This window comes from Taudactylus pleione, unplaced genomic scaffold (genome assembly GCF_031769625.1).
Source record: "Taudactylus pleione unplaced genomic scaffold, aTauple2 ptg000986l, whole genome shotgun sequence".
Lineage (NCBI taxonomy): Eukaryota > Metazoa > Chordata > Amphibia > Anura > Myobatrachidae > Taudactylus > Taudactylus pleione.
In genome coordinates, this window is record NW_028285387.1 from 88926 (window position 1) to 210821 (window position 121896).

General features: G+C 48.4%; 2 protein-coding genes across 3 annotated transcripts; both read right to left on the minus strand.

Moving 5' to 3' along the window:
* Positions 1-60986: 60986 nt before the first annotated feature.
* On the minus strand, positions 60987-78354 carry EDEM1 (ER degradation enhancing alpha-mannosidase like protein 1). 2 transcript variants are annotated; one of them, XM_088460810.1, is made up of 12 exons: positions 77955-78354; positions 75901-75973; positions 74589-74692; positions 74318-74489; positions 72852-73035; positions 72586-72760; positions 68422-68542; positions 68172-68342; positions 65357-65502; positions 65177-65273; positions 64865-65059; positions 60987-61994 (listed from the first exon to the last, which is right to left on the minus strand). In XM_088460810.1, the coding sequence occupies exons 1-12, from the start codon at positions 78281-78283 to the stop codon at positions 61905-61907; spliced, it is 1857 nt and encodes a 618-aa protein (XP_088316936.1). In that variant the 5' UTR covers positions 78284-78354; the 3' UTR covers positions 60987-61904. The 2 variants fall into 2 exon arrangements, with proteins under 2 accessions (XP_088316936.1, XP_088316937.1); XM_088460811.1 differs by having other exon boundaries at positions 65357-65430; positions 77955-78353.
* Positions 78355-91450: 13096 nt separating this feature from the next.
* ARL8B (ARF like GTPase 8B) lies at positions 91451-121495 on the minus strand. Its single transcript, XM_088460807.1, has 7 exons — positions 121229-121495; positions 116020-116100; positions 113642-113715; positions 106776-106869; positions 104845-104912; positions 96605-96675; positions 91451-96513 (listed from the first exon to the last, which is right to left on the minus strand). The coding sequence occupies exons 1-7, from the start codon at positions 121349-121351 to the stop codon at positions 96464-96466; spliced, it is 561 nt and encodes a 186-aa protein (XP_088316933.1). The 5' UTR covers positions 121352-121495; the 3' UTR covers positions 91451-96463.
* Positions 121496-121896: the final 401 nt, after the last annotated feature.

Genomic DNA, 121896 nt, shown 5'->3' on the forward strand with positions numbered 1-121896 from the left:
AACCCATTATATGTGTCATACATAGTGTATTGTGTGTCATAATTCCAGCATATACAGGACCAGCGATCACAGTAACACATTATATGTGTCATACATAGTGTATTGTGTGTCATAATTCCTGCATATACAGGACCAGAGATCACAGTAACCCATTATATGTGTCATACATAGTGTATTGTGTATCATAATTCCAGCATATACAGGACCAGCGATCACAGTAACCCATTATATGTGTCATACATAGTGTATTGTGTGTCATAATTCCAGCATATACAGGACCAGCTATCACAGTAAGTCATTATATGTGTCATACATAGTGTATTGTGTGTCATAATTCCAGCATACACAGGACCAGTGATCACAGTAACCCATTATATGTGTCATACATAGTGTATTGTGTGTCATAATTCCATCATATACAGGACCAGTGATCACAGTAACCCATTATATGTGTCATACATAGTGTATTGTGTGTCATACTTCCAGCATGTACAGGACCAGCGATCACAGTAACCCATTATATGTGTCATACATAGTGTATTGTGTGTCATAATTCCAGCATATACAGGACCAGTGATCACAGTAACCCATTATATGTGTCATACATAGTGTATTGTGTGTCACAATTCCAGCATATACAGGACCAGTGATCACAGTAACCCATTATATGTGTCATACATAGTGTATTGTGTGTCATAATTCCAGCATATACAGGACCAGCGATCACAGTAACCCATTATATGTGTCATACATAGTTTATTGTGTGTCATAATTCCAGCATATACAGGACCAGTGATCACAGTAACCCATTATATGTGTCATACATAGTGTATTGTGTGTCATAATTCCAGCATATACTGACCAGTGATCACAGTAACCCATTATATGTGTCATACATAGTGTATTGTGTGTCATAATTCCAGCATATACAGGACCAGTGATCACAGTAACCCATTATATGTGTCACACATAGTGTATTGTGTGTCATAATTCCAGCATATACAGGACCAGTGATCACAGTAACCCATTATATGTGTCATACATAGTGTATTGTGTGTCATAATTCCAGCATATACAGGACCAGCGATCACAGTAACCCATTATATGTGTCATACATAGTGTATTGTGTGTCATAATTCCAGCATATACAGGACCAGCGATCACAGTAACCCATTATATGTGTCATACATAGTGTATTGTGTGTCATAATTCCAGCATATACAGGACCAGTGATCACAGTAACCCATTATATGTCATACATAGTGTATTGTGTGTCATAATTCCAGCATATACTGACCAGTGATCACAGTAACCCATTATATGTGTCATACATAGTGTATTGTGTGTCATAATTCCAGCATATACAGGACCAGTGATCACAGTAACCCATTATATGTGTCATACATAGTGTATTGTGTGTCATAATTCCAGCATATACAGGAACAGCGATCACAGTAAACCATTATATGTGTCATACATAGTGTATTGTGTATCACAATTCCATCATATACAGGACCAGCGATCACAGTAACCCATTATATGTGTCATACATAGTGTATTGTGTGTCATAATTCCAGCATATACAGGACCAGTGATCACAGTAACCCATTATATGTGTCATACATAGTGTATTGTGTATCACAATTCCATCATATACAGGACCAGTGATCACTGTAACCCATTATATGTGTCATACATAGTGTATTGTGTGTCATAATTCCAGCATATACAGGACCAGTGATCACAGTAACCCATTATATGAGTCATACATAGTGTATTGTGTGTCATAATTCCAGCATATAAAGGACCAGTGATCACAGTAACCCATCATATGTGTCATACAAAGTGTATTGTGTGTCATATTCCAGCATATACAGGACCAGCGATCACAGTAACCCATTATATGTGTCATACATAGTGTATTGTGTGTCATAATTCCAGCATATACAGGACCAGCGATCACAGTAACCCATTATATGTGTCATACATAGTGTATTGTGTGTCATAATTCCAGCATATACAGGACCAGTGATCACAGTAACCCATTATATGTGTCATACATAGTGTATTGTGTGTCATAATTCCAGCATATACAGGACCAGTGATCACAGTAACCATTATATGTGTCATACATAGTGTATTGTGTGTCATAATTCCAGCATATACAGGACCAGTGATCACAGTAACCCATTATATGTGTCATACATAGTGTATTGTGTGTCATAATTCCAGCATATACAGGACCAGCGATCACAGTAACACATTATATGTGTCATACATAGTGTATTGTGTGTCATAATTCCTGCATATACAGGACCAGAGATCACAGTAACCCATTATATGTGTCATACATAGTGTATTGTGTATCATAATTCCAGCATATACAGGACCAGCGATCACAGTAACCCATTATATGTGTCATACATAGTGTATTGTATGTCATAATTCCAGCATATACTGACCAGTGATCACAGTAACCCATTATATGTGTCATACATAGTGTATTGTGTGTCATAATTCCAGCATATACAGGACCAGTGATCACAGTAACCCATTATATGTGTCATACATAGTGTATTGTGTGTCATAATTCCAGCATATACAGGAACAGCGATCACAGTAACCCATTATATGTGTCATACATAGTGTATTGTGTATCACAATTCCATCATATACAGGACCAGCGATCACAGTAACCCATTATATGTGTCATACATAGTGTATTGTGTGTCATAATTCCAGCATATACAGGACCAGTGATCACAGTAACCCATTATATGTGTCATACATAGTGTATTGTGTATCAGAATTCCATCATATACAGGACCAGTGATCACTGTAACCCATTATATGTGTCATACATAGTGTATTGTGTGTCATAATTCCAGCATATACAGGACCAGTGATCACAGTAACCCATTATATGTGTCATACATAGTGTATTGTGTGTCATAATTCCAGCATATAAAGGACCAGTGATCACAGTAACCCATTATATGTGTCATACATCGTGTATTGTGTGTCATATTCCAGCATATACAGGACCAGCGATCACAGTAACCCATTATATGTGTCATACATCGTGTATTGTGTGTCATAATTCCAGCATATACAGGACCAGCGATCACAGTAACCCATTATATGTGTCATACATAGTGTATTGTGTGTCATAATTCCAGCATATACAGGACCAGTGATCACAGTAACCCATTATATGTGTCATACATAGTGTATTGTGTGTCATAATTCCAGCATATACAGGACCAGCGATCACAGTAACACATTATATGTGTCATACATAGTGTATTGTGTGTCATAATTCCTGCATATACAGGACCAGAGATCACAGTAACCCATTATATGTGTCATACATAGTGTATTGTGTATCATAATTCCAGCATATACAGGACCAGCGATCACAGTAACCCATTATATGTGTCATACATAGTGTATTGTGTGTCATAATTCCAGCATATACAGGACCAGCTATCACAGTAAGTCATTATATGTGTCATACATAGTGTATTGTGTGTCATAATTCCAGCATACACAGGACCAGTGATCACAGTAACCCATTATATGTGTCATACATAGTGTATTGTGTGTCATAATTCCATCATATACAGGACCAGTGATCACAGTAACCCATTATATGTGTCATACATAGTGTATTGTGTGTCATACTTCCAGCATGTACAGGACCAGCGATCACAGTAACCCATTATATGTGTCATACATAGTGTATTGTGTGTCATAATTCCAGCATATACAGGACCAGTGATCACAGTAACCCATTATATGTGTCATACATAGTGTATTGTGTGTCACAATTCCAGCATATACAGGACCAGTGATCACAGTAACCCATTATATGTGTCATACATAGTGTATTGTGTGTCATAATTCCAGCATATACAGGACCAGCGATCACAGTAACCCATTATATGTGTCATACATAGTTTATTGTGTGTCATAATTCCAGCATATACAGGACCAGTGATCACAGTAACCCATTATATGTGTCATACATAGTGTATTGTGTGTCATAATTCCAGCATATACTGACCAGTGATCACAGTAACCCATTATATGTGTCATACATAGTGTATTGTGTGTCATAATTCCAGCATATACAGGACCAGTGATCACAGTAACCCATTATATGTGTCATACATAGTGTATTGTGTGTCATAATTCCAGCATATACAGGAACAGCGATCACAGTAACCCATTATATGTGTCATACATAGTGTATTGTGTATCACAATTCCATCATATACAGGACCAGCGATCACAGTAACCCATTATATGTGTCATACATAGTGTATTGTGTGTCATAATTCCAGCATATACAGGACCAGTGATCACAGTAACCATATTATATGTGTCATACATAGTGTATTGTGTGTCATACTTCCAGCATGTACAGGACCAGCGATCACAGTAACCCATTATATGTGTCATACATAGTGTATTGTGTGTCATAATTCCAGCATATACAGGACCAGTGATCACAGTAACCCATTATATGTGTCATACATAGTGTATTGTGTGTCACAATTCCAGCATATACAGGACCAGTGATCACAGTAACCCATTATATGTGTCATACATAGTGTATTGTGTGTCATAATTCCAGCATATACAGGACCAGCGATCACAGTAACCCATTATATGTGTCAAACATAGTGTATTGTGTGTCATAATTCCAGCATATACAGGACCAGTGATCACAGTAACCCATTATATGTGTCATACATAGTGTATTGTGTGTCATAATTCCAGCATATACTGACCAGTGATCACAGTAACCCATTATATGTGTCATACATAGTGTATTGTGTGTCATAATTCCAGCATATACAGGACCAGTGATCACAGTAACCCATTATATGTGTCATACATAGTGTATTGTGTGTCATAATTCCAGCATATACAGGAACAGCGATCACAGTAACCCATTATATGTGTCATACATAGTGTATTGTGTATCACAATTCCATCATATACAGGACCAGCGATCACAGTAACCCATTATATGTGTCATACATAGTGTATTGTGTGTCATAATTCCAGCATATACAGGACCAGTGATCACAGTAACCATATTATATGTGTCATACATAGTGTATTGTGTATCACAATTCCATCATATACAGGACCAGTGATCACAGTAACCCATTATATGTGTCATACATAGTGTATTGTGTGTCATAATTCCAGCATATACAGGACCAGTGATCACAGTAACCCATTATATGTGTCATACATAGTGTATTGTGTGTCATAATTCCAGCATATACAGGACCAGTGATCACAGTAACCCATTATATGTGTCATACATAGTGTATTGTGTGTCATAATTCCAGCATATACAGGACCAGCAATCACAGTAACCCATTATATGTGTCATACATAGTGTATTGTGTGTCATAATTCCAGCATATACAGGACGAGCGATCACAGTAACCCATTATATGTGTCATACATAGTGTATTGTGTGTCATAATTCCAGCATATACAGGACCAGCGATCACAGTAACCCATTATATGTGTCATACATAGTGTATTGTGTGTCATAATTCCAGCATATACAGGACCAGTGATCACAGTAACCCATCATACGTGTCATACAAAGTGTATTGTGTGTCATATTCCAGCATATACAGGACCAGCGATCACAGTAACCCATTATATGTGTCATACATAGTGTATTGTGTGTCATAATTCCAGCATATACAGGACCAGTGATCACAGTAACCCATTATATGTGTCATACATAGTGTATTGTGTGTCATAATTCCAGCATATACAGGACCAGCGATCACAGTAACCTATTATATGTGTCATACATAGTGTATTGTGTGTCATAATTCCAGCATATACAGGACCAGTGATCACAGTAACCCATCATATGTGTCATACAAAGTGTATTGTGTGTCATATTCCAGCATATACAGGACCAGCAATCACAGTAACCCATTATATGTGTCATACATAGTGTATTGTGTGTCATAATTCCAGCATATACAGGACCAGTGATCACAGTAACCCATTATATGTGTCATACATAGTGTATTGTGTGTCATAATTCCAGCATATACTGACCAGTGATCACAGTAACCCATTATATGTGTCATACATAGTGTATTGTGTGTCATAATTCCAGCATATACTGACCAGTGATCACAGTAACCCATTATATGTGTCATACATAGTGTATTGTGTGTCATAATTCCAGCATATACAGGACCAGTGATCACAGTAACCCATTATATGTGTCATACATAGTGTATTGTGTGTCATAATTCCAGCATATACAGGAACAGCGATCACAGTAACCCATTATATGTGTCATACATAGTGTATTTTGTGTCATAATTCCAGCATATACAGACCCAGCAATCACAGTAACCCATTATATGTGTCATACATAGTGTATTGTGTGTCATAATTCCAGCATATACAGGACCAGTGATCACAGTAACCCATTATATGTGTCATACATAGTGTATTGTGTGTCATAATTCCAGCATATACAGGACCAGCGATCACAGTAACCCATTATATGTGTCATACATAGTGTATTGTGTGTCATAATTCCAGCATATACAGGAACAGCGATCACAGTAACCATTATATGTGTCATACATAGTGTATTGTGTGTCATAATTCCAGCATATACAGGACCAGTGATCACAGTAACCCATTATATGTGTCATACATAGTGTATTGTGTGTCATAATTCCAGCATATACAGGACCAGCGATCACAGTAACCCATTATATGTGTCATACATAGTGTATTGTGTGTCATAATTCCAGCATATACAGGAACAGCGATCACAGTAACCATTATATGTGTCATACATAGTGTATTGTGTGTCATACTTCCAGCATGTACAGGACCAGCGATCACAGTAACCCATTATATGCGGCATACATAGTGTATTGTGTGTCATAATTCCAGCATATACAGGACCAGTGATCACAGTAACCCATTATATGTGTCATACATAGTGTATTGTGTGTCATAATTCCAGCATATACAGGACCAGCCATCACAGTAACCCATTATATGTGTCATACATAGTGTATTGTGTGTCATAATTCCAGCATATACAGGACCAGCGATCACAGTAACCCATTATATGTGTCATACATAGTGTATTGTGTGTCATAATTCCAGCATATACAGGACCAGTGATCACAGTAACCCATTATATGTGTCATACATAGTGTATTGTGTGTCATAATTCCAGCATATACAGGACCAGCGATCACAGTAACCCATTATATGTGTCATACATAGTGTATTGTGTGTCATAATTCCAGCATATACAGGACCAGTGATCACAGTAACCCATCATATGTGTCATACAAAGTGTATTGTGTGTCATATTCCAGCATATACAGGACCAGTGGTCACAGTAACCCATTATATGTGTCATACAAAGTGTATTGTGTGTCATATTCCAGCATATACAGGACCAGCGATCACAGTAACCCATTATATGTGTCATACATAGTGTAGTGTGTGTCATAATTCCATCATATACAGGACCAGTGATCACAGTAACCCATTATATGTGTCATACATAGTGTATTGTGTGTCATAATTCCAGCATATACAGGACCAGTGATCACAGTAACCCATTATATGTGTCATACATAGTGTATTGTGTGTCATAATTCCAGCATATACAGGACCAGTGATCACAGTAACCCATTATATGTGTCATACAAAGTGTATTGTGTGTCATAATTCCACCATATACTGGACCAGTGATCACAGTAACCCATTAAATGTATCATACATAGTGTATTGTGTGTCATAATTCCAGCATATACAGGACGAGCGATCACAGTAACCCATTATATGTGTCATACATAGTGTATTGTGTGTCATAATTCCAGCATATACAGGACCAGTGATCACAGTAACCCATTATATGTGTCATACATAGTGTATTGTGTGTCATAATTCCAGCATATACAGGACGAGCGATCACAGTAAGCCACTAAATGCGGCAGTAGGGCCATCTTGCCTGGCTGACACACATTAAAAGATCCACAGGTGGTGCTAATTATTTAATTTGTGATACTGAGAAGAACAAGCAGCACTAGTAATATTCTATTATATTACTATTTCTATTGTGGTCATGGTTTGGGCTGGGCTGGGGGGTCTCCCGGCAACTGGTACCCCCATCTCGCAAATTTACTAAAGGCAAACTCAAGTGAGTTTGGAAGAGAGTTCTTTAATCTCACTGTAAAACTCAGGTGAGATCGCAAACTCGAATCTTCTCACCATCGGGAAAACTCGCTAGTACTTTTCATGAAAAAAAATGCTGTTTGCAAATTTACTAAGATTCGAGATTACAACCTCGGGTGAGATTAGAGCAAAATAACAGAGAAATGTAATTTTCAAACACTCACCCTCCTGAGCTGCGACTTTGCCAGAAACATACACAGATCAGTGTGATTTGTGCATGTCTCTGCATGTGTACTTAATGTATATTTATTTTATTTAAAAAACTTACGTAGGGTCCCCCCCCAAAAGCCCTAACCAGCCCTGGTTCCAAAAATTATGGGGAACAAAATGAGTAAGGTTCCCCCGTAATTTAGGAACCAGCACCTGGCTGCAGGGCCAGTGCTGGTTTTAAATTTAGGGGGAAAAAAATTGCGTAGGGGTCCCCCTACATTTAAAACTAGCACTGGACCCAAAGTGCCTTGAGTCGCGCCACACAGAATGTTTCGTAATGGAACGCAGTGTAACACTGGGAAAAAGTCATAACGTGCAATACAACTTTTTGTCCACCAGGTGTCGCTTTTCCTAAACTACACAGCGCATGCGTCTGATTTCCAATTCATGTTCTGTATCACCGCCCGATGATTGGCTGACAGAAGCAGTGTTCCGGTACACTATAGTACAGCGTTTTCCTCATGGAATCATGTCTCATATCTAATAAAGTTTTAAATCATTAAGTGTGTGAGTCCTCCTGTACTTTTTTATGTAAATATTTCACTGTGTGCTCAAGAAAGTGGTGTATGACGTTCCAATACGGTACCCACGTAGCGCCCTGAGAGTAGCTCAGCCATCCTCATATTTTAATCCATTCAGCCAGTGACAGACCAACATTGGGAAAGGCTCTCTGCAAATAACCTAAGAATTGCCTTTTTTGCTCCAAGCTCCTGGCAGTGCACTCCATCGCGGCGCGCCATGAAGTTGTGGCCCAGAGACACACTGCACACATCGTCTCACCTCCTGGATGCTAGCCCAGATATACCAGTCCCTGACTCTCTATACAGTATAGTTCTCATCTCAGCTCATGCAGAACACAAGCTGGATCTGTCAGTGCCTCACACAAAGGAGTCACCGCAGAATCCTGCAGACTTTTCCATGTCAGGTCTAGTGTGGTCTGAGACGGATTTGTGGTAATAACAGAGCGGAGATCACAGGCTAAGGTCAGGTCACAGTGGGATAATCTGTGGAGAGGAGACATCATCATTCCCAGGCTCCATGCTGCATAGCTTCCAAGATCCGATGAGATTGTGTATGACCAGTGTGGAGTGGCTGTAGGTGAACTCTGGCCCTGATTCAGAGCCAGACTCTCTGACAGAGCACTCGCTCTGAATCAGGGCTGTCCCTCTTACTTTGTGGAGCGGCCTCCTGGCCGCTCGCATAGCTGTGGGTGACCACCCACAGCTATAGCGAGCGGCCAAAATGATGGTCGCGATGGTCAAGACCTATCGCGACCATCGGGCTTGCGATGAGACCCTTGTGGTAGGGTCTCGTCTGCCGCAAGCCCTGGAGTGATTTTGGCTCTATCAGAGCCGAGAGCACTCCCACTGACATCACTAGTGATGTCAGTGGGGCCGGCCCCAGATGGTAGGCGTTCCCATGGGAACGCCTCCGTCTGGGCAGCCACGCCCCCGGCACGCCCACCAAAGGCGTTATTATTACAGGGCTTCCCCCGGTATTTTATTTAGTTTTAGTAAATCTCGGGCAGATCGCATTTCTCATTACAATTTTTGGGAAATGTGATCTACTTACTAAAAATATGTGATAATTAGGGCTTGGAGTAGAATTTTACGAATTCTACTCCAATTGCCCTTTAGTAAATTTAGGTGGAACTAAAATAATGTGAAAAGGGTGTGAAAACACCCTTTTTCACTTTATTTTAGTAAAATTAATGTTAATAAATAGAGCCCTATGTGCCATATAAAACATCTATACTTGGGTTTTTTGGGCTTGGCATTCCTTGTGTGTAAAGCAGAACTCTTTTCGTTTCTTTCAACTGGTTCCTGGAAGTGCTACAGTTTAGCCCTCATGATCTCTGATGATAGCTTAGTCACACTTGATTCTAAAGCCAGAAATTGAATTTAGGCATTAAAGTCTGGAGCATCACCACTGAGACATCCTTGTCATCGACTTGAACTCCTACAGATGTCAATGGCTGAGATATGAACAGCATCTTATCGATATACTCACGTTTCTAACATTCTACATTTATTCAATTTAGTACCGTACAGTGGGCCTGATTCAGAGCCGCTCGTAAGCGGCCGCTCGTTCGCTCCGAGCGATGTTCGCACAACTGCGCATGCGTATGGGTTGTAATACGCATGCGCGAACCAGTCATTGCGGTCGGAAATTGTGTGCTCGCAAAATAGCGAATGCCTGCTAATTTGAGTGACAGAATGAGGCGTTTGTGGGTGGTAACAGGGGAAGGTGCTTGAAAACGGGGAGTGGAGATCCGAACGCAGGCGTGCCAATGGTCAAAACAGGCATTTTAAGGGTGTGCATAATTAACAAAGCAGCATCATCGACCACGTCACTTGGTTGTCTCTTAGCCTGAACTGCTCGCATGATTGCGGTAGGAAAATGCTACCACAAGCACTGTGAGCGGTTCATACGCCTTTCGATGTACTCGATTAATCTAATAAATAGCGGAGATGACGTAGGATGCGAGCGGCCAGGGGGCGTTTTTTAAAAAATAGCGAGCCCATATTTCGTTCGCTCGTTCAGACATAGAGGCGTCAACAGACCGCAAAGAGCGAGCGCTCAATTTAAATAGCCGGCCCCTTTTTCTGAACGAGCGAGCGCAAATAGCGTCCGGCTCTGAATCAGGCCCAGTATGCGCCTCAAGTTTACTATTCTAATGAGACCTTTATCCTCATACGCTGTCTGCAAGAACGTCCACATGTTATGTGCTGACACTTTTCCATGAATTAAGGAATGCACATATTGCTCCACACTATGGTTCCCATGGTTCTATCTACTTCACCAGGATTTGGGGTGTCACCTGGATTATTATTAATCTTCCACAGATTTTCCTGCTTGAGCAGCATTTCCATAGTAAACTTCCATGTGGCGTAGTTCTGTGTGCTTATCCAAATGCGGGACTTCACTGTATACTTTACTTGCCGGGTACTGTGGCTCCTGTGATGCTTGGGCCTATAACCTGTAGATCTGTCCTATTGGTATAGAACCGAGGAGATTACCAATAGGCACCAGCAGAATTATAAAATGGAGTTTAGGCCACATATTGATCCTGAATTAGGCTTGCAGAATTATTGAGGAACAGCAATAACAGTGGTAAGTGAAACAGCAGTAACATACACAGCATTAATGGTACAGTACTTATTAATTGTAATAGCGTTAATAGGTACACACTCCCTTAAGTAGCTAAATGCTGCACTTCCGTGCAACACTGCGACACTCAACACGGTAAGGATTCCTCGGTCGTGTATGCGCAGTAATACACCCAGTGGCCATCTTGGTAAAGATGCCTGTCCGGTTTCACAACAAGGAGATAGTAGATCGTGCAGAAGCGTACTCATCTCCAACATGAACCAAGTCTCCGTTCCATTCAACCCATACTCACCTACTTTACTGGTTGTTGCAGGGAGGACCCTGAATTTTCTGGTAGCCCCCGCACCCCTGGAAGAGTATCTGGATCTCCCACATTCCGCCCACTACCTTGTGAAGACGGCAGGATGGGGAGGTAAATGCTGGGAACCGCAGGATAATTGCCAGGAATTGCATCTTCGTATGGAGGGGGCGGGACTAAGGGCCTGATTCAGGCCCTGATTCAGAGCCGGACGCTCTGACAGAGCGCTCGCTCTGAATCAGTGCCGTCCCTCCTTCATTTTGGAGCAGCCTCCTGGCCGCTCACATAGCTGTGGGTGACCACCCACAGCTATAGCGAGCAGCCAAAATGATGGTCGCGATGGTCAAGACCATCGCGACCATCGGGCTTGCGACGAGACCCTGCAGTAGGGTCTCGCTTCCGCAAGCCCAGGAGTGCTTTTGGCTCTATCATAGTTCAACCCGATACCCTACTGTGCCCGAAACACTCACCTCTAGTAGAAATAAACTCATTTAGATGATTGCCAGTGAATATATCATCCTATAAAATCATATTATAATGTATCTCATTTACATTGTGCTATAAAGTACACCTTTGTATTGTTCAAGGCTAAACTTCCAGAATGACTGCTCAGTCTGTCTCCTTCCTTTGATTTACATAGAATGTCATTTTCTTTGAGCAAACATTTATCATGATTTTATTACATCATTGAAAATAGGGAAATGTAAATTCTTGGTGACAGCTCCACTCCAAATTTAATGTGCATTGCTGCTTATTACACTTTAATATAAAGTTTGTAAGGTGACTCCAGGCTCAAGAACTATTAGCATCAGAACAATTTAAAAAGTTGACGGCAACCAGCGGAATGTGTTGGTAATTTGTGACCGGAAGAGCAAGCGGCTAATCCGGGCAGACATTATAGTCAGCTGTGTATAATATATCCCATCTCCAGACAGCATTCAGACTACAAAAGCGCCTCTGTAGTAAATGTCACATTGGGTTGAGCTTCTTGTTGAAATCCTAATGGGCCACATAATCCCTTAAAGTTTAATGTATGATCATATTTAGCTATCAATTCCCAGACCGAGGAAATATTAAACAAGCAATTATCTCCACCTAACAAATAGGAGAGGCCACTAACAGATTAATTTCTTCACAAAATACACCAGTTATTGTAGCGAGAATTGTACATATATTCAAATATAGATGTCTCACACAGTCCAAAGACCATACTTGCCTACCCTCCCGGAGGTCGTGGGAGGCTTACGATTATTCGGGTAATCCCCCGCACCCCTGTGAGAAGTGGGAAGAATGGGGAGAATATTACCGGGGATCGGTGGGTCTGTACGTTGGGGGCATGGTCTAATGACGCAACTCTATGAATATCATGTAATTTAGCCCCGCCCTTATTTTAAATATCTGCCGTTCGTGATGAATTTCCATGGGGGGCTTAATGGCTCGACCCGACCGGTCCCGCCCTCAACTCCGCCCACCTGCTTCTCCACCCCAGGCTTCTCCCGGGGAGGAGAATTTATAAGTTGGCAAGCACGCCAAGGACGCAGCATCTGATCATCTGCGTGTCCATCGGCCCGCTGAGTGTCCATGGGGTCATGCAAGCAAGCAGTTGCAGATCCTCAAAAGAGGCCAGGAAATCTCCGTTAACCGATGCAGATCCTGGCCTCTCGTCTCCCCCACCCAACGGCGGTGAAACGGAGGCCGTTGTCTCCTTCTCCCTGCCCAGAAATGGCCGCTTGCTGTCAATCACTGACAGTTTGCTGCCGAACTCTGTGCATTAACGCAAACACAGATTCCCGAACATAGGGTTACGATTAGGCACTAGAAGGGACGGTTAGGGTCAGGCACCTACCCTGATTGTTAGGGTTAGGCGCCAGGAGGGAAGGTTAGGGTTAGGCACCAAGAGGAGGGTTAGGGTGAAGGTTAGGGTTAGAAAAAAATATATATGTTGACCATTTTTGTGTCAACCATTTATGTGTGTCACCAACAGAGGTTCTGCACTCTGGGGGCGATTCAGACCCAGACGCAATGCTGCGCTCGCACGCAGATGCCAGGGGACCGAGTATGCAAATCCCACAATCGCACAGCAAGACATAAGGACGCCCTCTATGTCTTAGTGTACGGCGGCAATGTCTTCACAAGCCAGTGTAAAGGCGCCCACTTGCCATTCGTTACGCACGTCATCTCCAGGAAGTGTATATCACAATCGGTAACATCGGGAACCATCGGAGGCATACGCAGTGCTTGTGGTAGACCCAACCCTAACGGAAGCACTGTAAGTGCTCCAGTCAAAAAAAAACAGGTGACGTGTACAATGGCGCAGCCTTGTAATTATGGACGCCCATAAAATGCCGTTTTGCCGCTCAGATGCGCCTGCGTTTGCACCACCACTCCCCCGTTTTCCAGGACCTTCCCCTGTCACCACCTACAAATGGCGCATTCTATCAGTCAAACTAGCGGGCCTTCCCGATCGCTATGACTGGCTCACGCATGCGCATTTTGCCGCAGAGGGGCAACAATCGGCCATAGCGTGCGAGCGCAGCGTTGTGTCCGGGTCTGAATCAGGCGCTCTGTGTGAAAACACTGATCAGACATAGCTAGTTACGGCCCCTGTTCAATTCAATACCACCTGTGTGAATAACAATTTGTTGCATTCAGCAATTACTAACAACCAATTTACTGCCGGTGTCTGTCTGCAGCGTCCTTATTTCTTGTACTATGGGGGTCATTCAGACCAGTTCGCGAGCAAAGGACGCTCGCAAACGGGTCGATGTTGCCCCACTGCGCATGCGCACGATGGAGGGAGCTCCGTCGTGTGCATGCGCGAGACCCGGACTGTGACAGCCAAGCTTTCGCTCCGGGTCTCGCACCAAAGGGGGCGTGCTGTCGATGTTGACTGACAGCACGCCCCCTTTGGTGGGCGTGCCGGGGGCGTGCCTGCCAGACGGAGGCGTTCCCATGGGAACGCCTACCGTCTGAAGCCGGCCCCACTGACATCACTAGTGATGTCAGTGGGAGTGATTTTGGCTCTGATAGAGCCAAAATCACTCCAGGGCTTGCGGCAGCGAGACCCTACCGCAGAGTCTCCGTCGCAAACCCGATGGTCGCGATGGTCAAGACCATCACGACCATCATCATGGACGCTCGCTATAGCTGTGGGTGGTAACCCACAGCTATGCGAGCGTCCATGAGGACGCTCCAAAAAAAGGTAGGAGGGCCCTGATTCAGAGCGAGCGCTCTGGTCAGAGCGTTCAGCTCTGAATCAGGCCCTATGGTCATTGACTTACTGACTGCAGTGCTAACCTGATGTTTTGTTAGTTTACATTTCATTGGCTCAGAGACCTAAAAAAACATCACTCCTAACTGTTCCGGTTTTGGCAGGACAATCCCGGTGCCCCTTGCCACGAGGCCATGCCCCCTTTTTCAGGCAAACGTCCGTACTTGGTAGAATGCAAAAGATTTTCACCCTTGTAGAGTAGATCACTTCAAAAGTTTGCCCATCCCTGACTTACTGCATATATTGTGATGGGTTTTTACATACACTGGAAAATATTTATGTATTAAAAGAAATATAATAGCATTTAGTAAACATCACTGCACTAAGAAAGTAATTCAGTCCACGCTGTCGGGCATCTGCGCCTGTTCCAGAGCGGCAAATCTCGTCCGTCACACTGAATTGAATTCCCCTTTGCGTAATTTGCTGATCACGATCATATTTTGGCAAATCAGTGAAATACAACATGTTGAATTTGACTAATGCCCCGACCCTGACATCTGGGGATTGAGGAATTGGCCCAATACATCCATGGGTGTAACTATCTTAGGTACAAGGGGAGCAGCTGCTATTGGGCCCAGGGATTGGTGGATCCTGAGTCTCTGGCAGAAGTGGGTTCTAAAGTGGATGACTGGAAACTGTCTGGTTTAATATAGATACGGATCATGGGAAGTAGTCTGAGGCTGAGGGAAGTTGGACAGTACTGGGGAATTGGTTGAGACCCTAAACAGAGGTGCGGAGTGTAACACGCCGGTGGTTTTCAACAGGGACACCCACAAGGGAGTTTGGGCTTAGCTGCGCCTAACGTGCAAGTCGCAGTTCTCTGCTTTGGTTTCCATGTACTGGCAGCTGACGACTGACTCTCCAGGAAGGAACCGGACTGGACGATATCAGACTGAAACCGGTGGTATAGGATAGCAGACGACAACTTATGGTATAGATTATCGGGCTGGGACTGACGGTATAAGGTTATCAGGCTGGAGTGCAGCGAGATAGAAATCTGCACAGGAGTCAGGACCTCATTCAGAGTCGGTCATTGCGGCCGCACGATCGTATGGAAAAAGGGGCCGGATATGCAAATGAAGCGCTCGCAAGTTGCATCGTTAAGATGTGATCGTTAGCTGGACGAGCGAGGGGAGGATGCGGCCGTAAGACTAAAAATACGCCCCCTTCTCGTTCCCATTACACATCATCTCCGGGCATATAAGGATTAATCGAGACCATCGGGAACCATCGGAGCTGGTCGTAGAGCTTAAGGTTGACCATACCCTCTCTTAAACACTACGATCAAGTCAGTGTAAAAACCTCCCATGTCACATGTGCCATGACACTACTTAGTTAATTATGCACTCCCATAAAAGGCCCTTTGCATAGTCAGGCACGCCTGCGTTCGGATCTCCACTCCCCCGTTCACAAGCACCTTCCCCTGTTACCACCCACAAATGCCTCATCCTGTCACTCAAACTAACGACCTGGCCAAGTTGAGGGAGAGAGCAATTTCTGATCATAATAGCTAGTTTGCGCACGCGCACTGCGAATTTTACACATGCACAGTTTAGCGAACATCGGTGGCGCACGACCGTGCGGCCGCAACGACCGACTCTGAACGAGGTCCATAGAGAGTAAGACAGACTATCCACAGAAGCTCTCTCTAAATGCTTCTACAGCTGGGCTGAAAACAACATTGATCTGGCAAGTGCTGTGTGCAGGGAGAATCCTTATATACCCCTGGGAGAGCAGAGATTGGCTACAGGTGTCATGTGACCACATACTGGTCTCCTGTTGGTGGAGGCCCGGTCACCTGATCCAGATTGTCATGGCTGCGCCCAGCAGCTAGCACTGGAGGGAATGCTGAATGTGGAAGCTGGGGAGACTGCAGGAGATGAGAAGAAATTGCAGCTGGAGAGAGTCTGTCACGGAAGCATTCGTGGAGCGGGGAAGCGACCTGGCGGCAGTAGCGCGGTTTGTGATGTGACATGAGTTGTACATAGCAGAGCCGTAACTAGACTTTTTGGTGCCCTGTACCAGAAAGAGCACTGGTGCGCCACTCCTATCTTTTAAAATAGGGACATAAGACGCGCGCCCGAAAAAGGGAAATGGCCTCATGGGGAAGCGCCATGACAAATCTGATTTGTCTTGTATGATGATGAGGGGGTACTGATCCCATTGTACCACCGTTGTCCAGGTGTCACTGTGAAATACAGTGTGAATCCAATGGCTGCATTGATGATTCCATGGAGGAGATAGGGGCGTCCAGGAGGGAGTCGGTATGCAATGCCGGCGGCTGTTTAGCCGCCAGATCAAATACCAACAGCGGCAGCCCGACGGGTCAGAATCCTGACTGCATCAGGTAAGTACTCTAACCCTCCCCCCCCCACCCTAACTCTCCCTTAGTGGTGCCTAACCCTAACCTCCTGCCATTAGTGCCTAACCCTAACCTCCCCCCTAGTGCCTAACCCTAACCCTCCCCTTAGTGCCTAACCCTAACCTTCCCCCTAGTGCCTAATCCTAACCTCCCCCCTAGTGCCTAACCTGAACCTCCCCCCTAGTGCCTAATCCTAACCTCCCCCCTAGTGCCTAACCCTAACCTACCCCCTAGTGCCTAATCCTAACCTCCCCCCTAGTGCCTAACCCTAACCTCCCCACTAGTGCCTAACCCTAACCTCCCCACTAGTGCCTAACCCTAACCTCCCGGCGTTAGTGCCTAACCCTAACCCTCCCCCTAGTGCCTATCCCTAACCTCCCCCCTAGTGCCTAACCCTAACCCTCCCCCCTAGTGCCTAACCCTAACCTCCCCCCTAGTGCCTAACCCTAACCTCCCCTCTAGTGCCTAACCCTAACCTCCCCCCTAGTACCTAACCCCAACCTTCCCACTAGTGCCTAACCCTAACCTCCCCCTAGTGCCTAACCCTTACCTCCCCTCTAGTGCCTAACCCTAACCTCCCCCCTAGTGCCTAACCCCAACCTTCCCACTAGTGCCTAACCCTAACCTTCCCCCTAGTGCCTAACCCTTACCTCCCCCCTAGTGCCTAACCCTAACCTCCCCCTAGTGCCTAACCCTAACCTCCCCCCTAGTGCCTAACCCGAACCTCCCCCCTAGTGCCTAATCCTAACCTCCCCCCTAGTGCCTAACCCTAACCTACCCCCTAGTGCCTAATCCTAACCTCCCCCCTAGTGCCTAACCCTAACCTCCCCACTAGTGCCTAACCCTAACCTCCCCACTAGTGCCTAACCCTAACCTCCCGGCGTTAGTGCCTAACCCTAACCCTCCCCCTAGTGCCTATCCCTAACCTCCCCCCTAGTGCCTAACCCTAACCCTCCCCCCTAGTGCCTAACCCTAACCTCCCCCCTAGTGCCTAACCCTAACCTCCCCTCTAGTGCCTAACCCTAACCTCCCCCCTAGTGCCTAACCCCAACCTTCCCACTAGTGCCTAACCCTAACCTCCCCCCTAGTGCCTAACCCTTACCTCCCCTCTAGTGCCTAACCCTAACCTCCCCCCTAGTGCCTAACCCCAACCTTCCCACTAGTGCCTAACCCTAACCTTCCCCCTAGTGCCTAACCCTTACCTCCCCCCTAGTGCCTAACCCTAACCTCCCCCTAGTGCCTAACTCTAACCTCCCCCCTAGTGCCTAACCCTAACCTCCCCTCTAGTGCCTAACCCTAACCTCCCCCCTAGTACCTAACCCCAACCTTCCCACTAGTGCCTAACCCTAACCTCCCCCCTAGTGCCTAACCCTAACCTCCCCCCTAGTGCCTAACCCTAACCTCCCCCCTAGTGCCTAACCCTAACCCTCCCCCCTAGTGCCTAACCCTAACCTCCCCCCTAGTGCCTAACCCTAACCTCCCCTCTAGTGCCTAACCCTAGCCTCCCCCCTAGTACCTAACCCCAACCTTCCCACTAGTGCCTAACCCTAACCTCCCCCCTAGTGCCTAACCCTAACATCCCGCCGATAGTGCCTAACCCTAACCTCCCGCCGTTAGTGCCTAACCCAAACCTCCCCCCTAGTGCCTAACCCTAACCTCCCGCCGTTAGTGCCTAAACATATCCCCCCTCCCCGCACCCTCCACCTAATGCCTAAATCTAACCTCCCACCTAGTGCCTAACCCTAACCTCCCCCCTAGTACCTAACCCTAACCTCCCCCCCTAGTGCCTAACACTAACTTCCTCCCTAGTGCCTAACCCTAACCTCCCGCCGTTAGTGCCTAACCTAAACCTCCCCCCTAGTGCCTAACCCTAACCTCCCGCCGTTAGTGCCTAAACATATCCCCCCTCCCCGCACCCTCCACCTAATACCTAACCCTAACCTCCCCTCTAGTGCCTAACCCTAACCTCCCCCCTAGTACCTAACCACAACCTTCCCACTAGTGCCTAACCCTAACCTCTCCCCTAGTGCCTAACCCTTACCTCCCCTCTAGTGCCTAACCCTAACCTCCCCCCTAGTACCTAATCCTAACCTCCCCACTAGTGCCTAATCCTAACCTCCCCCCTAGTGCCTAACCCTAACACTCCCCCCTAGTGCCTAACCCTAACCTCCCCCCTAGTGCCTAACCCTAACCTCCCCCCTAGTGCCTAACCCTAACCTTCCCACTATTGCCTAATCCTAACCTCCCCACTAGTGCCTAACCCTAACCTCCCCCCTAGTGCCTAACCCTAACCTCCTGCCGTTAGTGCCTAAACCTATCCCCCTCCCCGCACCCTCCACCTAATGCCTAATCCTAACCTCCCCCCTAGTGCCTAACCTTTACCTCCCCTCTAGTGCCTAACCCTAACCTCCCCCCTAGTACTTAACCCCAACCTTCCCACTAGTGCCTAACCTTAACCTCTCCCCTAGTGCCTAACCCTTACCTCCCCTCTAGTGCCTACCCTAACCCTCCCGGGAGGGTGCCTAACCCTAAGTCCCCCCTGGGGGTCCCTAAAGCCAACCCTCCCCCACCACCCATGGCTACACGCTAAGACACCCGTCTTACCTTCGTTCGGTAAGCCAGGTGTTGGGATTTCGACGCCTACCTTTAGTCCCATATCGGGATGTGGGTGTTGGGATATCGCTATCCCGCTCGCCGGTATCCTGACCGCATCTCGTCCAGGAGATGCCGGGGATAAAAGAAGAGGAAGGTACGAGTTTCGTAAAAAGAAAATTGACAGGCCCGAGCAGCGCCCCCTGCCCTGCAGTGCCCTGTTGCACCACCCTAGTTACGGCCCTGGTACATAGGGGCCCTTACAAACTTTAGCTATGGGGCCTTCAAATACCTACGTACGCCCCTGAATACATTGCTGATGTATGGGGGCCTTTACTCCAATCCAAGGAATGGATTGTTACCGGTAATTCTACATCGTACTTATCTGTCCCCTCCACCACTAAGAGTGTGAGCTCATAAGGCCTAGAGCAGCTTTACCCTCAGTCTCGTGTCATTGCTCTCCGTGATTCCCCCCCCCCGCCTAATGCTCAGCGCTGCGCAATATAAAAGAAAATAATAAATAATATGTACAAATATTTCTCACCGAGGAGAACACTTTGGGCCTGATTCAGAGCCGGACGCAATTAGCGCTCGCTCGTCCAGAAATAGGGGTGGCTATTCAAATGAACCGTTCGCTCTTTGCGGTCTGTTCACGCCTCTAGGTCTGAACAAGCGAACAAAACTTGCGGTCGTTTTTTTAAAAAGTACGCCCCCTGGCCGCTCGCATCCTACGTCATGTCCGCTATTTATTAGATTAATCGAGTACATCGACAAGGGTATGAACTGCTCGCTATTCTTGTGTATGGTTTTTGCTACCGCAATCTTGCGAGCAGTTCTGAGTATAAAATAACCCAGTGACGTGGTCAATGACGCTGCTGTTTTAATTATGCACACCCATAAAACGCCCGTTTTGACCTTTAAGCACGCCAGCGTTCGGATCTCCACTCCCCGTTTTCAAGCACCTTCCCCCGTTACCACCCACATACGCCTCCTCCTGTCACTCAAATTTTCAGGCATTCGCTATTTTGCGAGCACATGAATTTCAACCGCACTGACTGGTTCGCGCATGCGTATAACGATCCGTACGCATGCGCAGTTGGGCAAACATCGCTCAGAGCGAACGAGCGGCCGCTTACAAGCGGCTCTGAATCAGGCCCTTTATCCCCTGTGTCTTCGGGCTTTACAAACAACATTTACATTAAGTAGATTGGCTTCATGCGGTGACCTATTAACCAGACACGTTGCGCTGTCAGCTCATTGCAGCCACTTAGAGCGCAAGCCTCTCTCCCTGCCTCGGTCCCCCCCCCCCTCCTCGTCTTGTGCGTCTGGGACATGATTACGGAGCCATGTCGGCATTTAGTAGGAAGAGGCTGAATAACTGTGAAAGAAAATCTTTTTCACCATTAATGAGAACCACAAATCCCGATAACCTGCGCGTTTAATGCGGCAGCGTGGACATAAATGGACGACGTTAACTAGCTCTATGAATGCTTAGAACTCTAATGTATGTGTTTAATTATTCAGCCCCGTCCCCAGACTCTGCGACGCATTCTAAGGTTTTCATCCTTCCACTCCCACTAAAGTCCATGACACCCACTAATATCAGCATTAATGACCTACTGGAAATTAAAGGGGCTGTTGCTTCGGCGAGAATACAGGCTTTGCCACTGCCAGAATTATTAATATCATAAACTAGGTCTGGAGGAGAGAGGGGCCCCCACCATGGCGTCGGTGAGGGTCTGGGGGCCGGGCCCTATTCATGCAGGTAATGGGGAATCATCCTGCTGACTGCGATTTTTTTACATTACCCATCTATTGCTCACGTCCTTCTCCTCACTATATTTACTTCAAGGCTCAAAGAAAAAAAAGAGTCGCTGTAATAGCTCACGCATTGCATGCTGGGACCTGGATATACATTTGCCCGTGTGTTGAGTTGTCGCTTCGCCGCGGCCAGATGGCTCCTTGTGTTTGTAGCTGACATTCCGCATTACCACCCCCAAACACTCACTGCCTGTCAGTCACACTGCGAATAAAGGCTCGCAGTGTGCGACTTCACTAATGTTACTTGACACATACGCAGTGGCAAAAAAAATTGCTCCATTTGCGAAAACATCGGTATAACGTACATCTGTGAATCAGGGCCCGAGCTCTGGGCCTGATTCAGACCCGGATGCTATTTGCGTTCGCTCGCTGGCTAAAAGCGGCCGGCTATTTAAATCATGTGCTCGCACTGCGTTGCGTAAAGCTGCCCACTAAGTAATAGCGAGCGGCCGCACTGTGCGCTCGTATCTGTATAAAGACGCCCCTTTGCCACTCGCAACACACGTCATCTCCGGCAGTTGTAGGATTAATCGGGAACATGGAGAGCCATCGGAGCTGCTCGCAGCGCTTGTGGTAGCCTTTTCCCACCACAACATTGCGAGCAGTTCTGGCTAAAATACAACCCAGTCACGTGTGTAATGACGCTACTTTGCTAATTATGCACACCCATTAAACGCCATTCTGACGGTCGGGCACGCCTGCGTTCGCACATCCTCACCCCTGTTTTCAAGAACCTTCCCCTGTTACCACCCACAAACGGCACTATCTGTCACTCAAAATAACGGCCCGACTGCGGGCTACGGGCGAGCACTTTCCCATGGCACTGGCTGGTTCGCGCACGCGCATTGCGACTCATACACATGTGCAGATTGCGAAAAATCACTCAATACGAGCGCAGCATAGCGTCCGGGTCTGTATCAGGCCCACTGTGTGGAGAGCAGACATGGACACTGATTTGTGATGCGCAGACCAACCAGGTAAATGGGTGCAAAACCGAGGGTGTTTTTTGCGCAGTGTGTCAGTAGGTGCGAATTATATCTAGGTGCAAAGTTACATGCTCCCAACTCAGAAATACTAAGCCAGTAATCATGAGAACACGGCCTGCCATTTTACTGGGAAACCGAGATTGAGGCATGAGGCACTACAATTCTAATTAAAATAAAATTGGTTCTGGCATTGAGTCCTATATCTATAGATCTATATTGTCCTTTGGCATTGCCGCGTATGGCACTATTAGACTGCAGAAAGACAACCCTTGAGTATAGTGCAGTGATTCCCAAATTGGTCCTGACAGTCCAGGTTTTAAGGAGCACAGGTGACTCAAGCCTTGGAGAGAGAAGTAACAACCAATCGGCTCCTAACTGTCACTTTACAGGCTGTGTTTGAAAAGTAACAGGAGCTGATTGGTTGGTACTTTATCTCACTCTAAGGGACCCACTCATCATGATTAAGTTTTCACCTCGCCGCGGGGGATACTTAACATCGGAGCAATTCAACATTGTTCCGGTGCGGGTACAGCTGCTCCGAAAAGCGTCTGTCCCTGCGATTAGTACCTGTTCCCATGGTAGGTTTCTGCGCATGTGTGATTTGAGGTCATGCATTCGCAAAGCCCGCGGGGAGTCAGTGAGGAGGGGGCGTAGGGATCCGCTCAGATCCCCCTTCGCATGCCCAGAACTCCTTCCCATAGGAAGGAGCAGAGCTATGAGTTCAAGCACGATCTGAAGATGGCGCTTGTTCTCACAGGCAAACACAGAAAAGCTGCGTTACTTACCTCCTCCCCGTCGGCCTGGCTACGCATGCGTGACGCGAAGTCACGCATGCAAAAAGCCGCCGGGGAGGTAGTGAGGAGGCGGAGGGATACGCTTGGAGCCCTCTTCGCATCCCCGGAACTCCTTCCCATAGAAGCGCCGTCAGATTTTGGAGTTTGCTGAATATCAGGTGGCTCTATTCGGACCCCTGATGATGAATGGCCCAGTAACCTAAATATGAGGAAACTAACGTTTCTGCATGGTTACCGGGGCCATTTAACATATGATGAATAGGCCTCCGAGGCTTAGTACATCTACTCCACATTCTTAAAACCTGGACTGTCAGGATGACTGGGCGGCCGAGCTTGGGAAACACTGGTATAGAGCACACAATTGTTGTGCCCTTAATATCAGACATGACGGCGCAGGAGCAGCGTGCTGCGGGATGACAGAAGAGGCCGCTGTGAGGACGGAGTGCTCCGCTGGCAGTTTTGTTATGTTTGCTTTCAGTCAACCTTTCTTTTTGCTACATTACATCCAGAGCTGTAATGTGCCGGCAATGGATTTATCGCCTGCATTACGCTATGAAACATACGCTGGCCTCGTGCCTATAACCTTGTCTGGCAGTGATATACAGCACGCTGGCCGAGCTCTGATTACCTAATCATTTGCTTATATAGATCATTGGACATTAGCACATTGGGACTACTAGATATTTATGTACATAAAACATTACATTTTCCAGGCTGTATAATTTGCATTAACCCTGTGAATGAAATGTGAGGAATAGTCCCAGGCACCAAATGAACACTAATAACGCCAAAGACGGGATTCGTTTAAAGTATATCCGTCACCTCCTTACAGCCAACGCAGCCATTTTGAGCGGGAGAGACCCCCTAAGCAACATTTGTAAGGGGCCTATGTACTACCCAATGGCAAAAAAACCTCCCATGATAGAAACATGGGACAGAAAAAGAAGACAGCCCTAACCCCACTCCCCATCCCCCCACGCCTCAGCTGTGAGTACCACAGCTTCACCCCCTGCACCTATGGCAGTTACGCAATTTGTGTGAGCCTGATGAATATTCATAAAAGAAGCACTCCATTAGATACTAGAGACATTACTGAGGCACTTTGTGCCTCATGCCTCAATGATGTCACTAGTTCCTAGCTAAATATTGGTTGGGCCCATGAAACGGGTGCCTCGCCCTTTGTGTATGTGACAGGTAAACTTTAATGCATGTGGCAGAGGATTACACAGAAACTGATTTCATACCATCAAAATGGCATCACGGGAAAAGGGGTGGGGGTCTCTGCAAATCGTTCTGCAACCGGATTCTCACGACTGCCCATTAATTAATGTTGAGGGTCATGGCCACATCACACACTCACACTACGGCCCTCATTCAGAGGCGGTCGGAGGATGCAAGCTGTCGCTCAGAAACTGGGCGGCCGCTTGCATCCTGACCGGCCGCCTCTGTTTCGGTCGTTAGGCTGTGGGTTAACACCCACAGCTTTAATGACCGCTAGGGTGATGGTCGCGATGGTCATTGACCATCGCGACCATCGGGGCTTACGACGAGACCCTAGGGTAGGGTCTCACTTGTCGTAAGCCCCGGAGATCTTCTGGCTCTGTCACTAATGATGTCAGTGGGGCCTCCCCCAAACGGCAGGCGTTCCCATGGGAACGCCTCCGTTTGGGCTGCCACCCCCCCGGCCCGCCTTCCAAACGGGGCGAGCTGTCAATCAACATCGACAGCTCGCCCCCTTTGGAAAGAGACCCGCTACGAACGGCGCTGTCGGTCTTAGCGGGTCTCACGCATGCGCACGAAGGAGCCGGCTCCCTTGTGCGCATGCGCAGTAGACAAACATCGAGGCGGCCGTGCGGTCGTAGACCGTATGGCCGCCTCTGAATAAAGCCCTACATCTCATGTGTCAGTGATGTCACAAACGCCTAGTAATCGTACAGGCTGGGCTGTGGTTCTGCCCACAAAATGGCTGACAGTGTGTAGACTCCGGGCTATGGTAATGGCTTTGGGAGGATGATAACACATTTTTTGCCTCATCACATGCCCTCCTGACTGCTAGAAGTGATAGAAGTGATACTGTGTATAATACAATATTTCATTATTTATCATGTCATCTCTCTTAAGCCGCATACACGCTAGACCAGACCCGGACGCTAAGCCGCCAACGCGCGCTATGGCCGATAGTCGCCCGTCTGCGCATTGGTATGCGTCAATATGCGCATGCACGAGACACTCACTGTGCTCGGGAATTGTGCGCTCGTAGTACACAGACTGGATGGTACTTTGAGTGACAGATAGCGCCGTTTGTGGGTGGTAACAGGGGAAGGTGTGCATAATTAGCATGGAGGCGTCATTGTACATGTCATTTGTATTTCAGCCTACAGTGATCGCAGTGCTTGCGGCGGGGTAGGGTGTACCTCAAGCGCTGCATGCAGCTCCGATGGTTCTCGATGGTTCCGATTAATTACACACTTCCTGGAGATGACGTGTGTTAAGAAAGAAAAGTGGGCGCCTTGAGACCGTTGTGCGTTCGCTCTGCCATCGCTCTCTAAGACATAGAGGGCGTCCTTAAGTTGCCGAGCGATTGCAGAATTTGCATACCCAGCCCGATGGCAGTGAAAGTGCGCTGCTTAGCGTCCAGGTCTGAATCGCCCCCTCTGTCCTCAGGACCCCACACAGGTCATGTTTTCCTGGTCACCCAGCAGCTGCACAGGTGTAGTCATTACTCACTGACACATTTTAAAAGATCCACAGGTGGAGCTAATTATTTCACTTGCAATTCTGTGAGGAGACCTGGAAAACAGGCGCCGTTTGGGGTCCTGAGGACCGAGCTTGAAAACCAGTGCACTAGATGATTCTACGACATGGACGATAACAATATAGTTCAACGATATATCGTTCATATCATTCAGTGTGTGTGCAGTGAACGTCCAATGATGCGCACTCCCGCGGGTCGTTGACGATGTCTTTTGTCGTCCATACATGCAGGTCAATCTGACGATATCGTCAAGAATTGCCTGTTCAGAGATTTGGCAGGGTGACCTCACAGGAAGATACCTATCAGTGTGTACACACAATATCTATCATACAGCTGTCAGTGTGTACACCTAATATCTATCATAGAGCTGTCAGTGTGTACACACAATATCTTTCATAGAGCTGTCAGTGTGTACACCTAATATCTATCATAGAGCTGTCAGTGTGTCCACCTAATATCTATCATAGAGCTGTCAGTGTGTACACCTAATATCTATCATAGAGCTGTCAGTGTGTACACCTAATATCTATCATAGAGCTGTCAGTGTGTACACCTAATATCTATCATAGAGCTGTCAGTGTGTACACCCAATATCTATCCTAGAGCTGTCAGTGTGTACACCCAATATCTATCATAGAGCTGTCAGTGTGTACACCCAATATCTATCACAGAGCTGTCAGTGTGTACACACAATATCTATCACAGAGCTGTCAGTGTGTACACCTAATATCTATCATAGAGCTGTCAGTGTGTACACCCCATATCTATCACAGAGCTGTCAGTGTGTACACACAATATCTATCACAGAGCTGTTAGTGTGTACACCTAATATCTATCATAGAGCTGTCAGTGTGTACACCTAATATCTATCATAGAGCTGTCAGTGTGTACACCTAATATCTATCATAGAGCTGTCAGTGTGTACACACAATATCTATCATAGAGCTGTCAGTGTGCACACCTAATATCTATCATAGAGCTGTCAGTGTGTACACCCAATATCTATCACAGAGCTGTCAGTGTGTACACCTAATATATATCATAGAGCTGTCAGTGTGTACACCTAATATCTATCATAGATCTGTCAGTGTGTACACTTAATATCTATCATAGAGCTGTCAGTGTGTACACCTAATATCTATCATAGAGCTGTCAGTGTGTACACCTAATATCTATCATAGAGCTGTCAGTGTGTACACCCAATATCTATCATAGAGCTGTCAGTGTGTACACCTAATATCTATCATAGAGCTGTCAGTGTGTACACCTAATATCTATCATAGAGCTGTCAGTGTGTACACCTAATATCTATCATAGAGCTGTCAGTGTGTACACCTAATATCTATCATAGAGCTGTCAGTGTGTACACACAATATCTATCATAGAGCTGTCAGTGTGTACACACAATATCTATCATAGAGCTGTCAGTGTGTCATAGTTGCCTACCTTTCAGTTGCTCTTCCCGGGAGAAGCCCGGGTAAGAGAAGCAGCAGGGGGGGTGACAGGGGTGGGGCCTGACAAATCGCGCCATTAAGCCCCGCCCCCTCGCGGTAAAATTGCCGCGATTGGTTAAAATTTGCATAGGGGGCGGGGCCAAACAACGTGATTCATGTAGAACCACGTCTTAAGCCCCGCCCCCTACACGGAGACCCGCAATCGCCGCCAGAATTCTCCTCATTCTGCCCACTTCACTAGGAAGTGGGCAGAATGCGGGAGAAATGCCTACCCTTCCGGGGGTGCGGGGGGTTACCCGAAAAATCGGGAGCCTCCCGCTAAAACCGGGAGGGTAGGCATGTATGCAGTGTGTACACCCAATATCTATCATAGAACTGTCAGTGTGTACACCCAATATCTATCATAGAGCTGTCAGTGTGTACTCCTAATATCTATCATAGAGCTGTCAGTGTGTACACCTAATATCTATCCTAGAGCTGTCAGTGTGTACACCCAATATCTATCCTAGAGCTGTCAGTGTGTACACCTAATATCTATCCTAGAGCTGTCAGTGTGTACACCTAATATCTATCCTAGAGCTGTCAGTGTGTACACCTAATATCTATCATAGAGCTGTCAGTGTGTACACCTAATATCTATCATAGAGCTGTCAGTGTGTACACCTAATATCTATCATAGAGCTGTCAGTGTGTACACCTAATATCTATCACAGAGCTGTCAGTGTGTACACCTAATATCTATCACAGAGCTGTCAGTGTGTACACCCCATATCTATCACAGAGCTGTCAGTGTGTACACACAATATCTATCACAGAGCTGTCAGTGTGTACACCTAATATCTATCATAGAGCTGTCAGTGTGTACACCTAATATCTATCATAGAGCTGTCAGTGTGTACACCTAATATCTATCACAGAGCTGTCAGTGTGCACACCTAATATCTATCACAGAGCTGTCAGTGTGCACACCCAATATCTATCACAGAGCTGTCAGTGTGCACACCCAATATCTATCACAGAGCTGTCAGTGTGTACACCCAATATCTATCGCAGAGCTGTCAGTGTGTACACCCAATATCTATCGCAGAGCTGTCAGTGTGTACACCTAATATCTATCATAGAGCTGTCAGTTGTACACCCAATATCTATCATAGAGCTGTCAGTGTGTACACCTAATATCTATCGCAGAGCTGTCAGTGTGTACACCCAATATCTATCGCAGAGCTGTCAGTGTGTACACATAATATCTATCATAGAACTGTCAGTGTGTACACCCAATATCTATCATAGAGCTGTCAGTGTGTACACCCAATATCTATCATAGAGCTGTCAGTGTGTACACCCAATATCCATCATACAGCTGTCAGTGTGTACACCCAATATCTATCACAGAGCTGTCAGTGTGTACACCCAATATCTATCATACAGCTGTCAGTGTGTACACCCAACATCTATCATACAGCTGTCAGTGTGTACACCCAACATCTATCATAGAGCTGTCAGTGTGTACACCCAATATCTATCATAGAGCTGTCAGTGTGTACACCCAACATCTATCATAGAGCTGTCAGTGTGTACACCCAATATCTATCATAGAGCTGTCAGTGTGTACACCCAATATCCATCATACAGCTGTCAGTGTGTACACCCAATATCTATCATAGAGCTGTCAGTGTGTACACCCAATATCCATCATACAGCTGTCAGTGTGTACACCCAATATCTATCACAGAGCTGTCAGTGTGTACACCCAATATCTATCATACAGCTGTCAGTGTGTACACCCAATATCCATCATAGAGCTGTCAGTGTGTACACCCAATATCCATCATACAGCTGTCAGTGTGTACACCCAATATCTATCACAGAGCTGTCAGTGTGTACACCCAATATCTATCATACAGCTGTCAGTGTGTACACCCAACATCTATCATACAGCTGTCAGTGTGTACACCCAACATCTATCATAGAGCTGTCAGTGTGTACACCCAATATCAATCATAGAGCTGTCAGTGTGTACACCCAATATCTATCATAGAGCTGTCAGTGTGTACACCCAATATCTATCGTAGAGCTGTCAGTGTGTACACCCAATATCTATCATAGAGCTGTCAGTGTGTCATAGTTGCCTACCTTTCAGTTGCTCTTCCCGGGAGAAGCCCGGGTAAGAGAAGCAGCAGGGGGGGGGTGACGGGGGCGGGGCCTGACAAATCGCGCCATTAAGCCCCGCCCCCTCGTGGTAAAATTGCCGCGATTGGTTCAAATTTGCATAGGGGGCGGGGCCAAACAACGTGATTCATGTAGAACCACGTCTTAAGTCCCGCCCCCTACACGGAGACCCGCAATCACCGCCAGAATTCTCCTCATTCTGCCCACTTCACTAGGAAGTGGGCAGAATGCGGGAGAAATGCCTACCCTTCCGGGGGTGCGGGGGGTTACCCGAAAAATCGGGAGCCTCCCGCTAAAACCGGGAGGGTAGGCATGTATGCAGTGTGTACACCCAATATCTATCATAGAACTGTCAGTGTGTACACCCAATATCTATCATAGAGCTGTCAGTGTGTACTCCTAATATCTATCATAGAGCTGTCAGTGTGTACACCTAATATCTATCCTAGAGCTGTCAGTGTGCACACCCAATATCTATCCTAGAGCTGTCAGTGTGTACACCCAATATCTATCCTAGAGCTGTCAGTGTGTACACCTAATATCTATCCTAGAGCTGTCAGTGTGTACACCTAATATCTATCATAGAGCTGTCAGTGTGTACACCCAATATCCATCATAGAGCTGTCAGTGTGTACACCTAATATCTATCATACAGCTGTCAGTGTGTACACCCAATATCTATCATAGAGCTGTCAGTGTGTACACCTAATATCTATCATAGAGCTGTCAGTGTGTACACCCAATATCTATCATAGAGCTGTCAGTGTGTACACACAATATCCATCATAGAGCTGTCAGTGTGTACACCCAATATCCATCATAGAGCTGTCAGTGTGTACACCCAATATCCATCATAGAGCTGTCAGTGTGTACACACAATATCCATCATACAGCTGTCAGTGTGTACACCCAATATCTATCATAGAGCTGTCAGTGTGTACACCCAATATCTATCACAGAGCTGTCAGTGTGTACACACAATATCTATCACAGAGCTGTCAGTGTGTACACCTAATATCTATCACAGAGCTGTCAGTGTGTACACCTAATATCTATCATACAGCTGTCAGTGTGTACACCTAATATCTATCATAGAGCTGTCAGTGTGTACACCTAATATCTATCATAGAGCTGTCAGTGTGTACACCTAATATCTATTATAGAGCTGTCAGTGTGTACACCCAATATCCATCATAGAGCTGTCAGTGTGTACACACAATATCCATCATACAGCTGTCAGTGTGTACACCCAATATCTATCATACAGCTGTCAGTGTGTACACCCAATATTTATCACAGAGCTGTCAGTGTGTACACCCAATATCTATCACAGAGCTGTCAGTGTGTACACCTAATATCTATCATACAGCTGTCAGTGTGTACACCCAATATCTATCATAGAGCTGTCAGTGTGTACACCTAATATCTATCATACAGCTGTCAGTGTGTACACCTAATATCTATCATAGAGCTGTCAGTGTGTACACCTAATATCTATCATACAGCTGTCAGTGTGTACACCTAGTATCTATCATAGAGCTGTCAGTGTGTACACCCAATATCCATCATAGAGCTGTCAGTGTGTACACCTAATATCTATCATACAGCTGTCAGTGTGTACACCCAATATCTATCATAGAGCTGTCAGTGTGTACACCTAATATCTATCATAGAGCTGTCAGTGTGTACACCCAATATCTATCATAGAGCTGTCAGTGTGTACACCCAATATCCATCATAGAGCTGTCAGTGTGTACACCCAATATCCATCATAGAGCTGTCAGTGTGTACACCCAATATCCATCATAGAGCTGTCAGTGTGTACACACAATATCCATCATACAGCTGTCAGTGTGTACACCCAATATCTATCATACAGCTGTCAGTGTGTACACCCAATATCTATCATAGAGCTGTCAGTGTGTACACCCAATATCTATCATAGAGCTGTCAGTGTGTACACACAATATCTATCATAGAGCTGTCAGTGTGTACACCCAATATCTATCACAGAGCTGTCAGTGTGTACACCTAATATATATCATAGAGCTGTCAGTGTGTACACCTAATATCTATCATAGATCTGTCAGTGTGTACACTTAATATCTATCATAGAGCTGTCAGTGTGTACACCTAATATCTATCATAGAGCTGTCAGTGTGTACACCCAATATCTATCACAGAGCTGTCAGTGTGTACACCTAATATCTATCATAGAGCTGTCAGTGTGTACACCTAATATCTATCATAGAGCTGTCAGTGTGTACACTTAATATCTATCATAGAGCTGTCAGTGTGTACACCTAATATCTATCATAGAGCTGTCAGTGTGTACACCTAATATCTATCATAGAGCTGTCAGTGTGTACACTTAATATCTATCATAGAGCTGTCAGTGTGTACACCTAATATCTATCATACAGCTGTCAGTGTGTACACCTAATATCTATCATAGAGCTGTCAGTGTGTACACCCAATATCCATCATAGAGCTGTCAGTGTGTACACCTAATATCGTTCATCGTTCATCGTCTTGTGCAGTGGAGGACAACCTGTGGCTCTTTCATTGTTCTGATGAGGCTCTCCTGCCGGCTCCCCTGACTGACACTGACTGCCTCCGCTGATAGGCGCACAGTTGTTCAGGGGAGGCGTGTCCTTTATTGCAGCAGTCTGCTCCACCTTGAAGACATGTATGGGCGATGTGGTGATGTCAGGCTGCAAACAGGAGCCGGAGCTCAACTTGTGACTGAACCTGCAGCCACAAGGAGGACGCGGTTGCAGATGCTGGAGCCTACATACGTGACACAAACAGCCGCAACAGGGAAAGAGCTGTGGGGGGGTTTTATTTGTTTTTTCATTTTATTTGTGTCGTGTGGGGCTGAAGTGGCCCATGGAGTGGGAGGGAGTGTGGAGGAAAGTGAGTGGACTGGAGGGGCCCGGGGAGAGAGGAGGGGGGCTGGAGTGACACATGGGGGGCTGCTTAAGTGACACATGAGAGGCTGCTGAAGTGACACATGGAGAGCTGGAGTGATACATGGAGGGGCTGTTGAAGTGACATATGGAGGGGCTGGAGTGACACATGGAGAGGCTGCTGGAGTGACACATGGAGGGGCTGGAGTGACACCAGGGGGGTTGGATTGTATTATGTGAAACCTGTTTTGTTTTTTTTCAATGTATTTTTTGTGTATGTGGCTTTTTCAGTGTATTTTATGTGGATCTGTTTTTTTTTTTACGTTTTATTATATTGTTCTGGCTTTTTCTTTCCCTGTAATAGTTACCTCCACAGTGATTGTGTGCATGCGCTTTTACATGCTCCTACAGACATCATACCATGGGCGTGGCCTAGCTGACCAGGTCCTTCTTTGCATGTGCGCCTTCTGCATGTACGTGATCTCAGCTCTGTGACATATCTACAGATATTTTGGGGCTCTTTGCCTCTGACTGCTTGGCCACCCCTGGTCTAGCGTGTATGAGCCTTTAGGGACGCAGACATAAAGGCGTTAAACAACGCTCGTTAAAAGTGCAGATGAAACCTTGTACTTTGATATGAAGCATGTTCTCATTCCTTCCGGTACCATAGAGTATGTATGTAATGACTGTTCCCACAGAACGTAGTCATATTCTGAGGTAACCATTCACATTACTACTGGAAACATCAAAATGGAATTAAAGCTAAAGTGACCCAACATTTGTATAGGTCCGTGCGCTGTATTATACTTTGTCCTATCAGCATCAGAGCGTGTTAATAAGTCTCTGAAAATACGCACATTACAACCCCCCCCCCCCCAACATTCGGAGATCTCCCAGGTTGGGAAATATTCCATTGTTGCACACGACATAAAAACCGCTCCCGGAAACCCTGCAATTGAGGACAAAACTCCTGATCGCTGGACGGCGCGACAGGAATCCAAAACTAGGGGATGTTTGTGAGGTATAAACCCATGGTACACCTTCCAAGTAACCTCAATGTATACAAAGCCTAAGAGAATCACCTACAGCTGTGTTTGTACCAGGAGCACAGCGCCCTCCTGCCACGCTTACAGCAATTAATGCATTACGCCGGTCAAGCAGCCCACCTACCCCAATCCCTCCTGCCGAGCTACCTGCCATGATAATCCCTCTGAAAGTGGACGTTACTATACTATAGAAAGCAATATACTCGTATAATAGAATATAACAATGTCCTTTTTTACTATAGCCCATTTCAATCAATTTAGCTTTACTGATAACTCATCACGTCCCGTCTGCATCTGAGGATTGTGATAAATATGCCCCAGGGTTTGAATTTGCCCATGGAAATCTGCAATGTAATCCACCTATTGCAATCACTGGAGGTCAGCGTCAAACATATACGCAGGGGCACACAAGAGTGGTTTTACTGCCATGTACTGGGAGTGTAATGGTAAATGCAGATTACTGGCTTACTGAATTTAATTCATTAAATTAAGATCCAGCTATAACTCCCACATACAAGAGCTGTCTATGTAGTGCTGCCTAATATAACAAGCTTATGATTCTGCAGTGCTCTACTGCCCTCTAGTGTCGGTCGTGTCATTTGCATGCAGGTATTGTAACGTGGGGCATTACATTGTACATTGTAGCTTACTGCAGTTATTAATATATAAAGTTATAAACATAATACAAATAACACAAGGCCTCATATATGATGCATAAAACGGAAGAGGAGCCACACAAAATACAATGTATTCTATAGCGCAGGACTTTGCAGAGCATCTTGCAGCATTTGTCAGGGAAAAGCTGGTTAGCGCTAGACTATGGGAGGATTTGGGATAAGTCAGGGACGTGGAGGCGGCAGCTATATTTGATGAGTGACAAACTCAGACTCTATTTTGCAAAGTGAGATTATTGAAATCAGGTAAAATGTCAGAACAACGCAAAAGGATGCCCAGCCATTTACACCAAGTCTGCGCAGTGGCGGTCGGTTTCCATTTCTCTATAGTGGAAGCATTTTGTAGCAGCTAGTTTGATTTCCACAGAGAAGTGCATGTATAGGTGCAATCAGCCCAATTTAGCATCACGCACACAAATATGCCACAAAATATAGGGCCTGATTCAGAGCCGGTTGCTATTTGCGCTCGCTCGTCCAGAAAATAGGGGTGGCTATTCAAATGAACCGTTCGCTGTTTGCGGTCTGTTCACGCCTCTAGGTCTGAACGAGCGAACAAAACTTGCGTTCGTTTTTTGGGAAACTACGCCCCCTGGCCGCTCGCATCCTACGTCATGTCCGCTATTTATTAGATTAATCGAGTACATCGACCAGCGTATGAACTGCTCGCTATTCTTGTGGTTGGTTTTTGCTACCACAATTTTGCGAGCAGTTCTGGCTATAAAATAACCCAGTGACGTGGCCAATGACGCTGCTGTTTTAAATATGCACACCCATAAAACGCCCGTTTTGACCTTTAAGCACGCCTGCGATCGGATCTCCACTCCCCGTTTTCAAGCACCTTCCCCTGTTACCACCCACATACGCCTCCTCCTGTCACTCAAATTATCAGGCATTCGCTATTTTGCGACCACACGATTTTCGGCCGCACTGAGTGGTTCGCGCAAAAAGTGGGAGGCACATATAGAAACCGTTGTAATTCCTACATCGTTCACCTGATTTCGATGTAATTACCCTCAAATTAAATCTGAAAGTCTGTAGTTAAAGCACATCTTGTTTATTTCATTTCAAAGCCATTGTTGTGGTGAAAAGAGGCCAAAATATGAAAATTCTGTCAATGTCCCAATATTTATGCACCTGACTGTACAACTTGTAGTAATCTACATCTGGATTCTCCTCTTTATTTATTTGTATGATCGCTGTAATTCAGTCCATATAAAATGAATATTTTGGATTTTATTAACCTCTTTCCTACCGCTGTAAAACCAGCACATAAACACTTCATTACCCCAGGCACAAATCTATCAAATTACTCTAAGAGAGAGAGCGTCGCACTGAGCTCTGCGTGACGTTAATATGCGCACACCACCACCTACGAGGGGGAGATCAGTGGACGCATCCCGGTACCACAGAGCAGTATTCAGTTTGCAGTGATTTCGTTCCAATAACACATAGACAAAATGATTACTATTATTATCAAATACACACTGCTTAGGTTTGTAATGAGAAATGCTCCCCCAAGCTGTCATCCTGCAGATAGTCACAGCTAAAACTCCTGGTAATACTGCGGTATGCGGGAGCCCTGATTGTGGGGTCAGATTAGCAGTGCGCAGAATGTTATTTAGATGGTTCATTCTCTTGGGTGTTAGATGGACTCTGGGCAGCTGTAGTAGAGAGGACGGCAAGGCTGACAGGTCTTTTTCCTGAGCAGGTCCATGTGAGGAGCGGAGAGCAGGGGACTCCTCTGCTGGCTGCAATGGTGGAGGTCTTAGAATGAAGCTAGAATGCCAGCCATGGTGGGTAAAGACATAGCTCTTTTTATTGACTGGGAAGCTGAGCTTGGTGCCAGCAGTGACCCTTCTAGAATGGGTATGAAGTCGGGAAGCCGGCGGACCTAATTCCGACAGCCGGCTTCCTGACTGTCATATCCCGGCAAGGGTCTAAAGACAGGCCGACGCCTGTCATTAGACATACACCGGGAGCCCGACGCCCGGCATCCCGATCGATGGGACGCCGGGCGCCGCGCGAATAGCCATGTGGGGGGGAGGGTTAGGTTTAGGGTTCCCGGGGGGGACTTAGGGTTAGGCACTCCCCCATGAGGTTAGGGTTAGGCTAGGGGAAGGGGGGGTTAGGGTTAGGTACCCCCGGGGGGAGGCTAGGGTTAGGCAACCCCCCGGGGGACTTAGGTTCATTCAGCGGGGAAGGGGGGGTTAGGTTTAGGCACTTAGAGTGGGGATTAAGGTTAGGTACTGGGGGGGAGGTTAGGGTTAGACACCCCTAAGGGAGGGTTAGGGTTAGGGGGTAGAATTAGGTTAGCTAATACTTACCTGAGGACGATCGAGATTTCCACTGCTGCTGGGATGCTGGTGTCGGGATTACCGATTCCCTAGAATGTGGTAAAGGAGCAAAGGGCCTATGTGATTATTGCAGGAGAGGGAGCAATGGTGGGTGACAGACATCCAGGCCAAAGGCTGAAGGGGTCCATACAGTCATTTTGGGGAATTGAGTGCTATTGATTTTCCTCTTAGTAAGAATCCGTTGATATGGCGGGAAAGGGGCAGTTTTGGCGCTCCAGATGGCCAGCCTAGCTGGAGAAGTTATCTTCACCCTCGTTTGTCCCGCAGCGGAAGGAGTAGAATTTTGGCACAGTGGGGTCTATGTACTAAGCCTTGGCAAGCGATATAGTGGATGGAGATAAAGTACCAGTCAATGAGCTCCTGTCACTTTACAGGCTGAATTTTGACAGTTAGGAGCTGATTGGTTGGTACTTTGGGCCTAATTCAGACCCGTTCGCTCGGCTTTACATTAGTGGCAGCTCATTGGTTGGGACCCACGTGGACCCAGCCAATGAGCGGCCACTAATGTAAAGCCGACGCTCATTGGCTCTCGGCCCGGGACTAATGACAGCTCATTCCCAGGAGCTGTCATTCGCGTACTGTAGTTGCAGTGTGTCCGTGATCCTTAATGGATTTCTGCGGAGAACATTGTGGGACAAAAGGTGAGTATTGGTGCTTTATTACAGGTACGTTCATGGATACTTTACAGTGACAAGGGGACGTGAACATCGGACAGGAGGTAAGTATGTGAGAGTTTGGTAGCTGTGCAATAAACTTGTACTTTCACTGTGTGTGTGTTGTGTCTTTTTACACATTTCTAAGCAGGTGAACTACAGGTACCAGCGGGCCCTCAGTGCCCCGCATTCTGGTACTTGTGGTTCTACAAATACCAGAATGCGGGGGAAGCTTGTTGGGACCTGTAGTTCCACTATAAAGACAATGTTGTGTGTCTTTTTACACATTTCTTTACAGGTGAACTACAGGTACCAGCGGGCCCTCAGTGCCCCGCATTCTGGTACTTGTGGTTCTTCAAATACCAGAATGCGGGGGAAGCTTGTTGGGACCTGTAGTTCCACTATAAAGACAATGTTGTGTGTCTCTTTACACATTTCTTTACAGGTGAACTACAGGTACCAGCGGGCCCTCAGTGCCCCGCATTCTGGTACTTGTGGTTCTACAAATACCAGAATGCGGGGGAAGCTTGTTGGGACCTGTAGTTCCACTATAAAGACAATGTTGTGTGTCTTTTTGCACATTTCTTTACAGGTGAACTACGGGTACCAGCGGGCCCTCAGTGCCCCGCATTCTGGTACTTGTGGTTCTACAAATACCAGAATGCGGGGGAAGCTTGTTGGGACCTGTAGTTCCACTATAAAGACAATGTTGTTAATTCTATTTTGTACACACTACCCTACATACACTATCAACCCACCACCCTAGGGTGGCAGGGATAGCTCCGGGCTATCAGCCTAAGCCAGGGGTGCCCTGGAGAGGGGGACCCCTTTAAGGGATCCCCTGGCTGTGGCATCAGCCTCCCACTAGAAGGGTCCGGTGCTCGTTTTAATTAATGGGGGACCCCTGCGCAATTTTTTTCCCCTTATAATTAAAACCAGGACTGGCCCTGCAGCCAGGTGCTGGTTCTTAAATTATGGTGGAACCCTACTCATTTTGTTCCCCGTAAGTTTAAGAACCAGGACAGGCTGGCAAGTTCGGTGCTGGTTATCCTTTTGGGGGGGGACCTCACGTAATTTTTTAATAAAAAAATAACACAACACACTTTACATTAAAAAACATACACAAGCTTCCAGGGTTAAATTGCGGCACAAAGATCATCTATCCTTGATCTTTTCCATACCCCACACCATCTCGCTCATCTCCCCCTACTCCCCAGAGACCGGCCTTCAGTGAACGCCTGCAGCCACCCGGCGCCTCCTTCCCTCCTGGTGGCCGGGTCCGGACTGCTCTGCCTCACCACCTCTGCTGTTCCTCAGCCTCCGGAGACAGGCCTGCTTCCGGTGCTGCAGCCGCGGACTTGATTTCTGACCGGCGCATCACCCGTGGATGCCTGGCACCTCTTCATCTCCCGCTGGCCATGACTTGAAGACCAAGGGTCCCCAGGTGAGCCAGCCCACAGCCGCCTTTGATCACTGCTGCCACTGCCTCCCACAGGGCCTCTTGCTGCTGTACATTACCCGGCTAGCCACCATCTTGGGTTTTTCTCTGGGCTCCTCATCAGCTGCTCTGCCTGCACCCCACAGTTACCTCCCGGCTCTGCTGTCCCTGGCCACTGGGTGAGCTGCATTCCCACCAGTACTGCCAGCCTACATCACTACACTACAGTGGCTACTGTAGAGGAATCTGAGAGTCATATGCACAGGCTGTAGACAGAGCTGCAGGGCAGGTTTTCTGGAAAGTCACCACTGGAACGGCCCCAAAAACTCTATACATCTAGCACCTGTCTCCCGGTGAGTGATACCAGTCATTCCATATACCGTGGAAGCGGACGACTTCCTACTAGATACATACCAGTGTCAATAATGTGACCTAACCTGTCTAAAGAATGATGTTCTTCTCTGGGTATTGTCTTACCCACCCATGCAGTAACCTCCACTCCCTGAGTCGCTATCCCCACAACGTGACGTATCACGTCTCTCGGGTTCAATTCAAATTGGGATTTATACCTCTAGCCCTGACTATGCCATCTAGGAAAACAAGACAATACAAACTTCCAATACCAATTCGCTTTCCGCCCGCCACTATATCTACAGTGGGACAGTTGCCTTCCCCAGCATCGAGATCGACCTCTATGTCCGCTACATGAGATACGGTCTCACCGGCAGACCTGGGCCTTGACCTGGATTTGAATGCTCCACTGACCACCCAAGCAATGTTTCAGGTTTTTGCTGCATTTCAGGCTGATGTGCTAAAGGATGTGGATACATCTATACAATCTATCTGAGCTGATCTTGTGGGGCTAGGCAATCGCACAGACCATCTAGAGGGGAAGATGCAGGAACTGGTCTCATCTCATAACGATCTTCTCACAGCCCATGCAGACCTCCAATCTGAAGTATCATCCATGAGAGATAAAATGGCGGATATGGAGGATCGCTCACGAAGAAACAATCTGAAGATTCGTGGTATTCCAGATTCAGTGTCAAACGCAGAGTTGCCAGATTACGTTTCAAAGTTGTTTCTCAAGTTGGTTCCTACAGCTTCTCAACAAGACCTGATAATCGATTGGATACACCGTCTCCCCAAACCGATATCAGGACTGGAAAATTTTCCATGAGATACACTAATCCGCCTGATTGCACTATACTCAGGGCCGGATTAAAGTCTGTGGAGGCCCCTGGGCAACAAACTTGTGGGGGCCCCTATATACCACAGTTTCTCGTCACCCTAAGAACATTTTTTTTTTCTTTTTATTCACCTCAGTAGTAATGTCCCTCTTGAAATGCCCACTGTAGCAGTGCCCCCTATGCAATGTCCCCAGTAGCAGTGCCCCTTATGCAATGCCCCCAGTAATGGTCCCCCATATGCAGTACCCACTGTAGTAGTCCCCCCTATGCAGTGCCACCTGTAGTAATGCCCCTAATGCAGTGCAGCCAGTAGTGGTCCCCCTATGCAGTGCCCCTTACATAATGCCCCCAGTAGTGGTCCCCCAGTAGTGTCCCTTATATAGTGCCCCCAGACCCAATAGTGGTCCCCCCCAATGCAGTGTCCCTTATATAATGCCCCCAGTAGTGGTCCCCCTATAGTCCCCAAGTAGTCCTTATATAGTGCTCCAGATCCAGTAGTGCCCCCCTATATATGCAATGCCCCTTGTATAATGCCCCCAGTAATGGTCCCCCTACACAGTCCCCCAGTAGTGTCCCTTATATAGTGCCCCCAGACCCAGTAGTGGTCCCCCCCAATGCAGTGCCCCTTATATAATGCACCCAGTAGTAGTCCTCCTATGCACTGACCCTAGTAGCGTCTCCCCCCCCCCCTCCTATGCAGTGCCCCATGTAGCGGCCCCCTTACGCACACAAAAAAAAAATCACAACTAACCTGAATCCACGCTCCTGATGCGACCGCCGGAGTCAGCTCTGGGTCCTGGCACTTCTCCGTCAGTATGGGAGAGACGTCAGCGTCATGACGTCACTCCCATCACACGCTGCGGGGTGGAGCCGGAAGACGGAGCTCATGAGTGAGCTCCAGCCGGCTCCCTCCGTTGTGCAGCAGCCGATGAGAGTCTGTGTGACTCTCATCGGCTGCTGTAACATACACACAGCTGCCGCCGGCGGCTGTGTGTATGTCACTGTGTAGTGTGGCCGCGCTCACTGCGCGGTCTACACTACACTAGCGGAGGGGACACTAGCGGCGGGCGCACATAGCTAGTGGGGGTCCCTCCGTGTGTGGGGGCCCAGGGACGACCGCCCCTGTTGCCCCTCCCTTAATCCGGCCCTGCATATATATATATTTAAATATGTATTTATATATATATATATATGTATATACATCTCTCTTAGCCCTGTACATACAAGTTTGTATGCATTGCATATATATCTATAGATGTATATCTAGTAGATATATCTATCTGTATATAGATAGATTTATCTCTATATATTTTCACCAGATTTATACCTATATTATATATATATTTATATATATATATATATATATAAACATAGATCTATATATACATAGATCTATATATACACACATTGGGCCTGATTCAGAGCCGGACTCAATTAGCGCTCGCTCGTCCAGATAATAGGGGGTGGCTATTCAAATGAACCGTTCGCTCTTTGCAGTCTGTTCACGCCTCTAGGTCTGAACGAGCGAACATAACTTGCGGACATTTTTTGGAAAACTACGCACCCTGGCCGCTCTCATCCTACGTCATGTCCGCTATTTATTAGATTAATCGAGTACATCGACCAGGGTATGAGCTGCTCGCTATTCTTGTGGTTGGTTTTTCCTACCGCAATCTTGCGAGCAGTTCTGGCTATAAAATAACCCAGTGACGTGGTCAGTGACGCTGCTGTATTAATTATGCACACCCTTAAAACGCCCGTTTTGACCTTTAAGCACGCCTGCGTTCGGATCTCCACTCCCCGTTTTCAAGCACCTTCCCCTGTTACCACCCACAAACGCCTACTCCTGTCACTCAAATTAACAGGCATTCGCTATTTAGCGAACAAACGATTTTCGGCCGCACTGACTGGTTCGCGCATGCGTATTATGATCCGTACGCATGCGCAGTTGGGCAAACATCACTCGGAGCGAACGAGCGGCCGCTTACGAGCGGCTCTGAATAAGGCCAATAGATCTATAAATACATATATATATATATACACATAGATCTCTCTCTCTATATATATATATATACACATAGATCTATACATATAAGTGAAACAATTGGACTTGGGGTGCTTGTTGACTGACTTGGCTTGGGAGACATGATTACTACCTGCTCTCTAGGTCTTTCACAGGGCAGGTAGCCAGGGAACCAACACAGTGAGATGATCTCATTGTCAGATGTGCAGCAGGCTTGCAGCGGCTGACTTGACAACCTTCGAGGAGCGACAATGAGTGCGCCTTGGGCGTCTCACTCACGTCGCAGAGCGGCAGCAGCAGCATCACACAGTAACTGTCTCGCGGGATAATGACATCATCTCGCGAGACCCCGACTGTGGAGATGTTCCTCGGCGGCCGCTGTAAGAAACAGCTGAGCCGCCGAATATAGCCACCCGCCAAAGTAAACAAAGTAGCCCGTGTATAGCCGCCGCCCGCCTAAATAAACTGAGTAGCCGCTGTGCACGGGATCAGCAGCAATTTAATAGTAAATGTAGTGGGGGAAGTTTGTCAATGTGTGGGGGCCCTCTTTGTGTGGGAGCCCCGGGACGACCGCCCCCTTCGCCCCGCCTATATCCGGCCCTGACTATACTAGGTAGAAACAATCTATTTATATGCATAACTTGTTAGTTTAGGGGACTTATTTACTATTAAGAAATGGGGGAAGGTATTTACAAGAGTTCTTTTCCCCTTACTGTTGCAAAAGTCTTAACCTGGGTCCCCTATCTGGAGCATTTTCTTTTCATTTCCCTATCTACGTTTAATGTTCATTGACTACGCTGTCTAGTGCGGCTCGGATTTCGAAGTTTATTGTAATACCATTATTTTTTGTTGTTTTGTGGGTTTAGCGACTCCACATTTATTTTGTTCTCTAAGTGTATGACTTTGTGTTAGTTAATTTCTGGAAGTGGCTATGGTGCGTTTTTAACCCCTAAAGAAGTTTGAATAGTTCATACGCCCTATGCCTTATTGCATATACTTGCATATATATGTCGTTCATTTATATTTGTATTTTGCTAATGTTCTCCTGCATGGGTGGCCTTTGCCACAGGCCACGTTCCACCATGTTTTTGGTTTTGCCGTTTTTTTTTTCTTTTACGGCAAACATTGTAGCCCTAATCTTTTGGGCTATCTCAGTTTCCCCAAGGTTTTCCCTTTTTTTTTTTTTTACAGCTTTATTGTTTTCCTTTGTGTCTCTCCTTTTTTGTTTTACTTTTATTTTGAGTGCCATTGTCCACATTACTATGTTTTCGCTAGATACTCTGAGTATTCATGTCGAATTTGATATCTTCTTTTATGAAACATAGATCATGGTTCAATTTTTTTTCCTTAAATGTCCACGGATTAAACTCCCCTAACAAAGGCTAGCTTTGTCCACCTTCCATAGACATAGAGCTAACGTTTTTTATTATCCCCCGTTTAACATTCGGAATGGTACAAGACAGTGGTGCCCCCTGTCTCCACTGATGTACATACTAGCTATCGAACCATTAGCATCAGCAATTAGAAATTCCCCATCATTTCCTGGGGTGAAAGTTGTCTCGACTTCCCACAAATTATGTCTGTTTGCAGACGATATTCTTTTGTTTGTAACCAGCCCGGTTTCTTCATTGCCCACCCTTCATGGACTACTAGACAAATGTTGACCCTCATTCAGACCCACTCGCAAGCGGCTGTCCACTCGCAAATGGGTCGATGGTCCCCACTGCACATGCGCACGACGGAGGGAGCTCCGTCGTGCGCATGCGCGAGACCCGACGAGCGAAGGGCTTTCCTTCGCTCGGAGTGTCTCATCAAAGGGGGCGTGCTGTCGATGGTGACTGACAGCACGCCCCCTTTGGTGGGCGTGCCGGGGGCGTGTCTGCCAGACGGAGGCGTTCCCAAGGGAACGCCTACCGTCTGAAGCCGGCCCCACTGACATCAATAGTGATGTCAGTGGGAGTGATTTTGGCTCTGATAGAGCCAAAATCACTCCTGGCCTTGCGGTCGAAAAACCCAACCGCAGGCTTTTGCTTGCAGTTTCGATGGTCGCGATGGTCAAGACCATCGCGACCATCAATTTGCACGCTCGTATATGCTGTGGGTGGTGACCCACAGCTATACGAGCGTCCAGGAGGATGCTCCATATTAATGGAGGTGGGCCCGGATTCAGAGCGAGCGCTCTGGTCAGAGCGTCCGGCTCTGAATCAGGGCCATAGTGCAGCTTCTCTATATAAACTCAACACCACCAAGACCGAGGCTCTGCCTTTTAATTGACCTGATCTGGTTTTGTCTCGCTTACAAGCCCAATACAGATACAATTGGAAAATGGAATATCTCCTCTATCTAGGCATTAAAATCCCGAATCCACTAGATGACTTCGCTAAGATAAATTTTGATCCAAGTCTAAAACATATAGCGGAACTGTTGCATAATTGGTTGGGTTTTGAGGTTTCCTGGCTGGGTCGCCTTGCGGCATTCAAAATGATGATTTTGCCAAAGTTAATGTACTTATTCCACACAATTCCGTTTTCAGGCCCGAAACACTACCTAATTAAGGCCCGTAAATTAATAGTGTCTTACATCTGGAAGGGTAAAACACCACGGCTAGCTTACCAGCGTTTGACTAAACCTAAGAATCAGGGGGGGCTGCAAATTCCAGACCTAGTTTTGTACCAGTCAGCGTGCTAAGTAGCACAAATTAGTGATTGGTTTCTTCCCCCCAAAACTAAACCATGGGTCGACTTAGAAAGGGCATTATTAGATGACTACCCCTTGGTGGATTTAATATGGACACCCAAACAAATGTGCCCTTTACTGAGTAATACCCCCAGAGGTATTATTGACTCTCTTAAAAGGTGGGATGATATGGTACTTCAGTCTAAGGCCTTGATTCAGACCCACTCACGAGCGGCTGTCCGCTCGCAAGTGGGTCGATGGTCTGCACTGCGCATGCGCACGACGGAGGGAGCTCCGTCATGCGCATGCGCGAGACGCGACGAGCGAAGGACTTTCCTTCGCTCGTAGTGTCTGATCAAAGGGGGCGTGCTGTCGATGTTGATTGACAGCACGCCCCCTTTGGTGGGCGTGCCGGGGGCGTGCCTGCCAGACGGAGGCGTTCCCAAGGGAACGCCTACCGTCAGAAGCCGGCCCCACTGACATCACTAGTGATGTCAGTGGGAGTGATTTTGGCTCTGATAGAGCCAAAATCACTCTTGACCTTGCAGTTGAGAAACTCAACCACAGGCTTCTGCTCGCAGTGGCGATGGTCGCGATGGTCAAGACCATCGCGACCATCATCCTGCACGCTCGTATATGCTGTGGGTGGTGACCCACAGCTATACGAGCGTCCAGGAGGACGCTCCATATTTATGGAGGTGGGCCCTGATTCAGAGCGAGCGCTCTGGTCAGAGCGTCCGGCTCTGAATCAGGGCCTAAATGTATTAAACTACCGGCTAAAACTTTATCTTTAGCCGCTATAGCCCGTTAAAACCCTGATTTACTGATAGCGCTTTGGCATTCCAGAGGAATAGACTCCATCGCAGACATCTCAAGTTCCTCCTCACTCATCCCGTTTTCTCAAATATAATCCCAATTTCAGTTGCCACCTGGAGAATTATTTACCTATCTCCAAATTCAACATTGGGTGGTTAGTACCATCAAAGTGTGTGGTCCCTTGGAGTTGCCATCGTCAGATATTTTGGCTAAATTGACAAGAGGCAACTCTAAGGGTTCTATTGGTTTCTGGTATTCCATATGTCTTATGAATACCCTTAAATTGCTAGAGAGAAATAATCGCTGTCCAGACAATTATTGTGGTTCCAAACCACAAAAGTTCTTACTGCAATAAAAGAAAGGTACACGATTTCATCTAGCACAATTAGCGCATAGACAATGAAATATAGAATACGATACAGCCCAATACATACGCGTGCGCACTGGTCCCAGCAAACAGTCATCAGTCCAGAAGCCTGTGGTCATCCAAAAAGCATGGCTGTATACTAGAACCAGCATCAGGGCCGCCATCAGGGGGGGACTGCGGGGACTCCAGTCCCGGGCCCGGACAGAGAGGGGGCCCGGGTAGCGGTGGTGTGAAATGCAGTGATGTGCGGTACCGCACATCACTGCTGCAATGCATCGGGGGCAGCCAAAGAACTAACGAAACTTGGTGGCATTTAATACATAGAGCCGTCCGCAAGCCAATCACAGCAGCTCGCGGAACGGCAGCCAGCCAATCAGCAGCAGCCGCTGCTGATTGGCTGCAGTTCCGCGAGCCAATCACAGCTCGTGGAACAACATCCAGCCAATCAGCAGTGGCCGCTGCTGATTGGCTGGCTGCCGTTCAGCGAGTTGTGATTGGCTTGCAACCGGCTCCATGTATTAAATGCCACCGAGACTCTTCCTCTTCTCTGGCAGCTGCCGGTGCATTCCACCAGTGACACGCGGTACCGCACATCACTCTGCGCTGGCTGTCCTCTGAGCTCCCAGAGTCACGAAGATGGCAGAGTGTCCAGGTAAGTTTGTATATATATATATATATATATATATATATATAGATATATATCTATACACACACACTGTATATATACTATATATATATATATATATATATATATATATATATACACACACACACATAAATGTAGGTAAGTGCTGTTACATTACTTGCTGTGCTGACACCTACATGCTTTTAATTTAATATAGCTGCACAGCACCAAAAAGTCTAGTTACGGCTCTGTTTGTTTGTGTATATATGTTATATATATATATATATATATATATATATACACACACACACAATACATCTTGTGCTTAGATATATTAAATTAAAAACATGCAAATAAAAATGTCAGCACAGCAAATAATATAACAGAATTTACGAACGATTAATCTGTGCCCCCAATAGGTCCAGCCCTCCCTGTCTCTCATCCCCAAAGTAGCTCCACCCACATCCACAGCTCCGCCCACTTCTGCCCCATATCGCGGGGGAGGGGGGCCCTGCCTAATTTGTCAGTACCGGGCCCCACCATTTCTGATGGCAGCCCTGACCAGCATGCAAGCTATATACCCGCCCAGAACAAAGAGACTAGTTAACGGGTTTCCATTGGATCTTGCTCGTGGACATTCTGGTACGATGCAGGTCATTGGACAGTTCATACAGCATCACTAGGGGTATGTCCCAGTTCCTCAGACGTTGCTTTGTGTGGTTTTCCCGCCGAAGAACTGGTTTAAACTAGTAAAAAACGCTTCTTACATTTTCACATTCTAACCACTATTTTCATATTGTTCATATCTTGCGAACGCATGATGCGATTTCCTTGCGGGTCGAACCGGAAATCTGCAAACAAACAGTGCTTTAGAATGGTACCAAACATGAAATGTCTAATAGCTTATGTACCTTAAATATCGTATACATTACATTTCACAACATAGGTATTCACTAATATAACCTCTAATATTTAGCTTTTAATGTGGAGGAACCTTTTTATAAGTTTTGGTATGTGTAAGTGTGAGAATTTTGCGTATAGTCGCTAATATGCGTGGTGCGTTTATGTGTAGAGTGCTTTGCTAAACAGCGCAACTGTGCGCTGTGCGTCTTGTATATTTTATATGTATGATTTAATGTGCGTATAGGTTATGGTAGGACTTTTAACAATATGCAGGAGCAATGCAGACTCACGATGCTAATAATCGCATATTAGCATCGCACACAATGGTTTCATGCTGACAACGCAAGATGGCGTAGTCACGGACAAGATGGCGTCGCCCGATATTAACTTAAGATCTGGTCTCAGCCAATCATCCAGCTTCGACAGTCTTGAGGCTAGTCCTGCAATCAAAACCAAGGGGGTCATTCAGACCCGCTTGCGAGCAAAGTTCGCTCGCAAGTGGGTCGATGTTGTGAGAATGCGCATGCGCACGACGGAGGGAGCTCCGTCGTGCGCATGCGCGAGACCCGGCGAGCGACGAGAAATACGTCGCTCGGGGTCTCGCACCAAAGGGGGCGTGCTGTCGATGGTGACTGACAGCACGCCCCCTTTGGTGGGCGTGCCGGGGGCGTGGCGGCCAGACGGAGGCGTTCCCATGGGAACGCCTACCGTCTGGGTCCGGCCCCACTGACATCACTAGTGATGTCAGTGGGAGTGACTTTGGCTCTGATAGAGCCAAAATCACTCCCGGGCTTGCGGCAGCAAGACCCTACCGCAAGGGTCTCGTCGCAAGTCCGATGGTCGCGATGGTCTTGACCATCGCGACCATCATCATGGACGCTCGCATAAGCTGTGGGTGCGTCCATAAGGCCGCTCCACATTTAAATAGAACGGCCCTGATTCAGAGCGAGCGTTCTGCTCAGAGCGTTCAGCTCTGAATCAGGGCCCAAGTCCCAAGCTCAGTGGGAGTGGGATCTTCAGGAGACCTATACTCCCCAGCAATGGGAATCTATTTACACTACTGCCCACAAACTGTCCAAATGTTATAAAACCATTTGGAGTTACAATATAAAATACTCCATAGGTTATACTTCACACCAGCCAAACTACACGTAATATGGCCTGCGCAATCAAAATATTGCTGGAGATGCAATGTGAATGTTGGAGACATATTCTATATTTTCTGGAATTGTTCTCATCTCCAGGCTTTGCGGAAAAATGTATTTGACTTGATTTCCAACGTTTTGAAAGTGAGAACACAGCTATCCCCTTCTTTGGCACTTCCACACATCTACCCTTTAAGGCTTAAGCATGTCCAAAAGTGACTGTTATATAGTGGGTCATGTTCTATTAGCAGCTAAGACAGCAATAGCACAATTATGGAAATCATCTACTCTTCCTACTACCCATAAGGTACAATTTGCTTTTCTAATGGAAACAGCAGATGTTGCTTACTCCACGTCTCCTTATTCACCAATCATGATTTGGTTTAAGTGGCATGAATGTGTAAGTGATGGTGAGGGAGCAGACCGCTTGCTGACTACGATATAATGTAATGTCTATTTCTGTGTATTTGTCTTTGTTATATACTTTTTCCCCTGGTTTTATTTTAATTTGTTATTTTATTGCGATTATTGCAATTATTAGTATTGTGATTTATTTTATATTGTTACTGTAATTGTGTTTTTCTTTTTGAAAATTCAAAAAAAATTTACTGAAAAAAAAAAAAAAGAAACATACACAAATCACTCGGATTCAATGACAACTCGCATCTCAGGAGGTGGTGCATTGAAAACCTCTATTGAGTCCCCGATTTGAGTGCAAAACGCCCGACTTTAGCAAAACAAATAATGGTAAATTCCTAATTTGTACGAAATAAGTGAAAAGTACTTCTGAATTGAGCCGATGGTGATATCATTTCTATTGTTCAAAACGGCTGAATTTGCGGCATTAAACCGCCCGTTTTCAACCTGAAAAAATGAATAAATCACTTGACTTTAATAATATTAATTTCCCGATTTGCAAAAAAGTTATATTATCACCCAAAAATGCAAATCGGGACCAACACGAATATTGATAAATTTACCCCTAAGGGGTAAGTTTACTAAAGTGAGAGTTTTTAGAAGAGATGTTGCCCATAGCAACCTATCAGATTCTACTTAACATTTAACTAGGACCTTCTAGAAGATAATAGCTAGAATCTGATTGGTTGCTATGGGCAACATCTCTTCTAATACTCACTTCTAAAAACGATCACTTTAGTAAATTTACCCCAAAGGCTTAGTACATGAACCCCAGTATTCCCCAGGGGAAGTCAGTTTGTAGTCACAACAGGTCATTCATTAGGATTGGAAGAGATGACAGGAAATGAACCAGGGTTCATCCAGTCCTGCATGGGATGGCGCCGTATAATGTAGCCTAGGAGCACTGTAGAGAAGGTCACCAAATATTCTGTCCCACAGGTCACAGGAGTAAAATCGCCAGATGTATTCCACATGGTATGCAGTCGGAATGCCAACGGTCTAAATGGCGACTGTCGGCATCCCGACTGTCTAATCCCGGCAAGGGTCTAATGACAGGCGTCGAAATCCCGACGCCTGTCATTTTACCTACGCCGGGAGCCCGACACCCGGCATATCGATCGAAGGTAAGCCGGGCGACGGGCGCAGACAGCCGAGCGGGGGGGGAGGGTTAGGTTAGGGGCTACCGGGTGGGTTAGGCTAGGGGAAGGGGGGGTTAGGGTTAGGCACCCCCGGGTGGAGGTTAGGGTTAGGCACCCCCCCGGGAGACTTAGGTTTAGGCTGCGGGGAAGGGGGACTTAGGTTTAGGCACCTACAGGGTGGGTTAGGGTTAGGCACTTGGGGGGAGGTTAGGGTTAGGCACCCGTAATGTCTAAATGGCGACTGTCGGCAACCTAACCCCCCCTAACCCTAATCTCAGGGTTAGGGTTAGGGGGGGGGTTAGGTTAGTAAATACTAAAATACTTTCCTGTCGGGATTAGAACCGCCGGTCTTCCAGCGTCGGATTTAGAACCACCAGTCATACATCCGGCGGTATTTCATACCGTTCCCTTCCACATTGCCTGCTAAAGTGGCGCTCCCCGAAACGCATCACAGGGAAACCAGATGTGATCGCAGGTGGCAGAGATCCAGCTATTATCTGCCCGGCTTATGCCAGTACCATTTCCTGTTTCATATGTCCTGTTACCTTTTCTTCTATATTATTTTCTAACTAACCGACTATTTACTTTCTTAGCAGCTTATGGACCTTATTCCTAGGCTTGGGGAAAGTTCCGGGCACCTGATATTCCTCTCTCTCCCCCCATAAACACACAAGTGGCTCTCTAGCTGTTGGGAAACTACAAATCCCAGCATGCCCTGCCACAGTTTTAGTATTCCCTAACAGTAAAACCATGGCAGGGCATGCTGGGACTCGTAGTTTTACAGCAGCTGGAGAGCCACAGGTTGGCCAGGCCTGGCCTAGGAATTTTATTCTTTTTGTATAAAACTGCGCCAGTGACACTATATTACAAAAATAAGTGCTTGGGTGGAGAACACCTGTAACATAGAGAACCTTGCTGCTGGCAGGGTTTAGCGCCTCACGTTGCAGTTACCTCTAACGGTTCACCCCTCATATTGTTATTTAAAAAAACATACAGGTAGGTTAATTGGCTTCTGGAAAAAAAAATACTCCTAGTGTGTTTATGTGGCAGGGACCAGAGGGCCTGATTCAGACCCGTCTGCTATATGCGTGCGCTCGCAAGCGGCCCGATGTTCTGCGTACGCGCACGCTTCGTTCTGCGCGTGTGCGAACTACTCACTGCGATCGCATACTGCTCGCTCGCCCAGCAAAAGCTGCCCAGGGTAATGAGTGACAGGAGAGACCGTTTGTGGGTGGTAACAGGGGCAGGACACTAATAACGGGGGGTTGGAGATGCGAACGCCTTTTTAGAGGCGTGCATAATTAACAGGCAGCGTCACAGTACACGTCACCAGCCATTTTTTTACACTGATTTCCTCGCACTGCTTGCGGCAGGGTAAAGCTTCCGCAAGCGCTGCGTTCACATCCGATGGTGCTCGATGTGCCAATGTTTTAACACACTTCCTGGAGATGATGTGTTGCTGGTGGGCGGCTCTGCCTATGCGATTGGGCGTACGCATATACAAAGTGGCCGCTCGCTAAGACATGGTGGGCGTGCTTATGCCTTGGCGAGCGATCGCTACCCGTGGCGTCACTTTGAAAAATTTGCATACGCATCTAGCGAGCGTACGCAGATAGCGACCGGGTCTGAATCAGGCCCAGAGTGTAAGCTCCTCTGGCAGGGGCTGACGTGAGCGATGGTCGGATATATTCTCTGTAAAGCGCTGTGAAATATGCGTGCACTATATAAATAACTGTTAATAATATAATAGAATGTAGAGTGTTTTTCTGGCCCCGGCAGTAGGCTGAAGGCTAAATTCTCACTTATCGCTCGGGGACAGAGCAAATGAGGTGATCGCTCTCCCACCATGGCTAATTTATTGGGTTCATTATTTCTCCTGTGAGGCTGCAGAATCTGAAAGCATCATTAAGCGCGATGAATTATGATCGCTGCACAAGCCAAGGAGAACCTGCGCGAGAGATGGGTCGGCTCTGGAAAGGCGAGTGACCCGATGATGAGGGAAAATGTCCGTTCCCGGCAGCACAATAGGGAGAAATAGGTCACAGATTGCGCCGATAGTACTTTCCCTGGTCTCAGACACCGGGGACAATTATTCCGGAGGGGATACTGAGGCCCTGATTCAGAGACGGACGTAATGGTGATGTTTCTGCGGCATAGGGGTTATGGGTGGTCGTCGCATGCGCTGGTGTTGTAATGCGCATGCATCAATTTCCATTACTGTCGCCGCTCGCAGCAAGAATTTATTCGCAAAGTGATTGAGGGGCAGGCACCATTTCTGGGGGGCAACGGGAGGCTGGTGACTCAAACGCAGAGTGTCTCTCTCTGCGACTGCGAAAATATGGCTCCGGTGTCTCAGTTCTGGCGGCCATTTTGCGTGACCATAGGGTTACTCAGAAGTCTGATAATCAACTTCTACGCCGTCGCTTGGAGTTGCAATGCCGCCGGTGCGCGCCCAATACAAATCCAGGCCGATGCAAAATTTGCATATTTTCGCACAGCCGCTGCGTACACATTGTCAGCAGCTGCAGCGGCGGTGGCATTAGCGGCCATCTCTGATCAGGCCCTTAGCCACAAGACCATGGGCCTGATTCAGCCTGGAGTGCTATTACGATCGCCACTGCGATTACGCACGGAGGTCTCCTATGAAAATATGCTGATGAATGCAATCGAAGAAGCTGTCTCACAGCCAATATAGAGACGCCCACTACCGCTATCTCACATCCGTAATACCTCTCAGTCCTGCGTATACATCGGGAACATCGAGTAACATCGGCCCGTCACGCATTTATAGCAGCTCTGACCTGCCGCAGAAACTGCAAGTCTCGTTGCTCGCAGTGAGTAAGCCGTATGCCGTCTCAGTGGCTAATTTATGCACGCACATGCAACGGCGTTCAGACAGGCACGCCTGCGTTTCTCCGACCACTCCTCCGTCACCACCCCCAAACGCTCACAACCTGTCACTCACTCTGCGATGGATTTTATTCTGCTTCAGTGATCGCAAAGTGATCGCAATGCTATCTCACGCACATGCACTGCGCACACATGCACAGTACGCACCATTGATCGATCTGTTGCATTCCATGCTGAATTAGGCCCCAATATCTGTATAAGTGTTACAGGAGATGGCCATAAATGTTTTATGATTATTAAATAACAGTATTTTTCCTAGTCTAGGAATAAAACCAGCTACAGCTTTCTGCATTGCATATTCGGCTACTCGCTACGTAGGTGACTCCTGTTTAGCCTGTAGGCGATTTTATTAAGGTGCGTTGGCTGCCCCTCCGCAGGTGAAGTCTGATTTCCTGGGACATCAATGTTCCTCCTGCAGCTTTGGATGAAATCCTGTAAATGCAGCTTGTGATAGGTCCTCCCCACACACATCTATCAGAGGTCACACACATCTATCCCCAGAGGTCACACACACACACACGCACAAAGGTCACACACACACACAGAGGTCACACACATCTATCAGAGGTCAGCAGCCAGCAGTTACACAGCTCTTGTAGGATTACATGTCCCATCATGCACTACCAGTGATGGCTCTCCAGCTAATGTAGAACTACAAGTCCCATCATTCCCCTACCAGTGAATCTATCCAGCTGTTGTAGAACTACAAGTCCCATCATTCCCCTACCAGTGATGGCTCTCCAGCTGGTGTGGAACTACAAGTCCCATCATTCCCCTACCAGTGAAGCTATCCAGCTAATGTAGAACTACAAGTCCCATCATTCCCCTACCAGTGATGGCTATCCAGCTGATGTAGAACTACAAGTCCCATCATTCCCCTACCAGTGATGGCTATCCAGCTGATGTAGAACTACAAGTCCCATCATTCCCCTACCAGTGAATCTATCCAGCTGTTATAGAACTACAAGTCCCATCATTCCCTACTAGTGATGGCTCTCCAGCTGATGTGGAACTACAAGTCCCATCATTCCCCTACCAGTGAATCTATCCAGCTGTTATAGAACTACAAGTCCCATCATTCCCTACTAGTGATGGCTCTCCAGCTGTTGTAGAACTACAAGTCCCATCATTCCCCTACCAGTGAATCGATCCAGCTGTTGTAGAAATACAAGTCCCATCATTCCCCTACCAGTGAATCTATCCAGCCGATGTAGAACTACAAGTCCCATCATTCCCCTACCAGTGATGGCTATCCAGCTGATGTGGAACTACAAGTCCCATCATTCCCCTACCAGTGAATCTATCCAGCTGTTGTAGAACTACAAGTCCCATCATTCCCTACTAGTGATGGATCTCCAGCTGATGTGGAACTACAAGTCCCATCACTCCCTTACCAGTGAATCTACCCAGCTGTTGTAGAACTACAAGTCCCATCATTCCCCTACCAGTGAATCTATCCAGCTGTTGTAGAAATACAAGTCCCATCATTTCCCTAATAGTGATGGCTCTCCAGCTGATGTGGAACTACAAGTCCCATCATTCCCCTACCAGTGAAGCTATCCAGCTGATGTAGAACTACAAGTCCCATCATTCCTCTACCAGTGATGGCTCTCCAGCTGATGTAGAACTACAAGTCCCATCATTCCCTTACCAGTGAAGCTATCCAGCTGAAGTAGAACTACAAGTCCCATCATTCTCCTACCAGTGATGGCTCTCCAGCTGATGTAGAACTACAAGTCCCATTATGCCCTGCCACACTGGACTGGAGCTTTCCAGCATGTGTAGGACTACAAATGCCAAGATGTGGACAGCAGCTGCCTGTGTCTATGCTAGCACTGTGGCCCTTATTCAGAGTCGGTCGTTGGGGCCGCTCGGTCGTAAGGTAAAAGGGGCCGGATATGCAAATGAAGCGCTCGCAAGTTATGTCGTTAAGATGGGATCGTTAGCTGGACGACCAAGGGGAGGATGCTGCCGTAAGACTAAAAATACGCCCCCTTCTCGTTCGCAATACACGTCATCTCCGGGCATATAGGGATTAATCGAGACCATCGGAGCTGGTCGTAGAGCTTAAGGTTGACCATACCCTCTCTTAAGCACTACGATCAAGTCAGTGTAAAAACCTCCCATGTCACATGTGCCATGACACTACTTATTTAATTATGCACTCCCATAAAACGCCGTTTGCATAGTCAGGCACGCCTGCGTTCGGATCTCCACTCCCACGTTCACAAGCACCTTCCCGTTACCACACACAAACGCCTCATTCTGTCTCTCAAACTAATGACCTGGCTGTGTTCAAGGAGAGCAATTTCTGATCGTAACAGCTAGTTTGCGCATGCGCAGTTTAGCGAACATCGGTGGCGTACGACCGACTCTGAATGAGGTCCTGTGTGCTTATGATAATGTATGTTATGTTTAGTCCAGTTTGCTTATCCATATTTCAGCACAGAGATCAGCAGGGTGAATCTCCCTATTGGCCAGGACGGCATCCTTCCCACTGAGCAGGTGTCACATACAGCACCTGTTCCACCCACCAAACACATTTCATTGTGTCCAGATTCCGGTCCCTGCTGAGTCCTCTTCCTCATCCTCAAACCACCAGCTCTTTTCTTCTGTGTGTCCTTCAGTCACTGAAAGGAGGGGTGCCAGTCCCTTACTTTGCCAGTGGCACTCGGACCCCTAGATACACCCAGGGGCACCGAGAGGGGGGTGGTGTGGGTAAAAATTACCCGGGCCCAGGGTTCCTGAGGGGCCAGGGTCCGGCGCCGCCCCCGCTCCCTCAAGGCAGCCCAGCACACAGCATTTGCTGAGCTGCAGTGCGAGACTGCTCGTGGCTGCTGTGGGGGGGAGCGATCACACTGATTGCACACACCCCCCCGCCCCTGGCATTGCACCAGGCTGAGGGGGCTCAGAGCGCCCCCCTCGCCAGCGCGCAGCACAGCATCGCGGGAAAATTCTTTTTTCCCCAAGAAGGGGGTGTGGTCACGCCTCCCACGATTAGACCATGCCCCCTTTACCAGGGCCCGCCGCGGCTTTTGGCGGGCCTGGATACACCCCTGGTGATCAGCTATAACTATCTACAATTCAATGAGTAAAATGCATTCTGTGTCTAAATGAACAGAACCAGCAATAAATGAACTTTACAACAAACTACAGTATGTAATGGCAGTATTAACCCCCTGCCTGTGGTGCCACATACTCCCATCTCTATAGAATGAATGCAATAGGAATGGATTAGAAACACTGGATTTGGCAGAATTTAGACTCACCTGTCTTAAACAATAGTAACTGCAGTGCCATCTTGTGTCCGTCTTATGTTACTGCAGGCTACAGCTAAAGCTTTCTTAGCAGTTTAGCTGGTAGCATGTAAACAGGCACCATTGTCCCTTGTGTTTTGTACAGGAATGTAAAAATACTAAGGGGGTATACATGAAAGCTTGGAGAGAGATAAAGTATCAGCCAATCAGCTCCTTACTGTGATTTTTCAAACAGAACCTGTAAAGTGACAGGAGCTGATTGGTCAGTACTTTACCTCTCTCCAAGTCTTCATGAATACCCCCCCCCCCCCCCTTAGTTTTTATGTGCTATCTTTGGATAAAGACATTACAGGGGAAGACAGCGAGTTTATTTACACACAGCCATTCGTGGTCCTCGGACCCGCCATGCAAACACATCAGGCTGTAAGGTCTCTTACCTGCAGTGCAGAAGGGAGCAGAAACTATAACTTTCAATATGTTTGGTGCCCCCCATGTATCTGCTCATATTTCTTTTTACCTCTAGCTGTAAATCTCTCTATGACAGCCTTAGGTAAATCATAAATCACTGCTGGTGGTTGTGTGTTGTTAAAGAGCAACGGCGACTGCCTCACCGCGAGGGAACGCCTTCTGTGAGTTGTACCAATATTAGTGATAATGCAGCCTACTTATTCACTAGCAGTTTATTATATAACTATGTGGGAAATGTGAAATTAAGAAATGTGTACTTAATACACACAAAAAAAAAGCACCGTTAATAAAAGGGATTGTGCAGGGTTACCCTGAAATGCGTCTTTTTGCTGACACGCTGTTTTGTTTCCCATTATCTTAACCTTAAACAAATACCTGGGCATCCATATCCTTACTTGCCTCTCCCAACTGCGCAAAGTTTAATCATAACCATAATCCAAATGACTCGATACTTGGCGATTTCTCCCTCTATCCTTGATGGGTAGAGTAGCAATACTTAAATCTGTTTTTTCCGACATTTACTCATCTCTATGAATGCCCCCGGTTAGACTCTCACAATCGGACAATCCTTAACTAACAGGGTTATTTTATCAGTTCCTTTGGCAGGCGGGAGGGGGGGTGGGCCGGGAGTCCCCGATATCTTGGAGTTTACGAATGCTGCTTTCATTGGATATTTTTTTAGCTTGGACTACGTGTAGTGAATTGTATACACATAAGACCTCAGAAGAGGCTTTGGCGCACCCTTACTCCCTAGCCGCGCTTTTACATGTACCGTGTGCACTTCTCCCCCCGCCCCATTCTCATTAATGTGTTGTTTCAGGAGTCGGACATCCATCGTACATGGCTACATACAAATCGTACATTCCATAGGTGTATCTAAATTTATTACATTTTAGGGAAATCCACTTTTCCCATCTGGATTACATAATGCTACTTTTTTTTTTTTTTACACTGGAAAGCGAAAGGTCTAATGGTTATCAGGGACGTGGCTGACGCAGGGAGTGGGCGCTCAGATCTAAATGTTCTCTAATAAGGATTTATATTTGCAAATGCGACATCTGGTACATTAGTTTCCAGCGACTATGTTCAATTCCGATCGCTCTGACAAATTGCATTCTCTCTATATATCCCACTTACTGTTGCCCACCACTTCAGCGTTATTACAGGGTTCCTGTGGAAACAGGGGAGCTACTGATGGGTGTAGTAGGTATTACCACCGGACACATGTCCGGCGGTTCAAATCCCGAGAGCGGCAGCCCGGCAAGGGTGAAAATCCCGATAGTCCCTAAGGTAAGTATCGCTAACCTAATTCCCCCCCCCCCCCCCCCTAACCCTCCCTTAGGGGTGCCTAACCCTAATCCCCCTTCCCCGCCACCTAAACCTAAGTCCCCCAGGGGGGGGTGCCTAACCCTCCCTTCCCCTAGCCAACCCTAACCTCCCATGAGCCCTAAACCTAATCTCCCCCCCCCCCCCCTGCTGTCCGCACCCGGCGACATATCGATCGGGATGCCGGGCGTCGGTCTTCCGGCGTCTGGTTAATGACAGGCGTCTAGATTTAGACACCTGTCATTAGTACCATGCCAGGATTAGAATGTCTGGTCGGGATTTAGACCTTCGGCTTCCAAATACATCCCCTACTGATATACCTCTAGAAACCTCCCCCGATATATCGCTACAGTATGTGGAGAAGACCGTGAACATTCCCCACCCTGCAATGTGACAGGAAGCACACGACACGACATTGCGTCTTCCTCTCTGTGTCAGGGGAAACGCATTATACCAGGGGTAGATCTGGTAACAGTCTTTAATGTACATGTTTACGTGTCTCCTCTTTTCACAACATGTGGGAAACTCTGACGATTCTGGGATAAGTAACGATGCTCATTAGCAAAGTCTGTAATATGTGCTTGGTCAATGACCGCTTGGGTATGTTATGCGCTAACTTTATGAATTGGGATCCCCAGTGCCGTCACAGGGAACTTCACTCGTCGGAGGCCCCGAGCCACTACAGACACAACATACAAGTTTGGGGAACACGACGTCTGAAGTTGGCGCCAAGCAGACGAGACATGCCATAGCCGTGTTGTAATCTATCAATGCAGGTACTCCCGTAGCTGCAACAGTCTTCTTTATATATGGTCTATGTGGTGGGCGGCGGCTTTGGGACTCTTACACGTGAAACGCGCTGTACTATTCCTTACTATGATTGCCACAGTTACAAAGAACATTATACTGCGCAATTGGATGGCTCTCACTGCTCCTTTCTTGCACGTGATTAAAAACACATTGCTTCAACTCGTACATTGATAGGCGAGCCCCGTTACCCAATATCAGAAAAGGGGTGATGAGGTTTTATGGAAAGTGGGGCATATACATAGAACCTCTTGATTCCAAGTGTTATATTTCCTAAAGTGCAGGTTTTAGAAGTGGAGATGTTGCCCATAGCAACCAATCAGCTTCTACTTAACATTTATCCAGCACCTAGAAGATAATCATTAGAATCAGGTTGGTTGCTATTGGCAACAACTCCACTTCTAAAAACCTGCACTTTAGTACATAGACCCCCAATACTCAGACTCATATGCTTACACTGACTTGCATTGATAACACGCTCAGCTGGACATCAAGAATGGTGATGATACTTTATATATCTGTCTGATTCACAACTGGGGGAATCACCTGAATAGTAACAAATTGGGAGGAGTGGTCTTCTCCTTTTGTTCAGTTTGGGTTCTTTAGATCAGCTGCAGGGGGAGGGGGTTGTTATCTTTTGTTCTTAATTTCAGCATTTGTAAAGAGATTATATTTCAGATGATTATGATGGGATGTGAGGTCACTGGTTCCTACAGTGCACAGGGAGGCCGCCTCCTCAGTGATGTCACTAGTTCCTACAGTGCACAGGGAGGCCGCCTCCTCAGTGATGTCACTAGTTCCTACAGTGCACAGGGAGGCTGCCTCCTCAGTGATGTCACTAGTTCCTAAAGTGCACAGGGAGGCCGCCTCCTCAGTGATGTCACTAGTTCCTACAGTGCACAGGGAGGCTGCCTCCTCAGTGATGTCACTAGTTCCTACAGTGCACGGGGAGGCCGCCTCCTCAGTGACGACACTAGTTCCTACAGTGCACGGGGAGGCCGCCTCCTCAGTGAGGTCACTAGTTCCTACAGTGCACGGGGAGGCCGCCTCCTCAGTGAGGTCACTAGTTCCTACAGTGCACAAGGAGGCTGCCTCTTCAGTGAGGTCACTAGATCCTACAGTGCACAAGGAGGCTGCCTCTTCAGTGAGGTCACTAGATCCTACAGTGCACAGGGAGGCTGCCTCCTCAGCGATGTCACTAGTTCCTACAGTGCACAGGGAGGCTGCCTCCTCAGCGAGGTCACTAGTTTCTACAGTGCACAGGGAGGCTGTACCCTCAGTGATGTCACTAGTTCCTACAGTGCATGGGAAGGCTACACCCTCAGTGAGGTCACTAGTTCCTACAGTGCAAGGGAAGGCTGCGCCCTCAGTGAGGTCACTAGTTCCTACAGTGCACGGGGAGGCTGCCTCCTCAGTGAGGTCACTAGTTCGCTGCCTCCTCAGTGAGGTCACTAGTTCATACAGTGCACGGGGAGGCTGCACCCTCAGTGATGTCACTAGTTCCTACAGTGCACGGGGAGGCAGTCTTCTCAGTGAGGCCACAAGTTCCTACAGTGAACGGGGGGGAAGCTGCTTCCTCAGTGATGTCAGATTCCAATGAGAGCAACAGCCCAGCTACTCCATGGTGCCAGGGTCATTTTAGAACTCAAAGTGACAGGTTATGCACCATTGGTATGAACTCTAATAGCATGCAAGTCACGTGTACACTGAGCCGTTTTGGCCTTTAAAAACACCATAATCACACATTAGGAAAATGCATATATATTTAATATAAGACTCTGTTTTTACATTTAAAAAAAAAAAAAAAAAAACTGTTTAAAAAATAAAAACATATAATCCCTGAATACTTAATGATTAGAACACCTGGCAGGGCAGCGAGTCGAAGCGCTGCTTAGGCACACGAGTGGCTGGGAACATTCCTCCTCCCCCCTATTTATCCCACAGATGGTGTAGTCCAGAATAGACTCCGGTCACTGACCAGCAGGTGACATCAGTTCTCTAATTCTTTACTTAAATTATATAAAAAAATAAAAAGTGTAATAACTTAACTCCAGGCTCTCTGAAAAGTCAGCCCTGATTTAGATTTGCATAGGAAGTATGAAAACCAAGGGCCACAAAGTGGCGGGTGGGAATTAAGAGGCCTTTGGCTGAAACGTCATTATAGGCACGGAGCAGCTTCCAGCAAGAGATGCGATCCCTGCAGCGCTTCAGAAGAGAGAGACAGATTTGAACAATTTGGCAACTTGTAATTGGGCGCCAGGCGGGATAACATCCGACACTGGGAAACCATGAAACAAAAGGACGAAGAGCAAAAGATGGCAGCGACACGACGCGTTCCGCCCCAAATCACAAGGGGAAACGAGGCAGTGCACAGTCATTGGTTAAAGGCCAAGTGGTATCAGTAGAACATAATTCAAGGGAAAATAACGTTTTGGAGACTGCAGCAGCTTCGGAAGACACAAACTGGTGTATACAAGTCCTCGCACGGTTCCTGAGATCTTACAGTCCCTGACGTGACACACACACACAGGCACTCCGACCGATACTGGTTTGTTCCTCGGTCAGTGACAGTAAGCGGCACGTGGCTGTGACGTTTGGAAACCCTCAGATATAGTATCTGGATACCAGGACCCTCAGGAACTCCGGTAAGGTGGCTGATCACAGATGCTATAGGAGCCCAACCATTTGATCGATCTGACGCATGTAGACGCTCTTTAGCGGGAGAGAATAGCGCCGTTCCTCAGGAACTCTGTAACACTGAACACGAGATAGAAGCGTTAGACACATAATAGACCAAATAAAATAGTTCATCCAGTCTGCTCTGTTATATGTAACCGGACCGTATAGAATATTGTGACATTAGTTAGATACATTGTTGGAGAGGGCGCATCAAACACGAACAGAGGGCCTGATTCAGAGCCGGACGCTCTGACAGAGCGCTCGCTCTGAATCAGGGCCCTCCTACCTAAAATTGGTGCGGCCTCTTGGACGCTCGCATAGCTGTGGGTGACCACCCACAGCTTATGCGAGCGTCCATGATTATGGTCGCGATGGTCAAGACCATCGCGACCATCGGGCTTGCGACGAGACCCTGCGGTAGGGTCTCGCTGCCGCAAGCCCTGGAGTGATTTTGGCTCTATCAGAGCCAAAATCACTCCCACTGACATCACTAGTGATGTCAGTGGGGCCGGACCCAGACGGTAGGCGTTCCCATGGGAACGCCTCCGTCTGGGCAGCCACGCCCCCGGCACGCCCACCAAAGGGGGCGTGCTGTCAATCACCATCGACAGCACGCCCCCTTTGGTGCGAGACCCCGAGCGACGGCTTCCCCGTCGCTCGCCGGGTCTCGTGCATGCGCACGACGGTACATTTGGGTACCATCGACCCGCTTGCGAGCGGGTCTGAATGAGACCGAGAGTCTGTTTTTTCATAGTGATGGGCTCAGATTACAGCCATTATCATTGGTATCAGGTAGCACAATATATACTTCTTGTGTGTTTATACATTTTATATTGTGTTTTACAGGACTTTACATTTGTTACCATGTCACTATAAAGCCGTACTCTATGTAATCTAGCTATAATGCATCTAGCGCGGTTTTGTTGGTTTTTATCTGGTTTAGTGTGGATTTGGGCTAAGACGTTGTGGGGTCTATTTACTAAGCAGTGTTAGGAGACAGAGTGAAAAGTGATAAGGTACCAGCCAATCAGCTCCCAACTGTCATTTTTCAAACACAGCCTGTGAGATGACAGTTGGGAGCTGATTGGCTGGCACCTTATCACTTTTCACTCTGTCTCCTAACACTGCTTAGTAAATAGACCCCTGACTCTCCCTAGAACAGCGGCTTATTAATAGCGTCATATTGGGTCTATGAGACGTATTCAATTTGTGAGCGAAAAGTCCATTCTGGACTTTTCGCTCCGCATCGGAGCTTTTCTGGGGATAAAGTATCGGGCGCGTGCCCGCTTTACCCCCGTATTCAATTACAAAGGAGCGAAAACGGGACCCGGCGAATTTGGATCCACGGAAAAAAATGGGAATTTTCTGGAAATGTGTCTGGGTCCCCTCTAAAGATGTCCAGACATGGGGGATCACTATGGGTACCCCCATTTTTGCCTGCTGAAGGAAGTCGGGGTTTGTAATAGCCGCGGCAGGAGCATATTTGCGGCTATGAAGAAGTGGTGAAGAATAGCACTTAAGATTTTTTTTTTTTTTTAAATTACTATTCCTAATCAAATTTGGGGTACATGAAAATGGGGGTGAGCAAATTTTTAAGTCCCTAAAGGTAATTTTAAAAATTCTGCAAAAAGGCACCTGCCGCTACTCTGCGCAATGAAGAAAACACCTGCCGCATACAAGGGAACCCCTGTGGATTTAATTTGTCTATTTTACAAGTGTTTTTCCGTATTTTTATTTTTTTTCACCCCAAAAATAAACTACATTTTTGTGGGGGTGTCCTGATTTTGTTTTTAAGTTTTTGACAGTTTATTTTTAAATGACATTCCCAGGGGTGCAGGCTATTTTTTTTTTTAAGCCTGCACCCCTAAACCCCAATTCTGCACTTTCTTTCGCCATGTTAAACATGGTGAAAACTTATCCCCGTTTTTTTTACAAAGACTTATCAACCCGGCGAAAAGTCTTTAAAATTGAATACGGGGGATAATTCAAATAGGCAAAATTACGTCATCGGCGATAATTTATCAATTAGGCTCCCACTTTTCGCAGCCTTATTGAATGCCCCCCTAAGTGTTTATATTTATAGAACGTACTTGATAAATGACAGACAGACTGATTGGTTGCTATGGGGAACTTCACTTTTCTTCAGAAGATTTGTTACACCTATGTATCAGGAGATTGGATTGGAGCTTTACTATAAAGCTTGGTACAATATATTGGGCAATCTTGCGATTTATGATAAATCTCAATGACATCTTATAATATGTACCCACAAATACACCCAATTTGTTTGTTGAATTGGTTGGTTGCATCTTCCCATCTGATGTGCTGTAAGGTGCGACTCGGTTTTGTTGAATTAGGCTTGTAATAATATATTGCGTCCTCGTGTAGCAGACTGTGTAGGGTGTACGGCGATGGGATATATCGTTACATCGTATTACCGCGCCGGCACATAGCGGAGGTGTGTATCCCTCTTCAGATCTTTCACTCGTTTTGAATTACTAGTTTAGGATTTAAAAAAAAATAAATAAATAACTCAGAAACCAGGTACAGCAGACACCGCTGCAAATGTCCTGGGTGAAACGTCTCATCAAACAAAAATACCTGGACGACCGATACCAGCCAAAACTCACATGAAGCCCTGTGACGTCATCTATGACCATATTACAAACAAACACAAGCTATTACACACCGGGCGGTGACGTCAGCCATCATTAGAATCTACATGTCACAACTATAACTTATAGTATAGCCCAGCATATGAGAGGGGAGGACCAAATTCCCAATACAGAACTGACTGGGTGTGTTACCCGGTAGACCGCACAACATGGCTGCCTCCATCGTGGCAGGAGGACTGTAAAAGGAGCCACCACCTTCCTCCCCGTCCCTGCCCAGATAATCATTCTCCTTCAGAAACTCTGAAGACACAACACCCCCAGCTCCCGACTTACATTGCTGCTTAGGTTGGCAGCACGGAGTTTGCTCTGGGACAGCTTATCTGCACTGGAGGTAGCTTTGGTGTCCGGACGAAAGATGTCCTTCCAGGCTTTGTTCCTGAAGCGGGGGTCAATTGGAATCAGGTGGCCCTCAGTTGTGAAGAGATATTTGTTGCCCGTCATGTGCAGCGGGTTCTCCTCATCAAAAAGCTGCAAAAGTAGGAAAAACAGAATTGGGAGGTGTCCATCGGAAAAGGGAGGGTGGGGGGTGTAAGCATAACCTGCCACCTCCGGAGCTCAGCACCATTACGTAAAGGTTTTCCTCACCAAGTAGAGATATTTGCACGTCTCGCTCAAGAAGAAGCTCTCCATACGATCCTCCTGGGACTTGTCGATCACGTGGTGGAGCGTTGCATAACCACACCTGCAAGTAAGACCAGTCAGACTTACAGAGAGCAGAGACGAGGGTGGCGAGAGACAATGGACCTGCTCACCCGCTGCACTCACCGGGCCTTGGCGTGTTTCTCCAAGCTGCGCAGAATGTCCATCCCGACGTGTAGGTAGAACGGGTTCTTAGTGGCCTTGGGGAAAGCGGGGAGAGAAATCAGAGGCGATTGACGGAATTCAGGACTTGATGACGTAGCGGCAGTTGGCTACAAAACAGCGGAACTCAGTGTTTAATTGTAACAAGTTACATTATCACAAAATTCCGTTAAGATTAAGAGATGCAAGATTGATATTTAAATCCCCCTCATCAATGCTGCAGCTTTCCCTATTCAGATTATTAGTAACATTATTAATAAATCTTCTCCACACTACACTCAAGTCACATTGTAGCGGGAACGAGGGCTTATAATGTGTAAACGTAGCTTCACGATAATCTCTCAGAGGCGAAACAAGACACAAAAAAGTGAAATTAGGGAAGGGCCCAGACCGGTGTGTACCTGTAACTGCCCTTATACAGGGCTGTGCTCATCTGCCTATAAGACATCTGTCATATTACAGGGGATTTAGGCCCTCATTCAGAGCCGTTCGCTATTTGCGTTCGTTCAAAAACAAGGGGTGGCTATGCAAATGATCCGTTCGCACATTGCGGTCTGTTCACACCTCTAAGTCTGAACGAGCGAGCAAAACATACGCTCTTTTATTTCTTAAAAACGCCCCCTGGCCGCTCGCACCATACGTCATGTCCGCTATTTATTAGATTAATCGAGTACATCGAACAGGATATGAACTGCTCGCTATTCTTGTGGTTGGTTTTTTCAACCGCTATTTTGCGAGCAGTTCTGAGTTAAAAAAAACCAAGTGACGTGGTCATTGACGCTGCTGTATTAATTATGCACACCCATAAAACGCCCGTTTTGACCTTTAAGCACGCCTGCGTTCTGATCTCCACTCCCCGTTTTCAAGCACCTTCCCCTGTTACCACCCACATACGCCTCCTACTGTCACTCAAAATAGCAGGCACTCGCTATATTGCGTACAAATGATTTTCGGCCGCACTGACTGGTTCGTGCATGCGTACTAAAAACCGTACGCATGCGCAGATGTGCGAACATCACTCGGAACGAGCGTACTGCCGATAGATAGCGAGTGGCTCTGAATGAGGGCCTTAGTACACAACAAAGGTAGTTATAATACGCAGACACCACCACCGTGCACATGGTAACTACAAGAGATTCAACCCTATACTTTTTATCTTCCCTTTCTATGGTGTATTATGTAATAAATGAGACAGATGTACTGTATATAGAACCTGGTTAGAAGACATTTACATAACATCATTAAGCCTGATTGCAGAGCCAGCCAGTGTTCTGCCATTGTTTCCCCTCTCTTCTCCATTACCTATTACAGAACTTTCCTGCCAACTGAACTTTGGTTTACTGGTCCTCTCGGTGCGATAGTTTGAGACGTGGCGTGGCTGACAGAGAAGGGCACGATATCACAGGCATGACATCACAGAAGTAGAGGATGACATCATTAACAAACGTAAGCTTCTTTCTATGCAGATAGATGCATCAGTCTAGGGGCCATACAAGGTGAAGGCCTACTCTCCAGCCTGACTAAACCATACTATGGTGAGAGCAGATAAAATGTCACATCAAGGCCTTACCTCCCCCACCGGGTTATTTGTACATCGCCGGGGTGTTACATGGGAAGCGTGCCTGAGAACACACGTGTGTATGTACCCGCAGTACCCTCATGTACGTGTGTATGTACCCGCAGTACTGCACCTCATTATCTCACTAATAACTAATTCCATCCAACAAAACCAAACAGGTTTCATTACCACCGCAATAACAGGTGTATTTGTGCCTCCAACCTACCACCAACCGCAAGTGCACCCAGGCAGCCTCTGGGCACACAAAATGGCATAAATTTTTATCAAAGGAATAGCAAAAAGCAACAGCCCCTTTCCCTCTTCCCCTGTGCCCGGGTAACACCCCCTTTCCCTCTTCCCCTGTGCCCGGGTAACACCCCCTTTCCCTCTTCCCCTGTGCCCGGGTAACACCCCCTTTCCCTCTTCCCCTGTGCCCGGGTAACACCCCTTTCCCCCTTCCCCGGTGCCCGGGTAACACCCCCTTTCCCCCTTCCCCTGTGCCCGGGTAACACCCCCTTTCCCCCTTCCCCTGTGCCCGGGTAACACCCCCTTTCCCCCTTCCACTGTGCTCGGGTAACACCCCCTTTCCCCCTTCCCCTGTGCCCGGGTAACACCCCCTTTCCCTCTTCCCCTGTGCCCGGGTAACTCCCCCTTCCCCTGTGCCCAGGTAACACCCCCTTTCCCCCTTCCCCTGTGCCTGGGTAACACCCCTTTTCCCCTTCCCCTGTGCCTGGGTAACATCCCCTTTTCCCCTTCCCCTGTGCCCGGGTAACACCCCCTTTCCCTTTTCCCTGGTAACACCTCCTTTCCCCTGTGCCTGGGTAACACCCCCTTTCCCTTTCCCCTGTGCCTGGGTAACACCCCCTTTTCCCCTTCCCCTGTGCCTGGGTAACACCCCCTTTTCCCCTTCCCCTGTGCCTGGGTAACACCCCCTTTTCCCCTTCCCCTGTGCCTGGGTAACACCCCCTTTTCCCCTTCCCCTGTGCCTGGGCAACACCCCCTTTCCCCTGTGCCTGGGTAACACCCCCTTTTCCCCTTCCCCTGTGCCTGGGCAACACCCCCTTTCCCCTGTGCCTGGGTAACACCCCCTTTTCCCCTTCCCCTGTGCCTGGGTAACACCCCCTTTTCCCCTTCCCCTGTGCCCGGGTAACACCCCTTTCCCCCGTGCTAGAGAGAATTAGGCAGAAGAGAATGATAGAAGCAGCGGCAGGAAACACTCACCTGATACAGGAGGTAGGTGGACTCCACCAGTTCCGGTCTGAGAGGGTAGAAGGAGACGTCGGGCGCCTGCAGCTGCCAGTTGTACCTCTCGGGCAGGGCTCCGTACCTCTTCCAGATGGCATAGTAGAAGGCGTGCAGACAAATGGCGTCCTCGATGTCTCCTTTCAGGACCTGCATGGAGGAAACGGGTTTTACTGCTGGGCGCTTCCATAGGAACAACCACCGGGGCGGCAATGGGGTGAGCTGGTACCTGAAGGCCTGGAAAGAAAGCCTGAAGGGAATCTATCCACGTGTTCATGATCTGCCCATTAAACATGTTGACGTTGACATATAGCGGCGGATCCCCCTCCCCTTCATTGCACGCTTCCCGCCTAGGGTGGAAATAAGGAATAAGCGTCATATTATCTGCGACATGAACTCACATCTCTATGTGCTACCGATGATAAATACCACTGTACGTCCCATTAGAGCGGGGTCTATATATTAGGTCAGCATTCTCTACCAATGATAAATCGTATCAGAGAAGTGCATACACCCCTGGAGATAATAACGTCATTTGTGTCATTGTCACATACTATAATGTTAAATTCCTATATGATATGAATGCTAAATACTGACATGTTAAAGTTTTAATGTATTTTATGCCTGACAGAGCGCGGCAGTAATAACACACAGCGTCAATAATTAGGGAACCTGAGCACGAAGAGCTGACACACGCAAGGTAATCGCAATTGAGAAATTTATTTACATACAGTGAGCACAGGGTCTGATTCAGAGCCGGACGCTATTTGCGCTCGCTCGTTCAGAAAAAGGGGCCGGCTATTCAAATTAACCGTTCGCTCTTTGCGGTCTGTTCACGCCTCTAGGTCTGAACGAGCGAACCAAACATGCGGTCGTTTTTTTGGAAAACTACGCCCCCTGGCCGCTCGCATCCTACGTCATGTCCGCTATTTATTAGATTAATCGAGTACATCGACCAGGGTATGAGCTGCTCACTATTCTTGTGGTTGGTTTTTCCTACCGCAATCTTGCGAGCAGTTCTGACTATAAAATAACCCAGTGACGTGGTCAATGACGCTGCTGTATTAATTATGCACATCCATAAAACGCCCGTTTTGACCTTTAAGCACGCCTGCGATCGGACCTCCACTCCCCGTTTTCAAGCACCTTCCCCTGTTACCACCCACATACGCCTCCTCCTGTCACTCAAAATAGCAGGCATTCGCTATTTAGCGAACAAACGATTTTCGGCCGCACTGACTGGTTCGCGCATGCGTATTACGATCCGTACGCATGCGCAGTTGTGCAAACATCGCTCGGAACGAACGAGCGGCCGCTTACGAGCGGCTCTGAATCAAGCCCACAGTCTCAGCGCACATTGTGTGTCCTGTATTATTCAAGAATATCGATCAATACCAATCAATAGAGGGAAATGAGTGAGGTCACACACAACCATCAGATTCTGGCCTGGATACAGAGATATACGCTATTCCCATGTCCACACAACTGAGTGATAATTGGCAATCTGCGCATTCGCCTGAGTCGTACTGAGCAGCGACTATTTACTCGCAGAGTGATTGAAAGCCAGGGAGCGTGTGTGGGACGTAGCGGGTCTTGGCGAGAAAAAACGCTGGTGTGTCGCAACAGTTTCAGGGGCCTGCGATATCCTGCATCTGCGAGCCCATACACAATAAAAAGGTCTCTGGCGTCTCAGTTCCCGCGTTAATCCTGCGCAACCATAGCGTTACTCAGAAGACAAACGCGAAGGATCAGCGAGCGACGCGGATTATTGTATGTAGGTGCTCGCTGGTGGGCGTCAGTACTGTGTCCTGGTGGCTGCAATATTTGTTTATTTGCGCACTGCAGCTGCGTAAGGGATCCCAGCTGCGCCCCCAGTAGTAATCACCCCCCTGGTAGTGCCCCCAGTAGTAATCCACCGCCCTGGTAGTGCCCCCAGTAGTAATCACTCCCCTGTTAGTGCCCCCAGTAGTAATCCCCCCTGGTAGTGCCCCCAGTAGTAATACCCCCTGGTAGTGCCCCCAGTAGTAATATCTCCCATTGGTAGTGCCCCCAGTAGTAATATCTCCCATTGGTAGTGCCCCCAGTAGTAATCCACCCCCCTGGTAGTGCCCCCAGTAGTAATATGCCCCCTGGTAGTGCCCCCAGTAGTAATCCCCCCTGGTAGTACCCCCAGTAGTAATCCACCCCCCTGGTAGTGCCCCCAGTAGTAATATGCCAGCCTGGTAGTGCCCCCAGTAGTAATATACCCCCCTGGTAGTGCCCCCAGTAGTAATCCACCCCCCTGGTAGTGCCCCCAGTAGTAATCCACCCCCCTGGTAGTGCCCCCAGTAGTAATCCACCCCCCTGGTAGTGCCCCCAGTAGTAATCACCCCCCTGGTAGTGCCCCCAGTAGTAATCCACCCCCCTGGTAGTGCCCCCAGTAGTAATATGCCCCCAGTAGTAATATCCCCCCCTGGTACTGCCCCCAGTAGTAATCCACCCCCCTGGTAGTGCCCCCAGTAGTAATCCACCCCCCTGGTAGTGCCCCCAGTAGTAATCCACCCCCCTGGTAGTGCCCCCAGTAGTAATCACCCCCCTGGTAGTGCCCCCAGTAGAAATCCCCCCCCCCTGGTACTGCCCCCAGTAGTAGCGAGACGTAATAAAAAATAAAAAAAACACTTACCTGAAACCCCACTCCTGGTCCCGACGCTGCTACCGGCTCCTCCGGCCGCTTTGCATCATTATGCATCATGAGGACGTCTCTCCCATTACCCACTCTCATCGGCTGCTGATTACAACAAACACGCAGTTGCCGGCTCCGGCGGCTGTGTGTTTGGCAGTGTGTAGTGCTGACCGGACGGCGCTACACACGCGGTGCACACAGTCTGCACCGCAGCCTGCATGGTACGCCACTCAGCTGCGTACCATGCGGGCATGACTCGAGTACAGGCCAAGGGGGGGCTTTATCAGCACAATAAATGTGCTGAAAAACTCGGCTTATACTAGAGTATATACGGTAATTAAAAATGCCTATTCGCACTACTCGCAGTGGAGGGATGTGAATTGACTGTCAAATGAGAATTGAGAGAAGTGCATGAAAAAGTGGGGAGACCATCCTGTACCCCCCAAAATGGATAATTTCGTTACCCGTTCCCAATTGACTGTTTGTGGGAATTAGGAAGGTACTGTAGGTTTTTAAATGGTGTCAAATGGCTGATTTGTGTGGGTGTTTGTTTTTAAAATGCAAGAAAATTATTTTTTTGTTTAATCTCAAATGAATTAAATAAAAAATGCAAAAAAAAAAAAAAGTAGGAAGAATTAAAAAAAATAAAAAAATAAAAACAAAAAGGTGATTTTGGGGTACTTTGGGGGCACCTTGGAAAAAAAAAATATGATAAAAAAAAAAAAAATAATGTTTCTATTAAAAAATATTGTAATTAAATTTGGGGTGCCTAAACTAACAAAAAAGTAGATTTTGGGGTAATTTGAGGACATTTTTGTTTTTTATTTACCCCCAAAAAATGACATGTAATTATTGCACTAATTAAGCTAAATGGAAACGTCCAATTGCCTAATTAGTCATTAGGGGGCTGTCCAAGGGTTTCAGCATGGTGTCCCCACATTTTAACCTTACAATAAAGATTTTCCTTTCCATCTCTCACCCTCAGGGAGGTGCGAATGGTTACATGAGAATTCAGTCTGACTGATCAGTGCGAGTTGCTAACTGGATTGTAAAACAAATTCGCTATGCGAATTCCAAGAGAAAATAGCAACTCGCACCTAATTGGTTTGACCCCAAAGAGTATACAGAAAGTATTCCAGACAGCAGTGTATAATATACACAGATAATAATGAAGGACCTTCTGCAGAGGGAATAGATGAAAGGGATTACCAGCTAGACATCAGATACAGCCAGTGGTACATTGTATATTCCCATATGTGCAATTATCCTTGTACCCAGCAACAATCAATGCTGCTCGTTAACCACATCTGCGCAATATGCCAGCTTTTCCCTTGGACAAAATACATTTCTCAGAGCAAACAAGCCCTCACATCTCCCAAACCTGCGCACGGGATACGTCAACATAACGTCTGGTTATACCAGAAGACGCGGGAAGTACACATCCAGCAGATTACTGGCTGTATAAATAGGGGGGGCTACACCTCAGAACTCAGCCTCTCAGGTCTGTACAAAAAAAAAAAAGCTACTGCAGAAGACTAGTAACCAGGGGTCTCCAGCTAGCTGAGTCCCACTGTCCTGCCTCTGACGGCGCGCAGGAGCTTTCCCTGACAATGGCGGATATCCTATATAACAATTTGTGGCGTAAACTTCAGCGATGAAACCTTGCAAGTACCAGACAAATATCCCATAATCTGTTATCCCACCCCCCGTGAACCCCATTATACAACATACCCTCTCCGCAGGTGGCTCTGGATGCTTTTATAAGCCTCATTAAACATGTGCAAATCCTCCTCTTCTCCAAACAAGATGTAGGACTTCAGCAGGTACTCATAGAAAGAGTCCAGGCCTGCTCCGAGACCACTCTGCTTCCCAACCCACTGCCCAGTCTGGATATCCACCACGTTACCTGTGAACAAAGAGCAGTACGGGATAGAGTGAGCAACAGCGGACAAAGCCTCGGACAGGGTTCAGGCACCGTCTCCCAAAATCATTCCTACCCAGGAGACCGGTGTTATTGTTCCGCAGACCCCAGAGGGCTTGCACAGCACGACGGGCCATCCATTCAAACGTGGAGTCTCCAAGCAGCCTGCTGAGGATGCCAAACTCTACCAGCAGGGAACCAGCGCCAGCCGTGCACGTCTCATTCAGGCTATCAGGCGGAACGCCCTTCTTAAGGTTTACCTGCAGAGAAGAGAAAGGAAGCTTAGAATAGTCACCATGGACGCGGTGGAACCCGAACAGGTCACTAACATTACAACTCAATAACCGTCAGGCCGGACTAAGATCAGCGTCAGCCTCATTGAGACGGTTTTGCCAATATAAGCACGTGTATATATTTGTTTTCTAACGGCCTCGCTCACGTTGCCAGAGGCAACACCTAGACTGCAGGGCGTATGTGGTACAGATGTGTCCTTTCTTACTGTTGCACCAAATAGCCCCTCTGCATCTGATTCGCATAAATAAAACGCAAAGCGGCGACAAAACTACATTGCTAGCGTGCGCTGATCAAATCTGTGCGCAACATTTGTATATCTGTGTGCGACTGATGGCCTGATTCAGAGATTTACTGAACAGCACAGTCGCTGCGTCTTTGCACACAACGGCTGCACTAAAATATTTAACCGCCGCAGGTGGTGTGTCTGATCCGGTGCTGCATCTGAAGATGCAGCTTCGGATCAAGTGCGTGACCAATGGACTTCTGAGCGACCATCGGGTTACTTGGAATGTCTGGAAAAATGGCGCTGCCGGGTCAAAGGACGCAGCCACTGGCTTCAGCACACCCAGAAAACAAGGCCGACACTCCCCAGTTTTCTGAAACACTCCCTGCCGCAGCCCCCATACGATAGCAGCGCCCAGGGCACCGGCTGGGGAGAGGAGCCACCTTAGGAACACGCAGCCCTGAAGCGGCAAGTTCACATTATATTATAATGCAGTAAAATGAGAAACGCATCTGTGTAAAAAGTGCCCCGACGCGATTCATCCACGACTTCGATTGTGTATCAAACCAAGTCATGTGCGGTGACAGTCGCACGCCAGCTTCCCTGCTCTTGTACACTGAGTTGCTTTTCGCTGCGTCTGCAAGACCATTTAAAAAAAAAAAAAAAAAGATTGGCTACTACTCTCGGCGCGTGCCAGTCACGCCAGCTGTCTGCACCATATGGCCTACGTACACCCAGTAAGTGAGGACACATCTGTATATAGATACAGCCACTTCATGCAGAAAGTAACTCGTGTTCATGCTATCCTGGGAAGGAATCTCTTATTGGGTAAGTAATTATCCAGTCTGGAGATTGGCGGAGGTAATATTTAACCTGTGCCACCTTCTAATTTATGTGCTAATGATGGGTCAACAAGGACAACACAATACGGCAACGGAATGGTACTAAAACTATGCTCTCTCCACAATCCACACTAAATAGTGTTTACAATCATCATCTTGTGCTTTCTGTCCCCTGCCACGTACTCTGGGGTACGGCATCCCTGTTCTGGTGTTCTCAAAGGCAGGAAGAAGTCGGACAGCCAGGTCGTGCGCCATCTGCAAGAGTTCATTATCGTAACCGTAAACCGTCATGTTGCCAAACGGTTGCTTGGCGTCCGTCAGGATGATGTGTGCAGATAGCAGACTACCCAGAATCCTGAACAAATGACAGAGATGACCGGTTATATGACGCAAAAACATACGTACGTCCCCCATGCCCCAAGCGTGAGAACGCCGGCGATTTTAGGACACTTACCGGATGTTTGCCTCAAACACTTGCACGGTGGAATCTTTGTCAAATGACACGGTGTCAATCACCAGACGCACAGCTTTCTGGAACTCTGTGGCATTACCCATAACCTGCAGAGAGAAGACATCTCACACTGAGCCCAACAAACACCTCTGCTAATTCACCCCCCATCGCCCCACCCCGCAACATCTCCAATGTCTGGAATACATACAATGAAAGGAACCTACAGGACAGACTTTCTAGGCTGGCAATGCCACGTAAAAACTTTCACCGAGACTGAAAATTTTGCTTAAAAACAGGTGCAAAAGTCCATGGTATGTACCTCTGGCAGGATGAACAGAGGTACACGCAGAATATCAGTAATTATAGGGTATCAAGCACAGCCAATGTTTTCTGCTTTTTAAAGTGCCCCCTACTAGAAGAAAGTTCATCTCTACTGTGTCTGTTATGTAATATGGGTAAAAAAATCAGCTTTAGGCAGTCTGATGCCATGTGCTAGCCATGCTGGGAACTGTAGTTCTACAGCAGCTGAAGGCCCACAGGCTGCTGGAGTAAACACACCGGTGAGAAACCAGCTAATTATGGCTCCTGAGTGCACGGTGTGAACCAGACTCAGCTAAACACCAGGACAATGACACGTAGTAATAGATAGTGCTAAACAGGCCAACAGTCAAGGACTGAGCACACGAAAAGCTAATCTACAGACTAGAACGTCCCTTAGCAAGTTTACTTACAGGTCTATCACGGAGGTTCTACAGTCATGAGACTAATTTCAAGGAACCAAGTTCCTTCCATAACACCCTTCCTGAAATGTGCATATAATGTTTTTTATCTCCAAATACTCATGATCAGTACTTCCTTTGAGTGCTGCAACTAATTTGTGGGCAAACACCTGACCCTTGGAACTGAGATTTCCTTTCTAATAATAGGGTGAGCAGTGCATGGTTTCGGTTTCATGTGTGTAGTACGTTCCCCAGAGAGCGTGGCACCTGGGTCCCGTGTAATGCGGGGCGCACCTGCTGCTCCTCAGGCAGAAGGGTCGTGTGTAAGGCCAGCTCATCAAACAGCAAGCCAGCTATTGGTCTGCAACACGGACGCTGGTACACCTCCGTCATTCAGGTGCTGATTGGCTAGATATCGACTTCCTACTAGGACACACACAAGCCAATGTCGTTCGATGGAGCAGGAGCCGAGTAACCAGCGACACAGACGCTGCGTCAGCGCGTGCGTTGTAATCGCCCTGCGGGCATTGCGTTGTGTGTTCGGGGACCTGTGATTACAGCAAGGAAGACAGGATACAGATCAGCCAGTAACTCACCGCTAGTGTGTCCATGGCATCAATCAGGGTAAGAGAATAGTTCCCAAGGACATCATTGATGTTAAGATTTGAACTGAAACAACACAGTCAGAGGGATTAACGCAGCCCAGAGGCGGACTGACCCGAGCTGGTCTCGTCCAGGCTACAGGGGAGACACTGCTGTACGGTACAGATCATCATTCATGTGAAAACAATCGGCTTCCACTACTCGCTGTCTACACTTCAGTTTTTTTTTTTTATATTTTGCTAATAAACAAATGAGATAAAGCTGAAAAGCTCCCGGGAACATATATTCCTAATATATTCCCTACTCTCGCCGGACCCCTGTGTAATACACTATATTAAGTGGCCATTAAGAAAACTGGAGGCTGCATATAGCGAGGCCCAGGTCTCCAGCTGGGGAGAGGAGCCACCTTAGGAACACGCAGCCCTCCCTGGAACTGAAGCTGGACGGTCACAATATAGTATAATGTAGTAACTCTTTATAGGGTGACCACGATCACATGTTATACTACATGGAAATACTCGTTTACTAAGTGCAGACTGTTTCCCCTACGTGCAGACTAGATGTAGTTTCAGCCTTACGAAATACATTGACTGTCCCCAGCACCCAAATACTGAGGGCGAATAGGGTGTTTCTATAGGGGGATCGGGGGCTTATCGAAGTAGAAATAAAGTTGGAAATAGTTGAAAAAAAAAAAAAAAAATTATATATATATGCAACGCATGTGAGGATAACGCAACAGTCTGTCCTGCAGATTGCCTCATACATGTATGTTGTATGATTCTGTGTGCACCCAGCTGCAATGTGATCTGATCCCACACAGAATAGCCGACTATGGGCCTTATTCGGGTTGGATCGCACGCAGACTATGATTGCGCATGCATCGCAGAGCGCGAACAGGCCGCTGGGCAGCGAGCACGCAGTCCCATCTCATAGTGATTGACAGGAAGTGACCGTTTGGGGGAGGTCGGCGGAACGCAGGCGTGCCTGTGCGTTTGAACACCGTTACAGGAGCGTGCATAATTAAGCGATTGCACACGCTGGCAGCGGTCTGGATGGCGACAGGAAGTTTAGCAGTTTGTGAGGTAGCGTCAGGTCAACCACAAGTGTGCGAATGGTTCCGATGTTACCGATGGTTTCGCTGACTTGCGGATACGTGTCATGGGAAGTGAGCGGCTTTATGCAGTGATGGGCGTCTTGGTATAGTGCTGCGGGTGCCGTGCGATTGCATTCATTAGCATGTTTTCGCAGCTAGCGGGTGTGTGCGAACGCAGCCGTGCGAACCAACCTGAATCAGGCCCTATATACAAAATAGCTGTACATATATAGAGGGGCCAGAGGGAGCACAGAATGCAGGGACAGGGTGGTATAGAATATAGGGGAGGAGGAGTAGGGGCTGTACAGAATATAGGGGTGAAGGCGGAAAGGGCTGTACAGAAATAATGGGTGAAGGAGGAAGGGGCTGTACGGAAATTAGGGGTGGAGGATAGAGCAGTACAGAGAATATAGGGGCTAAGAAGGAAGGGGCTGTACAGAGAATATAGAAGGGGATGGAGGAAGGGGCTGTACAGAGAATATAGAAGGGGATGGAGGAAGGGGCTGTACAGAGAATAAAGGGGGGGGGCAGTAGGGGCTGTACAGAATTTAGAGGGTGAGGCTGGCAGGGGTGCCAGGGTGAGGATGGCGGGGGTGCCAGGCTAAGGCTGGCAGGGTGTCGGGGGTGAGGCTGGCAGGGGTGCCGGGGGTGAGGCTGGCAGGGGTGCCGGGGGTGAGGCTGGCAGGGGTGCCGGGGGTGAGGCTGGCAGGGGTGCCGGGGGTGAGGCTGGCAGGGGTGCCGGGGGTGAGGCTGGCAGGGGTGCCGGGGGTGAGGCTGGCAGGGGTGCCGGGGGGTGAGGCTGGCAGGGGTGCCGGGGGTGAGGCTGGCAGGGGTGCCGGGGGTGAGGCTGGCAGGGGTGTCGGGGTGAGGCTGGTAGGGTGAGGCTGGCAGGGTGTCGGGCTGAGGCTGGTAGGGTAAGACTGGGACCATACACACACACATAGAGACACTCACGGGTCCCCGGTATCTGGCCCCCGGCCCCGGCACAGGATGGGGTTGAGCTCGTCCTCCGGGAAGGCGTAGTGCATGTAGTTGTCGTAGCCGAAGGAGAACATGCTCCGGGCCATCTCGCGCATCTCCCTCCGCAGCCCGGCCGGGAAGGAGCTGTAGCGGCGCCCGTACTCGTCCCCGAGGTGGTAGCGGCCATAGGTGGACCTGCAGACCGCCGCTCCCCCCGGCCCCGCCGCCCGCACCGCCCCGGGGGAGATCAGGCTCCTGAGAGAGTGGAGACCGAGCCGGAGCAGCAGCAGCCCCAGCAGCAACCACCAGCCCCGCCGCCGCATCCCTGACTCTCCTTCCGGCAGCAGCCGCCCCGCATCGTCCCGGCCCGACTCCGGACACGCCCGACCCCGCAGCGCACGCTGATTGGAGGAGGCACGACACACGAGGTCACCTCTAGCCAATCACTAGCCAGCACGTCACCGAGGCTCAGAGTAGCGTCACGTGTCCATAGAAACGCTTCCTGGAGTTTCCCCTGTGCACAGGCCCCGCCCCTGAGCCTTGTTTACATCCACCTAGATCACGTGACCAGTGGCAGGGACGGCGCCACCATCCTGGCAGTTGCCTAGGGCGCCAAGGGAGGGGGGCGCGCCTCAACCACGGAATCATTCCAGTGCCCCTCCCCCCATCACTTGGCCTGTGGGATCCTGAGACTGGGGCTCTAAGCAGAGAAAGGGCCCTAATAGCTAGTCTGTGGGATCCTGAGGCTGGAGCCCTAAGCAGAGTAGTGTAGTGGCCCTAATAACGCACCTGTGGGATCCTGTGACTGGCATCCTAAACAGAGCAGTGACCCAAACATTGATCCTGTGCAATAATAACCAACCTATGGGATCCTGAGATTGGGGCCCTATGGAGCTTCGGGCACGGTCATGCGGCCCTAAACCCGAGCAATACAATAACCTATGATTGGTGCTTTAAACAGAGGGACTACAGTCCCCAACACTTATTTTATTTATTAACAGTTTCTTATATAGCGCAGCATATTTCGTTGCGCTTTACAATTGTAAGCATTAATAGAACAAAACTGGGTAATAACAGACAGATATATAGGTAGGAAGGCCCTGCTCGCAAGCTTTCCTACCCAATCTATAGGGAAATAGGCATTGATACACAAGGATAGGTGCTATATATTGCATTTTGGTCCAGCCAGAATGCACATTTCCTTGGTTGGCTGCATGATCCAGTCACACAGGAATGTCGACCAAATGTCTTGAGGATGTGTGAGGTTATGTGTGGACTGTGAAAGGGGATGTAATTAGATATGGAAGCTATGACGGTTATGTGGGAGGTTCTGGAATCTGATAAGCTTGCCTGAAGAGGTGAGTTTTCAGGGGACGCTTGAAGGATTGGAGACTAGAGGAAAGTCTTATTGTGCGAGGTAGGTCATTCCATAGAGTGGGTGCAGCACGAAGAAAGTCCTGTAACCGTGAATGGGAGCAAGTAATGTGTGAGGATGAGAGATGCAGATCTTGTGCTGAGCGGAGAGGTCGGGTTGGGAGATATTTTGAGATGAGTGAAGAGATGTATGTTGGTGTGGTTTGGTTAATGGCCTTATGCGTAAGTAACAGTATTTTGTATTGAATACGGTAGAAAACTGGCAACCAATGCAGGGACTGAGAGCGGGCAGCAGAAGAAGAACGTTTCGTAAGGAAGATAAGCCTTGTAGCTGCATTCATAATTGATTGTAATAGCGATAGCCTGTTTCTACTTCAGGGTCCATAGGGGGTCCACAGGGTTGACCTTGTGGTATAGCTGGATCTGGATCCATGGGCACCACGCAGTTAAAGCTTTGCTGCTCCCAGGATGCACTTGGGTCCGTCCTCCTCTATACCCCGGCCACAGGCACCTCAGTTTTAGTTGGTGCCCGGCCGGAGTCGGGTCACCCTGCGCAGTGGGGCTGCATAAGCAGCCCCTAAGCTTTATTCTTTATTTTTTTATTTTTTTTAAAAAAGATTTTATTTTATTTTTACTGTCTTCAGAGCGGCAGCAACAGACTGTCCATCTGGACGTCTACGCTGCCGCTCCAACAGCCCCGCTGGCGCTGCGACGCCGGTACTGATCCGGGGATCGCAGCGGGACCCCGGAGTCAGTACTAGCGTGGCTCCGGGACCACCCAAGGACTGCTGCCGGTCTGAAGGGGCCAGGAAAGCCGCGAGCGCTGCACGCGGGGAAAATGCAGTCTTCATGCCGCCGGTCTCTGGGGACAGACCGGCGGCGCTAGTAGCGGCGGCGGGCTCCCCCTCTTCAGGAATACCCCGCGTGTCCGCTGGCCCCCGGGGTGTAAGTACCGGTAGGGAACCGGCTTCCCCGGGGGTTTAGTACTAGCAGGGGAGGCAGCCTTCCCTGCTTCAGCGCTCCTCCCCTCAGCCCAGCGCGCCTTCTCTCATGTGTGCTGGCGTCGCTGGGCTGTTATCTCCTGGTCACTCCTCCTCAGAGCTCTCCGGCGGCCATCTTCCTCAGGCAGCATCGCAGAGCTCCCAGGCAGGCTTCCAGTGGACCAGTCCCCCTGCGTACCTCTCCCCCTGCAAAGGACAGTGTTCGCAGCGCTATAGCCTTCCCAGACACTGAATCTGGGAGGTTGATTGTAGCGGAAGGTGCGGTGAGTATAACTTCTCTGCATGGTATGTGACTTTTTGCTAGTGCTGCTGTCTGTGCTTATTTTCTACTTACTGTCAGCTTTTTACCTATCCCTTTCCTTCTCCTACGGCCCGCAGGTGCGTGGGGGAGGGGTGTTCTTTCTGTGTACCTCACTTATATAAATCTACGTATTTGTGAGGTCCGTCACATACTGCGGTGTGCTCCTCAGTACCATATTGTGGGCTGTTTGGGTTGCATACTTGGGAGTGCGTGGGTGTTATACGCCTTACCTCGTTTCGTGTCATGTCTGATGAGGGGAATGAGCGCTCCGAGGCTCCTGTGTTGTTGTCCTGCCGACGCTGTTCGGCAGGGGTTGACGGGGCAGATTTGTCTCAGGACGGTCTGTGCCAGTTGGTACCTGGACCCTCTAAACCCCCGGTGGCGCAGGATTCTCCGTGGGCAATGTTTACGCAAGTGCTGGCGTCAATCGCGGACCGACTTGCGGTCCCGACTGCGGCCCCTTCTAGGGCGTTGCCCCAGCCTACCATGCCCCGTTCCCCGGGTGTGACTCGTCTGGTGCAGTCTCCTCCCGGGTCTCAGACTATGGGTCCTTATGCGGGTTTGCCGGTATACGTGCAATCCCCCACGGTGCCGCAGCAGTCGATGGTACCTTTTCAGGGGTATCCTCAGGCAGTACCCCCGCTTTGGGTGGACTTCCTCTCCAGCTCTGTTCAGAGTCTGGCGGCTTCGTCATCGGCTTTTCAACATATGTTGCACAGTGATTTGCCCCCATGTGCGTCCAAGCGTTCCGTTCCGGCTTCACTGGTGGCTCAGGACACGGACGTGTCTTCGGATGACGGGGAGATCCATGAAGACTCGGATGCCGGGGCCCAGGAGATGGAGGCTAAGTCTTCCATTAATGTGCCGGCATTGGTTAGGGCGGTGCGGGCCATCCTTCACATTGAGGAGGATGTGCCCGCCCCCAGGTCAAAATACCCAAATTTTAAAAAGGCCAAGGTAGCTTCGACGGTTTTTCCCGTCCGATCAATTGACGGATCATATGGCAGGGGCCTGGCAGTTGCCCAGCAAGAGGTTCCAACCGCAGAAGCGGTTGGCTTCGAACTATCCGTTTCCGGAGGTTCATTGCAGGAAGTGGGAAACTCCTCCAGCGGTGGATTCCCACGTTACCCGCTTAATTAAAAGCGCTACACTGCCCTTGCCGTCGATCTCCTCCCTGAAGGATCCCACGGACAGGAAGGTGGAGACTTGTTTGAAGTCTATCTACTCTCTCTCGGGGGCGGTGGCCCGTCCGTCCATGGCCATCTCTTGGATGGCTAAGGCCATCGAGAGCTGGGCCAATGCTTTGGAGGATATCTTTCCGGAAGATGCTCCGGAGATCCAGAGAGCGTTGATAGGTCAAATGAGGGATGCGGCTTCCTACATTGGGGAAGCATTGTTAGACGCAAGCCTGCTAACCTCTCGGGTGTCGGCTGCAGCTGTGTCGGCGCGTCGGTCCTTGTGGCTGAGGTCTTGGAGAGCTGACGCTGACTCTAAAAAGGGACTGGAGGCCTTACCTTTTAATGGGGAGTTGCTTTTTGGTCCAGACTTGGACAAAATTGTGGACACTCTGGCTAAGTCTAAATCAGCCTTCCTCCCTTCGGCTTCTGCTCCTACCAAGGTACGGAGCTCTGCTTTTCGGTCCTTTCGGGTTCAGGGCAAGGCAAAAGGTCAGTCCTTCCCGAGGCAGTCGATGACCAAGGCCGCTTCTAAGCCCAAGAAGCAGCCCTGGAGTGCCAGGCGCCCTTCTTCCAAGCGGGAAGATAAACCTTCTGCCTGATGGGACGGGCCTCCTTCTGGGGGACCCCAGAGTGGGAGGCCGACTTCTATTTGCCCAGTGCTGGCACAATACCACCACGGATGCCTGGGTTCGAGAAGTGGTCTCCCAGGGGTACACCCTGTCTTTTTGGCACAGACCGCCCCACCAGTTTTTCTGCACGAGTCCTTCTCACGATACGACCAAGTCTTTACAGATTCAGGAAGCTATAGAGTCCTTGCTGACAGCAGGGGTCATTGTTCCCATTCCTCAATTACAACGAGGGACGGGGTTCTATTCTTCTCTGTTTCTGGTGCGGAAACCCAATGGTTCTCATCGCCCTATCCTCAACTTGAAGTCTCTGAACAAATTCCTCAGAGTTCCCAAGTTCAGGATGGAAACGTTACGTTCCATCATTCTGGCGATGGAACCGGGGGATTACATGGTGTCCCTGGATATCCAGGACGCCTACCTCCATGTTCCGATAGCACCTTCGCACCAGCGGTATCTGAGGTTCGCTATCCTTCAACACCATTACCAGTTCCGGGCGCTACCCTTTGGTCTCTCCACGGCACCGAGGGTGTTCACGAAGATTATGGCAGTCATGGCCGCACATCTTCGGAACCAGAATGTACGGCTACTACCGTATCTGGACGACCTCCTGTTGCTGGCGAGTTCCCCGGAGGTACTGCTTCATCATCTCCACTTGACGGTCGCTTGCCTGCAAGCGCACGGGTGGCTGATAAATTGGAAAAAGTCCTCCCTGATTCCATCTCAGCGGATGGTTCATTTGGGAGCCCTGCTGGATTCTCGTCAGCAAAGGATCTTCCTGACCCCGGAGGTCTCCTCCCTGCAGCTGAGGATACACAGTTGCCTGAGCAGTTGCCACCTGTCGGTCCATTCGGCTATGAGGGTTTTGGGCTCCATGGTGTCAACATTCGACATGGTGGAATTTGCCCAGTTCCATTCCCGGCCTCTGCAGGGGCTGATTCTATCGGAATGGAACGGGTTACCTCACCGGATCCGCTCTCAGTTGCTGGTGTTGTCCCCGGAGGTTCAGCAGTCTTTGGCTTGGTGGCTTCAGACAGCTCATCTGGTCGAGGGGCGCCCCTTTTGGATCCCGGACTGGGTCCTGCTCACGACGGATGCCAGTCTGCGGGGTTGGGGGGCAGTGACCGGCCCGTTGTCACTTCAGGGTCGTTGGTCTGCGGAAGAAGCTCTTCTTCCCAACAACATTCTGGAACTGCGGGTGGTTTATTGGGCCCTGCAGTCATCCGGTCCCGCTCTTTACGGACGGGCGGTTCAGGTGCAGTCCGACAACGCCACCACGATGGCGTATATCAACCACCAAGGAGGAACTCGAAGTCGGGCAGCAATGTCGGAGGTGTCTCGCATCCTTGCTTGGACGGAGTGTCACATTCCAGCGATCTCGGCAGTCTTCATTCCCGGAGTCCTCAATTGGGAGGCGGACTTCCTCAGCCGTCACGACGTGCATCCCGGGGAATGGTCGCTTCACCCAGAGGTGTTTCAGCTACTCGTGGACAGGTGGGGGCTGCCGGAGCTGGACTTGATGGCCTCCCGTCACAATCACAAGTTGCCCGTTTACGGGTCAAGGACAAGAGACGCAGGCGCCAGTCTGGTAGACGCGCTGTCGGTGAAATGGACATTTCACCTGGTGTATCTGTTTCCTCCGATATCCTTACTTCCTTGGGTTCTGCGGAAATTCAAGCAGGACGGCGGCACGCTCGTGCTGGTTGCTCCGGCGTGGCCCAGACGTCCTTGGTACTCCGATCTGAGGTGTCTCTCCATCGACGCTCCGTACCTTCTTCCTCAGCGTCGGGATCTGTTGTCTCAAGGGCCCTGCCTTTACCCGGATCTGGGTTGGCTGTCTTTGACGGCGTGGCTCTTGAGACAGCCGTCTTGAGGTCTAGGGGTTTCTCCAGTTCAGTCATTGGTACCATGCTTAGGGCACGCAAGCCTGCCTCCGCACGGATTTACCACAGGGTGTGGCGCACTTACTTTCAGTGGTGTGAATCCAGAAACTATGATCCTCAGGTGTTCCGGGTTTCCAGAATCTTGGAGTTCCTTCAATCAGGTTTGGACCTCGGCTTACGCCTGGCCTCTCTGAAGGTTCATGTGTCTGCTTTGTCCGTGTGGTTTCAGCGACGGATTGCTACACTACCGGATGTTCACACCTTTTTCCAGGGTGTTCTCAGGATACAGCCTCCCTTCGTGCCTCCTGTGGCTCCTTGGGACTTGGCGGTGGTGCTACGGGTCTTGCAGGGTCATCCTTTTGAGCCTCTTGAGGTGGTGGACCTCAAGTGGCTGACGTTCAAGACCGTTTTTCTCCTAGCAATTGCTTCTGCCAGGAGGGTGTCAGAGTTGGGGGCGCTTTCCTGTCGCCCCCCTTTTCTGATTTTTTATCAGGACAGAGCGGTGCTCCGCACTCGTCCTGAGTTTTTGCCCAAAGTGGTCTCGATGTTCCACATTAATCAGGAACTTGTTGTGCCAGCTTTTCAGTCACCTGATCTTTCAGCTGGTGAGGCTTCCTTAGATGTAGTCCGGGCACTTAGAATCTATGTGGATCGGACTGCTTCGGTTAGGAAGTCGGATTCTTTGTCCTCTTCGGTTTTCACAAGAGGGGTTGGCCTGCCAACAAGCAAACGTTAGCCCGTTGGCTTCGTTCCGTTATTTGTGAGGCTTATGCACAGGAGGGTTTACCTGTGCCAGCCTCTGTTAAGGCTCATCCCACTCGTTCTGTGGGTCCCTCTTGGGCTGCTAGACGTGGCGCCTCCGCTGTTCAGCTGTGTAAGGCGGCCACTTGGACTTCAATTCAAACGTTTTTGAGGTTCTATGCGTTTGACACCTTCGCCTCTCAGGATGCATCCTTTGGGCGCCGGGTACTCCTTTCAGCACAGGAGCATTCCCGCCCTTAGTTGAACTGCTTTGGGACATCCCCAAGGTCAACCCTGTGGACCCCCTATGGACCCTGAAGTAGAAAACAAGAGATATGGTAAGAACTTACCTTTGTTATCTCTGTTTCTACGAAGTCCATAGGGTCCACAGGGCGCCCGCCCTGACGCACCTGGCTTCAAATGGGCTGTGTGGCTGGTCACCGGTTTTCAGTCTCCCATTTCTGTGAGTATGGTTTCTTGTGTGTTCCAGTCTTCCTTCTCTCTGTTAAGTCTCCTCCTCCGGCCTTAGCTGCTTACCAACTGAGGTGCCTGTGGCCGGGGGCGGGGTATAGAGGAGGACGGACCCAAGTGCATCCTGGGAGCAGCAAAGCTTTAACTGCGTGGTGCCCATGGATCCAGATCCAGCTATACCCCAAGGTCAACCCTGTGGACCCTATGGACTTCGTAGAAACAGAGATAACAAAAGGTAAGTTCTTACCATATCTCTTGTTTTTTGGGAAGACCAGTAAGGAGACTATTGCAATAGTCAATGCAGGAAATAATGAGTGCATGGATTAGAGTTTTTGCAGTGTCTTGTGTGAGATATTGTCGAATTTTGAATGTTTTTTAAATGTATGTAACATGATTTTGAGACAGATTGAATGTGGGGAACAAAGGACAGTTCAGAGTCAAGGATGACACCAAGGCAGCGAGCTTGTGGGGCAGGGTGGATGGTCGAGGTATCAACAGTGATAGAGAGATCAGGTTGGTAACTATTATTGGCCGGTGGAAATATAATTAATTAGCACAAAAGATAGGATCCTCTGTACCCTATCGGCTGGGAGGATATATCATTCATACAGCTCACAAACAATATAGGGCATCGGCTCATGTGTACACGCAATTTATCTGCAAACGGCTTTCACAGATATTGTTCACATCTGCAGGTGTGTACAAACGACAACCCATATGCTGGCCACAGGAACAAGCGACAATGACTTCACAACTGGGTGAACATATTTAAATGCCCGACCAGTCATGATGTCTGGCCAGACTTATCACGCGGCAGATTGGTAAGTGTGTATGCTTACCTTAATCCCATAATCGGCAGCTCAGTCGATGGGTCAGTGGAACAATCAGCAACGTATGTATCTCACATTAGGGTGCCTTGAGGACAGGGGCGGATTGGGAATTTAAAGTGGCCCTGGAAAAAGTTTGAAAGGCACGCTCCCAAAAAAGTAGGTGTGGCCACATGGCAAGGGGTGTGGCATTATGTGAAATTCCCAAAGGCCACTACCCCAATTTTTGTTATGCTGGGGGCATGTCCACCACTACATGAGCTGATGGATATGCCCTCAATATGCAGACACACACATACTGTCACACACAAACATATACTGTCACAAACATATGCAGTCACACACACACAAACAGATACTGTCACACACACATGCAATCACACACATACTGTCACACACACATACATATACTGTCACACACAGATACTGTCACACACAGATACTGTCACACAGAAACATATACTGTCACACACATATGCAGTCATAGACATACTGTCACACACACATATGCAGTCACACACATACTGTCACACAAAAACATATACCGTCACACACATATGCAGTCACACACATACACATATACTGTCACACACATACACATATACTGTCACACACAAACATACTGTCACACACATACACATATACTGTCACACACATAAACATATACTGTCACACACATACACATATACTGTCACACACATACACATATACTGTCACACACATACACATATACTGTCACACACATACACATATACTGTCACACACAGATACTGTCACACACATACACATATACTGTCACACACATACACATATACTGTCACACACAGATACTGTCACACACAAACATACTGTCACACACATACTGTCACACACATACACATATACTGTCACACACAGATACTGTCACACACATAAACATATACTGTCACACACATACACATATACTGTCACACACAAACATACTGTCACACACATACTGTCACACACATACACATATACTGTCACACACAGATACTGTCACACACATACACATATACTGTCACACACAAACATACTGTCACACACATACACATATACTGTAACACACATAAACATATACTGTCACACACATATGCAGTCACACAAATATATACTGTCACACACATATGCAGTCACACAAATATATACTGTCACACACATATGCAGTCACACAAATATATACTGTCACACACAGATGCAGTCACACACAGATGCAGTCACACACAAAAACATATACTGTCACACACATATGCAGTCATAGACATACTGTCACACACATATGCAGTCACACACACATATGCAGTCACACACAAACATATACTGTCACACACAAACATATGCAGTCACACACAAACATATGCAGTCACACACAAACATATGCAGTCACACACAAACAGATACTGTCACACACATATGCAGTCACACAAACATATACTGTCACACGCATACATACTGTCACACATACACTGTCACATACACAACATACATACTGTCACACACACACTGTCACTCACATATGCAGTCACACATAAACATACATAGTGTCACACAAATACTCATACATACATATATACAGACACAGTCACACACATATACATACATGCTGTCTGTCACACACGTCACAAATACACTTAGACAATACTATAGTGTCCCACTTACCTTACTCTGCAGCTGCTCCTCCTCCTCTCAGTGCTCCCATCCATGCTGCTCCTCCTCTCAGTGCTCCCATCCATGCTGCTCCTCCTCCTCTCAGTGCTCCCATCCATGCTCCTCCTCCTCTCAGTGCTCCCATCCATGCTCCTCCTCCTCTCAGTGCTCCCATCCATGCTGCTCCTCCTCTCAGTGCTCCCATCCATGCTCCTCCTCCTCTCAGTGCTCCCATCCATGCTCCTCCTCCTCTCAGTGCTCCCATCCATGCTCCTCCTCCTCCTCAGTGCACCCATCCATGCTCCTCCTCCTCTCAGTGCTCCCATCCATGCTGCTCCTCCTCTCAGTGCTCCCATCCATGCTCCTCCTCCTCTCAGTGCTCCCATCCATGCTGCTCCTCCTCCTCTCAGTGCTCCCATCCATGCTCCTCCTCCTCCTCTCAGTGCTCCCATCCATGCTCCTCCTCCTCTCAGTGCTCCCATCCATGCTCCTCCTCCTCTCAGTGCTCCCATCCATGCTCCTCCTCCTCTCAGTGCTCCCATCCATGCTCCTCCTCCTCTCAGTGCTCTCATCCATGCTGCTCCTCCTCTCAGTGCTTCCATCCATGCTGCTCCTCCTCTCAGTGCTCCCATCCATGCTGCTCCTCCTCTCAGTGCTCTCATCCATGCTGCTCCTCCTCCTCTCAGTGCTCCCATCCATGCTGCTCCTCCTCCTCTCAGTGCTCCCATCCATGCTGCTCCTCCTCCTCAGTGCTCCCATCCATGCTCCTCCTCTCAGTGCCCCCATCCATGCTGCTCCGGTTATGACTAGAATAGGGGGCTGTAGGGGTCCTATAACGTCACACCCACATGACCCGGCATGAAAGGGGGAGGGGCGGGGATGTTAACGGGGACCAAAACTGTCCCCTCGCGGGCTCGCTACACTCGCCACAAATATTTATTTCCCCTCTATGCCCTCGTGGATGGTAACGCAAGAGCGGTCCAGCCTCCTGCAGCGGTCACGTGGTTGATACGTCACAGAGGTCCTTTAGCCACATAGGATCTAGCATCAACCATGCTGCTCCTCGCCCTGACTTCAGGCAGTGCCGTGTAGCACCGCCCCCTACTCTGACTCCACCTCCAATATACTTTTCCTCAATTAATTTCAGATCGCAGCTGCTGTAGCTGCGATCAAAGACTGGGGGGCCCTTCAAGGGGGGGGGGGGGGACACAGGCACTTGAGCAGCCTCCCCCCATCTTGCTGCACCTGCTGGCCTTATGTTCGCACAATGCACGAGGAGGGCGGGGCGACGTACCGAATCTGTGCTGCTGCTTAACTTACCTTTCCTGCCGGTCCTGGGGCCTCTCCACTTCTTACAATATCAGCAGCCCGGGCCTCGGCACTGCTAGTTGTGACAGGGAGACGTATTGTAGGGGGTGGGGCCACAGGTGACAAGCGACCCCACAAACCAGTCGGCCCACCCCGAATCTTCCCGCTGTAGGTAACTGCCAATCCGCCCCTGCTTGAGGACCACGTTTGGTCAACACTGACCTAAAGCCCACACTAGATGACGGCATTCAATCCAGCGGATCGGAGCGTCATATCGGGTACATAGTCTAGTGTGTACCCGCTATGTCATGGACGATGCACCCTCCCTTGCATCATCAGCGACATCCTCAGTCAGCCCTGCATGCAGGTCCGATGTGCGATATCGGTAGCAGGGGCTCCCACCATCGTTCCGTTGCTCCCGGCACCAGCAAGTGTGTATGCACTTGCCGTTGCTGGCACCTCCGCCAGGTCCCATCGCTAATGAGGTCGGACACACTAGACACGATGGTCCTCAAGGCTTCCCAACAATTCAGGTTTTATAGATATCCATGGTTGAGCAGAGGTGGTTAAATCAAATTGACTGAGGTACTAATTTAATCATCTATACTCATCCATGGATATCTCTATTACCTGAACTGTTGGGGAGCCTTCAGGACCATGTTTGGGAACCTCTGGTCTAGTGTGTAACAGCCTTAAGTGTTTCAATGCTGGCCTTACCTTACAATGGTCATCTAATCATTGGATGGACAGTGCAACAGTGGAAGGTAAGTTCCATCAGCTAGAAAGACTACCAGCATGCCAGACCTTCAGAAATATGTCAATTCATATTACCCACAGACCAGGTCTATTCCCCAAATATATGATCATAGGAAATTATACTGTACATTATTCTCTTGAAAAAGAGAACTAATCAATGTTCTTATTATAAGGATATGGAAGGATTGCCTTATGCATCACCTCTGGGATTTCCAGTACCTCGATACGAGTTAAATAAATAACCTTGCCACAAAATATTAGCAAACACATAACCCTGTCCCTCACTAGAAATTACACATCTCTATATCTCACCAGAATCTTCGTCTAACTTCCATGTGCAATCCCGGCTGCTGTGCCACCTCTACCTTTGTTCTGGGGATTGAGCTCAAAATCTATCCACATTTGGTGGGTGCCCACAGAAGCAAATTCAATGAGTCTGCACAATCCATTTGCAGCAGTAACATCACTGCCATGGAACCAGTGCTGATAGCCCACATTAATAGAGAAACCTATTTGTCCCATGTCCCCATCTTTTTAAGCCCATTTCATGCTTCACTTACATGGGGCTGTCCATGGAGCTCCCGAAGTCCTCAACTCACTCGCAGCTAGTGTGGCTTCAGTGTGTCTGCTAAAGTAGGATGTATTTCAGTAGGATGCCTGCTGTCTGCATAAAGGCCAGGAGGCATGTTATAATACACAAACATAAAGAATGCTTAGTCAATAACAGCATTGTGTGTAACACCACCTTATGATATTTAAGAATTGTACAATAGACACAAAAAAACATACATATATGTATAACACAACACAAGCAATGTTACATACACACATTTATTTTCCAGTAGAAAACTTCAGCCCATTGAGAAATACTTTGGAAGGACAGGAACAGAATGCTGTGTTTCTGATGAATTGGCTTATATTGGATGATGCAATTGCTGGGATGTTCCTGCACAATGTGAATGTATGCAACCACAGACACAGAGACTAAAACCATTATTATTACTGAACTGCCCCAAGTCAGCAGAGGATTCCAAATAGGGTGAATCTGGGAGACTTGTTGCTCTGTAGTAACGACAACCAGGCGGAATCGGTATGAATTACCGCCGGCCGCAAGGTTCAGATCCCGACAGCGGTTGCCCGGCAGGGGTGAAAATCCTGATCGTCCAAGGTAAATATTTCCTAACCCTATTCTACCCCCTAACCTCCCCCCCTTCCCTGCCACCTAAACCCAAGTCCCCCAGGGCAGTGCCTAACCCTAGCCTCCACCCGGGGGTCCCTAACCCTAACTCCCCCTTCCCCTAGCCTAACCCCAAGTCCCCCCCTCCCCCAATCGGCTGTCCACGTCCGGCTTACCTTCAATCGGTAAGCCGGATATCGGGCTCCCGGTGTAGGTCTAATGACAGGCGTCGGGATCATTAGACAGTCGGGAAGCCGGCGGTCGGGATTACGTCCGTTGGCTTCCCGACTGCTACCCAACCAGGTAGATGCAGGGTTATGGAGCAAGAAGATAGTGTTGGGTATCAACAATCCTGTGCTATGTATGGAGTAGACCCGGAACTGCGATATTGGTGTATGAACTGTAGGAGGTTGCTTACACAAAATGTGGAGAAGATGATGTTCATCAAAATGAATTATCAACTCTTCCAGGGAGACCAGCCTCCAGAACGTACAGAGGGACCTGTGGTGGTGGATTAATACTCTGTGAGGATGAGGATGTATACAACACTGAAGAGGGTGAGGAATCGGTGGATGAGGAGGATGAGGACGACATCTTGCCTCCGTAGAGCCAGTTTGTGCAGGGACAGATTAATTGCCAGCTTGCTTTGTGGGGGCCCAAACGAACCAATCATTTCAGCCACCGTCGTGTGGCAGACCCTGGCGCTGAAATTATTGGTTTGTTAAAGTGTGCATGTCCTGTTTATACAACATAAGGGTGGGTGGGAGGGCCCAAGGACAATTCCATCTTGCACCTCTTTTTTTTCTTTGCATTATGTACTGTTTGGGGCCTAGTTTTTCAATGCCATCCTGTCTGCCACTGCAGTGCCACTCCTAGATGGACCACGTGTTTGTGCCGCCCACTCGTATCTCTTAGCATAGTCATCCAGCTACCTCGGTGCAACCTTTTGGGCATAAAAAACACTATTGTGAGGTGTGAGGTGTTCAGAATAGACTGGAAATGAGTGGAAATTAAAGTTATTGAGGTTAATAATAGCATAGGAGCAGAAAAACCCACAAATTCTGTGATTTTAGCTGTTTTTATCCTTTTTCCAAAAAAATACAGATCCAAAACACAAAACCCAGACCCCAAAACACGGAAGGGTGGTTTTGGCAAAACCAATCCAGATCCAAAACACGAAAAAGTGGCCGGTGCACACCCCTAGTTATAATCAAACAATGCCTGGCTCTAAATGTAGGAATGGTCTGCAGGATAGTCACGCTGTGTCTGTAAGATGGAACCCTTCCACAACGAAACTCTCCCATAGTAATATCATATATTATGTATTTAGTTGCTTTTGACTTTTTAAAATTATTTTAAACTTTCAAAATGGGAAAATCTTCCTAAGAAAGACCAGACACAAGTATATTTATTTCTACCACTTTAATTTTCACCTATAACTCCCCAGTGTGCAGACTCCCAGCGGAATATGTAACATTATCATCATTGCCATAAATAAAACACATAAAGCTTTCCATTTACAAACAAAAGTTCTGTACAGTTAAAATAGCCTATAAAATCCCCTAAATGTTAGCGCGCTGTAAGGGGGGAGGGGGGAATGCGCAACATTCACTAAAAAAATTTAATTTCTCTATTTACAAATTCGACGAAGGTGATCTACAAGCAGCAGGTGACGTCCACAGAACCGCCGGGGGGACCGATTGTGAAAGCTCTCTGCACCCCAAATGACCCACCAGTAACAGACTGCTTAGCCTCTAAACCAAGGATGTCCGACCACTAGCGTGCGTGCAGAAAATAAATACGGGGCAAGTTCTCTAGAACAGATCTGAGGCTTTTCATTGATTAGCGAATTAGACCTAAGTAGTGGTAAACGTAAGGCACCAAAGGGATTATTGAATAAAGTGCATGTAGGACAAATACACTGGACCTATAGCAACCAATCAGATAATGGCTTTCATTAAACTAAAGAAAAGCAAAATTATCTGATTGGTTGCCATTCGTGACGGCATGAATACTAGTTTCACCGTGTTCCACTAGTAAAGGGCAAAGTTTTATATGGTATAATAGGGATAGGCAACATGTGGTTCCCCAGCTGCTAAGGACCAGCACCTCCTAGCATGCCCTGCCACAGTTTTGCTGTAAACACATGCTAAAACTAGGTGTAGTTCCATGGCAGCTGGAGAGCCACATGTTGCCTATCCCTGTGGTGTTGTTAGATTAATGGCGCATACACACAGTCAGATCTGTCAGATGAACGATTTTAGACAGTATTAAAGATAATGGAATCATCCAAATCTGACTGCAAACATCAGATGTCAGATATCTGACAATCGGCAACGCTCATTGTCGCACGCTCACGTGTCAGATTTTCTTTCAGATACGGTTTTTTTAAATCGTTATCGCTCAGATCTGACAGAAAATGTGAACGTGTGTATGCACCATAATTTCGGTTTAAAGGATCATGTGGTTTCCACACTAAGACACTTAGGGCCTGATTCAGACCCGCTCGCGAGTGAGACCTTCACTCGCTCCGGAGCTCGCCGCAAAACGGGACGGCTGCTCATGTTGTTCGACGGCTCGCCCCGTTTCGTAGGCGGGGAGGAGGGGTGGCTGAACAAACGGAGGCGTTCCCGAAGGAAGGCCTGCCGTTTGTGGGCGGCCCTACTGACATCACGTCATGTCAGTAGTAGACTTCCGGCTCTATTAGAGCCGGAAGTCCACTTGGCATTGCGAGTGCCGAGAGCCTACCACAAAGGTCTCCTCGCAATGCCGATGGTCGCGATAATCGCGACCATCGCCAGGCTGCTCGCACAAGCTGTGGGTGGTCAACCACAGCTGTGCGAGCGGCCTGGAGGCCGGTATTAAAAAAAAAAAAAAAAAGGGACGCCCTAATTCAGAGCGAGCGCAGGCAAATAGCGTGCACCTCTGAATCAGGCCCTTAAGCTGGCCACACACTAGACCAACTTACATCCAACTAGTTGATTGGTTGGAATGAAAATCTGGTAAGGGATGAAAGCAAATGACGATCAGCAATTTGCTCCCAAACGCCGGAAAATCGACAAAAACTGTTAGAACAAATTGTTTCGATCATTTAATAAACTTGTCTGACCGACCATTTTCATTTAGGGGCAAATTGCTGATAATCAGTTACTCCCATACGTTACCAGATTTTCATTCCAACCAATTAGCTAGTTGGCTGGTTGGATGTAAGTTGGTCTAGTGTGTGGCCAGCTTTAGTCTGCTTGCACATGTTGTCCTGCAAATTGTATTAAACTCATTGCTTCAGCTCTTAGGCAGCGCTGTTTATATCCATTGCCCTACTACAATACAACCCTGTTGTGCTCTCTGCGATGGTTACGATTGTATTCAGAGAGTGGGTTTGTGATGTCACCACAGGCAACAATATTTAATACTGCCTGATGATGTACGAACAGGGATATAAAGCACAGAAGACAAATCAATGAATTACTGGCACATTTTGCAGGAAGACAGGCACGAGCCAATCAACAGAAGTCAATGGAAAGTGGATTAAAAAATAAAAACCCCTCTAAGCAATAAATCACTTACTAACAGGAATACCCATAAAACCATCAATTCTACATGGGTGCCAGTCCCTGTGTTAAGTCTGGAGACATGCGTGTATGGGGAAAGGCAGAGAGGCTCAGTGTCCTGGTTCTGTGGAGATCTTCTATTACTCCCAGGTGGCTAAAATATTAGGCACACGCAAAAGAAAGGGAAATGTGAATAGCAGCAATGGATCGTGAGCTAAAGCAAAGGCTCCGAGTATGGCGGCAGCTGCAGCTATAGTGCCGCAAAGACATCCGAGCGTTGGAGAGGAGACGTACCAGGCGCTTGTACAGGGGCAATGCACCAGCGCCAGGAATGGAAGGCTGAGCTGAACAGGGCTGCTGTCCCGGAGATGCGGCCCCTCGTGTGTACCACGTAGAAGGATCACAGGAGTATTTCTGCAGTGCGGGAACTCTATCTCCTGATGGGACTTGCTCTGCATACCGAGGGGTGCGTAACTCTCCGCAATGCACCACAAGTCTGAAGCAAGCTGCTGAAGAGGAGACCATCTTCTACATGTCACACCGGCCCCAGCAATCCGCCGTGAGAAAAGTAGGAGGACCTTCAAAGCGTTAGTCATCAGGTCACATGCTCAGGTTGTGCGCCATGTGTTTGGTATTGATGTGGTGTACCAAAGTCCAGCACTATACAATGTATTCAACATGGCTGTCACACATGGTCAGGTAGGATCTTCTAAGAACTTGGGCTGTCCACCCCAGGGGTCCTGTCTGCTCCTGTGCCAGCCACTGAATTGGCATCTTCATTTCAATCATGTGACATTACTTTCTGGAGGTTAGCCGATAAAATCCATCACTTATCACCGGAGCAGGGCCACGCGCATGATACTGGCCCGTCTGCGATCATTAAAAAAAACAAAAACAAAAGTTGTCTCCGTAAATGCCGGCTTCAGTCACAGATAGACCTCCTCGTTTTGGATCATTTGAGACCGTTTGTTTCAAGTTGTAGAAACAAACCTGGGCATTAAGCAGAGGGGAGAGAGCGGGCATGAAGGCACATTTGTGAGTGGACGGAAAGACAACACTCAGGGTAAAGGAAGATTGTGGTGAGAAGAACAGAGGACCTGGTCCTGACCTGCAGTGAGAACAGGTCACCGAGGTACTGAAGAAGGCAATCGTTAACGGTTTTCATGCAGAAAAGCTATACAGGATACAGGAGTGATCTTGTTCAGTTGAAGGAAAATATGTATGGGAAATAAGGAGACTCCCCGGCCTGAAGACCAGGGATGGAGCGCAGATTTATAAAGGGCACAGGTCACGGCAGAGGGCAGTAGTTTGATGAAGGGGAAATCCCATATTTCTTGGTGACTTCAATGGAACCTACTTGTGTGCAGGACAGTACAAGTGGACAGCTAGGAGTGTAATCCCTAAAATGCAGACAGGTCGGTTTTCGGCCAAGTAAGAGCAGGAACAGGAAGGACAGGACCCCAGGTGGAGGACAGGTAACGGGAATGGCGCATCCTCAGGTGTACAATGGTACATCCTCTGCTTGCACATAGACAGTGTGTAGAGCATGTCCCTCGGTGCAGAACGGGCAGATGAAGGGCACATCCTTGGGGCAGGGTGGGTACATTCCATAAAACATAGCAGTAGTTAGTAGAACAAAGCCCTTTAGCTACGGCGTGACTTGGAATGCTGGATAAGCCACTGTAATGTGATATCTGTGAAAGAAGAAGAGGGTTGGAAATGAGATTTCACAGAACAAACACTCAGCAAGAGCCAGTGTGTACACACAATCCCCGCGGCTCTTACCGATGTTATCCTTCTCTTTGCAGGAAATGGAATAGCAGCAGATTTCTCGGTCCTGGATCAGTGACAGGTGCCTAGGAAGGGAAGGGAACATGCTCATCATCATCATCATCATCAACACTTGGCCTAAGTATCATCTTCAGACAAATACATCTTGCGTGTGATGGCAACAAATAACCTTTGTTGCTACGTAATTTACAGGTCTTTAAGTTGCAACTTTATTTCCGTATGTGATGCTTTTTATTAATGTTACATAATACATATGTATATGCTAGACCGTTCTGTAATCCTCCTGCAAACTCAGGGAGGGGTGTCTGCTGTGTGTCATTTTCAGGACTTGCCGGAGATTGCCACGCCCCCAACTAAAAAAAAAAAATATATATATATATATATATATTATATAGTATATTCTGGGAGAAGATTAATGGTACATACACACGGTTAGATTTGTCAGATGAACGATTGAATGATTTTTATAACGATCTGAACGATTTTTTGACTGCATTAAAATTACTGAAATTGCCAAAATCTGACTACGAACACATCAGATGTCAGATATCGTTATCCGACAATCGGGAACGCGCAATCGTTCATCGTTGAAGCCTCACATGTCAAATTTTCCTTCAGATTTGAAAGATTTAAAAAAATCGTTATCGTTCAGATCTGAAGGGAAATCTGACCGTGTGTATGCGCCGTGTGTATGCGCCATTAGGGTTTGTAGGGAGGAGGAGGCAAACTTACTAGTTGACAAGTTGACTTACTAGCATCATCACAGCAACTCCAAATATTTGTACACATTCATCTCTTTATATTCACACAGTACAAATGGAAAGCAAGAAACATTGGGTTACAGTTCCCCTAATGTCTTGCTCTCCGTTTTACACAATCGGAATCACCGTGTGCACAGGTTATGGTCTATACAGGGGCAGCCGGAAGTCACTATATCAGGCCTGGCCAACCTGTGGCTCTCCAGCTGTTGTGAAACTACAAGTCCCAGCATGCCTTGCCACAGTTTTGCTATTAGGGAATGCTAAAACTCTGGCAAGGCATGCTGGGACTTGTAGTTTCACAACAGCTGGAGAGCCACAGGTTGACCAGGCCTGCACTATATGGTATGTGTTTGCACCAGCTGGACTCAGACCACCCAGGCAATAAGGCAACACTATCAGCCATACAAATAAGCATCTATTATTTACAGAACTGTAGCTCCAACAATAATGGCGGTCACATGCCGCAATGCTGGCAGCGAAATCCGGCAACTGGCAAGAACATTTCCTCGCAGATTTGTGAACAACATAAATTGTGAAATAACAGCCAACTAAAAAAAATAAAAATAAAATAAAGACACAAATACAGAGCTACGGTGACTTCTAAATAAGCATGTGCCCTCCTCCCCCCTCATATATCATACAACTCATGTTTTACTTAATGGCCAGCGTCCCCTGCCTCACAAAAATGAATGGCGAGTAGGATGGGACATGAATAAAATGCTGTTTGTTTTGCACAGGTGCTAATAAGTACTCCATGAATCTTTCCCATATGCTCCATTTAATGTGCTTTATTGCACTTCTGAGGGAAAGGAGACGCCCTCATTCTGGATTAGCACCCCTTCCTTATTGGTTTAAACGCATGTAGTATGGTAATGTATATGCACACTGGTATTAGGCACAATTCTAGGTAAGTCCTACAAGTGATATACTGTAGTGCAACTTTGGTTCATTTTTGTGGCGTGGGTCCCCCTGGATTGCTTTGGTTGATCTGTTTCAGGGCACCGCATTATAACACATTTTCCTTTATAACACATTTTAACCCTTCACTGTTTATTATACATCTATTTCCCTTTTTTTTTTCATTCTTTATATGCAGCTGTGGCTGCTCTTAACTCTCTCTTTTACACTGCACTTTTCTTACTATGGTGATGCCCTGGGGCGGCTTAGCTGGGCTAGTTTGGGGGTGCCCTGCACGCTGGATTTGAACCCTAGTATGTTAGGGACCTACTCTAAAGAGGTTACCTGGATATGGTGGGTAGGCCCATAACCTTGGCCATGATTATGCTAAAAACCTCTATTGATTGCAAAATTTTATTGCATTTATATAACAAGAGATATGGTAAGAACTTACCTTTGTTATCTCTGTTTCTACGAAGTCCATAGGGTCCACAGGGTTGACCTTGGGGGTATAGGTTGGGAACCAAATCCGGGCACCACGCAGTTAAAGCTTTTAGCTCCCAGGATGCACTTGGGTCCACTCTCCCTATAACCCCACCCCCAGCCAGAGGCACCTCAGTTTGTAAGTAGCCAAAGGCCGGAGGAGGAGAAAAAAAGAGAGAAAACTGGAACACTCGATAACCATACTCACAGAAATGGGAGACGGAAAACCGGTGACCAGTCACACAGCCCATTTGAAGCCAGGTGCGTCAGGGCGGGCGCCCTGTGGACCCTATGGACTTCGTAGAAACAGAGATAACAAAGGTAAGTTCTTACCATATCTCTTGTTTTCTACTTCAGGGTCCATAGGGGGTCCACAGGGTTGACCTTGGGGATGTCCCAAAGCAGTTCAACCAAGGGAGGGGACGCTCCTGTGCTGAGAGGAGAATCCGCCGCCAAAAAGGAAGCATCCTGAGAGGCAAAGGAAAACAATGCCTAGAACCTTAAAAAGGTGTAGACAGAAGACCAGGTGGCCACCTAGCAAGGCAAACCAGCCAAGGTGCCACCGCGAGCCACCCACGAGGGTTACATGGCCCGAGAAAAAAAAAAAAACAAGCAGCAACAACAGAAAGGCCTACCCATGGGTAGGCCCCTGAAGAAGACATACGAGGCCGTCCAGCCAACATATGGCCATAGGCCGGCCATCCTTTCCTGTTAAAACCAGAAATCTCAGACCACCAATAAGGAGTCCGATTTCCGTCAGGAACTTGAATGGATCACATAAATCCACAGAGGCCGGACCACAGTCAATGAGGCCACACCAGCCGAGAGGACTGGGGACTGAATGGCCGCACCATAAGTTCCAGAATAATATGGAACCTGAAAATCACTAAGAAGAAACACAGGGTGAGAGCAACTCACACCCTAACAAGATGCCCTCCAGAAGAGGGAGCCACATGAGAACGCTCCCAATTCCGACACTCACCTGGTTGATATAAACTCCCTGATAGAAAGAGAGAAAGCCAAAGCAATAGACCATGTAATGGCTATTACAACCAGCGGTTCCATTAACTTTCCCCGGAGTTAACGAAGAACCACTACTAACTCCCAAGGAGACCCTAGGGAGGACAAATGGAGGCATAATCCAGAGAACACTCCAAAGGATGAACTGGATATCAGAGCGGAGCAATTCCATAACCTAATCATACTGACAGTGTAGAGATCTGCACTGTCAGGAAGGCCAGGCCGAGGGAGAAACCCAAGCCAGCCGGAAGGAATGCCAGAAAATCTGGAAATCCTGGACACCAGAGGATCGTATTGATAGGTATAATACCATAAGAATTATGGCTGCCACAGATTGTGGTAGGTCCCAGCAAAGCTGATCCATGTGCTCCAATCATTCCAACGATGACAAAGCCATGGAAGCCGTAAGACCACTATAGGGACGTAGTCAAAGACAAACGACCCAGGTCCAAGGCAAACCCCAGGACCCTGAGACAACAGGTCTGGGTAGCGAAGCATCAGGAATGGAGTATCGATGGAGAGACTCCGAAAAACCAAGTACCCCTGACATCTGGGGCAATCAGGAGCCACCAGCAGGAAAGCATCTCTGTCTCTATTGAAACACTTCCCTCGAGGAAGAATGGAGACTGGAGAACACAGGTACGCAAATTGGAAGAACCCCTTCACCGACAAAGAGTCACTGAAGGTTGCTTCAGAATCCCCAGAGTTGGACTGTAACACCATAGTGTGATAGAGTCAGAAGGCCATGAGTGTCACCTCAGGAGGGCCCCCCCCCCCTGCTCACCAGGAGATGAAACCTCTCTTGGGGAAGAGACTAGTCCCCGGGATGCACGTCGTAACGGCTGAGGACTCCCGCTTCCCAATGGAGAGCACCCGAAATGAACACTGTCGAGATGGTCGGGAGGAGACCCTCAGACAATTCCCGAATGTATGACATACCTGACATTGCCACCCAACGAACAGTATTGCTAAAAAGGAAGCCACTGTTCTGACCCTGTCGGACTGAACTTTTTCAGGTTCACCTGGAAACAAGGGCTATGCCAGAGTGAAGCCCAAGACAGGCTAAAGTTCCAACAAGTTAATTGACAGGGTGGAATCGACAGACATCCAATTGCACTGAAATGGATGCGAACCAGACACTGTCCTTAGCAAAGAATACCCTGGACGAGATGGCCATAGTCACCCGAAAAGGGACCGACTTGCCTCCGGGGAGAGCATCATCGTTTGAACAGTGATCCGACAGAAAAAACTCGTTCCATCTGTAGATAAGCCAATTATGGAAAGGCCTGGAATGGAACTGAGCCCATTCCACCCTTCCAAAGGCAGACACTGAATAGTGGACCATGCATCCCAGAGTGTAAAGACATATGGCGACTGCGCAGACATCCATGTACTCCTAATGGAAGAGTGGAGATGCCGTCTTAAGCCAGAAGAATTCTCAGATTTTGAGAATCCAGCAGGGCTCCTAGGTGAAGAATACCCAGAGAGGGATGCAGGGAGGACTTTTTTCCCCTTGATTAAACGTCTGCACCCTGAAGAACCCACAGTCAACCAGACCCGGCTGTAAAGTACCCCGGTGATCCTGCTAAGAGCAGGAGGCCATCCAGGTACAGGAGCATTGGGATATACTGAACAGAAGAACTGTCAGAAAATCCCAAATGCTGGTAAACCCCTGTGGGGCTGAGATCAGTCCCAACAGGCAGAGCCCGAAAAATCGTAAGTGCTGTGATACAGCAAACCTCAGTCCATGCTGAGGTAAGGTCTCTGTAAGTACCCGTAGGCACGCGTCCTGTATATCCAGTGATACCATAAAGTCCCCGGGTTCCAAACATAGTATGATGGAGCATAGGGATTGCTTCCTGAACCCAGGTAGCTTTAGGAACTGGTTCGGGGAATTGAGACAGAGAATAGGCCAAAGAGGACCATTCAGCCACCGCACCAGAAAGAAAGCAGAACAACCAGTCCCTCGCTGAGAAAGTGGGGATGGCCCAATTAGCTCCGCTTACCGCAACAACTGTATAGCTTTCTGGATTTGTAAGGCCCTGTTCCGAATAAGGGCCTGCGTACCATCACATGGAAATAGGCCGCCTGAGCAAAGAGAGGGCGTACCCTCCTACCCACGTAGCCGCGGCAACTAGACACTAGTACCGGGCAAACTGAGAAATCGCCATCTCCCAGTGGTAGGCCTGTCTCGTCAGGCTGACGATATATCCGTTGGTTCAGAAGCAGGATCGGCTGGCAGTCCAGGCCTGCTCGGAACTGGATATGTCAGCCCTTGTAAAGGCCGACAGTCTATGAAAAAACAGACCTTTAGGCTGACCCAGAGGACAAAAAGACTTAATAGTCTGAGGCCCCGTAGTGAGCATAGCTGACGGTGGGAAATTTGTACTGCCACTGTCAAGGTCAGATATACCCTATAGATGGTATCTGCACCTCTGCATTCCCAGAGCGCAGCCATAGGGTATTACGGAGGATACCGTCGCAGCCGGAACTCTGAAAGTTTGGAGCTGGTATCCAATATAGGCATGTCCACCTATGACAACTGCATATATTACGTGAGCGACCAAATACACTTGAACCCCAGACGTGTTGGAGGGGAAAAACATTACAAATACATCAGCTCAGTATGCAATAGTATTACCCATCCTACCATGGCTATAGCATGGTTGGTTAACAACCCCTGAAAGCGAGTATACTGATTTCAGGCAGAGTTACCACCTACGGATCAGAAGAATCCGACCACGCAGGAATGGGATGCGTAGTAACGTCTGTAATCCGACGAGTAACACGCCCATCCACCCCAGGAGGGGCTCATGATGACCCTCAGGGAATTTGGGACAGGAGACCAAACACTGTTGTAATACCTCATATCTGGCAACAGCCAGAGTCCCGCCCTGCGATCCACCCGCTAGTCAGCAACAGGGACCCAGAATGCACGTAATACTGAGGGTGTATGATACAGGTGCAGGTCAACATTCACTCTAACCAGAATGGACCTGCTACCAGCCCGAAAGCAGGGATAATAATACTTGAGATAGGCTTCCCCCCCGTGTAAGAGGGAAAGAGCCCAAAACAGTATCCAGTTCACGGTAGAGCCAAGTGGGAAGTAACCACAGGGCGTCAACCACGCCAATTTGCGTTTCATAGAAAAACGACTTCCACCCAGGGTGGCTGTTGTGGTAATCCCTGCAAGGGGCATGACAGACTATTGTGGCACCAGGGGGAATTCATATACTCGAAAAAACCCCTGTAGGGAGCGGTAGTCTGTGTCACAGGGGAAGAGTGCAAGAAACTGCGAGATACCCTGAGATGAAAAGGGCAGTATGGTGAAGTAACCCCAAGTGAGGTACAACAATGGGGCCCGCCCGGCGATCCGCAATTAAGAGGATCCCGAGAAAACAAACAGCCCAAGGGGGTCGTGAAAGGGACCGGCACCCGATGACGCCACATACAGAACCCTTTAAGAGTTAAATCCTCCGCACTAACACCTGCAGCACATGGCTTGCAGGATAGTAAAAATGGGTGCAGTATAACGCTCTATCTCCTGGTCAGACATATCTGACCAAGCCTTGTGATCAAGCAGCGCTATACTGGTCCTGACTGAAACTAAAAATTAGCTGCAGGGACCCATTTTCAGCGTATGCAACACACAGTTCCACTCAAAATATGGCAACGTGCAGCACGCAACAGTATGTGACAAACCTCACAAATATTAACAAGTATATAAATGTGAGGTCTCAGAACCACCCCAAGTACAGCTGTATTAGGGCAGATAAGGAAAGGGATAGATATACACTGACAGGTGAGAGAATAAAGTACAGTCAGCACTAGCATAAGTCACATACAATGCAGATATACACATATATACATAAACATGTCATATAATATACTGCACTATTACACTGCATGCAACTTACCCAGATTCAGTGTCTGGGAAGGCTACAGCGCTGTGTACACTGACCTAATGGTGAGGTACGCAGGGGGACTGGACTCACTGCCATCTCCAGAGATTTCTGCTGCACCACAGAGAAAATGGCCGCTGGAGACCTCAGAAGAAGCGTGGCCCGCGGAGGAAGCAGCTCAGCGACGCCAGACTATGGATACTGAAAGGCGCGCTGAGCTGAGGGGAGGAGCCGCTGTAACAGGGAAGGCTGTCTCCCCTGGCCGGCTATTAACCCCCGGGACGCCGGCTCCCTGCACCGAACACTAAGTCCCTGGTGGTCTAGTGGACACACGGGGTATGGGGGGCCCGCCGCCACTGCCGGCGCCTCCGGTCTGTCCCCAGAGACCGGAGGCACAGGACTGCATTTCAAATGCGCGGATCACCGCAAGCGGTGACCCGCGCCTTACCTGCTCCCCGTGAATCCGGCAGCAGTCCTGGGCGCCCGCAGAGTCCGGCTAGTACAGACTCTGGGGTCCCGCTGAGATCCCCAGATCTGTACTGGCGTCTCAGCGCCAGCGGGGTGACGGAGCGGCAGCTTAGACGTCCTATGGACAGTCTGACGCTGCCGCTCTGAAGAATCCAAAGGAAAAATAAAAAAACTCTGTCCTTTAGAAAAAAATAAAGCTTAGGGGCTGCTAATCAGCTCCCCACTGCACTAAACGGTGACCCGACTCCGGCCGGGCACAACTTAAACTGAGGTGCCTCTGGCTGGGGGTGGGGTTATAGGGAGAGTGGACCCAAGTGCATCCTGGGAGCTAAAAGCTTTAACTGCGTGGTGCCCGGATTTGGTTCCCAACCTATACCCCCAAGGTCAACCCTGTGGACCCCCTATGGACCCTGAAGTAGAAATATTATTATTAATAACTTGGGAGTTGTGCACCTGAGATTTGTCTGTTTCTGTGCCTGCAATCAGTCTCATCAGGTATCACCTCCCATTATATATATATATATATTCAGAGTGTGCAGTCCAGGAACCTTTCCTATATACGCTAATAAGTGATGACAAGTTCTATATAACCTCCTAGTGATTCAAAAGTAACAGAAAATGTCCAGGAAGTGATATTAGTAAAAGCCAAATAGTGCGGATGTGTACTGTGAGCAGCACTAATAGGCTCCCTAGTAATAAGTACATTTTCTCTATCAGCTGCTTCTCATCCAGGGCGCTGGGGAGGTCTCGCTTATTCCCGAGGACCAGAACCTGAAAACAAAGAGATACAAACGTTTTGTATAATAATGTCATCTCGTCATTGTACAGATCTCAGAGTATCAGCGTAAGGAAACCTCACACGCTCGTGCAGCATGCTTTATCACCTAGTGACATAAACGGGTTTGCTTTAATTAATTCTCCTTCTAATTAAACATACACAAGATAAATACAATGATCGAAGTTTGGGGATATTGTAGACCGTCTTCCCGCTTTATTCGTTAACCACAATTAATTGAGGGTTCTCTGAGTGACACTGCGAGTAAGCAGTGAATGTAAATGGCTGTTGCGGTCTTAATGCAGACGTGCGCCTTGTTGCAATGTTAGGAAGTGACCGAACTAACGGGACGTGTCAGAAAATGCCTGAGGGTGGACCTGCTGTCTATATACAATGGGCAGAACCGTCGTACGGCCTGTCTGTCCACTAGCAACTGGGGGCATCGCTGCAACAGGGGGGCACAAAGTTCCTGGTAAATTCATAGGCCGCACGCTAAGGAATATGGCTACTACCACCATGAGCAGGAAACAACTACACTATGGCATCTAAGGTGGCAGTGCCATCAGGGACATAGGACAGACAATGTATCATATTACAGCACCCTAAGCACTGCCAACATTGGGGTGACTACCCATTAACGCTAGCATCCCGACCAGGTTAGAATGCAGACGCCCCGAGGTAAGTAAGCCTAACCTAACCCACCCTCACCGGTGCCTAAACCTAACCGTCCCTAGCAGGGTCGGACTGGCCATCGGGCACTTCTGGCGTATGTCAGAAGGGCCAATGGCCTAAGGACCGACTCGAGGAGGGGTGAAGCAAAAGACCCCCGCCCTCCCCCCAACGGCTCCGAAATCACGGAGTCAGAAGGGGTGGAGGCGTGTATGGGCCGGCGGTGGCTGTGCTGGGCCGAAAAGAGACAGGGGCGTGCCGCGAGGCCAGGCCCTGTGACTCGCGGCACGCCCCCTTGCATTCACCACGGCCCCCCTACACGGAAGTGCAGGGCTGATATACAGCCCCAGTCCGTCCCTGGTCCCTAGTGCCTAAACAGAACACTCCCTCCCCGCAGCCTAAGCCTAACCTCCTTCCCCCGCACCCTATCCCTAACTCCTTACCCTCCCTCTAACCCCAGTATTTAGCGTCAGGATTGTGGTGGTCGGAATCCCAGCGGTCGTCATTTTAACTGCATCACCCCATTACCGTATGATAGCATGCATACACGGATGACAGTGCTGATTTATTGCAGGATAGGACTAAAGCACTATTTTCCAATCTGTTCAGTGTTATAAGAGTTACAGCACAAAGTGCAATGTATCACATATGTTATATCTGGACTGCTGACCTATTACTAATGGTCACTATAGGTGCTTTGTAAATCCCAATTCCCTCCTAGTGTGGTGAAGGATTTGCCATGTGTGTTGACAATGGGTGCTGTAAGCCATCCGGCTGACTAATCGGCTTTACCCAATTAGCGGAGCCATGAACTAACATCGCTTAATGCAAGGTCACCGCCAGCGCTGGGTGACTGGCGCAGGGCAGTACATTTATATGTATATCTTCTTCCATACGTTGTCTCTGATTCTAATCTAGAATTGATTGTTCTCCGTTATCAGCCATGTCCGATAGAGGCTAGCTGCTGCGTCTTTCTACACGCCTAGAGACAGGAAACCTGCTGTGAGTAGATAAAGCATCAGTCCCTTTATTACAACTTTCTCTCAGTATCTTTCGTCCTAATCAGTGATTTATATAACATATGTCAGACCGGTATGTTAGGCTTAGTGGTGACTAACGTTACATTGTGCACGACACGTGTCTATCTGCACATACTGTATTACGCAAGCCCCTCTCTGACAGACACATACCGGTATACCCTGTAACTGTGGTTTATCCAGCAGGTTATGTAGCTCATTGCGAGACGCTTCTATCTTCTCTCGATCTGCGGCATCCACCATGTAGCTGTAAAGAATTAAAAGCCAGGTTTTATATTTACTAAAAAATATGAGATATGGTAAGAACTTACCCTTGTTATCTCTATTTCTACGAAGTCCATAGGGTTCCACAGGATACCTTGGGGTATAGGTGTGACGTCAGTCGCAGGGCACCAAAGAGTTAAGCTTTCAGCCTCCCAGGATGCACTAGGTCCCCCTCCTATACCCCGCCCCCGGGCCAAGGCACCTCAGTTAGTTACCAAGCCATAGGCCGGAGGAGGAGAAGGAAGAGAGAGAACAAAGATCTGGACACATACAAGAATCACATTCTCACCAGAGGGAGACGGAAAACCGGTGACCAGAGCAAAGCCCATCTGCAGCACAGGTGCGACAGGGCGGGAGTCCTGTGGAACCCTATGGACTTCGTAGAAATAGAGATAACAAGGGTAAGTTCTTACCATATCTCATATTTTCTACTTCAGGGTCCATAGGGTATCCACAGGATACCTTGGGGATGTCCCAAAGCAGTATCCTTTAAGGGTGGGGACGCTCCTGTGCAGAAAGGAGAATCCGCCGCCCGAAGGAAGCATCCTGAGAGGCGAAGGTGTCAAACCTGTAATACCTCACGAAGGTATGGACAGAAGACCACGTAGCAGCCTTGCAGATCTGAACTGCCGAGGCACCACGTCGAGCTGCCCACGAAGGACCCACAGACCTAGTGGAATGAGCCTTCAGAGAAGGAGGGACCGGTAGGCCTTCATGAAGATAAGCTTCAGAAATAGCCATACGGATCCAGGCTGCCAAAGTTTGCTTTGAAGCAGGCCAACCCTTTTTACAGAAGCCATAGAGGACAACAAAGCGTCCGACTTCCTAAACAAAGAAGTGCGGTCAACATAAGTCCTTAAGGCCCGCACAACATCCAAAGAGGCCTCACCCACGCAAAGACCCGGTGAGTTAAAGGCCGGAACAACTATTTCCTCGTTAACATGAAACTGGGAAACAACTTTGGGAAGAAACTCGGGCCGAGTGCGGAGCACTGCCCTGTTCCCATGAAAAACCAAGAAAGGGGGTCTACAAGAAAGAGCCCCTAACTCAGAAACACGTCTGGCTGAAGCAACGGCCAGAAGGAAAACAGTCTTAGCTGTTAGCCATTTAATATCCACTGAGCCCAGTGGTTCAAACGGCGGTCCTTGGAGAGCCCTCAGGACCACAGCCAAATCCCAAGGCGCCACAGGTGGAACAAAGGGCGGCTGAATACGGAGAACACCTTGCATAAAGGTGCGCACATCCGGGATTGTAGCAATCCTACGGTGAAACCAGACAGATAGGGCCGAAACCTGTACCTTCAAAGAAGCAAGGCGAAGCCCATGATCTAGTCCCGCTTGCAGGAAGGCGAGAATCCGAGACAGACGAAACTCCCGCGGTGCATAACCTCTCGGTCGACACCACTGGAAGAACGTATGCCACACGCGATGGTATATCCTCGCGGAAGACGGTTTCCGAGCTCGTAACATGGTACGCACCACAGAGCTGGAAAACCCCCAGGACCTCAGCATGGCCGTCTCAACAGCCACGCCGCCAAAGACAGCCGAGTCAGGTCCGGGTGAAGACAAGGACCCTGAGACAGAAGGTCCGGTCGTAGCGGCAACCGCAGAGGACTGTCCACGGACAGACCCTGAAGGTCTGAGAACCAGTGCCGTCTGGGCCACGCGGGAGCTATCAACAGGAGCGTCCCTCCTTCCTGTTTGAATTTCCGGATTACCCGTGGAAGAAGGGAGACCGGAGGGAACAGGTATGCGAACCTGAACGTCCACCGGACGGACAGAGCATCCACCAGAGACGCCCCTTCGTCTCTTGTGCGAGACCCGTACACCGGTAACTTGTTGTTGTGCCGGGACGCCATGAGGTAGATTTCTGGAAGACCCCACCTGTCCACCAGTAGTTGAAAAACGTCCGGGTGCAGGGACCATTCCCCTGGATGAACGTCCTGGCGACTTCGAAAGTCCGCCTCCCAATTTAGCACTCCCGGGATGAAGACCGCTGATATGGCCGGAAGATTGCGCTCCGCCCAAACCAGGATCCGAGAGACCTCTACGAGAGCCGCCCGACTGCGAGTTCCTCCTTGCCTGTTTATGTAGGCCACGGTGGTAGCATTGTCCGACTGGACCTGCACCGGGTGACCCTGGAGAAACCGCTGTGCCTGCAGGAGAGCATTGAAGACCGCACGGAGTTCCAAGATATTTATTGGAAGCTCCACTTCTGTCGGTGTCCACCTGCCCTGGAACAAGTGTGGACCCGAAACTGCTCCCCAGCCCCGAAGACTGGCGTCCGTTGTCAACAGGACCCAATTTGGAACCCAGAACGGACGTCCCTTGTTGAGGTGGGTCGTCTTTAACCACCACGCAAGGGACAGGCGAACCTCCGGGGTGAGCACAATCGTCTGGAACTTCAGAGACTGAGGCAGCCCGTTCCACTTGGACAGGATCAGGTGCTGCAGAGGTCTGGAGTGAAACTGGGCGTATTCCACCATGTCGAACACCGACACCATGGAGCCCAGTAACCTCATCGCCGAGTGTAAGGACACCCGGCGGCTGTGCAGACAACTGCGCACCCTTGACTGTAAAGCAGAGATCTTGTCCTCCGTCACGAAGATCCTTTGCTGTCCCGAGTCCAATAAGGCTCCAAGATGCAGAATCCTCCGAGACGGGATTAGAGTGGACTTCTGCCAGTTGATTAGCCAGCCGTGCCGTTGCAGCAGTGCAATGGTCAGGTCCAAGTGGTGTAACAGGAGCTCTGGAGATCCTGCCACCAATAACAGGTCGTCCAAGTACGGCAACATGCGGACTCCTTGCAGCCGCAGAGAAGCCGCCATGACCGCCATAGCGTCCTGTATGTCCAATGACACCATGTAGTCCCCAGGTTCCAGCGCCAGAATGATGGACCGTAGGGTCTCCATCCGAAACTTCGGGACCCGCAAAGACTTGTTGAGTGCTTTGAGGTTGAGAATCGGACGATATGACCCATTGGGTTTCTGTACCAAAAATAGATTTGAATAGAAACCCTGGCCCCTCTGGGAGAATGGAACAGGCACTATAACTCCAGCCTGGAGCATAGTGTGCAATACCTTCCGCCGCTCCGTAGCCTTGTTCCGGTCTGATGGTAGACCCGTGGTGAAGAATCGAGCCGGGGGTCTGTGCCGGAAGGAGAGGGCGTACCCGTGAGAGACCACCTCCAGAACCCAAGTGTCTGTCGTAGTGAACGACCAACACCGGGAGAACTGCAGCAGGCGGCCTCCCACCCTGGGATCCCCCAAGGGGAGACCCGGACCGTCAGGCCGCAGGCTTGTCATCTGGCTTGGGGGCCGGACGTCTGGTACTCCATGCCTGTTTCCGGGGCTTGACCGATTTCTTAGGGCCAGCCTGTCGAGGAAACGACTGTGGTTTGGGCCTGCCCTGGGCCCTAGATGACCGAAAGGACGATGGTCCAGAACCAGAAGGAGCAGCGGCCGACGGGAGACAAGCAGATTTGGCTGCCGCCAGCGTGGCCACAATCTTATCCAGATCCGGACCGAAGAGAACTTCTCCGGTAAACGGCAACGCTTCCAGACCTTTCTTGGATCTGCGTCCGCCTTCCAGGATCGCAGCCACAAGGTGCGACGAGCAGCTACCGCTGCTGAAGAAATTCTAGACACCAGAGTACTAATGTCTAGAGCCGCCTCGTTGATGTAGGTGGCCGAATCACGGAGATTGCAAATCAACTCCGCCTGTTCGGCCGGACAGTCGGATTCAAAAGAAGCCTCTAATGAATCCGCCCAGCGCTCCATCGCTCTGGCAACCCAGCGAATGGCCATAGCCGGCCGTGCTGCCCCCCCTGCAAGGGAAATAAGCGGACTTCAGGCAGATTTCTACCTTGCGGTCCGTAGCATCCTTAAGGGAGGACATGGATGGCATCGGCAATGTGGCACTACGGACAAGACGGGTCACGTGAGAATCCACCGGTGGAGGGGATTCACACTTAGCAAAATAATTATCCGCGAACGGATAAGCCACCGCCAGGCGTCTCTGCGGCTGGTATCTTTTGCCAGGTTGTTTCCACGCCTCCTCTAAATGGTCCACCAACTGACCCGAAAGAGGAAAGACTGTGGCATCGCCCTTCACATCTTTGAAAAAGGCATACTTAGATTTAGCCGCTGGGGGAACTTCGTCCTCAATCACCAAGGCTGTGCGGACCGCCCGAATAAGTCCAGGAATATATACTTTGGACTTAGCATCAGCGTCCTTAGTATGGAAAGGTTCCTGATCGTAAGGATCCAGAATCTCCCCATCATCAGACGTCCCTTCGTCATCCTCATAAGGAGCGGACAAAGACGCCACCGGCCTTTTATGAGGCCGCATCACAGACTCCCCTTGCAACACATCCGACAAGTGCTGTACAGAACTCGTCAGGGAGTTAACCCACGCTGGCTCCTGAGAACCCGGGAGCGGGGAAATAGGGAGACTGTGGGGTACCACCAATTGTCGTGGGAACCCCTGCATGGGTGACGACACCACAGACTGCTGGGACAAACCCATCGGAGTAAACGCGGGCTGCGGAGCTAACTGGCCCACTAAAGCTGTTAACGCCTGAGCGAAACAAGCCCAGGGCGGCTCCTGTACCGGTGCTGTAACCGTAATAGGCCGCGCCATGGACAAACACTGCCGGCAAAGGCCCTCCGCGCTACCCTCCCCCTCCGCTAACGGTACTTTGCACGTGGTACACTGTAGCCGGAGGGGAAAATCACTTTCAGACATGATGGCACCACGTATGTGACCTCTCTCACCAATTAAGTATTAAATAGGCGAGAGACCACCCTGCAGCACCGCACCGCAAGGGCTTTAGCAGAAAGAACAGGGACAGTAATAAAGCTGACAGTTTAGAGAAGAAAAGTTACAGGCAGCGCTAGCACAGTCACATACAATGCAGAGAAATAACAATTCCTGCACTAACAGCGCTGATCACTCAACTACACAGACACAGGGCCTGGTAGGACACAGCGCTGCATACACAGACCTGAGCCACAGCGGAGGAGAGGTATGCGGGGGGACCCAGACCACGATGCTTCCTTCCAGACTTCCAGCAGCGTTCACCATGCGTTGCAGAGAAGATGGCCGCCGAGGAGCAGAGAGAAGCTGGCCTGGGGGAGGAGCGCTGACACAGGACCAGTCAGCACAGTGCAGAGAGGGCTGTGTGCAGCGGGGGGAGGCGCCGGCTGTGAGACAGGGAAGGCGCGCTCCCCTGGCATGCATTTAACCCCTGGGACGCCGCAGCGCTACCGCTCTGCTGCGGTCCGCTGTCCCAGGGGGTAGTGGAAGCGCAGGTTGGTCGCCTGGCTCCACGCTGCAGCCAGTCCCCAGGGAGCCCCCTGCCTGGGGACTTAGGACCATGTGATCAGCGGGGACCCACCGCGGGACCCCGCTGCTTACCTCTGTCCCCCTTGAATCCGGCCATGGTCCGGAGCATCTGGGGTCACCGCTAGCTGTGACCCCAGACGCCCACCAGCATCCCCGGATCAGTACCGGCGTTCTGGTACCGGCGGGGTGTAGGGAAGACAGCATGGACGTCAGGACTGACTGTCCATGCTGTTCATCCAGATGTGCAGCCACAGCTGCATGAAGAAAAAGCTTCAGGGGCTCTTCTAGCCCCCACTCCAACAGGTGCACCCGACTCCGGCCGGGCACCAAACTAAACTGAGGTGCCTTGGCCCGGGGGCGGGGTATAGGAGGGGGACCTAGTGCATCCTGGGAGGCTGAAAGCTTAACTCTTTGGTGCCCTGCGACTGACGTCACACCTATACCCCAAGGTATCCTGTGGATACCCTATGGACCCTGAAGTAGAAAATATAATTTACTGCACAATACCAGGTGGCTTCAGAGCTTCCTCACTAGGATTGCAGGAGGCGACAATCAGCAGGGCGGTTATGCAATGAGACTTTGGCCCTGATTCAGACCCACTCGCGAGCGGCTGTCCGCTCGCAAGTGGGTCGATGTTCTGCACTGAGCATGCGCACGACGGAGGGAGCTCCGTCGTGCGCATGCGCCAGACGCGACGAGCGAAGGACTTTCCTTCGCTCGTTGTGTCTGATCAAAGGGGGCGTGCTGTCGATGTTGATTGACAGCACGCCCCCTTTGGTGGGCGTGCCGGGGGCGTGCCTCCCTGACGGGGGCGTTCCCAAGGGAACGCCTCCCGTCAGAAGCCGGCCCACTGACATCACTAGTGATGTCAGTGGGAGTGATTTTGGCTCGGATAGAGCCAAAATCACTCCAGGGCTTGCGGTTGAGAAACTCAACCGCAGGCTCCGGCTCGCAGTTTCGATGGTCGCGATGGTCAAGACCATCGCGGCCATCAAACTGCACGCTCGTATAGGCTGTGGGTGGTGACCCACAGCTATACGAGCGTCCAGGAGGACGCTCCATAGTTATGGAGGCCGGCCCTCATTCAGAGCGTGCGCTCTGCTCAGAGCGTACGGCTCTGAATGAGGGCCTTTATTCGGTGTACCCGTTGCCTTTTACAGTGATGTATCCACGGCGGAGGGGAGTGGGCAATGACCCCCATTAGTGCACATCGCTGCTCCAACATCCCTTTTGCTAATTCCAGATATAAAATAAATGGGTTATAAGAAGTGATTGCACAGGGAAACTAATGTTCCGTCAGCGAGGAGTGTGGACGGCTTTAGACTGTTTGCGTAGGACCTTTTGATTAGAGCTAGCAAATAACCATGTACCTCAATTCTGCGGCAGGTTGCCTGGGAACAACTTACTTACACTATTGCGTTGACACCCCGGCAGTAACGCTCCCACATGCTGCGAAATCGTGGCTGCCCGCCGATATCCCATATCTGCAAAGGAAAGGAGATGCCAGAACTACTTAGTGGTGGATGGAGAGAGACAAAGACACCAGTCGTGTTCCGCAGACACAATACAAGGCAGGCACGCGCACAATGAGAGACAGACAATAGACTGCCATAAGAAAAGGTGTATTTCACGGACTGCCAAAAGACTTCACAGAGGAGCGTCATAATAAAGGTGTAAATATTACTGTTGTGTAACAAAGTTTTTGCTTTTCTTTACGGCTTTTGTGGTCGCTGCCGACAGCGTCATCAGTGTGCTGAAGGGAACATTTTATAACGCTCTGCTACAAAGTTTTGCCTAATAATGGTGTTAGTTTTCAGTGCCCGTCTGTAGGCGCCCGTATTCAACAACATTAGGATATTATCTTGATCTGATACATTGGGATAATAGAACCTTATAGCGGATTTATCTCCATGCTCTGAGAATAATGTGCTATTAATCAGCTCTTAAAGCCAAGTAATGAGTGTATATTGCTTACTAAAGCTCCTCAGATAATTCGGGCATTTGTGTGGGTCTTGTCTTATTGCTGAAAACAAGTTGATCACATTTGTGATGGAGAGTCTGTGAGCTCGCTGTGCGCAAGACATCAGTTGCGAGGGGTCTGAATATAGAAACTGTCTGGAGACAGGTAGGTGCTGCCATTAACCACATGCCTGGCACGGTCGTATCAGATACGACCACACCAGGCTGGGCTTTCCCTGACATGGTCGTATCTGATACGACCAGTCAGAAATGGCCACTAGGCGGCTGTGGGAAGCTAATCTTCCCGCAGCCGCCTACATCAGAGGGACCTTCTGGTCCCTCTGTAAGAATTGCTGCCTCTCCAGTGTGTCCCGATCACTGCTGGCCACAGTGATCAGGCACCGTCGGCAGCCCCCCACCCATAGAAGCAGCAGTGCAGTTGCTGTGACCCGATCACTGTGGCCAGCAGTGACCGGGCAGCCATCCACCCCCTTCAGTAAACGGCAGTTATGTATCCGGGCCGCTAGCGGGACACCTTCCCGCTGCGGCTCCGGAACTACAGTGTGTGTGAAGGAGCAGCGGCCGCGGCTTTGGCTGCTGCTTCCAGGTAGCCCAGCACACTCCATCCGGCCTCAGCTCCTCCCCAATGATGCCCGATTTTATAAGGGCCATTATATATAATATATACATACACACACACACACGTTCGATATATATTTGTATATATCGATAGATATCACAGAGCCTCTGAATTGGGATGGCAGCCGACCATCGATGGTTTGTGTACCATCGATGGTCTGACTGAAACCAAGTGGTTTGCCATTGCTGGTGGCTATCAATGTTGCACCATCGATGGTGACCCCTCAATCGATGTTTAAGAAACATCGACAGTTGTGGTCTACACAGATCTCGACCAATCGCTAAAGAATTGATGGCTTCTAACGATGATTGAACCATCGATGGTACAGCTGTCAATGGCCATCACTACAGTATAACATAAAAATTGCTATTTTTATGGTATACTGTGTTTTAAAAAAAAAAAATTTTCAAATAAAATATAGTGATGAATAAGTTTAAAATGATGTTCTTGACCTAATTCAATCATAAAAGAAACCGCCAATTTTGGAGCGGTTTTTGGAAAAAGAATTCATCAGTTAAGTGGTTAACAAGGATAAAACACAGGGGGTCATTAGGGGATCATTCAGACCCACTCGCGAGCGGCAGTACGCTCGCAAGTGGGTCGATGTTCCCCACTGCGCATGCGCACGACGGAGGGAGCTCCATCGTGCGCATGCGCGAGACCCGACGAGCGAAGGACTTTCCTTCGCTCGGAGTGTCTCATCAAAGGGGGCGTGCTGTCGATGGTGACTGACAGCACGCCCCCTTTGGTGGGCGTGCCGCGGGCGTGCCTGCCAGATGGAGGCGTTCCCAAGGGAACGCCTACCGTCTGAAGCCGGCCCCACTGACATCACTAGTGATGTCAGTGGGAGTGATTTTGGCTCTGATAGAGCCAAAATCACTCCAGGACTTGCGGTTGAGAAACCCAACCGCAGGCTTTCCCTCGCAGTTCCGATGGTCGCGATGGTCAAGACCATCGCGACCATCATTTTGCACGCTCGTATATGCTGTGGGTGGTGACCCACAGCTATACGAGCGTCCAGGAGGACCCTCCATATTAATGGAGGTGGGCCCTGATTCAAGCGAGCGCTCTGGTCAGAGCGTCCGGCTCTGAATCAGGGCCATAGGCCATTATGTCTGGAGGTGTTTAAGATAACAGTTATTAAGTGATTATACATTTTTAAGTACATTTTTTTTTTTAAATCACTCACCTTTATAGTTACGTTTCCTTTTGTCACTTTCCGCATGTTGAACCCAACAGTCGGTATCATGTCCTCACTAAACTGACCTGACTGGGAAAATGAAACACAAGACAAGGGTCACTTACTGCAGCAGGAGCGTTAGTAATCTGTGCACAAGATGAATGGGGATCCGGTCAAAAACCGGCAGTCGGCATCCTGTATCCAGCTTGATGAATGTTATCAGTGTGCCGCACAGCCGATGGACAGGTATATCTGCAGACATCTTTGTCCATCGGGCAGTGTGTACGGGCGATTAGCTAGTCGCCCGTACACGTGCAGCGGCAATTGTGGGGAGGGGGGGGAGAATGGCCCGCCCCCCGGCCAGTGGGACCCGCAGCTGCCTGGAAGATGACGGTCGTTCACTGTATATGAACGACCCTCATCTACAGATATATCTTATCGTTAGGGGGTAGAATAGGGTTAGTTAATACTTAAATTGTGACGATCAGGATTTTCAACCCTGCAGGGCTTCCGCTGTCGGGATTTGAACCGCCGGCCGCTACACCCACACAGAACTGTCCTTACACATCTTTACTGCAGTAATGCTAGAAAAAAAAAAACCCCTCTCCGCGAGACTCCACTAGAGCCGGGTGTCTATTTTTCCAGCAAATGCCTCTGAGTTGCAATGCAGCTAGGACGCACCAGCAGACTGTGCTCATTAATGTGAGATGCGACACCTGTATATCAGTGTGCTCCTGACTCTGTATATGGGAGACTGCGCTGAGTAATGTGATATGTGACACCTGTATATCTGTGTGCTCCTGAGTCTGTATATGGAGACTGCGCTGAGTAATGTGATATGTGACACCTGTATATATGTGTGCTCCTGAGTCTGTATATGGGAGACTGCGCTGAGTAATGTGACATGTGACACCTGTATATCTGTGTGGTCCTGAGTCTGTATATAGGAGACTGCGCTGAGTAATGTGACATGTGACACCTGTATATCTGTGTGCTCCTGAGTCTGTATATGGAGACTGTGCTGAGTAATGTGATATGTGACACCTGTATATCTGTGCGCTCCTGAGTCTGTATATGGAGACTGTGCTGAGTAATGTGATATGTGACACCTGTATATCTGTGTGCTCCTGAGTCTGTATATGGGAGACTGCGCTGAGTAATGTGATATGTGACACCTGTATATCTGTGTGCTCCTGAGTCTGTATATAGGAGACTGTGCTGAGTAATGTGATATGTGACACCTGTATATCTGTGTGCTCCTGAGTCTGTATATGGGAGACTGCTCTGAGTAATGTGATATGTGACACCTGTATATCTGTGTGCTCCTGAGTCTGTATATGGGAGACTGTGCTCATTAATGTGATAGATATACAGGTGTCACATCACATTACTCAGCACAGTCTCCTATATACAGACTCAGGAGCACACAGATATACAGGTGTCACATATCACATTACTCAGCGCAGTCTCCCATATACAGACTCAGGAGCACACAGATATACAGGTGTCACATATCACATTACTCAGCGCAGTCTCCCATATAACACAGATATACAGGTGTCACATATCACATTACTCAGCGCAGTCTCCATATACAGACTCAGGAGCACACAGATATACAGGTCACATATCACATTACTCAGCGCAGTCTCCCATATACAGACTCAGGAGCACACACATATACAGGTGACACATATCACATTACTCAGCGCAGTCTCCTATATACAGACTCAGGAGCACACAGATATACAGGTGTCACATATCACATTACTCAGCGCAGTCTCCCATATACAGACTCAGGAGCACACAGATATACAGGTGTCACATATCACATTACTCAGCGCAGTCTCCCATATACAGACTCAGGAGCACACAGATATACAGGTGTCACATATCACATTACTCAGCGCAGTCTCCCATATACAGACTCAGGAGCACACAGATATACAGGTGTCACATATCACATTACTCAGCGCAGTCTCCCATATACAGACTCAGGAGCACACAGATATACAGATGTCACATATCACATTACTCAGCGCAGTCTCCCATATACAGACTCAGGAGCACACAGATATACAGGTGTCACATATCACATTACTCAGCGCAGTCTCCCATATACAGACTCAGGAGCACACAGATATACAGGTGTCACATATCACATTACTCAGCGCAGTCTCCCATATACAGACTCAGGAGCACACAGATATACAGGGGTCACACATCACATTACTCAGTGCAGTCTCCTATATACAGACTCAGGAGCACACAGATATACAGGTGTCACACATCACATTACTCAGCACAGTCTCCCATATACAGAGTCTGGAGCACACAGATATACAGGTATCACATTACTCAGCGCAGTCTCCCATATACAGACTCAGGAGCACACAGATATACAGGTGTCACATTAATCAGCACAGCCCGACGCTGCGTCTTAGTCAACACATTTTTGGCAAAAACAAAAAGATGCCAGACGCTAGAACAGGACCTGGCGGCTCATTCACGCCAGGCAAGTCGCGCTGCGTATTGTGGCTAGATGTATGAGGACACATCAGTTATTTTGTAGTTATTAAGGCTTTAAAAGGGGCCGGTAGCTGCTTTAATTATTAAAAAGTTTTTGATCACCAAATAGTTTGAAATAGGGATGCAAAGCTTTTCTGATCTGATGGCCACATTGGGAGATTGTAATAATTGGAGGAAGCCGTATTAACATTATTATGTGCTAGAAGAGCTGGATACATAAAACTACTAGAAAAGAGGAACCTGTACACAGTTATGCCATACGTGTCTGCATTGCGAAAGTCTCCATAGGGATAGGAAGACGTGTGCACCGCCGGATGGAATCTGGCCCCATCCCTCCCCTTCTAGCAGAATTATTTTATCAGCTTTATTATTACAATCACTCTACTTTTCTCAGGACAAGATGCCTCCCAGGCAGCGAACCTTTGATTGTAAGCTCCTCAGTTCGGTGAATGTCTGACAGCGAATCAGCATGCAGCCGATTCATTCTCATTTTTCTCACAGCCCCCCTGCAGTGATACAGGATGCAATGTGGGGCAGGTCTATGTGCCTCCTGAACGATTACATTGCAGCAATCTCGGTGTCAATGTACAGATGCATTTTAATGGGTTGCTCTACAGTGACTCTGTGCCTTGATAGCATCCCAGGTTATTGCTTGCTGTCTCTAGACCCATTCCATAACATGTAACATACATAACCGTGCCTTTATGCAAAACAGCATGTGCTATACAGCAACAGTGTACTGGGCCAAAGCACGATGCATGACAAGTTTCTATCTATAGTGTAATCAAATTATTTTTTTCAACCTGAATTTGGTCTGAGTGTATCATACGTAACCATGGCGTGGTTCCTCAGCGCTTGTACATGTGAGAGAACATGCTTATATATGGGGACAGGATAACACCCAACAGCCAGCACTATAATTAACTGTGGAAGCAGAATTGTGCCTGATACATGCGGAAAACCTGTTTGTGCAGCTCCGTGATCTCAAATTCTGATGTCTATTTCTTTTTACAGCGTAAATATTCGGAGGAGTTCAGCGCCACAGGAGGTAAAATATTTCCTTCCAGCAAAGCTGCTCATAAATGGGCTGGTACAATCCCGGAGCTATGTGAAACTAAGGGGCAACTAAGAGGGGCAGGCCGGCTACAGTGAAGAGTGACATGGTGAGAGAGGTTTACGGCTACACATAGACAGTCTGGGGGCAGAAGATCATTTCTAGGAACACTTCAGAGGATATTTATGGAATCATGTGCAAAAAAAGATGATGCTGCCCATATCAACCACAAGCTTCTTCTCCTGTAGCAACATGGGAATAGGGACATGGCTATGCCCCCTCTAAAATGAGGGCAAGACTGTGTTGGGAGCATGGTCACATCAAGCCACCTCTGTCTCCTGCCCTAAACATACCAGGCGTGGGTGGGATTGGCAGACATACCTCCCCACATTCCTGGGAGTCAGGACAAAAATCTGTTACTGGCACAACAGTCCTGCTTACAATGGTGTCATCCATAGCATCTAATGAGCCTGGAAGGGTGAACACTAACTGGCAGCAGGATGTGATCGGCAATGATCGGCCCATATGCCAGCTCTACAGCCCATGTTCTCTAAGGAACATCAGCAAGGCCTCAGGTTGCATGGCTTGCACAAAGCACCTCAAGAACTACTGGGGCTTGTAGTGGCTGGCGCTTGTAGTGGCTGGCGGCGGAAACGCTGGCGCTTGTAGTGGCTGGCGGCGAGAGCGCTGGCGCTTGTAGTGGCTGGCGGCGAGAGCGCTGGCGCTTGTAGTGGCTGCCGGCGGGAGCGCTGGGGATTGTAGTGGCTGACTGCGGGAACGCTGGGGCTTGTAGTGGCTGGCAGCGGGAATGCTGGGGATTGTAGTGTCTGGGGATTGTAGTGTCTGACAGCGGGAACGCTGGGGATTGTAGTGGCTGACAGCGGGAACGCTGGGGATTGTAGTGGCTGACAGCGGGAACGCTGGGGATTGTAGTGGCTGACAGCGGGAACGCTGGGGATTGTAGTGGCTGACAGCGGGAACGCTGGGGATTGTAGTGGCTGACAGCGGGAACGCTGGGGATTGTAGTGGCTGACAGCGGGAACGCTGGGGATTGTAGTGGCTGACAGCGGGAACGCTGGGGATTGTAGTGGCTGACAGCGGGAACGCTGGGGATTGTAGTGGCTGACAGCGGGAACGCTGGGGATTGTAGTGGCTGACAGCGGGAACGCTGGGGATTGTAGTGGCTGACAGCGGGAACGCTGGGGATTGTAGTGGCTGACAGCGGGAACGCTGGGGATTGTAGTGGCTGACAGCGGGAACGCTGGGGATTGTAGTGGCTGACAGCGGGAACGCTGGGGATTGTAGTGGCTGACAGCGGGAACGCTGGGGATTGTAGTGGCTGACAGCGGGAACGCTGGGGATTGTAGTGTCTGACAGCGGGAACGCTGGGGATTGTAGTGGCTGACAGCGGGAACGCTGGGGATTGTAGTGTCTGACAGCGGGAACGCTGGGGATTGTAGTGTCTGACAGAGGGAATGCTGGGGATTGTAATGGCTGGCAGAGGGAATGCTGGGGATTATAGTGTCTGGCATTGGGAATGCTGGAGCTTGTAGTGGCTGACCGTGGGAATCCTTCGAGTTATAGTGGCTGACAGGGCATGCTGGAACTTGTAGTGATCCCCCCCATCCCTCTCACCGCTATGACATTGACAAAGGTGGTCTTCCCCGAGTGCTGCAGCCCGACCAGGGTGAGCTCCATCTCCTCCTTCCAGAAGAGCGAGCGGAACCAGTCCAGCAGCCGGGACAGGAGGGACAGCATGGTCGGGCCTGGCGAGGGCGGAGGCTCCGGGGGTCACTGAAGGCTGAGCTGGGGGGAACTGAGAAACACCGGAACTCTCTGCCGCCTTCTCCTCCTCTCCGTCCGGAAGCGGAAGTGTCAACCGGGAGCTCCAGGCCCCGCGCGCTCCCCCTGCGGCCGGACGCGGTACTGCTGAGTGTACGGGGAGGAAGGAGCGACGCTAGAACTACATCTCCCAGAATCCTTTAAAGCAACTTACAGTGGCCGGGGATTCTGGGAGATGTAGTCAGATCAGCGCTGTGGCTGACCGTCTCATATAATGTATACACAATAATAACAATATATACATTATTTAAGTGTACATAAGGGTGAGGAAGGTGATTAGCAGTGGTGCTCATGTAAACCACAGGAGTAGATTACAGTTTATATTTTATTTATTTATAATCATTAATATAAATTTAATGTAATTATATGATTGGTATACACAATTTTTCTAATTACCTTTGTTTCTAATCATTCACAATATAGTGCCGTATACTTTACCAATTACTGGTCAGTATCATAGA

Coding starts and splice junctions, on each gene's coding strand:
- EDEM1 (XM_088460810.1), bottom strand. CDS start 78,283: ATGCGGCGGCGGGGCTGGTGGTTGCTGCTGGGGCTGCTGCTGCTCCGG. Junction 75,974..77,954: donor GGGCCAGATACCGGGGACCC/GTGAGTGTCTCT, acceptor GTGTTGTTTCAG/TTCAAATCTTAACATCAATG. Junction 68,543..72,585: donor CAGAGCCACCTGCGGAGAGG/GTATGTTGTATA, acceptor TTTCCACCCTAG/GCGGGAAGCGTGCAATGAAG.
- ARL8B (XM_088460807.1), bottom strand. CDS start 121,351: ATGCTGTCCCTCCTGTCCCGGCTGCTGGACTGGTTCCGCTCGCTCTTC. Junction 116,101..121,228: donor CCTTTGTCAATGTCATAGCG/GTGAGAGGGATG, acceptor TCATTTTCCCAG/TCAGGTCAGTTTAGTGAGGA. Junction 106,870..113,641: donor CGGGGTGTCAACGCAATAGT/GTAAGTAAGTTG, acceptor AATTCTTTACAG/CTACATGGTGGATGCCGCAG.